The sequence below is a fragment of the Haliotis rubra genome, unplaced genomic scaffold, assembly GCF_003918875.1.
Source record: "Haliotis rubra isolate DU_JTF1 unplaced genomic scaffold, ASM391887v1 Scf365, whole genome shotgun sequence".
NCBI lineage: Eukaryota > Metazoa > Mollusca > Gastropoda > Lepetellida > Haliotidae > Haliotis > Haliotis rubra.
Window position 1 is genome coordinate 131,519 of NW_025767041.1, and position 137,972 is coordinate 269,490.

Below are 137,972 nucleotides of genomic sequence, written 5' to 3' on the forward strand. Positions count from 1 at the left end.
TTTATTTAAAAGCGCCATACGGCTGTTTTTCCGCTAGATAGTGAGAGTATGGTATAGACGCATGTGTGGCTTCTTTGAACTGACTGACTGAGTTTAGTTTTACGCCGCTTTTAGCAATATTCCAGCAATATCATGGCGGGGGACACCAGAAATGGGCTTAACACATTGTGCCCATGTGGGGAATCGAACCCAGGTTTTCGGCGTGATGAGCCAACGCTTTAACCACTAGGCTACCCCACCGCCCGGCTTCTTTGAAGGTTATCATCAGTAGATACATGGTGTCGGCATTGTTCTTCCTACTGCAACACCTGGCAGAATAACTTGACATGGCAAAATAATTTGAGATTTCGAATGGAATGTAAATTTGAGATTTCAGTATATTTTTAGAATTTATAATTTTAAATTGTATTGTAAGATATGTTATATTTGGGATTATAACATTCCCAGTAAAGTACAGATTTTAGTACTTATGTTAGGTTGAGTCCCATCCAGGATTCGAACCCAATTTCTTGGAGTATGTTTTTACAATAAAACACATTTGGACTTTGTGCTTAAAATGTTTATGAATGCAGACTTGATCTCGTTACTATATGGCTGGAATAACGCCGATGTGACGTAAAGCCCAACTCAAACGCCTCACACACAACAAGCCATGCCATGACGGACACTGTTGATACTCACTCACCCGCAACCTGATGTAAATCATAACGTCTGTGTAAGGGGTAGCAATCAGAATATACACTCGTGACATCAAGTGACTTAAATTTGTTCACGACGATGTGTTATTGGATGTTTCAATAGGAAGCTCAAGTTTTTATTCAGTGTTTGACTAAAGACACCATCATGCATTACGTACCTATTGAATCAACAACCTCGTCTAACTCCACGCCTCTGTTAGCTACCCACAGTTTAATTGTCACAAAACATATCCATATCCCACAGCTGGATAAACAAGGTTTAATTACTTGCGATAAAACACGGTACATTCAGCAGTATAAACACACACAGTTGTTTATGGGACATTTTATCATTACAAGAGTCTGTGCACGTTCATCAGAAACCCGTTTCATTCTACCCACGCATGATCACTATGGTAACGCTATCCATCTGTCTCGGCAGCAGACCGGAACTGGAATTCGTGCATGAGAGAGCTGGAGATGGAGCGATATTGATCCGGGTAGCATTATAACGCGGGAAGGAGGGTCTAAATCGTCATGCATGCCCGCGAACACCCGCATCCAATCAAACATTTTCATTGTGCTCAGGTGTTATCCTTATTCATTATTTAAGATAAACACTTGTTCCTTCTTCTGTTAAAGACACTAGTTATTCCCCTTGTCACCTCCCGACTTGACATCGATTCGTGAGTGATTCAGTTTTAGCATGATAATAACAAATCGAACAGGGGAATATATTAGAAGGTAGCCGTACAACCTGGAGTTGGCCGAATCGTGAGTTGGTCGGTGTCAGAGAGTACTGGACGTCACTGTATCCAGCTGGACAATGGGTGCACCGGACAACGTGTGTGTCAGATATGACTTCTACATCAACACCGAGGTAAGTGTTGCGTGCACCAAGGTAATGACTGTAGTGGACTTCTATGTAAAGAGCACCTAGATCAGACAATAGTGAACCGAGAGAGAGGTAAAACACCTGGGGATACATATGCCCAGATAGCGGTGTAACGTTATCCCAGTAATACTATAGTCTCTGAATGACATACATGTGGCATAACAGATCCATATTCATATCTTGTGTTTATATCTTCACACAGTATAACATGGAGATGAATGTCATTAGGAGTACACCCTTTGGTCATGTGTCTACATATCTTCACACAGTATAACATGGAGATGAATGTCATTAGGAGTACACCCTTTGGTCATGTGTCTACATATCTTCACACAGTATAACATGGAGATGATGTCACCCTTGACAGTATAACATGATGATGAATGTCATTGTACACCCTTTGGTCATGTGTACACCCTTTGGTCATGTGTCTACATATCTTCACACAGTATAACATGGAGATGAATGTCATTAGGAGTACACCCTTTGGTCATGTGTCTACATATCTTCACACAGTATAACATGGAGATGAATGTCATTAGGAGTACACCCTTTGGTCATGTGTCTACATATCTTCACACAGTATAACATGATGATGAATGTCACTTGGTGTACACCCTTTGGTCATGTGTCTACATATCTTCACACAGTATAACATGGAGATGAATGTCATTAGGAGTACACCCTTTGGTCATGTGTCTACATATCTTCACACAGTATAACATGGAGATGAAATGTCACCCTTTGGTGTACACCCTTTGGTCATTAGGAGTACACCCTTTGGTCATGTGTCTACATATCTTGTCTACATATCTTCACTTCACACAGTATAACATGGAGATGAATGTCACTTTTGGTGTACACCCTTTGGTCATGTGTGTCTACATATCTTCACACAGTATAACATGGAGATGAATGTCATTTAGGAGTACACCCTTTGGTCATGGAGATGAATGTGTGTCTTTACATATCTTCACACAGTATAACATGGAGATGAATGTCATTAGGAGTACACCCTTTGGTCATGTGTCTACATATCTTCACACAGTATAACATGGAGATGAATGTCACTTGGTGTACACCCTTTGGTCATGTGTCTACATATCTTCACACAGTATAACATGGAGATGAATGTCATTAGGAGTACACCCTTTGGTCATGTGTCTACATATCTTCACACAGTATAACATGATGATGAATGTCATTAGGAGTACACCCTTTGGTCATGTGTCTACATATCTTCACACAGTATAACATGGAGATGAATGTCATTAGGAGTACACCCTTTGGTCATGTGTCTACATATCTTCACACAGTATAACATGGAGATGAATGTCATTAGGAGTACACCCTTGGTCATGTGGTACATATCTTTCACACAGTATAACATGTGTCTACATTAGGTGTATCTTTTCACATATCTTCACACAGTATAACATGGAGATGAATGTCATTAGGAGTACACCCTTTGGTCATGTGTCTACATATCTTCACACAGTATAACATGGAGATGAATGTCATTAGGAGTACACCCTTTGGTCATGTGTCTACATATCTTCACACAGTATAACATGGAGATGAATGTCATTAGGAGTACACCCTTTGGTCATGTGTCTACATATCTTCACACAGTATAGAATGGAGATGAATGTCATTAGGAGTACACCCTTTGGTCATGTGTCTACATATCTTCACACAGTATAACATGGAGATGAATGTCATTAGGAGTACACCCTTTGGTCATGTGTCTACATATCTTCACACAGTATAACATGGAGATGAATGTCATTAGGAGTACACCCTTTGGTCATGTGTCTACATATCTTCACACAGTATAACATGATGATGAATGTCATTAGAGTACACCCTTTGGTCATGTACACCCTTTGGTCATGTGTCTACATATCTTCACACAGTATAACATGGAGATGAATGTCATTAGGAGTACACCCTTTGGTCATGTGTCTACATATCTTCACACAGTATAACATGGAGATGAATGTCATTAGGAGTACACCCTTTGGTCATGTGTCTACATATCTTCACACAGTATAACATGGAGATGAATGTCATTGGAGTACACCCTTTGGTCATGTGTTTCCAAGAATCGCGAGTACGAAGGGTCAAGGTAAACCGGCTGTCTGTAGTGTTCCCAAAGGTGCTCGCCGGCTGGCCATCACCAAATGCCAATTAATAAGACTACTGATTCGACATCTTGTACATGTACCGTGATGCACGAACTCTTGTGACTAGACATCATATACATGTACCGTGATACACATACCCTTGTGACTCATCTTGTACATGTACCGTGATACACATACCCTTGTAACTCACCTTGTACGTGTACCGTTGTAACTAGACATGTTGTACTTGTACCGTGATGCACGTACTCTTGTAACTCGACATCTTGTACATGACTAATGATAGACGGACGGTGCGAGTGCAGGATTGGGTGGGGATGTACACTCTCCTACAGCATGGGGGATGTATGTTCTGGTATTATATTATTATGGAGCTCTGTCTGTTGCAAAGGTTTTCAGCCTTTTACAAAGCACTACGTTGAAGATACTAAAACTGATATGTACCTGTAACAATAGCTCCGGGCAGGCTTCAGCCATGTCAGTTATTCCCAGTGTACATACAGTGTGTTGAGACCAGGGATACCGACATACTGATGCACTGCAACTGCCCATTGCCAGAAGAAATATCAATAGTTGCTACCAATTCAATGTCAAACAGTCGATTACATCTGTCTAGCCAGATGCAATAAAAACGAAAACATATGTGCATACGAAAATCTATAATTGCATAATGTGTACTTCGAATTCACCGTTTGGCTTAAAGGTGTCAGTAGCGACACTTTCATACTCAGCTTCCTTCCCTTGGATTGAAGAGCCCCGCGGTATTGACGAACCCTGCGGTTGTCTCATGAAATTTTGATTGAATTTATGATTGCAAATCTTTCATGAAAATTTATGAATCCTGCAAATCTTTCATGAAACTGTCACTGAATCGACGAACCCTGCAGATCTTTCATGAAACTGTCACTTGAATTGACGAACGGTGCAGATCTTTCACGGAACTGTCACTGAATTGACGAACCGTGCAGATCTTTCATGAAACTGTCATTGAATTGACGAACCGTGCAGATCTTTCATGAAACTGTCACTGAATCGAACGATCCGTGCGAGATGATCTTTCATGAAACTGTCATTGAATCGACGAACCTTGCAGATGTTTCATGAAACTGTCGTTGAATACTATGGCAAGGAATACTATACGTCACCAGAACAACTCCCAGTTTTAGTGCACGTTAGTCGTTAGTTTTAGTGTACGAAAACGTTATTTAAGCAGTTTCGAGACACGGAAATCGTCGTTACATGGGCGTAGGCCTAATGCAAACAATGACACACACCTCATTTTCAACACCGACATGTGGTTTGATATTTCGTGTCAGCTCGCTATTGTCATGAAATCGTACACATAAAACATGGATCTGAACGACCACATTGATTGAATATGGTTAGCATCTTTAAATTAGCAATATGATTTGATGGTTGGTCCCATTTTCTCCTGTTTTATGCTGGAAATAAAATGAACGCCCAGTAACAGTAGCTAGAAAATGATTGTTACCACGTTATATAATTAATACTAAATAGATCTAATACATTTGAAACACGTAACTGATTAATTCAACCATGCACTGTGTGTGCTTTCAAAATGGAATAGTAATAAAGAAGAATATATTAATTATTTTTATTCATTTGGCATATATCATTTCAATATAACATCCACATCTATTCTTCAATTTTGCATGGGGGTTGATCATGGTGATGCAATAGGCATTGCTCTTAAAACGTATAACAATAGTCATGGTATGGCAACATCTGCGTGATGCTACCGAGAAGTTGATTACACATCGGATCATTGGTTATCTACTGGATTTGGATAATCACAGGACTATTATTATGATGTATGTAAAACTGAATGTACCCCATTCCCCACCTCACTCCAACCCCAGATATAGCTACAGTTTTTTATGTAATAGGACAAAGGGCACATTGTGAAAAATTCATAACTGTTTGGGTATGTGTGTGTTTCAGCTTGTTCTGAAAGAGCCCGCTCATAAAAAGAGAAAGTGTGTCTTGTCTGAAACACACATATACACACACACCCTCAGGTAGGGCTAAAGTTTGTAAAAGACATGTTTAGTGAAAAACGGTTATTAATGTTTCATAATATTTCCGTTTTCCTATTAGGTAGGGTAGAGTAGGGAATGGGGTACATTCAGTTTGGATACCTGTTGGTATTAAAATCACAACTGACAGACAGACAGTTTATTTAGTAAAGAGGCGATAGGCCCATAATATAAACAATGTTTGATTGTATAAAACACACATACATGAGAAGTAATTAAGTTTCCCTTAGCTATTGGACTTGATTACATGCAGCATCAAAGTTTTCGATGAAAGAATTTCGATAAAAGATGGTGTAGTGGGTTGGTTTATTGTTCATCGTCGCACTCAGCGTTATTCCAGTCATATGGCAGCGGTCTGTAAATATTCGAGGATGAATCAGACAACCCAGTGATTAACAGCATGAGCATCGATCCGATAAAAGATGTTTCAGTGTAGGACTTGATATATACTTGTTTGAGATACATATTTCTTAGGGCTGAGTAATGCTCACATACAAACACTATATGAAATTCATCTTTAACAAACGATCTTGGATCCCTGGATATACAATATTTACATAGTCGTTCAGAGTATGGGGTACTTGTGTATCTCCCAAAATCAACTGCAAGTTTAGACCTTTTACATCTGAAAAGAGTCATGCATAGTCGCAGATGTACAGGGATAAGGGATGTAAGATACTTTTCTAACATTTAACAGTGATTTAAAATGCTTTTAATAGAAGGAATCAGATAAACTGTTGACAAATCTTTGTGTAAAAAGGTGAATGAATATCTTCACATTTCCCACATCACTCATATTCAAATCCAAGTCTACGTAAACAGAATATTTTTAATATCAGTAGCCTATGTGGTACCAGAGTCGTCCAGATAGGTAGCATTGGCGATGTGACCATCCAAATACAGTAGCCTGCCCCAATACCTGATAGCCCTGGCGGTATACAGAAGTTGGACAGGGGCTTATACATGGGCTCTATGAAACTATACCATAGTATTGTTGTTGTTTTTTATGTATTTTAAGAAACCATTTGCACATTTTATGCAGTACAACTTCAATAATTGTAACAGACTGTAGGAACAATCATAGTATCAAATATCTGAAATAAATCTTGACATGGTATGTTTCCAACTTTCTTTTGATATCTGTACAATGTCAATAAGAGCCTTGTTACTCTGTGCACCAAGAGTAATTAGTGCTTTAGTCCAAATAAGTTTAGCTGTTAACACAATACCCAAATGTATATATATATATATACAAAAACACAATTTCGAGATACACTCCATTAAATTTTAGTTTTTAAAAATAAAATCACTGATTGTGTGTTGAACGATGTATGTATGTATGTATGTATGTATGTATGTATGTATGTATGTATGTATGTATGTATGTATGTATGTATGTATGTATGTATGTATGTATGTATGTATGTCTGTATGTCTGTCTGTCTGTATGTCTGTATGTATGTATGTCTGTATGTCTGTATGTATGTATGTATGTATGTATGTATGTATGTATGTATGTATGTATGTATGTATGTCTGTATGTCTGTCTGTATGTATGTATGTATGTATGTATGTATGTCTGTATGTATGTATGTATGTATGTATGTATGTATGTATGTCTGTCTGTATGTCTGTCTGTCTGTATGTATGTATGTATGTATGTATGTATGTATGTATGTATGTATGTATGTATGTATGTATGTATGTATGTATGTATGTATGTATGTATGTCTGTATGTATGTATGTATGTATGTATGTATGTATGTATGTATGTATGTATGTATGTATGTATGTATCTATGTATGTATGTCTGTATGTATGTATGTATGTATGTCTGTCTGTCTGTCTGTCTGTCTGTATGTATGTATGTATGTATGTATGTATGTATGTATGTATGTATGTATGTATGTATGTATGTATGTATGTATGTATGTATGTATGTATGTATGTATGTATGTATGTATGTATGTATGTATGTATGTATGTATGTATGTATGCACTGCTGTAAACTGTAAAGTATATTAAAGTAAAGCAAAGAGTCCAGAGAAGCGTTCAACCAAACTAGCTAACTTCTATATCAGGTTGAATAATTGCTGATATCAAATTATATGTCTATTGACAAGTATCAGATATATTCTAATATCACCAGGTTTATCATGCTCAAAATGATCAATATATAGCAAATGTATACTCTGATACTGGCTTCAACCCATAAACAACTACAGTACTCAGGACAGGTTTCATTGGTAAAAATCACAAATAGTGGAATGTCCATCTGTCTAAAGAGTTCTTCTTCATTTTTTATGGTAATGTATTAACATAGTGATCATACTGTGTACGTATCTTTATACATTCAGTTTAGTAAAATAATGTGTCAAATTCATTGTATTGCATTGCATTGTATTGTATGTTTTTGTGCATTTTTGTATACAGATCATTTGATTCACCATATTTTTCATTATCATAAACATTACTAAATAATATTGATGTAATAACTTTTTTATGTTGTTTGCAAACCGATTCAGACATTTAATGTGTAAAAAGGTATGTACCTGGATGATCTGTTTCACTTCTTTTACTGATGATGTGTGCCACAGTAACTCAAGATAAGGAATATAGTTTCTGTATTATATCACTGGGAGTCGACAATTTAACAAACGCGCCCACAGTTAAAAAAAACCCCAATGGATTGAATGAACTACATCAATTACTTCCTCATTATGCATTAGAAAAAAAGATAATAAATAGTTTTTCATATCAACAAGAATACAGAGGCTAAACATCAGAATGACAAACCCTGTCATTAACATCATTCATACGGATCTAAACGTTTTCCCCAGTTATTTCTCTAGGTGATAGCAAAATATATCAGCTAAACCTACCCTGTAACGATGGAAGATCGGGACATAATCGGCGATATTTTCGTCATCAAATTATTTAATTAGAATAATATTGAGAATCTATTTAACCCGAATATATACGGTCTTCAAACTGTTTATCTTCTGTCTTTCTGGTAACGTGCGTCTTAACGTAGGGGGGACAGACACGTCAATAGAACAGCTCTACCACCACGCCACCACGTATAGTGTAATAAAGTACACTTTTGCCCTGAACTTCTATAACGTTAAAGCATTCGGATTAAATATCGTCTTTAAATTGTTTTAATTACATCTGTGATTAACGTAAACCATATGGGGCAATATGTGCGTCGCATTTCTAGTCATGCGACATTCCACGGATGCATTGTGGAATGTGAACAGTTTAATTGTGAGTCGAACAGAGACATTATATCCGTCGAAAAACATAACCGTAATGTTTCCACCAGTGATGTTAGCCGAGTGAAGCAACATTTTACTTCAAACTTAGAAACGGGGGGCTACGGATTAGGAGGCTGTACGAGGCGATGACAACTGACATGCATCGTGAAGTCGTTTACCAAGGGTACATTTGATAAAGAGGGGGCAGATGAAAATGATGTAGTGACGTTAATACAATGTACTTTTATAGCCTGATAAAGTACTGTCGGGGCCTTTGATCTTTTAGCGATGTTTCATGACACTGTCATTGAGTTGACGAACCATGCAGTTGGTTAATAACACTGTCATTGTATTATCTATCTTTGCAGTTGTGTAATGATGCTGTCGCTTTCACGACACCTGTACTTTTGTCGTGAAACTGCCATTGTATTGTTGGTTTAAAAAAGTATTCCAGATAGTATTATGATTATAGAAGGTAAAATGGCGTTTGTATCTGACACTACTTGCGCCTGGGTATTTCAGATTAGATTGCTAGATCAGTAGAGCATTCAGTCAGTTGTACCTGTGATGAAAGCCATTGCGAAAGGGAAGCGAGTTACGTCTGACAAAAAATGATGCCATATCTAGAATGTCTAGAGGTTTTAGGAATATTGTTTCTGAAATATTGACTAAATAAAACGTTGTGACACTTCACTAACAAACCCACTGAATACTTAGTGGTTCTAAAAGTAATGTTGCTGAAATACTGACTACCGTAAATAAAACGTTGTTCCACCTCCACCAACAAACCCACTGAATCATTAGTGTTTGTAGGAGTAATGTTGCTGAAATACTGACTACCGTAAACAAAACGTTGTTGCACCTCCACCAACAAACCCACTGAATCCTTATTGTTTGTAGGAGTAATTTTGCCGAAATATTGACTAAACAAGGCGTTGTTACACCTCCACCAACAAACCCACTGAATCCTTATTGTTTGTAGGAGTAATGTTGCTGAAATATTGACTAAACAAAGCGTTGTTACACCTCCACCAACAAACCCACTGAATCATTAGTGTTTGTAGGAGTAATGTTGCTGAAATACTGACTACCGTAAACAAAACGTTGTTGCACCTCCACCAACAAACCCACTGAATCCTTATTGTTTGTAGGAGTAATGTTGCTGAAATACTGACTAAACAAAACGTTGTTGCACCTCCACCAACAAACCCACTGAATCCTTATTGTTTGTAAAGGTAATGTTGCTGAAATACTGTCTAAAAAAACCTTTGTTGCACCTCCACCAACAAACCCACTGAATCCTTATTGTTTGTAGGAGTAATGTTGCTGAAATATTGACTAAACAAAACGTTGTTGCACCTCCACCAACAAACCCACTGAATCCTTATTGTTTGTAGGAGTAATGTTGCCGAAATATTGACTAAACAAAACGTTGTTGCACTCCACCAACAAACCCACTGAATCCTTATTGTTTGTAGGAGTAATGTTGCTGAAATATTGACTAAACAAGGCGTTGTTGCACCTCCACCAACAAACCCACTGAATCCTTATTGTTTGTAGGAGTAATGTTGCTGAAATACTGGCTACCGTAAACAAAACGTTGTTGCACCTCCACCAACAAACCCACTGAATCCTTATTGTTTGTAGGAGTAATGTTGCCGAAATATTGACTAAACAAGGCGTTGTTACACCTCCACCAACAAACCCACTGAATCCTTATTGTTTGTAGGAGTAATGTTGCTGAAATATTGACTAAACAAAGCGTTGTTGCACCTCCACCAACAAACCCACTGAATCCTTATTGTTTGTAGGAGTAATGTTGCTGAAATACTGACTACCGTAAACAAAACGTTGTTGCACCTCCACCAACAAACCCACTGAATCCTTATTGTTTGTAGGAGTAATTTTGCCGAAATATTGACTAAACAAAGCGTTGTTACACCTCCACCAACAAACCCACTGAATCCTTATTGTTTGTAGGAGTAATGTTGCTGAAATACTGGCTACCGTAAACAAAACGTTGTTGCACCTCCACCAACAAACCCACTGAATCCTTATTGTTTGTAGGAGTAATGTTGCCGAAATATTGACTAAACAAGGCGTTGTTACACCTCCACCAACAAACCCACTGAATCCTTATTGTTTGTAGGAGTAATGTTGCTGAAATATTGACTAAACAAAGCGTTGTTACACCTCCACCAACAAACCCACTGAATCCTTATTGTTTGTAGGAGTAATGTTGCTGAAATACTGGCTACCGTAAACAAAACGTTGTTGCACCTCCACCAACAAACCCACTGAATCCTTATTGTTTGTAGGAGTAATTTTGCTGAAATATTGACTAAACAAGGCGTTGTTACACCTCCACCAACAAACCCACTGAATCCTTATTGTTTGTAGGAGTAATGTTGCTGAAATACTGACTAAGCAAAACGTTGTTGCACCTCCACCAACAAACCCACTGAATCCTTATTGTTTGTAGGAGTAATGTTGCTGAAATATTGACTAAACAAAGCGTTGTTGCACCTCCACCAACAAACCCACTGAATCCTTATTGTTTGTAGGAGTAATTTTGCTGAAATATTGACTAAACAAGGCGTTGTTGCACCTCCACCAACAAACCCACTGAATCCTTATTGTTTGTAGGAGTAATGTTGCTGAAATACTGACTAAGCAAAACGTTGTTGCACCTCCACCAACAAACCCACTGAATCCTTATTGTTTGTAGGAGTAATGTTGCTGAAATATTGACTAAACAAAACGTTGTTGCACCTCCACCAACAAACCCACTGAACCCTTATTGTTTGTAGGAGTAATGTTGCTGAAATATTGACTAAACAAAACGTTGTTGCACCTCCACCAACAAACCCACTGAATCATTATTGTTTGTAGGAGTAATGTTGCTGAAATATTGACTAAACAAAACGTTGTTGCACCTCCACCAACAAACCCACTGAATCCTTATTGTTTGTAGGAGTAATGTTGCTGAAATATTGACTAAACAAGGCGTTGTTGCACCTCAACCAACAAACCCACTGAATCCTTATTGTTTGTAGGAGTAATGTTGCTGAAATATTGACTAAGCAAAACGTTGTTGCACCTCCACCAACAAACCCACTGAATCCTTATTGTTTGTAGGAGTAATGTTGCTGAAATATTGACTAAACAAAACGTTGTTGCACCTCCACCAACAAACCCACTGAATCATTATTGTTTGTAGGAGTAATGTTGCTGAAATACTGACTACCGTAAACAAAACGTTGTTGCACCTCCACCAACAAACCCACTGAATCCTTATTGTTTGTAGGAGTAATTTTGCTGAAATATTGACTAAACAAAGCGTTGTTACACCCCACCAACAAACCCACTGAATCCTTATTGTTTGTAGGAGTAATGTTGCTGAAATACTGACTAAGCAAAACGTTGTTGCACCTCCACCAACAAACCCACTGAATCCTTATTGTTTGTAGGAGTAATGTTGCTGAAATATTGACTAAACAAAACGTTGTTGCACTCCACCAACAAACCCACTGAATCCTTATTGTTTGTAGGAGTAATGTTGCTGAAATATTGACTAAACAAGGCGTTGTTGCACCTCCACCAACAAACCCACTGAATCCTTAGTGTTTGTAGGAGTAATGTTGCTGAAATACTGACTAAGCAAAACGTTGTTGCACCTCCACCAACAAACCCACTGAATCCTTATTGTTTGTAGGATTAATGTTGCCGAAATATTGACTATGCAAAACGTTGTTGCACTCCACCAACAAACCCACTGAACCCTTATTGTTTGTAGGATTAATGTTGCCGAAATATTGACTAAACAAAACGTTGTTGCACTCCACCAACAAACCCACTGAATCATTATTGTTTGTAGGAGTAATGTTGCCGAAATATTGACTAAACAAAACGTTGTTGCACTCCACCAACAAACCCACTGAATCCTTATTGTTTGTAGGAGTAATGATGCTGAAATATTGACTAAACAAGGCGTTGTTGCACCTCAACCAACAAACCCACTGAATCCTTATTGTTTGTAGGAGTAATGTTGCTGAAATATTGACTAAGGAAAACGTAGTTGCACCTCCACCAACAAACCCACTGAATCCTTATTGTTTGTAAAGGTAATGTTGCTGAAATATTGACTAAATAAAACGTTGTTGCACCTCCACCAACAAACCCACTGAATCCTTATTGTTTGTAGGAGTAATTTTGCTGAAATATTGACTAAACAAGGCGTTGTTGCACCTCAACCAACAAACCCATTGAACCCCTTAGTGTTTGTAGGAGTAATGTTGCTGAACTACTGACTAAAAACCCTTTGTTGCACCTCCACCAACAAACCCACTGAATCCTTATTGTTTGTAGGAGTAATGTTGCCGAAATATTGACTAAACAAAGCGTTGTTGCACCTCCACCAACAAACCCACTGAATCCTTATTGTTTGTTAAGGTAATGTTGCTGAAATACTGACTAAGCAAAAGGTTGTTGCACCTCCATCAACAAACCCACCGAACCCTTATTGTTTGTAGGAGTAATGTTGCCGAAATATTGACTAAACAAGGCGTTGTTGCACCTCCACCAACAAACCCACTGAATCCTTATTGTTTGTAGGAGTAATGTTGCCGAAATATTGACTAAACAAGGCGTTGTTGCACCTCAACCAACAAACCCACTGAATCCTTATTGTTTGTTAAGGTAATGTTGCTGAACTACTGACTAAAACCCTTTGTTGCACCTCCACCAACAAACCCACTGAATCCTTATTGTTTGTAGGAGTAATGTTGCCGAAATATTGACTAAACAAAGCGTTGTTGCACCTCCACCAACAAACCCACTGAATCCTTATTGTTTGTTAAGGTAATGTTGCTTGAACTACTGACTAAAACCCTTTGTTGCACCTCCACCAACAAACCCACTGAATCCTTATTGTTTGTAGGAGTAATGTTGCCGAAATATTGACTAAACAAGGCGTTGTTACACCTCCACCAACAAACCCACTGAATCCTTATTGTTTGTAGGAGTAATGTTGCTGAAATACTGACTAAGCAAAACGTTGTTGCACCTCCACCAACAAACCCACTGAATCCTTATTGTTTGTAGGAGTAATGTTGCTGAAATATTGACTAAACAAAACGTTGTTGCACTCCACCAACAAACCCACTGAATCCTTATTGTTTGTAGGAGTAATGTTGCTGAAATATTGACTAAACAAGGCGTTGTTGCACCTCCACCAACAAACCCACTGAATCCTTAGTGTTTGTAGGAGTAATGTTTCTGAAATACTGACTAAGCAAAAACGTTGTTGCACCTCCACCAACAAACCCACTGAATCCTTAGTGTTTGTAGGATTAATGTTGCTGAAATATTGACTATGCAAAACGTTGTTGCACTCCACCAACAAACCCACTGAACCCTTATTGTTTGTAGGATTAATGTTGCCGAAATATTGACTAAACAAAACGTTGTTGCACTCCACCAACAAACCCACTGAATCATTATTGTTTGTAGGAGTAATGTTGCCGAAATATTGACTAAGCAAAACGTTGTTGCACTCCACCAACAAACCCACTGAATCCTTATTGTTTGTAGGAGTAATGATGCTGAAATATTGACTAAACAAGGCGTTGTTGCACCTCAACCAACAAACCCACTGAATCCTTATTGTTTGTAGGAGTAATGTTGCTGAAATATTGACTAAGGGAAAACGTAGTTGCACCTCCACCAACAAACCCACTGAATCCTTATTGTTTGTAAAGGTAATGTTGCTGAAATATTGACTAAATAAAACGTTGTTGCACCTCCACCAACAAACCCACTGAATCCTTATTGTTTGTAGGAGTAATGTTGCTGAAATACTGACTACCGTAAACAAAACGTTGTTGCACCTCCACCAACAAAACCCACTGAATCCTTATTGTTTGTAGGAGTAATTTTGCTGAAATATTGACTAAACAAGGCGTTGTTACACCTCCACCAACAAACCCACTGAATCCTTTATTGTTTGTAGGAGTAATGTTGCTGAAATACTGACTAAGCAAAACGTTGTTGCACCTCCACCAACAAACCCACTGAATCCTTATTGTTTGTAGGAGTAATGTTGCTGAAATATTGACTAAACAAAACGTTGTTGCACTCCACCAACAAACCCACTGAATCCTTATTGTTTGTAGGAGTAATGTTGCTGAAATATTGACTAAACAAGGCGTTGTTGCACCTCCACCAACAAACCCACTGAATCCTTAGTGTTTGTAGGAGTAATGTTTCTGAAATACTGACTAAGCAAAACGCTGTTGCACCTCCACCAACAAACCCACTGAATCCTTATTGTTTGTAGGATTAATGTTGCCGAAATATTGACTATGCAAAACGTTGTTGCACCTCCACCAACAAACCCACTGAACCCTTATTGTTTGTAGGATTAATGTTGCCGAAATATTGACTAAACAAAACGTTGTTGCACTCCACCAACAAACCCACTGAATCATTATTGTTTGTAGGAGTAATGTTGCCGAAATATTGACTAAACAAAACGTTGTTGCACTCCACCAACAAACCCACTGAATCCTTATTGTTTGTAGGAGTAATGATGCTGAAATATTGACTAAACAAGGCGTTGTTGCACCTCAACCAACAAACCCACTGAATCCTTATTGTTTGTAGGAGTAATGTTGCTGAAATATTGACTAAGGAAAACGTAGTTGCACCTCCACCAACAAACCCACTGAATCCTTATTGTTTGTAAAGGTAATGTTGCTGAAATATTGACTAAATAAAACGTTGTTGCACCTCCACCAACAAACCCACTGAATCCTTATTGTTTGTAGGAGTAATTTTGCTGAAATATTGACTAAACAAGGCGTTGTTGCACCTCCAACCAACAAACCCATTGAACCCTTAGTGTTTGTAGGAGTAATGTTGCTGAACTACTGACTAAAAACCCTTTGTTGCACCTCCACCAACAAACCCACTGAATCCTTATTGTTTGTAGGAGTAATGTTGCTGAAATATTGACTAAACAAAGCGTTGTTGCACCTCCACCAACAAACCCACTGAATCCTTATTGTTTGTTAAGGTAATGTTGCTGAAATACTGACTAAACAAAAGGTTGTTGCACCTCCATCAACAAACCCACCGAACCCTTATTGTTTGTAGGAGTAATGTTGCCGAAATATTGACTAAACAAGGCGTTGTTGCACCTCCACCAACAAACCCACTGAATCCTTATTGTTTGTAGGAGTAATGTTGCTGAAATATTGACTAAACAAGGCGTTGTTGCACCTCAACCAACAAACCCACTGAATCCTTATTGTTTGTAGGGTAATGTTGCTGAACTACTGACTAAAACCCTTTGTTGCACCTCCACCAACAAACCCACTGAATCCTTATTGTTTGTAGGAGTAATGTTGCTGAAATATTGACTAAACAAAGCGTTGTTGCACCTCCACCAACAAACCCACTGAATCCTTATTGTTTGTAAAGGTAATGTTGCTGAAATACTGTCTAAAAAACCTTTGTTGCACCTCCACCAACAAACCCACTGAATCCTTATTGTTTGTAGGAGTAATGTTGCTGAAATATTGACTAAACAAAGCGTTGTTGCACCTCCACCAACAAACCCACTGAATCATTAGTGTTTGTAGGAGTAATGTTGCTGAAATATTGACTAAACAAAGCGTTGTTGCACCTCCACCAACAAACCCACTGAATCATTAGTGTTTCTGAAAGTAATGTTGCTGAAATATTGACTAAACAAAACGTTGTTGCACCTCCACCAACAAACCCACTGAATCATTAGTGTTTCTGAAAGTAATGTTGCTGAAATATTGACTTAACAAAGCGTTGTTGCACCTCCACCAACAAACCCACTGCAGCTGACAGCCGAGAGTGCCCTGCCCAGGACATCCCATGTCGCGTGGTACCACTTGTATACAGGTCGGCGTCCTTGTTGACCAGGTGTTTGACAGGTAGCCCACAGCTCCCCTGACACCGCCTTCCTTCAGGCGAGTATACCATCCTTTTTTATGGATACATCGCAAATTTTCAGCCTGTGTTGTGAAAATATGCTTTAAACGCACTCAAGCGTTTTGAAATAGAACAAGATAGTATTATTTCACCTGACGAAGGGGCAACGAAACGCCCAGAAAAGTTGTGTATAGAATACAGAAGTTGACATCCATAATATTTTGTCTTGTAGTATAATTTCAATTTCTAATCAAGAGATAAAATCATCGTCTTTACTTATTAAACATATGAACTTGAAATCGTACTGGTTTCGTCAACCTTGGAACAAATTGTATCTGAAATTTACCCGATTTTCTTTCTGACATATGTGGTGTATATGGAGGCTATATAATGATGATGTGTTTGTATTCAATACGGAGGTGTTGTGTGTACACCGAGCACCGGTACCGATATCATGCTTTGCGGCGAATATTGTTAGTTCACGGGGCCTATACATACTTTAGTATCTTCATGCAGACTCCAAGTATGACCATGTCAATTTACGATTACTTGACCTGTAATTAGATCTTAGTTTTCAAGGTAGGCTAGTTTTTGTCATGTAGAACCAAGGGAAAACTTAGTTCTTCCCTCCAGTGGACTAATCAAGTGGGCAAATCATAGCCAAGTAATGGTTCAGAAATCTCTCTCTCTCTCTCTCTCTCTCTCTCTCTCTCTCTCTCTCTCTCTCTCTCTCTCTCTCTCTCTCTCTCACTCTCACACTCACACACACACACACACACACACACACACACACACACACACACACACACACACACACACACACATACATACATACATACATACATACATACATACATACATACATACATACATACATACATACATACATACATACATACATACATGGCTGGGGCGGTGGGGTAGCCTAGTGGTTAAAGCGTTGGCTCACCACACCGAAGACCCGGGTTCAAATCCCCACATAGGTACAATGTGTGAAGCCCATTTCTGGTGTCCCCCGCCGTGATGTTGCTGGAATATTGCTAAAAGCGGCGTAAAACCAACCTCAGTCAGACATACATGGCTAAACTTGAACTATTTCTGGTACAGTGTGAGCCATTTTTTGTGTTTACTCAGTAATGCAAATCAAGGACATTCTCTTTGTTTGTAAATATCGGACAAACAGCCAGCCATTCCACCATGGAGTACATATCTGGTGGAAGGTAACATGCAGAACGTCCGCCATTTTATGTCAGCAAGGCTGTTCATTGAGAAACCACAAATATCTACTATCATAGCTTTTCTATGATGTCCACATTTATGTGAGTTTGAGACAAACAAGTTATTGTTATTCAACCCCCAACAGAGATCACAGAGATGTAATGGGATGTGTGACAGTGGTGGTATTCACATGGTGGGCACATCCTGCTCTACTGGCTGCTGTAGTGCTGACATGGTTGATGTTGAAGCAGAGCGTCTGCACGTTATGTCCTACAGTGGTAAAACCAGTCTGAGCCCACACTCCTTCCCTGGTTAGATGGTGACGGTAGCAATGACCTGATGCGTGGGGTAGTCGTGTATTGAGACTGGGTTCCTACTTGAGTGTTAAGGTGTATGCACGAATCCTGAACCTGCGATGAACCAACGCTGTGCCGTGCTTCTACTACATGTACTTCTCTAATGTACATGTGTGAGTGGCGAGGTTTCACTGACTGACTGAGTATGGTTTTACGGCGCTACTAGCAATATTCCAACATTATCACGGACAAAGAAAAATTCATTGTACTAATGTGGGGAATCGAACCCGGGCCTTCGGCGTGACGAACAAATACTTTAACCACCAGGCTACAAAACCGCCCCGGCGAGTTTTGGACGTATATAATAAAAATAATAAGTTATCTTCCATAGCGCACAATCTCCAAACACCAAGTGATTGCTCGCCGCGCTTAATCAAAATGTGATTATTATTACCCCGGATAACCCAAGCTGCCTGTTATGCGCTAGAACGTTATAGTCACATGACTTTATCCAACCGGGTACTCATTTTCTGCTGGGTGAACAGAGGCAGTTTTTAACAAACTCACTTGCCTAGGGTGAGACCTCATGTATCACATGTGCTTCGTTATGAGATATAAGATACAGTGATACTGTGAGATATCAGAGAAATGATCAATGGTAACTTCCTATAACCGTTACAACCTTTCAAAGAAAGTCAAGTGGGACCCATCCCCAACAAGCCGCTGTGGCTGCTACTAATTGATCTCCTATCGACATGCAGGACTTACCACAATGTACATAGTTGTATAATGAGTATAGATGTAAAATAGCTGTTAACAAAGTGGCATTCAATAGCATCTGCTGAACGCGGCACATTGTGCTCCATGGACATCGGCGGCGCAGTCTGTTACCGAGACATCAATCATGTCTCCACTATGTCGAGGTTAGGTCACACATGTTGATGGCTTCACGTGTGGAAACAGATACGTATCAGGCTACATTCCCCCAACTGCTGGTCTGGCAATAAGTGTTTAACTTCACTAAGCGAAGTTTAAGCCTCATCCGGATCGACGCGCTCAAACGTGGCTTAATTTATGTCGTTTTATACCCGTCTGTGTAACACCAGGCTTTAGATTAGACAGCTTTGTGCATTAACCAGGATCTTGCCAGAACACCCACGTGGAGGGTACCGCCCTTGTCATACCTGCCACACGTCATATCACGTCATATAATTTCCCGGTACTTGTTTCCTATTGATTATACATGATTATAGAAACATGCAATTTTCCTCCATATCTTTTTGCCTGAGAGGTAATCTGTATATCATTTCCCAGTGTGTAAACAATGACTGCATAATTCACTTAACGTTAATCCCAGGGCAATAATATATTATCTTAGTTGGATCCTCAACCGCTAATTGCTGAGTAAGAGTTTCCACCCACTCTGGTCTATCTCTATGTACACGGTTATTGATCATCACCATCACCAGCAGGTGTAGCGCTTTGTCTGCCATGGTGACAGACTGGCGGTGTGTGTGTAGAGACCGGACCTACCCTGGACACAACTGACCCCTCCCAGACAGACCTGGACGCAACATTGCAGTGGTAACCCTAGGATACTGATTATTCCACGTAGTAAGCCTATCCGGCGAGCCGGAACGACATCTAGTCATGCATGTATCATGGCCGCCTAGGCATGTGTTCAACTCAGTGACCTTGTGGGGATACAGTCTTCTCTGAGTGCATGGTCATTGTAATTTCGAACTGTCCAAACCGTGTCCTGGACTCGCCACTTGACAAGTACAGACATTCTTCTCACCTCGGAAAGTGTTTACAACAATCCTTTGAAGAGGACAGATACTGTGTTTCGACCTGACCCATATTTCGTTTCGAGTTGTTTTACGGAGACAGAGTATCTAATGAGAGGAGAAATGTCTGTACGGCGGTGATCCTTTCACCTCCCACTCAGTACTGGTCCAGACAGCCACCGATACTACCCCTGTAGAAGAGGAGTGGTCAATCCCTGGACACAAAACCGACCACCATGCTGACCGCCGCTCTCATCTGGTTCTACTTTCGTGACCTGGCCAACTACCTGTTGGACTGTGCCGAGTTGCGCCACCAGGTAAGACCAGCTAGACTACCCCTTCCCCCCTCCCCGCGTATATCCCCTTCCCCTTCCCGTGCATATATTCCCCTGTCCCTCTCCTTTGGCTTCAGCTGCAAACCAGCAGAACGTGTGCCATCATCAGACACTGCATCTATAACGCATCCCGTGACAAAGCTGCTGTATGCAAGTCACTAGAGGCACAACGTAGGGGGACAACCGACCTCTGCCGATTAACGTTGTAGTTAACCTATATAACTGTTTTTCAACAAATAGTTTCTTATGGTTGAAGGGAGATAACTGCGCCCAGCGACTGTGACCGACACATGTGTGATAATATCAATATATCCCATAGATTTTCCACCATCACACGTCCGGTGACTCATCAGCATGCTGCAAAATTACCCAATCTGAACGTTTAATCAAATTTCTGAAATCGTATTAAAAATGTGCATTATTTAATTTAACTTAATAGATGTACTTGCAGGCGCAACCATGTTAACGGTATGAGGAGATATACATAAATCAAACATCGGCCTTGCATATTCACTCACAAACGAGCATCAATGCATTTACAGAAATGAGCAAGACTTTAACTCATACAAACATGTGATCTATTATTTATGTACTGAAATGTTACACATCATTTGTTAAACAACAACTGTGAAGCACTGTTATTCGAGTGCAGACATTTGAACAGAAATGTGAAAGGATATGAATCATATACAGTAGATTGGAACAACATTGATCAACATTACAGTATACACACGTCTAGTACAGAAACAAATATAATCGATGCCCTGCTTGCAGAAATGTAAAATATTTTTCACAATTAAAATTACGAAACACGAACATTCTGCTATGGAAATATAAACCAACATGTAGCAAAAGTGTAAAACGCAAATCCTCATATAAAAAAATGAATACCTTCAAATACATTCATATACAGTGATGTAAAGCGCAAGCATCTGTACACAATAAAACATGCATACATTACTCACTCACTAATAGAAACAACAATAACAACAGTTCAGTCACAGTACATCCACAAATGGGTGGTCGACGATTGTTCCCTTTGACAGTACATACAAACAACATCACACGACAGTTATGAATAGAAGTTTTCCGTTTGTTTGTTTACTTTCGACTACTTATTTTTCCCCACTCAAGTACCCATGCTTCTAATTAATTCATAATTTCTTCTTCGACAAAGTCATATTAATACTAATCCCAGTCACAAACAGACAGAACATAACTGTCACACACACGACCTTTACAGCATCACATATAGGTACAGCACCGCCAACACACCTCCATCACAGAACTGTCAAAGACACGACCTTTACAGCACCACATATAGGTACAGCACCGACAACACACCTCCATCACAGAACTGTCACAGACACGACCTTTACAGCACCACATATAGGTACAGCACCGACAACACACCTCCATCACAGAACTGTCACAGACACGACCTTTACAGCACCACATATATAGGTACAGCACCGACAACACACCTCCATCACAGAACTGTCACAGACACGACCTTTACAGCACCACATATAGGTACAGCACCGACAACACACCTCCATCACAGAACTGTCACAGACACGACCTTTACAGCACCACATATAGGTACAGTACAGCACCGACAACACACCTCCATCACAGAACTGTCACAGACACGACCTTTACAGCACCATATATAGGTACGGTACAGCACCGACAACACACCTCCATCACAGAACTGTAACAGGCACGACCTTTACAGCACCACATATAGGTACGGTACAGCACCGACAACAGACCGGCTTGTGAGGCTCTACCAAAATGATGTATTCTGAGGCCATGCAAGGAGTTTTGAAGGCAGTATTCGTTCAGTTGTATTCAAAAGATAAGTGAGATAAGTGCATGTCTTCTGCTACATTTCATACTGATCGTGCCATTCCAATACAAGTGTAGGAATCATCTGAAAACAGTGTGTTTTCCTTCAATATTAGATATACTTCGATGAAGCACAACGTATTCTCAACGGCTTGCTTTGTTATCATATTGGGATCTTGTGATCGTATCAAGTCGGACACCTGGTCAGTGTGATAAGGAACCTTCAGCTTCCGGGCAAGATGGGCGTGTTCAGTGAATGCCCGTCAGGCCCCTGTGAAGGACAGAAACACTAATTATGTATTTCCATGTCTCGTGTGACTAGGAAATATATATATGATGAACCCACACAAGCAGTGTTGTAGAGACTACTATCTGTAGTCAGACTTCTGGCTAACATGCTTACACTGGAGCCACCACTTCTCTGTGTACAGCTTGATGGTCTCATCGTGTCCACGGAATACATCATACATCACATAAAACATCCAAGAGAGACCGTCCGGATGAACCCACACAAGCATTGTTGTAGAGACTACTATCTGTAGTCAGACTTCTGGCTAACATCCTTACACTGGAACTACCACTTCTCTGTGTACTGCTTGATGGTCTCATCGTGTCCACGGAATACATCAGACACTGGTTGAGGGAGAGCTGAACTCGATTCTGGAATAACACATGCGCTTATATAATCATTTATTATCAGCTTTATCTTGGTAGATAAGGACATTGCCGTTCACACCACAATTCTCAATAACTTCTGAGGGTGACATACACCCTACAGACTCTTCTATAGAATTATTCGTATAACCAATTTCTTTTGATTTAATCTATTATACCACGCAGTTTCCCTCAGCGTATACTCGTTCCAGTTTGTGTTGAAACTTCTAGGGGGAAAGTATAGCAATGAAATCTTTCCAGAGCAGCTTTTTGTTTTGTTTGGAGTACTGCTTTCAATGATAGAGAGAGGGCAAGACAAAAGATAATGAATGATTTTAATTTTTATAAAAACATCACTTTGCCTTATTGGTAAAATGCCATTTTCCATAGCAATGTGTTCTCATCAATAACAGTCACAGATACGTGTATTCTAACACATGATTTTTTTAATGTCATAACGTTTCCTGAAGTGTTGTCAGGGTAATGTTACCAAATGAATCAGTAGAAAGTGTATATTTTGAAATATTATTCTTTTCGTCGATGTGGCATACGACATTGGGAGGTAGCAGTTTAGGTAATGATATGGGTCGAGTTAGTTTAGGTAATGATATGGGACGAGTTAGTTTAGGTAATGATATGGGTCGAGTTAGTTTAGGTAATGATATGGGTCGAGTTAGTTTAGGTAATGATATGGGACAAGTTAGTTTAGGTAATGATATGGGTCGAGTTAGTTTAGGTAATAATATGGGACGAGTTAGTTTAGGTAATGATATGGGACGAGTTAGTTTAGGTAATGATATGGGTCGAGTTAGTTTAGGTAATGATATGGGACAAGTTAGTTTAGGTAATGATATGGGACGAGTTAGTTTAGGTAATGATATGGGACGAGTTAGTTTAGGTAATGATATGGGACAAGTTAGTTTAGGTAATGATATGGGACGAGTTAGTTTAGGTAATGATATGGGACGAGTTAGTTTAGGTAATGATATGGGACGAGTTAGTTTAGGTAATAATATGGGACGAGTTAGTTTAGGTAATAATATGGGACGAGTTAGTTTAGGTAATGATATGGGACGAGTTAGTTTAGGTAATGATATGGGACGAGTTAGTTTAGGTAATGATATGGGAAGAGTTAGTTTAGGTAATAATATGGGACGAGTTAGTTTAGGTAATAATATGGGACGAGTTAGTTTAGGTAATAATATGGGACGAAGTTAGTTTAGGTAATAATATGGTGTTAGTTTAGGTAATATATGGGACAGGAGTTAGTTTAGGTAATAATATGGGACGAGTTAGTTTAGGTTAGTTTTAGGTAATGATATGGGACGAGTTAGTTTAGGTAATAATATGGGACGAAGTTAGTTTAGGTAATGGGACGATATAGGACGATATGGTTAGTTTAGGTAATAATATGGGACGAGTTAGTTTAGGTAATAATATGGGACGAGTTGTTAGTTTGGTTTAGGTTAATGATATGGGACGAGAGTTAGTTTAGGTAATAATATGGGACGAGTTAGTTTTAGGTAATGATATGGGACGAGTTAGTTTAGGTAATAATATGGGACGAGTTAGTTTAGGTAATGATATGGGGAGTTTAGGAGTTAGTTTAGGTAATGATATGGGACGAGTTAGTTTAGGTAATGATATGGGACGAGTTAGTTTAGGTAATGATATATGGGAGTTAGTTTAGTTAATATGGGACGAGTTAGTTTAGAGTAATAATATGGGACGAGTTAGTTTAGGTAATGATATGGGACGAAGTTAGTTTAGTAATAATATGGGACGTGTTAGTTTAGGTAATAATATGGGACAGAGTTAGTTAGTTAGGTAATAATATGGGACGAGTTAGTTTAGGTAATGATATGGGACGAGTTAGTTTAGGTAAGGCAAATATGGGACGAGTTAGTTTAGGTAATAATATGGGACGAGTTAGTTTAGGTAATAATATGGGACGAGTTAGTTTAGGTAATGATATGGGACGTGTTAGTTTAGGTAATAATATGGGACGAGTTAGTTTAGGTAATAATATGGGACGAGTTAGTTTAGGTAATGATATGGGACGAGTTAGTTTAGGTAATGATATGGGACGAGTTAGTTTAGGTAATAATATGGGACGAGTTAGTTTAGGTAATGATAATGATATGACGGTTGTTTAGGTAATAATATGGGACGAGTTAGTTTAGGTAATGATATGGGACGTGTTAGTTTAGGTAATGATATGGGACGAGTTAGTTTAGGTAATGATATGGGACGTGTTAGTTTAGGTAATAATATGGGACGTGTTAGTTTAGGTAATGATATGGGACGTGTTAGTTTAGGTAATAATATGGGACGAGTTAGTTTAGGTAATGATATGGGACGTGTTAGTTTAGGTAATAATATGGGACGAGTTAGTTTAGGTAATAATATGGGACGTGTTAGTTTAGGTAATAATATGGGACGAGTTAGTTTAGGTAATGATATGGGACGAGTTAGTTTAGGTAATGATATGGGACGAGTTAGTTTAGGTAATAATATGGGACGAGTTAGTTTAGGTAATGATATGGGACGTGTTAGTTTAGGTAATAATATGGGACGAGTTAGTTTAGGTAATGATAGGGGACGAGTTAGTTTAGGTAATGATATGGGACGGGCTAGTTTAGGTAATGATATGGGACGAGTTAGTTTAGGTAATAATATGGGACGAGTTAGTTTAGGTAATAATATGGGACGGGTTAGTTTAGGTAATGATATGGGACAAGTTAGTTTAGGTGAGTGAGTGAGTTTGGTTTTACGCCGCTTTTAGCAATATTCCAGCAATATCATGGCGGGGGACACCAGATATGAGCTTCACACATTGTACCCATGTGGGGAATCGAACTCGGGTCTTTGGCGTGACGAGCGAACGCTTTAACCATCAGGCTACCCCACCGCCCCAGTTTAGGTAATGATATGGGACGAGTTAGTTTAGGTAATAATATGGGACGAGTTAGTTTAGGTAATAATATGGGACGAGGTAGTTTAGGTATTGATATGGGACGAGTTAGTTTAGGTAATGATATGTATTTTAGCACAGTATTCTGCCCAAGTTCTCGTTGATAATATGTTTTTTCTATGTTGTCTATCATTAATTTATCATGTTTCCAACATATCCATCTACGGCTACTAATCTAATCTGTGTTTATATCGATGGACCCTTCAACGACATGTGATGGATGTCATGTTAACGAGAGACGCGATTTCTTCAGACAGCATTTATCATTCAGATCAACATGATTTTCACCCGTATATCCAACAGATAGCATGTACCACTAGCAGCTTACAACTACAGTCTGTAAGCATTGTGTGAGAAAATAGACGACTCCCTGTAGAAACGCTAGTGCTACTTATTTCACCAATACCGGAATACACAAGCAAGTTCGCTACTCCCACCGATTCTTGGTAGCCGTGGATAATAAAGAAAAGTGCACACACCCTCACAACAGTCTGTCAATAGGACTGGACTCAGAATGAGGGCTATCGCTATATTAGATTGGCTATAAAATTTACACTATGTATGAGATGGGGCTATAGCGATTGCCGACAATACGCTCCCACCGCTGTCCAGCGGTCTGGGTGGCAGGACTGGCATTATCTGAAGTCTGTATGTCCCGGGTCATGATTTAAATAACCTCTATATGTACTTGTGCGTTAATAATCACCCTCCCCGCTCTTGTGCTGCCCCCCGCAACAGGCAGCCATATATGTCATTTTCCTAAATCTAAATGCCACAGCGGTATCCTGTCCCCTCAAACTATGTCGACAAACCTGTTGCCATTCAGTTATATATAGAAACTTCACTGCTTAAACACATTAACAATTCTGATTTTGATACACTTTTCAATTTCCGGATTTCTAGTTGGCCTTGTTTGGTAATATTGTCCCTGTCAGTTATGTAAGAGTGATGGGAGCGCCAGTGTGGACGATAAGGAGTGCCTGTGTGGACGTCGGGGAGAGTATTGGTGAGGGGCGGGGCTAGCGGTGTGGGGAGCCGGGCTTGACTGGCCACACACTACACATGATAGCCATACAGCTCCAGGTGACCGTCCACACTGCCGGAGTACTGCACATCACACAGAACAACACAGGTAGGCGGCTCTATGTATATCTGAAACGCACCTCACAGATAACTCCACTGTTTGGTAATTGTTTCAATGCCTTAAACAAATAGGATGTATTTAATTTGTTACATTGCATAGCAACACTTGTGTGCACCTGGGTCTCCCAACGCTCTCAGTGCAGGTGTATCAGTTTAAACTACGTTATTCTTATATTGCAGGTAAGTACATACTTGAACTGTCGGAAACCATTCCCGTGGACGTCAATAATCCTATGTTTGAGATTTGAGCGTTGTTATAACGTTGTTGTAGCGTTGTTATTACGTTGAACAGCTTTTCCATCTCCATGGTGGCAGAGGTCCATCAGCTGTCTGTTCACCTGTCAGACTGTCCCTATTCTGCCTTCCTCTGTGTTGTGTCAGACAACGCAGGAATCTTTGAGTCTGTCTCCATATGTACACATGTTGTGTTCCATTCAACGCAATGTGCACCAGTGTTCTACTTTCTTCTGATGTCATCCTTGACAGTCAATCATCCAGTCATGTTATGTTTACTCCCATTGCACTAATTTGTCTCTAACTCCCAGCGGAAACTCCGAGGGATATGTGTGTCCATGAAACACACACGCACACACGCACACACACATTTATTGCAGACATATACATAAGCATATGTGTTCGCGTGCATGTATCTCGAACTAACATTTATATGTCCTAATCATCACATTACCCTTTATGAACTTAGTTATTTACCGCCGTCATGATACATTAAGGCTTATTACAGCATATAGATGGCTCAGCTACTTCCGACGTCATCGCGCCTACATCTGTCACATTCTACACAGTCTCAGACTCAGTCTCGGGTTGGTGCCCCACCCCGACACCAGACAATATTAGGCGATGCATTAAGCAAATATGCGTCCTTCGTCATAACTTCAATTTAACATTGTGTAAATGTAGACAGCCTAGACACTTGATGTAGATGTCCATATCTTCAATATGTTTTATGTGCTATGCAAACTGTGGGCAAGTGAATTGTTGATAGAAGGCAACATGGACAGATATTGTATTTGTTAGAGTAGGGCGCTGTATCATAACAGCAACACTAAGATGTTCAGTGCTGGGCGCACTGCCACTGCATATCAATATATTGTAACTCAGTAGCCCACGATGTGAACAGACATGTATGTACACAGCACATATGATGTGAGTCAGACCAACCCGCTCACCATACCTCCTGAATACCCGGAAAGTACCCTCCGCCCGACCATTTCCCGACTTTCCCAGGCAACATACCCAATAAGAATACTTGGGCCGACAAAAACATTTCCATACAACTTGTAAATCAATTAAAGTTTAATGGTTGGCGTCTTTGTGAAGTGTGACACGGGCATGTAGCCTGAAGCCTGTTCCCAGTGACTGTGTGTATGTATCACTTACTGCGTTAACTCTGTTATTGGCGCTTGTCAATAACGCACTGTCCTGTCATGCGTATAGTCAAGGTAACACCAGCCTGTTGGCGTGGACTGAAAACGGTTCATTTTACAAGATGGCCGTGACTTTTTCTCGTGATGACACCTTGTCATAGGCAGCAGACTGAAGGCTGAGACATGTGTCATCAGTAATGGACACCCGTGTTTGATACATGTATTGTTTGTTGGTTGGCATTTTGTATATCTGAATATTGTAGTTTGTTCTGACAATTCCCACCAAGCTGTAACCTGTTGTTACTAAACACCTCCGACACGAACATGCTCATTTCCCTGTATAACTGTTGGTCCTGCACCAGAGTGCTGAACACCCAGAGCTTGGAACAACGTTCAGGGTTGGTGCATGCAGATTCAAAGCCCCAATGGAGAGCGTGAGCTAGAGCCAGTACTAGCTATAGGTCATCAATACTGCATTCCGTGCGCTCCCCAAGTATTACGGCATCATACTATTCTGATTTCTACCATGGAACATATAAGAAACATCGTACCCCAAAGTGTTACCTTTCTAATGTGTTTCAGTATACACCATAACGTGTCTGTTGTGAAGGTGTCACGATGCACTGACTCACACACAACTACAACCAGCTTGTCATCATTACCACATCACCTTACTTATCTACGCGAGCCAATTTGTACTGTGAGAGGTGGGGGGAAAGCAAATTCTCTACCTGTCTTTGTAACAGACTTTGGTGGCAAATGAGGTGTTTTCACGCAGTCTTATCGGATACCAAACACCTTGGGAATTGACATCGTTAAGGTGATCCAAAATCGATCTGCAAGTTAATGAGATTCACAAGAAGAGTGACGTGCCATCAAAGTGAAAGTACAGTAATTGGATTTAATGACCATTACGCCATTATAGCCCTAGCAGCAGCAGCAGCAGCAGCAGCAGCAGCCGTGACGGTGTATGTTCCTCTCGCATGTCACTGGCACATCCGCATCATCTTCTAGCTCACATGCAAATGCAATCTTATCATTGAATATCTATCAAAATACGCTCTGTCACGTTTCTTTGTCCTGAAACGTGAATTTCTTGCAGTGGCGTTTCATACTGAGAGCGTTAGGGCGCCGTGATATGCCTGTTCGTTGAAGTAGGGTGGGGCAGGCGATTTGTATGTCAAGCCTACCCCCGGTCCAACATAACACGACCCTAGCTACCTTATCGGGAGGGGAGTGGGCGCACAGTGGTGGAGGCGCCGAGTAAGACCTACAGACCTACTGATGTTTACATAACCTTTTGAAATAAATATGGGTATTTATACCTCACGTATGCTTAGTCATCCACCCGGCAGACAAAAACTTTGAGGCCAATAATACTTTCATGATCCAGCAGGGATATAGTCGGGGATTCCCTATTAACAACAAGTGTCAACTACAAACAAAGCGTATGTAATCACTGAGAATCAGAGCATAAACCATGAATATCACCTATCCAGTGTCTGCCTCCCTCCTACCCCATCCCCACCGCCGTCTTCACCCAACCCCCAGGCCACCTGTATGGCGATCACCCTGTCCTACGTGAACCCGGCAACCATTGCACATGTCTCATGATAATGTAATTCCATTGAGAAGACAGTGTGCAGCGCCACATGCTGGTGATATTGCCTGACTGCACAATAGACACATAACATACACCACACATATAGATGAAAGTAAAATATTTATAAAGTAACCTCTCACTGATTCACACCACCATCCCACAAGTCCAGCTGCAACATCGTGTTTAATTTATGAGGAACCCTGAATAGACGAGAGTGTCGAATGTCAACAGAGTCGCCCAACCCTCCCGACAAACACTGTACACCAGAACATACAACATGTGCCCTCGTCCAACACAGTCCACGCCAGAACATACACCCTGGGCCCTCATACTGTGTCCAACACACTGTACATTAGAACATACACCCTGGGCCCTCGTATTGTGTCCAACACACTGTACATTAGAACATACACCCTGGGCCCTCGTATTGTGTCCAACACACTGTACACTAGAACATACACCCTGGGCCCTCGCCTTGTGTCCAACACAATCCAAACCAGAACAAACAACCTGGGCCCTCGTCCTGTGTCCAACACAATCCACACCAGAACATACACCCTCGTGCTGTGTCCAACACAATCCACACCAGAACATACACCCTCGTATTGTATCCAACACAATCCACACCAGAACATACACTCTGGGCCCTCGTGCTGCCCAACCCAATCAGACATAGCAAGCAAACAAACAGGCTGTGTATAACGTCGAACCTTAGAGACATAACTCAAGATTACCTGGGCTAAGATAAGGACATTGTAGGATGTGTAAAGGGGCAGGTTCATGTTTAACTCCTTCTTTTGCAAGGAACTCGATTCCATGCTTGAGAAGCATATGGAAGAGTTAAAGAGTGGGTATTTCCTCACGTCGCTTTTAGTAACATTCCTGCAATATCTCCATAAATGGGTTTCACACATCACACTCATGTGGGGAATTGAACTCGGGTCCTGCACAGGACGACACCTGCTTTACCCTCAAGGCTAACTCAGAGAAACGTATACCAGGTATTTCAGGATTCTGCTTGGCATATGAACTCAGCAGGTACTCGATAACAGATGAATATACCAGCTTGTCTTTGGCCTCTGAATTTGTAGCATGGATCACTTCATGCGCAAAAGGCAATTGTTCGAGCACATTTCAAGCTATGGCCCAACTCGTGGAGTATAAAGCTTCAATCCATGCCACGCCTGCTACCTCTTCACTTGGCCGAACACCAGGGGAGTGGAGGGGGAGAAGAGGTAAAACAACCTCAGGGGGCCCACATTAAACCTGCAGAACAAGGTAATCACTGACGAGCCATCAGTGTCCCTGGTGTTGCCATGGTAGTAGAATATTACTGTATTAGCTAGATTGCATCGTCATAAACGGTGATCAAATGCAGGATACTGCCTTTGGCAGCTTGACTGACAGTCTCAGGCCAGTTACGGTTTGATTGAACACAGCATCGACGCCTGGTACAGACATATGCACCGGCCAATTAAATACCGCTGTAAACAGCATCATATATCACCGACAGATTGAACACCATTGAATATATTGAAATATTGTTCCTCATACCGCCACTGCTGCTGGTACTACCCTCGCAACACCGATGTTGCGTTGTCGTGCCAGATGGAGGGTGGCATATGGCGTATGGCGTGTTGAACCAGTAATCAATAACCGTATTGTAATGACAAATATGTCAGATATATCTCACCAAATTTCAAATCCCTGAATAATTATTATCTGGTCTCGTATGTCAAACATACCACAAGAAACATTTGTCGTATGACATCACCGCAGCCCGGGGAATACAGACATGGTCGCGCTATCTACTGGCGACATTATACTGAGACATTATAAAACGTCTCACTGCATTCGCTGATCTACACCAGTTCGATCCAGCACTCACTATATGTGAGACATGATTGATGTGTATCTCACATCTCACGACTGTAGAACAGGGAATAAATTGAGACGTTATCGAGATGAATCTCACATCTCACGACTGTACATAAGCGAATGTAGTGAGACATTATCAAGACGTATCATATCTCACGTCTGTAGATCAGGGAATGTAGTGAGACGTTATCGAGATGTATCACATATCTCACGTCTGTAGATCAGGAAATGTAGTGAGACGTTATCGAGATGTATCCCATATCTCACGTCTGTAGATCAGGAAATGTAGTGAGACGTTATCGAGATGTATCCCATATCTCACGTCTGTAGATCAAGGAATGTAGTGAGACGTTATCGAGATGTATCCCATATCTCACGTCTGTAGATCAGGGAATGTAGTGAGACGTTATCGAGATGTATCCCATATCTCACGTCTGTAGATCAGGGAATGTAGTGAGACGTTATCGAGATGTATCCCATATCTCACGTCTGTAGATCAGGGAATGTAGTGAGACGTTATTGAGATGTATCCCATATCTCACGACTATAGATCAGGGAATGTAGTGAGACGTTATCGAGATATATCACATATCTCACGTCTGTAGATCAGGGAATGTAGTGAGACGTTATCGAGATGTATCTCACGTCTCACGACTGTAGATCAGGGAATGTAGTGAGACCTTATCGAGATGTATCTCACGTCTCACGACTGTAGATCAGGGAATACAGTGTATGTCAGTCATTTTATTTTAACTACTACAGAACAGGATGCATGAGCATAGAAAACATCAGATTTTCCTGAGCACTACAACCTGCAATTATTTCCCCTGTGTTTACAATACCTGAGGGTTCTGTCACGTCCTGGCCATCAATGAGTTTATTGAACTGAGAATTGTTTTCAAGAAAGGGCCTTTGACACCCGTGTTACCATTCGGTAACTGGATAGATAATCACATGGATTAAGATTGGTATAGATGGACAGCGGTTCAAGCCTTGGTTCTGTTGTAGTCATATTGAGCCAACTATTTGGACATATGACCTATTCCGTGAATCTCGGCGGCCTCACCAGGGTCTCGACCCTCCACCTGTTCCGTTTGACTGAAGTGTAAACGTCAACATCTTTCTATTGGTATGGGCAGATGAATATAACGAGGTCCCCATTATGCCTTTGGTAAAACATTAAAACAACATGACACTGGGATGATCAATCGGGACAGGAACGTGTTACAGGTGAGTAAGTAATTATATGAGTGCTGGAGGCAGCACAGTGTATGTCATGGACATTCCTGCCGCGCCACTGTCAGGACATCACCAAAATATCCATCAATGTGTCAATCACGCGTCCCCAGGGTCTGTATGTTATCTGTAGGTGAACCATGTAGAACACACCATAGTTGCAAATATTAAGACGAAGGGGAGACCACTCCGGTCATGTCGAGCTCAGAGGTGAGGGAATTATATGCTTTTTATCTAAAATTGGAAACCAGGGCTACGAATCATTACACTGGGAATGTTGTAGTTCTGCTTTACTGTGTAGACACTCATGTATATGAAAGAGGGTCAGATTGATGTATGTTGTGTGTGATTCAAGTGCGCCGACCCTCCCTCTCTATTGACAATGTCAGGTAGATAGACAGCGGGTTCCCCGGGGCTGTTGACAAGCTCTCTATACCGGTGTTGGTATTGACCTCCTGGACAACGGGGCACTGACTGGGCTCTGGAGGGGATGGATTAAGACTTCTGGTCATTCTTGTCGATATTAATCGTATTGTGAATTTGAGTGCCATACAAGCCTTTATCTGTCCGCTCGGCACTGTGAGAATATCGATCTATACTTAATGTATTAAAACAGGTGTTAAGATAAATATGTTATAAGTTAATGCAACCTGCAGCCTATTACAAGAAGTGAAATATGTCCGTGACTGGCTCAGTAATGCTTAGTGGTGCGGCAAGTGGAGAAACGCACAGCCAAATCTACAAGGCAAACAAATCCGCCCACAGCCTGCTTGAATCTGGAAGGCTTCATTGACATCATCAGCCGCTGTACCCGTCCCCGGACAGTAGGGCCATATTTGGGAAGCCTGTCCTAAATAATATTTATATTAGACTATGACTGACGTTGTCCTTAGGGTCTGTGTCATACAGATATTTTATTAACCGCTCCTACCTGCAGTATTTTATTCAACCGTAAAATGTATTTAATAAGATCTGTTTTGAAAAGGTGATCTGTCAATGCGCGTAAGTGTGAAAAACTCTTAAGTATGTTGAGCATGTCCATATTACAATACCCCAGTCAAGTGCTGCTCCTAAAAGCCAACTCACACGTGAACAGGAAAGGTAGTCTCCACTCGGAGATCAAACCACTAACTGGTATTTTTGAAAGCTTAAGGAGGTCATGCGAGAGTCGTATAGGTGTGTCGGGTTATCGAGACAGCACACACACACACTCACAATCGTCGACACCACACGGGGACAGACATGTGAGTATTGCATCGTAGATATCAGCCATATATACATTATTAGAGGAATGGTTCATTCACATATAGATCAACCGAGTAATATTTCCGCGTTATATCTCCCATGTGGGCACGTGTCTTCGTTTGAGATGTCACCTTTGCGTAAGGTGGTCCTTCGTGCTGCTCATACCGGTCCGTAGCCTTGATACTCACCTGGTGCAAAGTTACATTCAAGTTTGAAATATTACCGGTTTCAGCTATTTGAATGTATTCGAGTGTTAGGAATATACAGTCTAAAATCATTTGCTTATTATGCATTTACACAACATCATACACAATGTCATCTGAGATATTCATGGACTATTAAATTCAGGATGAAATTACTCAAATAGTACACATTCCGTACATGTTATGTTCCGTTACGGTGATCGTAAAGGTTCGCCCTGCTGTTTGTGCTCCAGGTACAAGGGGTGATGCAGCCTAATCATGGAATCTAATCGGGTACTGGGAGAGAAATGTACATAAAAATAATGACTTTTTAAAGAGGTCGTTTCTTTGTGGTAACGCAATGCTTCTTGGCGCTGTCTTTGTGGATGTATCGGAGTTTGTCTAGTGAGGAGGAAAACTCGTAGGACGGGTTTCAGATCTGTGTGTCGACAGGTAAACTACTGACACACTCAGCGGGTGTTTATTAACTCAATATTAACTCTCTACCTGGGCCATGACAGACGCTGATGTGTCATGTCATGGGTTGGACAGGTATTTGTTCAATTAAAAATGACGTCGCCCATCCTAAACCAAGATTCATTGATCTGAATATGCACTCAATACCATGACCAGGGTTTTAAGATCGTGCTAAAACTCTAGGATTAGCTGGCACCCAGAACACAACACCTAATCCTGCCTTATGTCACCTCACTTGCCATGAGTAACCAGCAGGGTTAGATAATTCAAGTCGTCTATAAAAAGCCTTGTGTTTTGTTATATTTGAATTTGAACGCGGGTTAAGTAAGGGCGTCTGTCTCCATGGAAACAGGGCTCTCATAATTTACCTGTTATAAAGCAAATACAGAAACCAGGTCGGTGTGAGATGTTAAAATCCACTGCAAATAAATTAGGCCCCGGAAACTTTCGTATATTTATAGATGCACCGGGTAGTGTTTAAAGGTAGGACAGCGGCATGTGCATCACTGATCATGTTATATGACGTCTACTTAACTTTGACGAAGGTAGGGCTGACGTAGTGACACACCGACCACCGTACAGACAGACACAGTGGTTCACTAGATACCTGACTGGGTACACACTGGTAGCCTTGTACACCTACTGGCGTGGTACACGTGGGTCTCCAACCTTGCCTGTTATGACATACCTTCGTTAATCTTAACCTTAAGCTGATGCGGCTCCGATCACAGAATAGAAATTGTTAGCTGTGATTGTACTAATATAGTGTGAATATGTTGCATGAGTTGCTGCGTATAATGGCTGTGTTGTAATGAAATAGAGGTGACAATGATAAGGTCTGTTCACTCCACCTAGCTTCACTGAACAGGCTAACAGTATTCAAAGCATAGCGCAGACACCGTGCTTTAGAAAGTCCTCCATTCAAACGTCCATGAAGTGAGTCTACTCGTACGTGTCAATTGTTAAACTTAAAGGTAAATGTGCCCTTATACTGTATACTGGAGTTGGATTCCCACAATGTCGCTGGACAACTATGGCAATGAAGCTTGGTGTATTGTAGTGTAGCAGAATACTCCCACTGCCACTGACTGCTTCTAAATGTCAGTGATACTGGGTGTGACACTCGCTTCCTGCCATCTACTGCTACCAGCGATGCTGCATTTATGTGGGTGACTACCGGTGTCAGACTCAGATGTATGAAACTCTCGTCTGTCCTGTGTGAGACAGTATCTGTATCAGCCTCGTGTCTGCCCTGTGTGAGACAGTATCTGTATCAGCCTCGTGTCTGTCCTGTGTGAGACAGTATCTGTATCAGCCTCGTGTCTGCCCTGTGTGAGACAGTATCTGTATCAGCCTCGTGTCTGTCCTGTGTGAGACAGTATCTGTATCAGCCTCGTGTCTGCCCTGTGTGAGACAGTATCTGTATCAGCCTCGTGTCTGCCCTGTGTGAGACAGTATCTGTATCAGCCTCGTGTCTGCCCTGTGTGAGACAGTATCTGTATCAGCCTCGTGTCTGTCCTGTGTGAGACAGTATCTGTATCAGCCTTGTGTCTGCCCTGTGTGAGACAGTATCTGTATCAGCCTCGTGTCTGCCCTGTGTGAGACAGTATCTGTATCAGACTATGTTATGTCTGAAACTGTATAGATAGAGAATCTCACCCGAGTGTCTTTTGATATCAAATATATCACCACGAGTTGATAAAGTAACAAATATCTGAGGCTTGCCGAGGATATTTTTACTTTTATCAACGAGTGTTGATATATTTGATATCAGAAGACACGAGGGTGAGGTTCTATTTATCATCCAAAATCACACTTCATTAGTTTTCAATGAAAAATGTACATCTCTGAACACAGTACTGCCATTAGATTTGCAGTGCAGCGATGTCATAGCATTGTGACGTCATCAAGTTCATGACGTCATAGCATTGTCAGGGCATTGTACAAAGTCTACTGTCAAAACGATATCTCCTAGGAGATATCGTTTGATCTCACACAAGCAATATCTCCTGTGAAACATAGTTTTGGATGATAAATCAATATACATCCCGTCTGTCGTGTGTTTAAGTCTTGCTAATCGTTTTGTTACAGAGGAAAATGGCCAAGTCTGAGGTACAGAAATGCCTGGATTGGCTGTTTGAACAACAAGTAAGTGCAAATCTTGCCAACACAGTTCCCTCCTCTAACTGCGAATTAATGGATTCAATATGTAAAACAGAAGTCACATGTTTTGGGGATATCACTGTATAGTATAGCAATAAATCACCGTGTAAGATCACTAGTTGTCACTGTGAAACAACCTGAGTAAGTTGGAACTGTAACACACCACGAGTAAGTTGTCAGTGTAAATCACCACGAGTAAGTTGTCAGTGTAAAACACCACAAGTAAGTTGTCAGTGTAAATCACCACGAGTAAGTTGTAAGTGTAAATCACCACGAGTAAATTGTCAGTGAAAATCACCAGGAGTAAGTTGTCAGTGAAAATCACCACGAGTAAGTTGTCAGTGTAAATCACTACGAGTAAGTTGTCAGTGAAAATCACCACAAGTAAGTTGTCACTGTAAAACACCACGAGTGCGTTGTTACTGTAAAACACCACTAATAAGTTGTCACTGTAAAATACCACGAGTAAGTTGTCACTGTAAAACACCATGATTAAGTTGTCTCTGTAAAACACCAAAGTAAGTTGTCACTGCAAAACACCATGAGTAAGTTGTCACTGTAAAATACCACGAGTAAGTTGTCACTGTAAAATACCAAAGTAAGTTATCACTGTAAAACACCAATAGTTAGTTGTCACTGTAAAACATCACGAGTAATTTGTCACTGTAAAACATCACGAGTAAGTTGTCAGTGTAAAACACCACGAGTAAGTTGTCACTGTAAAAGACCACGAGTAAGCTGTCACTGTAAATCACCATGAGTAATTTGTCGCTGTAAAACATCACGAGTAAGTTGTCACTGTAAAACATCACGTGTAAGTTGTCACTGTAAAACATCACGAGTAAGTTGTCACTGTAAAACATCACGAGTAAGTTGTCACTGTAAAACATCACGAGTAAGTTGTCACTGTAAAACATCACGAGTAAGTTGTCACTGTAAAACATCACGAGTAAGTTGTCACTGTAAAACATCACGAGTAAGTTGTCACTGTAAAACATCACGAGTAAGTTGTCGCTGTAAAACATCACGAGTAAGTTGTCACTGTAAAACATCACGAGTAAGTTGTCACTGTAAAACACCAGAAGTAAAGTGCCACTGTTTCCACACAGGGGGAGCTTGAGTGCGCCAGTTTCGGCCAGGGGGAGAGCGGTGTCATGAAGGCACTTAGTCTACAGAGAGCCAAGGCGGTCCAGATCAAAGACTTCAGCCAGCAGATAGACAAGCTCGTCCAGAACTCGGTCTGTCCCTGTCTACCTCAGAACACTCAACTAGTATATCACATCTGGACAAAAGTCATAAAATAATGTTCAGTATTGCTTTGCAACATTACAAATTATCAATAAAATTTGTGAAAATATTAACGCCTCGTGAGTCTTGTATAAATAAATAACCAGTCTATTTCTATTCATTTGACAGAACGTTGGCGAGGAGGAGGCAGTTGATCTGAAGGGGAAATACAGCTCAGTAGAAGTAAGAGAGACAACTTTGAATTATCGCCCCTTAAATCCAATCATTCTTGCATTTAACATTGGGCTCAAGTGACTATGCCTGTTATGTCGAACTAATTCACATACTTCCTACTTGCTATCAACCTTGCTGAAGCATCATGTGCGTAATATGATATTTTTATATCTAACAGGCGCTGTCATCCAAAAGAGGCTCATGTTTTGAGGTCATTTCGCAAATCTCAGGGCTTCAAGAATTAGTGGAGGTAAGTGATATTCACTACAGTTCTGTGGCATTCGGTTCATGATCATATTTGACACGACCAGTTATGTTTACGTGTGTATGTATCTGTACCTTCCTGTACTCCAGAACCTGTCCACCGAGTTCGACTCCCGGGCTGTACACTTGGTCAACACAGGAGATGCTGGAAAACCCAAGGGCAGCATTGACCAGACCAACGAGAGCATGGCACGAACTGCACAGGTAGTCACTGAGTCATCACATACAGGACAGTCATACGTATTCAGGGTTAAAAAGAGGACAGAACACATACGACAGTAAACAGTGATTTACAGAAATGGTCTTGGGTAGCATTAGAGCAGAAATACATTAACCGGCGACGACCGTTTCATTTTACATTCGTGCATACAGACACTGGTCATACAGACACTGGTCATACAGACACTGGTCATACAGACACTGGTCATACAGACACTGGTCATACAGACACTGGTTTTGAGTCAAGTCATATGTTAGTGAGACAAGTATACATATATGTGCGTGATATGTCCCAATCTGGATGTGAGTATACACAAACGGAAAAATAACGTATAAATTGGAGTAAATATTGTGGTGTGGAAAATATCAGCTTGATTTTTGGTCAGTCGTTTGCGCCCTAAAGGGGGGATGTTGAAACTCAATTAACAATTTCAAAATCGGGCTGGAACATTTTTGCGTTGATACAGGACAATAGCCTCAACGATGTTGTTTAACATGTCAGTCGACGATTAGCAATTATCTTATTGGACTTTAAATAAGTGTTACATTTAGTTTTTTCCGTTAGTGTAGTTAAATGCATGTATGTATCTGAGAGGGGCAGGCTGCCTGGATTGTAGTGTACGTGAGCCATATGTTCTGGGTTTAGAACTGCATCACGGCTGTCAGGAGGAACTGGAAGTGGATTCTGACCACGATGCAGTGTTCTGAGGTCCATCTCAAGAACGCAGCAGCCTACCAGGAGGTCAGTACATTCATCACCCAGAACTGTAATACAACACAAGTAGGTCAGTACTCTTCTGTAATACAACACAAGTAGGTCAGTACTCTTCTGTAATACAACACAGGTAGGTCAGTACTCTACTGCAATACAACACAAGTAGGTCAGTACTCTTCTGTAATACAACACAGGTAGGTCAGTACTCTTCTGCAATACAACACAAGTAGGTCAGTACTCTTCTGTAATACAACACAGGTAGGTCAGTACTCTTCTGTAATACAACACAGGTAGGTCATTACTCTACTGTAATAAAACACAGGTAGGTCAGTACTCTTCTGTTATACATCACAAGTAGGTCAGTACTCTTCTGTAATACAACACAGGTAGGTCAGTACTCTTCTGCAATACAACACAAGTAGGTCAGTACTCTTCTGTAATACAACACAAGTAGGTCAGTACTCTTCTGTAATACAACACAGGTAGGTGAGTACTCTTCTGCAATACAACACAGGTAGGTCAGTACTCTTCTGTAACACAACACAAGTAGGTCAGTACTCTTCTGTAATACAACACAGGTAGGTCAGTACTCTTCTGTAATACAACACAAGTAGGTCAGTACTCTTCTGTAATACAACACAGGTAGGTCAGTACTCTTCTGTAATACAACACAAGTAGGTCAGTACTCTTCTGCAATACAACACAGGTAGGTCAGTACTCTTCTGCAATACAACACAAGTAGGTCAGTACTCTTCTGCAATACAACACAGGTAGGTCAGTACTCTTCTGTAATACAACACAGGTAGGTCAGTACTCTTCTGTAATACAACACAAGTAGGTCAGTACTCTTCTGCAATACAACACAGGTAGGTCAGTACTCTTCTGTAATACAACACAGGTAGGTCAGTACTCTTCTGTAATACAACACAGGTAGGTCAGTACTCTTCTGTAATACAACACAAGTAGGTCAGTACTCTTCTGTAATACAACTCAGGTAGGTCAGTACTCTTCTGTAATACAACACAGGTAGGTCAGTACTCTTCTGCAATACAACACAAGTAGGTCAGTACTCTTCTGTAATACAACACAAGTAGGTCAGTACTCTTCTGTAATACAACACAGGTAGGTCAGTACTCTTCTGTAATACAACACAAGTAGGTCAGTACTCTTCTGCAATACAACACAAGTAGGTCAGTACTCTTCTGTAATACAACACAGGTAGGTCAGTACTCTTCTGTAATACAACACAAGTAGGTCAGTACTCTTCTGTAATACAACACAGGTAGGTCAGTACTCTTCTGTAATACAACACAGGTAGGTCAGTACTCTTCTATAATACAACATAAGTAGGTCAGTACTCTTCTGCAATACAACACAGGTAGGTCAGTACTCTTCTGCAATACAACACAAGTAGGTCAGTACTCTTCGGTAATACAACACAAGTAGGTCAGTACTCTTCTGCAATACAACACAAGTAGGTCAGTACTGTAGTACAACACAGGTAGGTCAGTACTCTTCTGTAATACAACACAAGTAGGTCAGTACTCCTCTGCAATACAACACAGGTAGGTCAGTACTCTTCTGTAATACATCACAAGTAGGTCAGTACTCTTCTGTAATACAACACAAGTAGGACAGTACTGTAGTACAACACAAGTAGGTCAGTACTCTACTGTAATACAACACAAGTAGGTCAGTACTCTTCTGTAATACAACACAAGTAGGTCAGTACTCTTCTGTAATACAACACAAGTAGGTCAGTACTCTACTGTAATACAACACACGTAGGTCAGTACTCTTCTGTAATACAACACAAGTAGGTCAGTACTGTAGTACAACACAAGTAGGTCAGTACTCTTCTGTAATACAACACAGGTAGGTCAGTACTCTTCTGCAATACAACACAAGTAGGTCAGTACTCTTCTGTAATACAACACAAGTAGGTCAGTACTCTTCTGCAATACAACACAAGTAGGTCAGTACTGTAGTACAACACAAGTAGGTCAGTACTCTTCTGTAATACAACACAAGTAGGTCAGTACTGTAATACAACACCTGGAACCATCTCACGAGCACAAGAGAAATATCGACCCTTCTGAAACCATCACAAATTTAGGTTTGTGTCTCGGTTTCCTCGAAGATTATGTTGCCATGTGTTAGTTCCTTCGGGGGTTATGTGGCTATGTAAAGGTTTCCTCGGGGGTTATGTTGTTATGTAAGGGTTTCCTCGAGAGTTATGATGCTATGCAAGATTTTCCCCGAATGCTATGTTGACATATAAGAGTTTCCTAGACGGTATGGTGCCTTGTCAAGTTTTCCCCGCAAGAGTTATGTTGCTATGTAAGGGTTGCCCCAAAGTTACGAATTTATTTACGTGTGTCCCCGAGGGTTATGTTGGTATGTAAGGGTTTCCTCGAGGGTTATGTTGGTATGTAAGGGTTTCCTCGAGGGTTATGTTGGTATGTAAGGGTTCCCTCGAGGGTTATGCTGCTTTGTAAAGGTTTCCTCGAGGGTTATGTTGGTATGTAAGGGTTTCCTCGAGGGTTATGTTGGTATGTAATGGTGTCCTCGAGGGTTATGTTGGTATGTAAGGGTTTCCTCGAGGGTTATGTTGGTATGTAAGGGTTTCCTCGAGGGTTATGTTGGTATGTAAGGGTTCCCTCGAGGGTTATGCTGCTTTGTAAAGGTTTCCTCGAGGGTTATGTTGCTATGTAAGGGTTTCCTCGAGGGTTATGTTGGTATGTAAGGGTGTCCTCGAGGGTTATGTTGGTATATAAGGGTTTCCTCGAGGGTTATGTTGCTATGTAAGGGTTTCCTCGAGGGTTATGTTGCTATGTAAGGGTTTCCTCGAGGGTTATGTTGGTATATAAGGGTTTCCTCGAGGGTTATGTTGCTATGTAAGGGTTTCCTCGAGCGTTATGTTGCTATGTTAAGGTTTCCTCGAGGGTTATGTTGCTATGTAAGGGTTTCCTCAAGGGTTATGTTGGTATGTAAGGGTTTCCTCGAGGGTTATGTTGGTATGTAAGGGTTTCCTCGAGGGTTATGTTGGTATGTAAGGGTTTCCTCGAGGGTTATGTTGCTATGTAAGGGTTTCCTCGAGGGTTATGTTGCTATGTAAGGGTTTCCTCGAGGGTTATGTTGCTATGTTAAGGTTTCCTCGAGGGTTATGTTGGTATGTAAGGGTTTCCTCGAGGGTTATGTTGCTATGTAAGGGTTTCCTCGAGGGTTATGTTGCTATGTAAGGGTTTCCTCGAGGGTTATATTGCTATGGAAGGGTTTCCTCGAGGGTTATGTTGCTATGTTAAGGTTTCCTCGAGGGTTATGTTGCTATGTAAGGGTTTCCTCGAGGGTTATGTTGCTATGTAAGGGTTTCCTCGAGGGTTATGTTGCTATGTAAGGGTTTCCTCGAGGGTTATGTTGCTATGGAAGGGTTTCCTCGAGGGTTATGTTGCTATGTAAGGGTTTCCTGTATATCTACCATGTAACGGTTGTGCTGAATGTGGTTGGTGTTGCAGTACTTCCACGAGGTGGAGGAGGCGGAGTATTGGATGAACACCACCCTGTCCAGGATCCATCTGTCTTTCGACCGACAGAAGCTGAATGGAGACAGGGCGGACGCCAGAGCCATCTTGAATGAGATCAGAGTACGTCCACATAGTTTCGCCAATATGTCTGCCACTTCGAAAAAAACACAATAAGTCGAGTTTAGAACTAGAAGGATTTGGTAACACTAAACCCCGTATTGTTTACATCATATTTGTACGTTGAAAGTAAACATATTGTGTGAGTGTCTGAGGGGTTAGATCTACAGGTAACGTTGCTCTACTTTAAAAAAGGTCATGTTGATCTCCATTGTACTTTGTCATGACAACATAATACGTGAACTACTATTTAGTTAAGTGGATTGAAGTTGTTAATAATTTCAACATCAATAACGTCAATATTACCCAGTAAACATATTTCATATGATCAAACACTGTTTTCAAATCAATGTATGGCAAGCACTGTGTTGTCAGTGTACTTTAAGTACAATAGCTTTGTACTGAACCACTGTTTTTATCTTTTCATTCCAATACTTTTTGCATTGTAAGCAAAGGTAACAAATGCAAACAACCTATGAGTGTTCACACCTATATTTCCAAATGGCATCTGAAAATGGAAGTGGAAGAAATACTGAAGCAATGTTGTAGCAGTCAAATGAGCTGTATAATAACAAGACTGGCAATTTAAATTTAAAATACTGACGCCATGTTGTGATCGAGACTTATTTGTGCCCGTTTGTCCAGGACGTGCTGCTGGCCTACCTGCAGTGGCAGACCAAGGTGGACAATCTGTTTGACCGCAGCAGGAACATCGTCCCCGTTCCGCTCCGACTTAAGAAGCTGACTGACCCACGCCCTGCTCTGGTGCTGGTAGACTTCCGCTCAGACGAGGTAACACGTTCATCTGGTGTGTCTATCGAAATTCAGTTATGTGCATGTAATGCTTCTAACTGACAAATTAAGACACTTTTCATTAGCAAACCATACCTACGTATATGCTTGCAGATCGAGCTGAATGAAGGCGAAACTATTACCATCGTCGACAACAGCAACCGCCGGAAGTGGAGGGTGAGCATGCGTTATTCGAATTCAGTTGTTCGATGTTAGTTTGTAATTCTCAACTTGATTACCGATGTTTGACAGTTTTACAGCTGCTACGAAGCTACACACTGGATTGTCCAAATCTGATTTGTGTGCTTCTCTATATTGTTATTGCTATGGGATGAAAATTTGTTTGACATGTCAATAATTGTGGTTAGGTCACCAATAGTCGTGGACAGACTGGAGAAGTACCGGCCGTCATATTGGTCATCCCAGGGCCTTCTGGCGAGGCAGTGGACGCAGCAATCAGGTACTGACATAATTGATTATAATAAGGTATAACCCGTTCTTATATTGTATTGTCTTGTATAGTTAAAATGTTTTAGATTTAGTTACTAGCTATAAAAAATTCTAACTGCGATAATCTAGTTGTTTTACTGTCCTTCGTCGACAGGTTTTTATAATTTACCTTTAATTTATATTAATGTATAACTTGATTTAGTCACGATATGGCTGAAATATTGCCAAAGTGACTTGAAATTTTAACTCACTCACTCACTCACTCACTGTGACATCGGTATTGGTTTTAATCTGATCGAATTACACACGCTTGTAAACAAGGAATCCTCAGTGGTTTGAGGTTCCACAACCCGTTGTACAGAGATGTGTGCCTTTGCTGACTGGAGTAGCTGGTCACGTGTTTCACAGCGGACGACCACACTAAACGTCGTATTATAGTTGTCATACTGTACAGCGGATTGAACTCAGTTGTTTCTGATCCACTTTACACTGAAGTGACGGCCCTGTTTCTGTTGTCCAGACTCCGGCTGCAGTTGTTGTCACTGTGGACGACTTCAGTGAAGCGCCTGGGTTACCAGATGTTGGCCTTCATGCTGATTGTCTTCAAAGACTGGGACGAGGATGAGGTAGGTCATCGGGGATAACACTGAGGGGTGGGTGGGGGTGGGTAGGGGTGGGTGGGGTGGGGTTATTAGTCTCTTCCTTGATTAGCAGCAGCCTCGCCTTACAGTAGCAGAGGCTGGCCGTTCAAAGCTGCCTCGTAAATCTAACATGCAAAGAGTACATGCTCATATGGTATTTTCTGGAGATTACTAAATACGATTGTATAAAGGAGTGTTTTAACCATGTGCGAAGCCTCTGCACTGTAAGCATCGATCCTTAATGCGACTTAACAGCACATCACCTGGAAGAGACTTGGGATAGGAAGCGAGATTAGATAAGCTAGGATTAGCAGTTACATTATGAGACATGGGCATACACACTTAGGAGGACGAGACGTGAAGAGAGGCCTTGGGGGAATTTAGGTCAGCATAATCAGATAAAAGCATAGTCAGCAAAAAGTAAGATAAAACATTGAGCAGGAGTAAGATAAGGAGACTAATGTTTAGGTAAGCATTGAGTTGGAGTAAGATAAGGAGACTAATGTTTAGGTAAGCATTGAGTTGGAGTAAGATAAGTGAGACTAATGTTTGGGTGAGCATTGAGCAGGAGTAAGATAAGGAGACTAATGTTTGGGTGAGCATTGAGCAGGAGTAAGATAAGGAGACTAATGTTTGGGTGAGCATTGAGTTGGAGTAAGATAAGGAGACTAATGTTTGGGTGAGCATTGAGTTGGAGTAAGATAAGGAGACTAATGTTTGGGTGAGCATTGAGTTGGAGTAAGATAGTGAGACTAATGTTTGGGTGAGCATTGAGTTGGAGTAAGATAAGGAGACTAATGTTTGGGTGAGCATTGAGTTGGAGTAAGATAAGGAGACTAATGTTTGGGTGAGCATTGAGTTGGACACTAAGCTGAGTAAGATAAGGAGACTAATGTTTAGGTAAGCATTGAGTTGGAGTAAGATAAGGAGACTAATGTTTGGGTGAGCATTTGAGCTGAGGAAGATAAGGAGACTAATGTTTGGGTGAGCATTGGCAGGAGCAAAGATAAGGAGACTAATGTTTGGGTGAGCATTGAGCAGGAGTAAGATAAGAAGACATTGTTTGGGTGAGCACTGAGTTGAGAGACATATGACCTGCTGTTTGGGTGAGCATTGAGTTGGAGTAGAGACCAGTGAGACTAATGTTTGGGTATACTGAGCTGGAGTAAGATAAGGAGACCAATGTTTGCCGGACCACTGAGTCCACAAGGAAGATAAGGAGACTACTGCTTAAGTGAGCATTGAGTTGGAGCAGGAGAGTGAGACTAATCTTTGGGTAAGCATTGCTGAGTAAGATAAGGAGACTAATGTTTAGGTAACATTGAGGTGAGCAATGCTTGGAGACACTGAGTAAGACCAAGGAGCACTGACCCGAGCTGGAGAGCATGAGCAGTGAGCACTGAGTGAGACGAATGTTTGAGGACACTGAGCTGGAGTAAGACAAGGGACCATGTGAGGAGAGCATTGAGTGAGCAAGAGTGAGACCAATGCAAGGGCAACACTGAGCTGGAGCAAGGAGACCAATGGCCCAAGGAGCACTGAGCTGAGAGACAAGGAGACCAACAGCCTGGGTGAGCCACTGACATGGAGACACATGAGACCAAGTGAGACTGAGCCGAGAGGAGCTGAGACCACCCCTGGAGCACTGAGCTGAGGACATGAGACCCACCCAAGGACACTGAGTTGAGTGACAGACAGGAAGACCAATTGCCCATGAGCACTGAAGGACAGTGAAGACCAGGACACTGAGTGACACTGAGCTGGAGGACAGTGAGATCCAAGCCTGGGTGACACTGCTGGAGGTGACATGAGACCAATGCCTTGGGGAGCACTGAGCAGGAGGACAAGGAGACCAGTGAGTACTACAGCATTGGAGCAAGACAAGGAGGACCAATGTCAGGGACACTGAGCTGGAGGAAGGACAGTGGAGACCAACAGGCATGGAGCTGAGGAGGATACTGAGACCACAGGAAAGCACAGACCAGAGGAGGAGACACACACTGACAGGAGTGAGACAAGGAGACACACTGCCAAGGTGAGCATGAGAGACAAGGAGAGAAAAGCATATGAGCACACCAAGGACAACTGAGCAAGTGAGAGCAATGGAGATCCGCATGGAGGTCACTGGGAAGACACTGAGCACTGAGACAGACAGTGAGACCACTGCAGGCCAAGGAGCACTGAGACTGGAGCAGGAGGATAAGGAGACACAACACAGGAGCACGGAGGAAGTGAGACCACGAGCTGATCACATGAGAGAGTGACAAGACATGGACACAGCCTGGAGGCATGGAGTAAGAGATCCACAGACACAGACACAGGAGCACTGAGTGAGATGAGACAGTAGGACAAGGAGACCACAGTGAGCACTGAGCAGGATGGACAGGAGACCCAATGAGACCAAGGAGCACACTGAGCAAGACAGTGAGGACCCACACAGGAGCACTGAGCAGTGGACAAGACAAGGAGCACATGGAGGAACACAAGGAGAATGAGCTGGAGGAACAGGACCACCGGGAGAGACATGAGACCACAAGGCACAGATATGAGACTTGACAAGGACACAGGAGACCAATCACTGAGCTGAGCAAGACATGGAGACCACAGTGAGCACTGAGCTGGAGGTGACATGAGACCAACACATGGACCCATGAGCTGGACCATGGGTGGACACAGCCAAGGAGAGCTGGAAAAGACAGTGAGGACCAACTGCCTGTATAATGGAGCAGTAGGGATGACCATGTGTGCACTGGACATAGGAGATCCCAAATGAGCTGAGGACAGCCAAGAAGACCACTGACCAGGAAGATGACACTGAGCTGATCAAGACATGAGACCAACTGAGACTGACATGAGACTAAGGACCACTGAGCTGAGGCAAGGACCACTGCCCAGTGGAGCACTGAGCCGGAGAAAGACAAGAGAGACCAATGCCTGGGGTGAGCACTGAGCTGGAGGCACAAGGAAGACCAACCAAGGAGCAAGCAGCTGAACTGGTGGACAAGGAGACCGAAGGCACGCACATGGAGACCCAATGTCAGACACACAGTGGATGTAATAGGAGTGAGACCAAGAGGGACACATGGAGGACCAACTGAGGCATGGAGCTGGAGGTGAGTGAGACTAACAGCCAGTGAGCAAAGCATGGAGCTGAGTGAGACCAATGGTGCATGGAAATGGACCATAGTGAGACCACAGGTGGAGCATTGGAGTTGGAGTGGAGGATAAGAGACCACAGCCAGGAGAATGCAGTAGGAGGTGATAGTAGACACAGGATAGAATAGATGGGGAGGAGGACAATGGTGGAAGTATTGGAGTTGGAGAGTGGAGACTTAAATATTAAATGGAGGAGGTGGAGACACACAGTGCACATGGAGTTGGAGATAAGTGAGGACCACATTTGAAGCATTGAGCTGGGAGGTGATAGGAGACACAAAGGTGGAGAATGGAGCTGGAGGTGATGGGTGAGACACATGTTTGCTGGGAGACACTGGAGTAGGTGATGGGTGGAGACACAGAAAGAATGGTGTGGTGGAGCTGGGTGAAGACGAAGAAATGGTGGAGTATGGAGTTGGAGTAGGGATAGTGAGGACAAGGTGGAGAATTGAGATGGAGGCATGAGGGATAGTAGTGAGACGAGCAAATAGTTGGAGTATGGAAAGGAGAGACAATGCTTAAGGAGACTTGCAGGAGCACGACATGGAGATGGAATTGAGCAGTGAGACACTGAATGGTGGAGATATGGAGACCAGGGAGAGGAGACGAAAAGACGATGGAGGTAAGGAGACTTAATAGTGCATGGAAGCACTGAGGTGAGGTGACAAGGAGACCAATGCCTGGAGTATGCACTGAGGGAGTAAAGAGTGGTGGAGGACCAATAAATGGGAGAGAGACTGGCAGGAGGAGACATAATGAGACCATCGTCTAAGGGAGCAATGTAGGTAGGAGAAGGGAGGTGGAGACACAAATGTCTGCATGGAGTTGGGATTGGAGGGTGGGACACAAAGGGAGTGGATGGAGTAAGTGGAGACACAAAAGGTGGAGTAGGGACAGTGAGACGAAAAGGGAGGGATGAATTGAGACGAAGGTGGAGTATGGAGGACACAATCATTCCAAGGACCATGGAGCTGGAAGCAAGACATGAGGACCAACTCCTAAGTGAGCACTGAGCTGGAGCAGGAGACCAATCCAGCCAAGACATGAGACTAACTGCCTGGGTGAGCACTGAGCCGGAGCAGGACAAGGAGATCCACTGTCCTTGGGCGGAGCACTGAGCAGGAGCAAGATAAGGAGGACCAACTGCCTAAAGAGCATTGACCCGGGACAAGATAAGGAGGACCACCGCCCCAAGCAAGCATGGAGGAGACAAGGAGACCACGTGGCACTGAGCTGGAGGCGCTGAGACCCACAGCCCAGTGAGTACTGAGCTGGAGGTGACATGGACCACAGCCAGTGAGCACACTGAGTGGACAGTGAGACCCACATGCACTGAGTGGATAAGGACCAACACACTGAGAGGTGACATGAGACCAACAGCCAGTGGACACTGACAAGGACAACACTGAGCCGGAAGACATGGACCAAGCACTGGAGCTGGAGAGACAGGACCCACACCAAGGAGCACTGAGCTGGATGGAGACCACAAGGAGCACTGAGTGACATGAGACCCACTGAGCTGGAGTGACCACAGGCACAGGCTGAGGACAAGGAGGACCCACAGTGGAACACTGAGCTGAAGAGAGACATAACGAAGGCACTGCCAAGACATGGAGACCACAGGTGCATGGAGCTTGAGGATAAGGAATACAGTGAGCATGGAGCTGGGAGGCAGGCAGGAACCACTGAGCACTGAGCTGGAGGTGATAAGGACCACTGCCACAGTACCCACACAAGACATGGACCACAGCCAGGCACTGAGCTGGAGGTGACAGTGACCACAGAGCACATGGAGACAGAGACCAATGTGGCACTGAGCTGGAGGCAGTGACCGACCACAGCTGGGAGGTGACATGAGACCACAGAGCACGAGCTGGAGGCATATGGACACAGGAGTACTGAGGCTGGAGGACACACAGCCAAGGAGCACAGCTGGAGGTGACAAGGAGACACACCAAGGACCACGACAAGAGGTGGACCCACAGTGAGCACTGAGCTGGGTGAGGACCAACAGCCAGTGAGCACAGCTGGAGCACTGAGCAAGGCAACACAGTGAGACTAATGTTTGAACGGAGAGGGATATGAGACCACAAATACTGAGTTGGAGGTGATACAACCCACAGCCAGTGGAACACTGGAGTTGGAATAGGAGTGGACCCATCACCACACATGAGACCCACAGCCAGGCACTGAGCTGGAGGTGACATGAGACCACTGAGCAGGAGGTGACAAGGAGACTGAGCACTGAGTGGACAGTGGAGACCAACGGATGGAGAGGACATGGAGACCACAGACAGACCAACATGCACTGAGCCGGAGGTGACATGGAGACCACAAGCACTGAGGAGTGAGACCCACACACACAGACATGAGACCAACACAGGCACTGAGCTGGAGGTGACATGAGAACGGATGGGAGGCATAAGAAGACACAGTGAGCACTGAGCCAAGAGACCCGAGCAGCCGAGACAGACATGAGACCACAGTGCACTGAGCTGGAGGTGACAGGGATCCAAGGAGTACTGAGCTGGAGTAGGACACGGAGACCACACAAGGAGTGAGCCGGGGAGGCATGTGAGACGCACAGCCAGTGAGCACTGAGCTGGAGGCATAAGGAGACCACCACAAGTGCACGGAGCAGGAGGTGACAGTGAGACACAGAAGGAGTACTGAGTTGGAGGAGGTGAGAGACCACAGCCAGGCACAGCTGGAGGATAAGGAGACCCAGCATGGAGTTGGAGGCATATGAGACCACAGGAAAATGGAGCTGGAGGCATGGGGTGAGACCACAGAAGGAAAGGAAATATAAGGAGACTGAGGACAAGACCACACCAAGGAAAACAGGACAGTGAGGACCCACACTGAGCTGGAGACAGACCAAGCCAGTGAGCACTGAGCTGGAGTGACAAGGAGACCACACAAGGACCCACATGAGACCCAAGGACACTGAGGAGACCCACAGCCAAGGACAGACCACAAGGCACTGAGCTGGAGGACAGATCCCAGGAACACAGCAGGAAAAGACATGAGACCACAGCCCAGGGAGACCGACCCGAGACCATGAGACTGAGCTGAGGAAGACATGAGACCAATGTGGCACTGAGCTGAGCAAGAGTGAGACCACAGTGGAGCACGGAGCTGAGCAAGACATGGACACTGAGCTGGAGAGGATGATCCAACGGCACTGAGTGGAGGACATGAGACCCACACTGAGCAAGACAAGAGACCCACAGCCAAGCACTGAGCTTGAGGCATGAGACCACTGCCCAGTGAGCATTGAGCTGGAGGCACAGGACCACCCCAGTGAGCACAGCTGGAGGCAGTGATCCACACATGGACATGGAGACCAACGAGCACTGACAAGACATGAGACCAACAGAGCACTGAGCTGAGCAAGACATGAGACCAACCAAGGCACTGAGCTGACTTGGGTGACCCACAGGAACACTGAGCTGAAACAGGAGAGACAGCCGAGCAGACATGAGACCACAAGACATGGAGACCACTGCCCAAGCACTGAGCTGGAGGTGACAAGGAACCACACAGTGAGCACTGAGCCGAGTGACAAGGAGACCCACAGGACCACTGAGCTGAGACATGGACCACAGCCAAGGCACTGAGCTGGAGCAAGACAGTGAGGACCACAGCCAGGCACTGAGTTGAGCAGGATATGTTACTAATGTGGTACTGAGCTGGAGACAGTGACCCACAGCCATGCATTGAGCCGAGAAGATAAGGAGACCACTGACTTGTATACTGAGTTTGAGGCATAAGGACCCACAGCCAGTTGAGTACTGAGCCGGGAGGGAGAGTGTTGGCCGCACAAGAAGGAAAGTACTGAAAGCTGGTTTGAAGGTGAGACGAATAAGGACCATTGAGCTGGAGTAAGATAAGGGGACCAATGTTTGGGTGAGCATTGATCTGGAGGTGAGTAAGGACCAATGAGGTGAGCATTGAGCTGGAGAGTAAGATAAGGAGACGAATGTTTGGGTGAGCATTGAACTGGAGTAGGATAAGGAGACTAATGTTTAGGTAAGCATTGAGTTGGAGTAAGATAAGGAGACTAATGTTTGGGTGAACATTGAGTTGGAATAGGAGAGTGAGACTAATGTTTGGGTTAACATTAAGCTGGAGTAAGACAAGGAGACCAATGTTTAGGTAAGCATTGAGTTGGAGTAAGATAAGGAGACTAATGTTTGGGTGAGCATGCAGGAGTAAGCAAGACAAGGAGACTAATGTTTGGGTGAGCATTGAGCTGGAGCAGGATAGTGAGACTAATGTTTGGGTGAGCATTGAGTTGAGCAGGGATAGTGAGACCACTGTCTTGGGTGAGCACTTGAGCAGGAGTAAGATAAGCAGACCAATGTTCTAGTGAGCATTGAGGTTTGGAGCAAGATAAGGAGACCAATGGCTTGGTGTGAGCATTGAGCTGGAGCAGGGAGATCTAGAGACCACCGTTTGGGTAAACATTGCTGGAGTAAGATAAGGAGACCAATGTTTAGGTAAGCACTGAGCTGGAGTAAGATAAGGAGACTAATAGCACCAAGTGAGCATTTGAGCAGGAGTAAGATAAAGAAGACTAATGTTTGGGGAGAGCACTGAGCAGGAGCAAGATATACAAGACTAATGAGCATTGAGCACTGAGAAGGAATGTGATAAGGAGACTAATGTTTAGGTGAGTATTGAGTTGGAGCAGGTCAATGGAGACTAATGTTTGGGTGAGCATTGAGTTGGAGTAGGATACGGAGACCAATGTTTGGGTGAGCATTGAGTTGGAGTAAGATGAGGAGACTAATGTTTGGGGTGAGCATTGAGTTGGGAGCAAGATAAGGAGACAATGTTTGGCTGTGAGCATCTTGCAGGAGTAAGATAAGGAGACTAATGTTTGGTTGAGCATTGAGCAGGAGTAAGATAAGGAGGACTAATGTTTGGGTGAGCATTGAGTTGGAGTAAGATAAGGGACTAATGTTTGGAGTGAGCACTGAGTTGGAGCAGGATACGGAGACCAATGTTTAAGTGAGCATTGAGTTAGAGTAAAGATGAGAGATCAATGTTTAAAGTGAGCATTGAGTTGGAGCAAGATAAGGAGACTAATGTTTGGGTGAGCATTGAGCAGGAGTAAGATAAGAGGAGACCAATGTTTGGTTGAGCATTGAGTTGGAGTAAGATAAGGAGACTAATGTTTGGGTGAGCATTGAACAGGAGTAAGATAGTGAGACTAATGTTTGGGTGAGCATTGAGCAGGAGTAAGATAAGGAGACTAATGTTTTGGTGAGCATTGAGCTGGAGTAAGATAAGGAGACTAATGTTTTGGTGGGCATTGAGCTGGAGTAAGATAAGGAGACTAATGTTTGGGTGAGCATTGAGTTGGAGTAAGATAAGGAGACTAATGTTTGGGTGAGCATTGAGTTGGAGTAGGAGAGTGAGACTAATGTTTGGGTAAACATTAAGCTGGAGTAAGATAAGGAGACTAATGTTTAGGTAAGCATTGAGTTGGAGTAAGATAAGGAGACTAATATTTGGGTGAGCATTGAGCAGGAGTAAGATAAGAAGACTAATGTTTGGGGGAGCATTGAGCTGGAATAAGATAAGGAGACTAATGTTTGGTTGAGCATTGAGCAGGAGTAAGATAAGGAGACTAATGTTTGGGTGAGCATTGAGTTGGAGTAGGATAAGGAGACTAATGTTTGGGTGAGCATTGAGTTGGAGTAAGATGAGGAGACTAATGTTTGGGTGAGCATTGAGTTGGAGTAAGATAAGGAGACTAATGTTTGGGTGAGCATTGAGCAGGAGTAAGATAAGGAGACTAATGTTTGGTTGAGCATTGAGTTGGAGTAAGATAAGGAGACTAATGTTTGGGTGAGCATTGAACAGGAGTAAGATAGTGAGACTAATGTTTGGGTGAGCATTGAGCTGGAGTAAGATAAGGAGACTAATGTTTTGGTGAGCATTGAGCTGGAGTAAGATAAGGAGACTAATGTTTTGGTGAGCATTGAGCTGGAGTAAGATAAGGAGACTAATGTGTAGGTGAGCATTGAGTTGGAGTAAGATAAGGAGACTAATGTTTGGGTGAGCATTGAGTTGGAGTAGGAGAGTGAGACTAATGTTTGGGTAAACATTAAGCTGGAGTAAGATAAGGAGACTAATGTTTAGGTAAGCATTGAGTTGGAGTAAGATAAGGAGACTAATATTTGGGTGAGCATTGAGCAGTAGTAAGATAAGAAGACTAATGTTTGGGGGAGCATTGAGCTGGAGTAAGATAAGGAGACTAATGTTTGGTTGAGCATTGAGCAGGAGTAAGATAAGGAGACTAATGTTTGGGTGAGCATTGAGCAGGAGTAAGATAAGGAGACTAATGTTTGTGTGACCATTGAGTTGGAGTAAGATAAGGAGACTAATTTTTGGGTGAGCATTGAGTTTTTGTAAGATAAGGAGACTAATGTTTGGGTGAGCATTGAGTTGGAGTAAGATAAGGAGACTTATGTTTGGGTGAGCATTGAGCAGGAGTTAGATAAGGAGACTAATGTTTGGGTGAGCATTGAGTTGGAGTAAGATAAGGAGACTAATGTTTGGGTGAGCATTGAGCAGGAGTAAGATAAGGAGACTAATGTTTGTGTGAGCATTTGCTTGGGAGTAAGATAAGGAGACTAATGTTTTGGTGAGCATTGAGCTGGAGTAAGATAAGGAGACTAATGTTTGGGTGAGCATTGAGTTGGAGTAAGATAAGGAGACTAATGTTTGGGTGAACTTTGAGTTGGAGTAAGATAAGGAGACTAATGTTTGGGTGAGCATTGAGTTGGAGTAAGATAAGGAGACTAATGTTTGGGTGAGCATTGAGCAGGAGTAAGATAAGCAGACTAATGTTTGGTTGAGCATTGAGTTGGAGTAAGATAAGGAGACTAATGTTTGGGTGAGCATTGAGTTGGAGTAAGATAAGGAGACTAATGTTTGAGTGAGCATTGAGTTGGAGTAGGATAAGAAACTAATGTTTGGGTGAACATTGAGCAGGAGTAATATAGTGAGAGACTAATATTTGGGTGAGCATTGAGTTGGAGTAAGATAAGGAGACTAATGTTTGGGTGAGCATTGAGGTGGAGTAGGATAGTGAGACTAATGTTTGGGTAAACATCTAATAAGCACGCAGCACTGACACCCTTTGAATATATTCAGCGGAATGCTGAGGATACAGGTTATACTATGCTGTGTCTATTTGTATGGCTTTACAAGCTGCATTACTGTCATGCAAGCATATATCCTTGGACCTGTCAAGCTTACATGTTTAAGATTTACAGGTTGTCAGCTTTGTGGCTGTGCTATACGATATAATTGTAAGAGAATGGCATGACGCTTCTCAGTGTTAACTTTATGTGTTCATCTTGCGGTATGCATCTACTGATAACCTCATCTCTCTATGCAGAGCGCCAAGGACAAGGTAACGGGCCATTTGCTTGTCTGTGTCGTCTGCTCGTCCTGTGTTGCGTATAACAACTGTTTTTTCCACGTATTTGAAAGACGGTTTTGTCACACACATGAATATTAAGTGTATAATAGCCTCAAAACAAGTTACATTAGAAGAAATGTGTAAAGGTGAATGGTCTGTGTCGGGCACAGCTATGGGGTCAAAGGTGTTGATGTTATTACAGTAAGCAGATTGTGCATGTGTATATTCGGGTGGTTGGCCAGCATGACTAAACCAAGGTGCTAGTGTTTCTATACGGGCATCAGATAAACGTGATAAGCACATAACGTGTTCTTACATCTGTTCATTTGAAAACATTGTGTGCCGTGAACCTGCGTGGTTTCTCCCATTGACTTTATCGCTATGCTTGTGGACGTCATGTTGTGTTGATGCCATAATGTGGTGTTGCCGAAGCGTTCTGTTGTTTTACAGCCTAGGCTTTTCTCGAATTGTGCACATCTGAAAAGACATGTACCTGAATTATATATTTGAATATGTACACATACGAGGGTTGATTGACCGTTCTCAGCTCTTCTCACATGTTTGCGGGTTTCAAAGGCCACATACTCCAGCCTGTCACTGGTATGTCAAAGTGAAACAGTGTCCTCACGTTGACGTAATAGTGTGTAGATATTTGTTTATCACACCATGCAAGGTTCACAATAATAAACTGCTTCACTATGACTCAAAACCCGCTATGTAGGGCTCCGAACAATCAACCCTCGTGTTTATACAAATACCTCCTACAAATGACTGTTGATGGTACCTTTCACTACTGTCATTTTAGGGAAGGGTCATTCTTCCTTACGTCATTATGTCTATAGCCTGTCCTACACCCTATATAATCCATCTAAACGCCAGTCCTACGTTCTATCAGTTCCATCGACACTCCATTCTATCCAAGACAGTTCTACACCCTAATCTTTCCATCCATACGACAAATCTACAACATATTCTTCTACTCCCTATTCCATGCACAAGACAATTCTACACACCGTTCTTTTTCAAAATGATAGATAGAGGACATCGTATACAATGGGTTAGCGTGAGACGTTAACAGTGAGAATGATCATATATACTGATGGTAAACGGAGTGAGTGAGCTGAGTTTTACGCCGCACTCAGCAATATTCCAGCTGTATGGAGGCGGTCTCTGAATAATTGAGTCTTGACCAGACAATCCAGTGATCAACAGCATAAACAGCGATCTTCGCAACTGGGATACGATGACATGCGTCAACCAAGACAGCGAGTCTGACCACCCGATCCCGTTGGTCGCCTTTTACGACAAGCATGGGTTACTGAAGATCAATTCTAACCCGAATCTTCACGGGTCGATGGTAAACGGAAATATGAGATAACAGATTATATGGATAGCAAGTATACGTAATAATTTCAACACATACTTCCACAGCACAGCACGCCATTGTCCTCACCCACATTTTTTATTATTTCACTTCGGTGTATATCATCTGTTTGATTGTACTAACCAAGCTATTTGTAGGTTGTTGTTGACATTAGTTCCCTCAGTTACATGGTAAACTTCACCAAACCTCAAAATAACGGTAAACACGTATATTGTAATAATGTGTGAATTCCTCCCATGTCCATTCTTCTTACACTCAGTTTCAATAAGTATGTGAAAATATTTTCTCCTTGCTTTACACCTCAGTAAAGAAATTGTCATCATGGCGACTTGCCTGTTAAATGAGCTGTAGAGATAGCCTAGATGTCGTATTCATGTTGGGATACACGATGGCCGCGTCCCTTATGTCCCGCAACTGACATATCACGTGACGTTTGTCCAGGTGTCAATCCTTCAATGCATGAATGAGACGGACAAGTTAGAGCTGCTGCGCATTCTCAAGTACATCGAAGATACATTGGGCAAGAACTGGACAGGCTACTCCGACTACAGCGAGCTGGAGGAACGCATGGAGCGACTGCGCATGATCATGGAAGAGGCGCCTGAAGGAGGTGTTTCCGGTATGGAGAAATCGCGTACACATGGAGTCTGCTTGTGTAAAGTCATACTAGCTCAGACATGTATATATAGATTCCGATCACTGACACGTATGTATCATATGCACAAACAGGAAAAGATGTGCGTTGTGAGGTGGATGTGTGTACCTGATAGACAATATTGATGGATGAACAAATACAGATATGTGTCGTCAGTGAGTCGGAGGATGGTAACAGGTGTATGTGTGTATGCGATAAACATATTGGTGGCTGAACAAATACACATATACGTGGTCAGTGAGTGTGAGCTGGTTGATTGCAGATGACGAGCTGCTGTCGACTGTCGTGGTGCAGATCAAGACACTGGAGGAGATGTTGATGAAATACAGTGTATGTACATTGACGTTGGCATAGATTTACCTATCATCATCTGTAGACCACACAGACATAATAAGGATACTTGTTGGCACATATTTAAGAAACATTTCTTTTACGTCAATAGTTATTCTGAGGTTCTTGGTAATACTTCATGTAAATAAGTCATTTTTCTTTTCAACACGTGCATGACAACGTTAAATAAATATGTTAGGTCAAAGTGTGTCACAGGTGTCGAATTAGATGTTTCTCTATGCTTATGTCCATTTAGCTTTGGGTTAAATATAACCTGAACTATACTTTATTCTATTCCTGATGTAGGACTTCTGGGCGTACTGGGAGACGTTCAAGGTGATCGTGGAGCTCCTGAAGCAGCCTAAGCACCTGCTGGTGTGTGACAAGTGGGACCAGCTGAGATACATCACCACAGCACACTTCGTCAAGTCAGTCCAATTTCTTCATTCTGCTTCTTAATCACTCTCAAATGTTACTGATTAGTGATTAGAAACAATGTAAAGTGCCACTACAATATAACATTAATTGTGTAAGACTGCTTCTACCAAACATCTTGTCCAACTCTTAATATCGGTGCATTACGTATCTGTGTGTCTCTATGCCCATGCAGTACTTTAGATGGTTCAAATGTGTGTGCAAGGACTATTCTCTCAACTTAGTCTGTCATAATTACTTTTTTTAACAGATGGCTAGATGGTAACTGTGAATATGTCTGTCACATAAGTCAGGTTTTGTGGACAGAGACATAGCCACGGGTTGTTAACAGATGGCGATTGGACATGTATGTATTGTTGCCAGATATAGGCAGAGATGTTGACATATGGTAAAAGTGTGTGTGTGTGATTGTCAGATTCTGGGACACACATCTGGATATTGAGGACATCAAGAAGTCACAGGCATCACTAGCACTGTATGAGAAGCCACGCGAGGAGATGCCAGTCAGTAGTGAGGTGACCGTGGAGACACAACACGAGGAGACAACATCCGAGGAGGTTGTGTCGGAGGAGGTGGAGGAATGTCACACGTTTATAGTCAAGGTAGGAGTCACTTCGTCTCAAAGATACACGTGCTTGGGATAGCGTCTGCATAAAAAATGTGTAGAAATAGAAGTACAGTGGAAGCCCTCTAAACCGGCATTCGTTGGGACCAGCAAAATGCCGGTATAGAGATCGTGCCGGTTTAGAGAACTTTTCCCTTTTCAACCTGAGAATGATCTTCCGCGTACCGTAAAATACGTAGATATGTAGCAGTCGTCAGTATTTTCATTGCTTCCTCAAATTCTTAAGTAATTTCCCTTTTCTATAAATTAAACGACTTCTTAATGAATATTTTTTTAAATATCAGATGTTTGCCATATGTGTTGAGTATGTGTTTGATATTTCCCCAGGGAGTGCTGGACCCGAACAACAACAACGAGATGACTCTACAGGAGGCTATCATGAAAGGAATCATCGACCAGGGAAAGGGTCTGTACATCAACCCTCGTTCCGGGCGCACTATGGACGTCAACGAGGCCATCAATGACGGCAAGATACTCATGGAGATTGTGTCAAAACAGAAGATCCGCGAAGAGAAGAAGACCTTCGGGTTGATCACAATCAAGACCACCCACGAGACCCGGCCCTTCAGCATCCAGGCTGTACTTGATCCACACACAGACGAGAGACTGCCTCTCGACGTGGCAATGGAAAAGGGGATCTTGGACAGCAGCTGTTCGGAATACAGGACTGACACTGGAGAGAAGATGCCAATAGCAGACGCCATCTCCAGCGGACTTGTGTTGGTGGAGTACGACGAAAAGCACCAGCCGCATGCAAAGCCGCAGGTTGTGACGAAGACATACAGCGTGAGCGGTGTGGTGGACCAACTGCGGAAGGAGAAGGTGCCGTTCAGCGATGCCATCAGACAGGGTCTGCTGGACAAGGAGACCGGCGAGTACATCAACAACAAGACCCATCAGAAGATCTCCGTGCATGAAGCCATCATGAAAGGCTTCATCAAAGCCAGGGTGGTAGCGGATCCAAGCAAACTTGACATAGACCCCGAGAATAAGATCATTATTCAGAAGTTTGAAAATGCCAAGACCAAGCTGTTGAGAGGTGTGAAGGCCATGAGGATGTTTAAGTCCCTTGGGAAACCCCTGCCATAACTGCTGAAGAAGGACATACAAAAGTCGACCAAGGTTGACGATGGACGGATTTGCTTGATTAACAAGCGGTTAATGTTCACCTCAAGGAAACGCCATCACTGATGACTTTTGCATTTGATAGAATTCTGAGGCCTCACGTCGGAACCCAAACTGTGTGATTTGATCAACTAAAGACGTAACACTAATTAATGGTGCTGATTGTTACCCAAGATGTCAATTATAATGCATAGCTGCATATTTAGATGTCCACTGTATTGTGTACATAACACAATAATCACATTCCATCTTTATTTAAAGCATTTTACATTATAGCATGTAGATGGCAACTGTCTGCGCCTGTCCGATACATTAGATATCATCTTTGTAGTGGATTGCGATATCCTTACCATACAAATGGCCTGTTTGTGTGACCACTACAGTACTCCGGCAGGCTTTAGCTGTCTCGATGGTTCACTGTGTTTAACTTAGTTACACTATATGCTTGTAAGATTATATAATTTGTGTACTCACTTCAAGTCGGCTGCAGCTCCAATATGTTTAAGTTTCGTGTACTTTGGGAGTGACGTATATCTCAAGTTATCATGGCGTTGTGCTCAGTAACTCCAAGGTCAGCGCTTTATACAGGAATGTAAATTGTGTGACGTTAGGCTATTCATGAAGTCATTTGGGGCACAGTACGATTTGTTGATGTGTAAGCATTTCTTCAGTCAAGTGGACCAAGGTGCAGTGTAGCAACACAGAGAGCCACACTGCCAACATGGGTCATTGCACAGGGTGCTTTTCTTTCTCTGTAGATCTCTTTCATGTAGAATCTGACTTGCGTTATTGCAAATGAATAATATATTTGTATTGTTATTACTTTATCAATTAAAATTTACCGTTTTTAAAGTGTGTTGTGCGTATAAGGTATTTTCATAAATAAACCGTACTGCACCTCAGTGTGAGGAATCCCTCGGTGAGTGCTCTCATTACGTGGAACGTCTCGGGCGTGACGTACACGTGCCTTTTCTGATTTAAATAATGAAAATGTATCATCTGTATTTCGAAATATAAGTTTCTAATTACTAGTTTAAATAAATCAGAACGATGGATTATTGTGTTTTACACTGTAGTAAAACACCTACCCTACCCACCCATTCCCCTACCAAGACACACACGCACAGACACCGATATGGACTTGGTATCACATGGTCTCAGACGGTAGTCCTGATGGACGGAAACTAACACATAACAGTTCGGTCACAACAAAAGCAAATACTAATGTATGATCTTTATATGCAATTTTAAAGAAAGTATAATTATTATGACATGTCCGTGTGCAAGGGAAGCTGACCACTGAACTTGTGGCAAGATGGCGCTGTACTCCGGGATGATGATACACCAGACTCCAGGTATCAACACACTCAGGGATTATGATACACCAGACTCCAGGTATCAACACACTCAGGGATGGTGATACACCAGACTCCAGGTATCAACACCTCTCAGGGATGAGTCATCTCCACGTGATGCTGATCAGAAGTCTGATATTTAACACCGGACCTCAGGTGGACACAGCAACAATGTGACAAGTTCATTCAAGTATTGGACTGGGGGTCACCAGCTCGTACTGGGCAGGCAAGGTAATCCACAGGGGATCAGCAGGGTGCAGATCAGGGTTTATCATTATCTTCTCGAAATAAGATTTTCATCAATCAATTCTCACGTGGATATATAAGCAACAAGCACATGGATCGATACGTAACATATTGAAACATGATGAGACTTACAACAGGGAAGGGAAATTCCATGCAGCATTAGCTTGAACTGTGCACTTGTCAGGGTGGTATACAGAGACATCAGATACATGGGCAATTCTGTTTACTCTTCATCGGGGCAATGAAATATCTGGACTTGTTTATGGAGACCCAAGACGTGGCATCGAAACGTTGTGTACAAGGAGTGCGGAAGCTTTACGTGGGGACGTTAAGACTGATGGGATGATGACGGGCCGATAGTCTGTTTATCATGGGTAACGTACATAGCACATTTGTATACAGGACGCAGTAACAGACGGTACATTAGAAGAGATTATCTATGGGCAACAGTCAGTATAACGATAAGTATACAAAGCTTACGTGGTATAGGTAATCTGAACTCAGCAGATGCTAGACCGGCAACAACAAACAGTGTAACGGGAAACAGTCAGATGACACCCTCCTACACGACTGGAGGGAGGGCGCACAGGCCGAGAATCACCCACACCAGGGACGACACAAGACCTGCAGCTCCACACGTGGAAGGGGCGGGGGTCCCGGGGGCTGGAGTGGCTGGTTCCGGGTAGGAGTCAAGCCAGTCGTTAACGAGATCCTCCAGGACTGTCAGGGGAAGGGTTCCGCTTTCCAGGACAACGGAATGAAACTCCCGGATGTCAAACCTGCCACCTGAAAACAGTTGAAAATATATCTTAGCGAAAACAATATGGAGTTACAAAAGGTCAGATGTGTATGAGAGTCAGTTCAATACCTCCAAACTAAACTAAATATATCTGCCCACACAATTGCGTGCAATTTCAAGATTCGGTGGATGTATATCTGACGAAACATACGGTTGTCGATGACATTTTTTACTCAACCCTTACCTGTCTAATAAGCAACTAACGGGATCGGGTGGTCAAGCTCGCTGACTGACCTGGTTGATGCGTGTCGTTAACCAGCAAACACATGCTTACTGACTGTGCGGGGGGTACATCGCATACAAGGATCTGAGTGCTCATCATTTCATTAAACTTAATCATCTCCGATTTGAGCATCACTGAAGAACGGTTTAGTCATGGTGTAATAACTACTTGCCTGAACATAGCTTAGATCAAACTGGGTAACTTTATTCACCGTTCGTTACGTCATCAATGTGAAAAGTCCCTACAATTTGCCTACAAACTACAAGCAATGCATCACCAACTACCTAGCTTCTCCTCCGCCTTCCGTCGCAGCTCCAGGATCTTGATCTCCCCGATCTTGTAGGCCAGAGCTTGACCAGGCCACGTGATGTAGCGGTCAATCTCCACTGCAACGGCCTCATACGACCTGGCTGTGTAGTTCAACATGTAGTCAATGGCCTCGTCACGTGTCCAGCTGTGCCAAGATGACCACTTATTATATGTCCGTATGTGACTGTGTTAACGCTGCAGAAGGGGTACTGGCTGTGTAATATTATGTGTACTTATACTGCGCCAAATTCCACACAGAGAGTGCTTGCTCATGGCACTATGAACAAAAAATAAGTCATAGGCAACAAGTCATAGGCGGGTTCTTTTTATGGGTGCTCACAGGTTATAGAAAGTGTAAGAGGCTTGTGGTGCAGGAGTCTTTGGTATTCATTATATTATATTTTTAATTGGTTTTACCTTGCAACCAGGTATATTCCAGAAACAATCAAGCAAGCAAACATTTCATACCTGAAGGCATGTATGCCTGTGTCCACAACCAGTCTACACGCTCGGAACATTTCAGAACTGTACCGACCCATCCTGGAACACACTTTATCGTATTAACAAATGTCTTAAGGATCTGTTTGCAATCTTTACACGAGAATACACTGCTCTGTGAGAAGAATACATTGCTCTGTGAGAAGTATACATTGCTCTGTGAGAAGTATACATTGCTCTGTGAGAAGTATACATTGCTCTGTGGACGTATACATTGCTCTGTGAGAAGTATACATTGCTCTGTGAGAAGTATACATAGCTCTGAGAGAAGAATACATTGCTCTGTGAGAAGTATACCTTGCTCTGTGAGAAGTATACATTGCTCTGTGAGAAGAATACATTGCTCTGTGAGAAGTATACATTGCTCTGTGAGAAGAATACATTGCTCTGTGTGAAGAATACATTGCTCTGTGAGAAGTATACATTGCTCTGTGAGAAGTATACATTGCTCTGTGGGAAGAATACATTGCTCTGTGAGAAGAATACATTGCTCTGTGAGAAGAATACATTGCTTTGTGAGAAGAATACATTGCTCTGTGAGAAGAATACATTGCTCTGTGAGAAGAATACATTTCTCTGTGAGAAGAATACATTGCTTTGTGAGAAGTATACATTGCTCTGTGAGAAGAATACATTGCTCTGTGAGGAGAATACATTGCTTTGTGAGAAGAATACACTGCTTTGTGAGAAGTATACATTGCTCTGTGAGAAGTATACATTGCTTTGTGAGAAGTATACATTGCTTTGTGAGAAGTATACATTGCTCTGTGAGAAGTATACATTGCTCTGTGAGAAGTATACATTGCTCTGTGAGAAGTATACATTGCTTTGTGAGAAGAATACATTGCTCTGTGAGGAGAATACATTGCTCTGTGAGAAGTATACATTGCTCTGTGAGAAGTATACATTGCTCTGTGAGAAGAATACATTTCTCTGTGAGAAGAATACATTGCTTTGTGAGAAGTATACATTGCTCTGTGAGAAGAATACATTGCTCTGTGAGAAGAATACATTGCTTTGTGAGAAGAATACACTGCTTTGTGAGAAGAATACATTGCTTTGTGAGAAGTATACATTGCTCTGTGAGAAGTATACATTGCTTTGTGAGAAGAATACATTGCTTTGTGAGAAGTATACATTGCTCTGTGAGAAGAATACATTGCTCTGTGAGAAGAATACATTGCTTTGTGAGAAGTATACATTGCTCTGTGAGAAGAATACATTGCTCTGTGAGAAGAATACATTGCTTTGTGAGAAGAATACACTGCTTTGTGAGAAGAATACATTGCTCTGTGAGAAGTATACATTGCTCTGTGAGTGAGAAGTATACATTGCTTTGTGAGAAGTATACATTGCTCTGTGAGAAGAATACATTTCTCTGTGAGAAGAATACATTGCTTTGTGAGAAGTATACATTGCTCTGTGAGAAGTATACATTGCTTTGTGAGAAGTATACATTGCTCTGTGAGAAGTATACATTGCTCTGTGAGAAGTATACATTGCTCTGTGAGAAGAATACATTGCTCTGTGAGAAGAATACATTGCTTTGTGAGAAGAATACATTGCTCTGTGAGAAGAATACATTGCTCTGTGAGAAGAATACATTGCTCTGTGAGAAGAATACATTGCTTTGTGAGAAGTATACATCTATCTGTGAGAAGAATACATTGCTTTGTGAGACGTATACATTTCTCTGTGAGAAGTATACATTGCTCTGTGAGAAGTATACATTGTTCTGTGAGAAGAATACATTGCTCTGTGATAAGAATACATTGCTTTGTGAGAAGAATACATTGCTCTGTGAGAAGAATACATTGCTCTGTGGGAAGAATACATTGCTCTGTGAGAAGTATACATTGCTCTGTGAGAAGTATACATTGCTTTGTGAGAAGTATACATTGCTTTGTGAAAAGAATACATTGCTCTGTGAGAAGTATACATTGCTCTGTGAGAAGTATACATTGCTCTGTGTGAAGTATACATAGCTCTGTGAGAAGAATATATAGCTCTGTGAGAAGAATACATTGCTCTGTGAGAAGGATACATAGCTCTATTGGAGGGAACAAACTTACAGTTCATAGTCATCTCTGTACAGCTTCATCTCCTCTCCTAAGAACTCGGAATACAGCGCCCAGCCCTGGAGCAGACAACATGATGACGGTATCACCACAGAGTGAGTGGATGCGACCGATGAACCTCGTTCCGCTTTAAGGGGAGTTAACTGAACGTATCTTATCTCTCACATAAATGTCGTTTTCTGACTGGCTGAGCGCTCTTCTATTTTTTTCAGTGTACCCCGCTTGCAAGCGGATAACATTTTCTATGTTACCCGCTGGGAATACTGAACTGTGGCAATACATTTGGTACTTCTTGTTAGTAATTCTTTATCTCGAATGATTGAGTCACGTATGCTGTACGGAAATTACCGATAGTTTGCGAATCCGATACCCCTGCTTCAAACAATTCAAAATTAACACTGAGGTGTTCGGTAAGATAAGTAGTTGTTCACTTGTCCCTCGGGGTCCCTCTACGTTTGTTTATGTTCCACTCGCCCTTCCGACCAGTGAACAAATTATGATATAAATCCAGTTTCCCAGCTAACAATTTTACGTTGTCTCGGCGTTGTCACAACGCGAACATACCTCCACAAAGGCAGTGTATCTCGGGAAGGCAAAAGGGACTTTATTCAGAGCCGAGGACTCCATCTTCTGGCGGAAGTCGGGCGTGTCTGATGTGATGGAATAGCTGATCTGGGTTCAAAAACAAGAAAACAATGCTGAATTCAGCGCATCTGTCTAGTCAAGGGAAAGGAAGTATGAACTACCTACTCGTACGTACATAATAATGACGATATATTTGAACGACTACTGAGATATTGACTAGAAAACATCTCTTGTTCCCATTGCACAACACTAATAGTTTATTTAGAGGGTGGTAATAGTAGTTAGAGTGTTATGGCAACAGTGAGTGTAAAGAAAGGTCGGGCGTTCTCGTTCAGTCCGCCGTGAGATATTTACAGGGTGCTTCTTTCACTTTGCCACATTCTCAAGTGGTCAGTAGCGTTGACTGGTCACCCACCTGCAAGTGATGTCCGGGGTTAGCCTCGTGGAGGGTGAGCGCCATCATCGTCAGGTTGGGGCTGCAACAAACCGATGTCATAACATAAAGTAACTGCCCACCACCTTCCACAGTTATCACGCTATGGTGCTCTGTATGTACAGACAAGTACGATACAAGACAACGCTAACTGCCACGCACATGACATGAAGGTGTACAGGTGTTGGTACTGACCTCGACTCGGGGCGCAGGACATTGGCCCAAAATATACCAGGTCTGGAACCGTCCGCTGACCCACTGCTGTAGGAGCCTATTGGACCATCATTGGGCGTTGGTCGGACCCTGCGCAGAATCACATCTATATATACAGTATAGTGACCCGTCGATGATGTTCTCCCTGTGAATTTACAGTAGTGGACGTTTTGGTTTTGCTCAAAGTTTTGTTTGTGGATCACTCACTCAATTGGTAACCCTGGCATATCACTGAAATACCCCTCCAGATTTGGTTCCACCACTGAGAAGATCTGTTTCTCATACTCTTCTATCATCTCATCCTGAAACAAGATGTAGGAATTATGCAAACCTGTGAAGATACAGGTTAGAATTGGTATTCAGCAACTCATGCTTGTCGTAAAGAGGCGACTAACGGGATGGGGTGGTCAGGCTCGCTGACTTGGTTGACACATGTCATCGCATACCAGTTGCGTAGTTCGATGCTCATAATTATATACTTCTTTATTACCTCCAGAAGATTTACAACAAAGAACAATATGGGTTATGTACAACAAACACAAACATTGTAAGGGAATCGGACCGATAGTTAGAGAGATAGTCACACAGTGCAGGGCAGGTAACCAAATGGATAGACATATCGAGACAGACTGAAGCGGATACGGGATAAAGATACAAGTATAGGGTCAGGAGATATTGCTGAATACTACTTTAAACGACAAACAAAAGCAAACATTATACAGAAGTACACGACGACCACAGCAAGGGACGGCTCGAAGTAAATAGATCGTACATGTAAGAGAGCAGGTAACCCCTACTGTGGCTTGGGTTAGGGGATCGCTGTTACCGAGTAATGAGTAACGGAAAAGAGGATCACTGTTACTGCGGCATGGGTTAGAGGGGTGACTGTTACTGTGAGGGGCGGTGGAGTAGCCTAGTGGTTAAAGCGTTCGCTCGACACACCGAAGACCCGGGTTCGATTCCCCACATGGGTACATGTGTGAAACCAATTTCTGGTGTCCCCCGCTGTGATGTTGCTGGAATATTGCTAAAAGCAGCGTAACAAATACTCACTCACTCATTGTTACTGCGGCATGAGTTAGAGGATCACTGTTAATGTGGTATGAGTTAAAGGATCACTATTACTATGGTATGGGTTAGGGGATCACTGTTACTGTGGTATGGGTTAGGGGATCACTGTTGCTGTGGTATGGGTTAGGGGATCACAGTTACTGTGGTATGGGTTAGGGGATCACTGTTACTGTGGTATGGGTTAGGGGATCACTGTTACTGTGGTATGGTATGGGTTAGGGATCACTGTTACTGTGGTATGGGTTAGGGGATCACTGTTACTGCGGTATGGGTTAGGGGATCACTGTTACTGTGGTATGGGTTAGGGGATCACTGTTACTGTGGTATGGGTTAGGGGATCACTGTTACTGTGGTATGGGTGAGAGGAACACTGTTAATGTGGTATGAGTTAAAGGATCACTATTACTATGGTATGGGTTAGGGGATCACTGTTACTGTGGTATGGGTTAGGGGATCACTGTTACTGTGGTATGAGTTAGGGGATCACTATTACTATGGTATGGGTATGGGTTAGGGATCACTGTTACTGTGGTATGGGTTAGGGAGGATCACTGTTACTGTGGTATGGGTTAGGGGATCACTGTTACTGTGGTATGAGTTAGGGGATCACTATTACTATGGTATGAGTTAGGGGATCACTGTTACTGTGGTATTGGTTAGGGGATCACTGTTACTGTGGTATGGGTCAGGGGATCACTGTTACTGCGGCATGAGGTAGGGGATCACTGTTACTGTGGTATGGGTTAGGGGATCACTGTTACTGTGGTATGGGTTAGGGGATCACTATTACTGTGGTATGGGTGAGAGGATCACTGTTACTGTGGTATGGACGAGAGGATCACTATTACTGTTGTATGGGTGAGAGGATCACTATTACTGTGGTATGGGTAAGAGAATCACTGTTACTGTGGTATGGGTGAGAGGATCACTATTTCTGTTGTATGGGTTAGGGATCACTGTTACTGTGGTATGGTTGAGAGGATCACTGTTACTGTGGTATGAGTGGGAGGATCACTATTACTGTGGTATGGGTGAGAGGATCACTATTACTGTGGTATGGGTGAGAGGATCACTGTTACTGTGGTATGGATGAGAGGATCACTATTGCTGTGGTATGGGTTAGGGATCACTGTTACTGTGGTATGGGTTGGACGATCACTGTTACTGTGGCAAGGATTAGCGGTCACTGTGATGGATGGAGTCACATATATACAGTGATGGATTAGGGGATCACTGTTACAAAATAATGGAATTGAAATTACACCGTGTTGATAAATGGATTTGGGATCACTGTTACAATTTCAGTGACAGGGGATTCGTTATTATAGAGTAATGTGTTGGGGGGTCGGTGTTACAGTGTACTATCCTGCAAGTGTAGAACCGATGAGAGGCCCGGAATATTCAAGGTTCACCGGGGATTGTGTAACGAGGATGTGGGTGATGGAGAGTCATAAGCTGTGACCTACTGCGGTGTCGAAGAAGAAGCGAGTATCATTCATTATGCCTTTGAAGTAGTCGCTGACGCTTCCTTCAAATCCCTGCTTCGTCATGATCTGGAAACCAAATGTAATGCCGTTAGTATATTGATTCGGAAGAGCCACAGGTGCACTTAACACCACACATGGACAAACATACATGACCGCCCTCACTCATGCGTAAGTCCCAACCTTTAACACCACACATGGACAAACATACATGACCGCCCTCACTCATGCGTCAGTCCATACCTTTAACACCACACATGGACAAACATACATGACCGCCCTCACTCATGCGTCAGTCCCAACCTTTAACACCACACATGGACAAACATACATGACCGCCCTCACTCATGCGTCAGTCCCAACCTTTAACACCACACATGGACAAACATACATGACCGCCCCCAGTCATGCGACAGTGCCTACCTTTAACACCACACATGGACAAACATACATGACCGCCCTCACTCATGCGTCAGTCCCAACCTTTAACACCACACATGGACAAACATACATGACCGAGTTCACTCATGCGTCAGTCCATACCTTTAACACCACACATGGACAAACATACATGACCGCCCTCACTCATGCGTAAGTCCCAACCTTTAACACCACACATGGACAAACATACATGACCGAATTCACTCATGCATCAGTCCCAACCTTTAACACCACACATGGAAAAACATACATGACCGCCCTCACTCATGCGTCAGTCCCAACCTTTAACACCACACATGGACAAACATACATGACCGCCCTGACTCATGCGTCAGTCCATACCTTTAACACCACACATGGACAAACATACATGACCGCCCTCACTCATGCGTCAGTCCCAACCTTTAACACCACACATGGACAAACATACATGACCGAGTTCACTCATGCGTCAGTCCATACCTTTAACACCACACATGGACAAACATACATGACCGCCCTCACTCATGCGTCAGTCCCAACCTTTAACACCACACATGGACAAACATACATGACCGCCCTCACTCATGCGTCAGTCCATACCTTTAACACCACACATGGACAAACATACATGACCGCCCTCACTCATGCGTAAGTCCTAACCTTTAACACCACACATGGACAAACATACATGACCGAGTTCACTCATGCGTCAGTCCATACCTTTAACACCACACATGGAAAAACATACATGACCGCCCTCACTCATGCGTCAGTCACAACCTTTAACACCACACATGGACAAACATACATGACCGCCCTCACTCATGCATAAGTCCATACCTTTAACACCACAAATGGACAAACATACATGCCCGCCCTCACTCATGCGTCAGTCCCAACCTTTAACACCACACATGGACAAACATACATGACCGCCCTCACTCATGCGTCAGTCCCAACCTTTAACACCACACATGGACAAACATACATGACCGCCCTCACTCATGCGTCAGTCCATACCTTTAACACCACACATGGACAAACATACATGACCGCGCTCACTCATGCGTCAGTCCATACCTTTAACACCACACATGGACAAACATACATGACCGCCCTCACTCATGCGTCAGTCCCAACCTTTAACACCACACATGGACAAACATACATGACCGAGTTCACTCATGCGTCAGTCCATACCTTTAACACCACACATGGACAAACATACATGACCGCCCTCACTCATGCGTAAGTCCCAACCTTTAACACCACACATGGACAAACATACATGACCGAGTTCACTCATGCATCAGTCCCAACCTTTAACACCACACATGGAAAAACATACATGACCGCCCTCACTCATGCGTCAGTCCCAACCTTTAACACCACACATGGACAAACATACATGACCGCCCTCACTCATGCGTCAGTCACAACCTTTAACACCACACATGGACAAACATACATGACCGCCCTCACTCATGCGTAAGTCCCAACCTTTAACACCACACATGGACAAACATACATGTCGCCGTCACTCATGCGTCAGTCCATACCTTTAACACCACACATTGACAAACATACATGACCGCCCTCACTCATGCGTCAGTCCCAACCTTTAACACCACACATGGACAAACATACATGACCGCCCTCACTCATGCGTAAGTCCCAACCTTTAACACCACACATGGACAAACATACATGACCGAGTTCACTCATGCGTCAGTCACAACCTTTAACACCACACATGGACAAACATACATGACCGCCCTCACTCATGCGTCAGTCCATACCTTTAACACCACACATGGAAAAACATACATGACCGCCCTCACTCATGCGTCAGTCCCCACCTTTAACACCACACATTGACAAACATACATGACCGCCCTCACTCATGCGTCAGTCCATACCTTTAACACCACACATTGACAAACACACATGCCCGCGCTCACTCATGCGTCAGTCCCAACCTTTAACACCACACATGGACAAACATACATGACCGCCGTCACTCATGCGTCAGTCCCAACCTTTAACACCACACAATGACAAACATACATGACCGCCCTCACTCATGCGTCAGTCCATACCTTAACACCACACATGGACAAACATACATGACCGCCCTCACTCATGCATCAGTCCCAACCTTTAACACCACACATGGACAAACATACATGACCGCCGTCACTCATTCGTCAGTCCATACCTTGAACACCACACATGGACAACCATACATGACCGCCCTCACTCATGCGTCAGTCCCCATCTTTAACACCACACATGGACAAACATACATGCCCGCCGTCACTCATGCGTCAGTCCATACCTTTAACACCACGCATGGATAAACATACATGCCCGCGCTCACTCATGCGTCAGTCCATACCTTCTGCATGTTGCCGACGATCCTGTCCACCTCACGGAGGCCGATGTCGTGGACCTCTTGTGCCGTCATGTCGACGGAGAGATACCACCTGATGCAAGCCTCATAGAACTCCCGTCCTCCATCCAGAGAGCTGATGCCGATATCGGGGCGGGTGTTGGGCATATACTCCTGTGACAATAAAATATAAAACCTTTCCGAACTGAACACATACTGAACATTAGGAACTGAACGTGTGCTTAATATCATAGTGTCTGTTCCAGCTAACAAACTAACGACAGACATTCAGTAGATGTGTACAGCATGTATGTATTAAATACAATACTACTCGAATCCATTTGTAGGAGTTCATTGTCCATATGAACACCTCCATCTTAAAACAGTAAATCTCAAATATACTACCCATCAAAAGTGAAGATTCACCTAAAACGCTCACTATATGTTATGTATTATATATGGTTACATGGAAGATGAATTTCTCCACTAACTTCTGGGAACCAACTGCAAACCTTATGCAGATGAATTGTACGAGGATTATGCATCAAATGCTAAAAAACATGTGCAAGTATCGTTCATGCAAACAGCTACGTTTTGGTGTAAAGTTTTGATAAGAATTCGCTGATTTCACTGATTTTCATCATTTACTGAATTCATGACAATAATCTTTTCAACGTTACGAATTTGCTTTACAATACATTAGTTCATGTATAAACAGTATCTTTAAACTGAAGTGGAAATTTGGCAAAATCAAGTTTAGAACAGTTGACTGAAGAAAGTGGCTACATTTACACCAGTGAGTCTAAACTTTTGATGAGTAGTATAGAAAGAAATGTCAGAAGTATGCATATGATGAACTGGTTTTAATACTTATGAAGTGCTTAAGCAGCATAAACGAGACACAATAACAAAAAGCAATATTCTACATAAATATTTGAAACTCATTATACCTGCCAAATATCACATTAGATCTTACATTTTTTATGAATTGCTGCATATTCCTGAAAGCTGTCTGTAGATCGGTCACTGCTTGCAGCCCTCGTTGTTTTAGCGATTCTCTGTGTGAGAAACAAATGCCGATCTTAGTTGTTTGTAGTAAGGAAAACAATGGTTTATGTGCAATCATGTGACAAACCTGAAGATGTTAAAGTAGGCATAAAACTATTTGTGACGGGAAGGACGGGTCATCTGTCCCCTTTTAATTCACAAGACGTTTACCCACTCTGTTTTTATTACACATCGTCCAATTAAAAATAAGATTTCCTTGACGTGAGAAGCAAAGATGCATTTTATCAATTTGTTACCCGTGTGAAAAGTTATCAAATTCCAGATAGTTCCCCCAAGCACAATCCAACTATGCATAATAATTCCACAATAGCCAAATAGTTCCACTGAAACGCATCAGTGTCTCAGAATATGAAACAGCGTTTTAAAAAAATACAACATTAAGAAACTTCTTAGTCTCATTTATTATCAACATTAAATATTTCAAAGTAATGTCAGAATATCTGATAAGTAGTCCGACCCGTGCATTTCGAACCGTCCATCGTGACTGTTAGCTCTCGTTATTGCGCCAGGTTAGGCTTAAGTCATTACAGAGTGGAAATGCTAAAAACCCAGAAGTTTCTTCAACGTCAAAACACACCAATGGCATAAAATGACTCCAAAACATTTGACGGTTATTCAACGAGCACTTCTATGTGAACAATTGTATCTAACGACAGTCAATGTCTGATAAAGACATTGGGAGGTATGTGACCCGCACCTTGATATGATCAGTGATCATGAAGCACGAAGTTACGGAACAAACTGGCAGTTTCTGTTCAAATGTGTAAGAAAACAATCTGTACTGGATACAGTGGTGCAATATGAATTTGATGATGTATCTGCGCACTTTGGCAGGATTATTTTTCATCGCCGAAAGTAGGACTGGAAAGCATATTGTGTACCACATCTGTATTCGTTTTTTGTGAATTGAATGGCATAACCACATTATGTTTGTGTACGATGTTGGAGCAGGACTGGTGTGACTATTGTGGTATTTATTACCCATGTTGGGCAGGACTGGTGTGACTATTGTGGTATTTATTGCCTATGTTGGGCAGGGCTGGTGTGACTATTGTGGTATTTATTACCCATGTTGGGCAGGACTAATGTGACTATTGTTGTATTTATTGCCAATGTTGGGGCAAATCATGTGTGACTATTGTGGTATTTATTACCCATGTTGGGCAGGACTGGTGTGACTATTGTGGTATTTATTGCCCATGTTGGGCAGGACTAATGTGACTATTGTGGTATTTATTACCCATGTTGGGCAGGACTAATGTGACTATTGTGGTATTTATTGCCAATGTTGGGGCGAATCATGTGTGACTATTGTGGTATTTATTACCCATGTTGGGCAGGACTGGTGTGACTATTGTTGTATTTATTGCCCATGTTGGGCAAATCATGTGTGACTATTGTGGTATTTATTGCCCATGTTGGGCAGGACTGGTGTGACTATTGTGGTATTTATTACCCATGTTGGGGCAAATCATGTGTGACTATTGTGGTATTTATTACCCATGTTGGGGCAAATCATGTGTGACTATTGTGGTATTTATTGCCCATGTTGGGGCAAATCATGTGTGACTATTGTGGTATTTATTGCCCATGTTGGGCAGGACTGGTGTGACTATTGTGGTATTTACTGCCCATATAGGGCAGGACTTGTGTGACTATTGTGGTATTTATTGCCCATGTTGGGGCAAATCATGTGTGACTATTGTGGTATTTATTGCCCATGTTGGGCAGGACTGGTGTGACTATTGTTGTATTTATTGCCCATGTTGGGGCAAATCATGTGTGACTATTGTGGTATTTATTGCCCATGTTGGGCAGGACTGGTGTGACTATTGTGGTATTTACTGCCCATATAGGGCAGGACTTGTGTGACTATTGTGGTATTTATTGCCCTTGTTTGGCAGGACTTGTGTGACTATTGTGGTATTTATTGCCCATGTAGGGCAGGACTGGTGTGACTATTGTTGTATTTATTGCCCATGTTGGGCAGGACTGGTGTGACTATTGTGGTACTTATTGCCCATGTAGGGCAGGACTGGTGTGACTATTATTGTATGTATTTCCCATGTTGGGCAGGACCTGTGTGACTATTGTGGTATTTATTGCCCATGTTGGGCAGGACTGGTGTGACTATTGTGGTACTTATTGCCCATGTTGGGCAGGACTGGTGTGACTATTGTTGTATGTATTGCCCATGTGGGGCAGGACCTGTGTGACTATTGTGGTATTTATTGTCCATGTTGGGCAGGACTAGGGTGACCATTGTGGTATTTTTTGCCCATGTTGGGCACGTCTCGTGTGACTATTGTGCTATTTACTGCCAATGTTGGGGAGGACTAGGGTGACCATTATGGTATTTTTTGCCCATGTAGGGCAGAATTAATGTGACTATTGTGGTATTTATTGTCCATGTTGGGCTGGACTTGTCTGATTATTTTGGTATTTATTGCCCATGTTGGTCAAGACTTCTGAGACTATTTTGGTACTTATTGCGCATGTTGGGGCAAATCATGTGTGACTATTGTTGTATTTATTTCCCATGTTGGGCATGACTGGTGTGACTATTGTTGTATTTATTGCCCATGTAGGGCAGGACTTGTGTGACTATTGTGGTATTTATTGCCCTTGTTGGACAGGACTTGTGTGACTATTGTGGTATTTATTGCCCATGTAGGGCAGGACTGGTGTGACTATTGTGGTATTTATTGCCCATGTTGAGCATGACTTGTGTGACTATTGTGGTATTTACTGCCCATATAGGGCAGGGCTTGTGTGACTATTGTTGTATTTAATGCCCATGTAGGGCATGACTTGTGTGACTATTGTGGTATTTATTGCCCATATTGGGCAGGACTTGTGTGACTATTGTGGTATTTATTGCCCATGTTGGGCAGGACTAGTTTGACTATTGTTGTATTTATTGGCCATGTTGGGCAGGACTAGGGTGACCATTGTGGTATTTTTTGCCCATGTAGGGCAGAACTACTGGACTATTGTGGTATTTATTGTCCATATTGGGCTGGACTTGTATGATTATTTTGGTATTTATTGCCCATGTTGGTCAAGACTTCTGAGACTATTTTGGTATTTATTGCGCATGTTGGGCAGGACTTTTGTGACTATTGTTGTATTTATTTCCCATGTTGGGCATGACTGGTGTGACTATTGTTGTATTTATTGCCTATGTTGGGCAGGACTTATGTGACTATTGTGGTATTTATTGTCCATATTGGGCAGGACTAATGTGACTATTGTGGTATTTATTGCCAATTTTGGGGAAATCATGTGTGACTATTGTGGTATTTATTGCCCATGTTGGGCAGGATTGGTGTGACTATTGTGGTATTTACTGCCCATATAGGGCAGGATTTATTGACTATTGTTGTTTTAATGCCCATGTAGGGCAGGACTTGTGTGACTATTGTGGTATTTATTGCCAATGTTGGGCAGGAACTTGTGTGACTATTGTGGTATTTATTGCCCATGTGACTATTGTGGTATTTATTGCCCATGTAGGGCAGGACTTGTGTGACTATTGTGGTATTTATTGCCCATGTAGGGCAGGACTGGTGTGACTATTGTGGTATTTATTGCCCATGTTGGGGCAGTACTTGTGTGACTATTGTTGTATTGATTGCCCATGTTGGGCATGACTGATGTGACTATTGTGGTATTTATTGCCCATGTTGGGCAGGACTGGTGTAACTATTGTTGTATGTATTGCCCATGTGGGGCAGGACCTGTGTGACTATTGTGGTATTTATTGTCCATGTTGGGCAGGACTAGTTTGACTATTGTGGTATTTATTGCCCTTGTTTGGCTGGATTTGTGTGACTATTGTTGTATTTATTTCCCTTGTTGGACTGCACTTGTATGCAGGAGTTCACAGGCAACGGAGGACCTACCTGACTTCTGGGTCAACTGTACCGTTGTCCAAGGTACCAAGAAAGGGAGCGTAGAACACTGATTCATTGGTCTGACCCATCAAGGCATCGAACTGTTCCTCAACACGAATCTGAAGTTTAGACATGTCTGAATCTGAAATACAGAACCGACTACAAACTATTTCATAACTTTCATGGGAATGAATATTTTCATGTCACTCTTGCAAACTGAACAGGCATACAATATGTCAGGGTATACATGCTGCTTGTATTTATTTGTATGCGTGGTTAATATAATGCAGTGACGTCACACCCAGTGTTCGTTAGACAATGTAGTGTGAGAAGCCTATTAATCACGTTAGAATCGCTAACATGAATTACCATTAACCGTGAATTCCGTTTGATCCAATTTCACTCGCTCCTTCCCTCCATCCCTCCCTCCCTCTCTCCTCGCTTACCTCCTCCCTCCTCCCTCATCGACCACATTGTTATCAGTACCAATGACTGGTTATGGGAAGTCCTGTTTAGCTCCATGGCAGTCCTCATCAATGTTTGGAATTCCTGGTACTGAAACAGCAACAAGATGATGTGAGTTGATGGGTAGGATGCCACATTGGTTGTAGCACGTGTCAGCCATTTTGTTAACATGTGAATATTGAAACCAAAAGAAAATGTTTTTAAGTCATCTTTAAACTTGGCGTATAATCTGTAGATCAAAATCATGTATAACATTTTAGCTCTAAATTTCAAAACGTAAGTTGAGTTGTATAAAGTTTATGTTGTAGGTACTTGGTCAGGCATTTTCTGCAGTCTGGCGATATAGTTCTCGTAGTCGCCCCGAGTGAAGAATGGTAAGGAATCGACAAACGAAGAGGGATTCCTTTGAATACCGTCCATGAAACTGACCGGATTCAGGTTCTGGTATCTGCAAAAGTTTATACCGGACATTGAAACCACAGCAAAAAGTAATACCAGAGCATGAATACCATACTAAATAGCCCTTGGGCAATATTTGACTAGGAGTTAGGACAAGGTATATGATTCACCGTTACTGTTTACTTTTAAAGGTTCTCAGGTTATACATGTTATCTGAAGCCTTACTGGCACACAATACGTGTTCCTATGGTGCCATTTGTACCTGACTTGATCATCATGTGCGGGTGACCAGGTCTCCATGCCGACGCTATTCACTGTGTAGACTTGCATCCCTTAGGCAGCAAAAACAGTGATCGTTGGTTCAAATCCCAGAAATATCCTGGTTATGTTCTAGGTCTGCCAGACCCTTAGTCATGCAAAAGGAACCTCTATCACATCGGGACTTTCCATCAAAATTACGCCAAGACGCCGAAATTGAAATACTTCCAGAGCGGCGTTAAATGTAACTCACTCACTCACTCACTCAAAACGTTCCCCTTACTCTCTCCACTCCCAGCCCCGGATGTAGGTGGTCAGCATGTCGTCCAGGATCTTGTAGTTGACCAGGTCTGACTTACTCAGGTCAGTCTGAGAGATGTCCTCCAGTCGGTTGTGGAAGGAGTCAGCCTTCTCCTGATGAGGTAATGACAAAGGCTGATTAGTTTTCTCTTAAAACATTTAAATGTCAGAAAACTAACTGTCAGATATTTTCCTTCAAAATTGTACTTTTACATTGAATATGACTTGCATGTACCTTTCTGATGATGAACATAGACATGTTGAAGGACTCCAGCTGATCATCATAATTGTGTATGCCCTTCGTGGTGGCGGTTACCGGTCTGTCGGACATTCGCCAGGCAAAAAACTCATTGTGTAGCGTTGAGAGATCTCTAGAAGCACTCCCTTAAAGAAAGGTGTACGGTGTATGATTACAACCATTGTTGACACATTTGTCCGATATTAACTAGGACAACATTAACCATAATCGTATACGTGTCACATCAAGAATATAATACGACCAAGATCTCTCTGCTCCTAAATATATCCTCCTGGACCATCATGTACCCACCGTGACATATGTCAGCCCATGATACTACGCAGAGGATCATCGACAGCGGGATCCACATCCTGAAATATGGAAACAAAACTCAATGAAATATATAACAAACAAAACATGTCATAACGTTTTCTCGAGGTTCACATATTATTATGAATTATTATAGATTCTGATATATATTCTTTACAAAAGAAATGGTTTCTTTTCGTGCAATAAAATATAGTGATTACCAGCTGGACGTATGGACGTGCACTGACATGCATGTAGACATAGACGACATACATGTATGCTTGAAAACCTTATGGACCATCCATAAGATATAGTTAGGGGGAGAGGGTAATTAATTTTGTACACATGTACTAGGGGGTCAGCAACTTTGTACATAAAAATATCTAAAATTTATGCTTCCAAAGTTTGGGTGGGTGGTGGGTCATTGATTTTGTACACGAAATGCGGAGGGGAAGGTGGGGGAGGGTCATTACTCTGTACATTAATATTAGGGGGTGTCATTCACATTGTACATGCTTCTCCATAACAATCATCATCACCCCTACCCCACCCCCCTAGCCATAAATTATGAACGGTCCCTTATCAAGGTCACCTTCAGCACCTTGAAGGGATTTAATGAGTCATCCAATGGATATTCCTCAAAACTTTATTATACATAATTCACATTTATATATTCTGTTCCCGATATAGTTGAATTGGATATCATATTTCTATCATGACATAATCGCTTTCATATTTACGTTCTCTATAATTTTCATTTTTTCGCAATTGTCATTTTAGAAGCTTAACATAGCCCACTGTTAGATGTGCCAGAAAAAAGTCATGGTTATTTTGATCTGCTGGTATAATCTTTCATTTTATATTGTCCAAGTTTCTCGTTCATATACAACTGTTGTCGGTTTGTCATTATGTCAGTCAAACCAGACCATGATGACACGAGGACGAAACAAGCGACTGGGGCAGTGACATCCAGCAGATGAAAATAAGTATGACATTGTCCTGGATTGTGTTAACAGGTCAGGCTGTGTGCCTGGTGGTCAGATGACATCGTGGTTGTAAGACTGTCTGTCAAGTCCCACCAATCATGCAGGTATGACCTTCAATGAAGCGACAGCGGGACTTACTCGGACATTTGTAATACAACCTGCAGTAAAACCTAACACAGTATTCTATCGTGACTATATCCCGGTCTTACCTGGAGATGACACAACTTTATGGATGATCAACAATAGCGACGTTTCGGTATAGGTTTTTATACCGTTTTCAAGCAACATGTCTGCATTTCAAACGGTATAAGGACCTATACCGAAACGTCGCTATTGTTAAAATAATGAAGTTGATCATCCATAAAGTTGTGTCATCTCTATACCAGCAACTTCTAAAATGCCACTCAAACAAATCGGTCTTACCTGGTATGACACATCTCGACAGGCGTCTCACCAACTCGGATGTCCTACCTGTTGTGACAAACATATGCTGTGATGAATAATTCTCACCAATCAACGCCGTCACATGCACTCTCAGTTAAGGGCTCTTCCCAACATATAATATAGATGATTTACAGGTCATTGTCTGTAGACACACGTACATGAATAGTTTTTATGTTCGTTTATGAAGTATTTATTCAGTTCGATGAGAGGTTGACAGCGGGGTAGTGCGGTGGGTGAAGTGTTCCATTCTCTAAATGGGCTGGGTGTGCGGAGATAGGTTTGCCATGACCTTATAGACTCAGTGTTTAATAATTTTTGTTCGCAAAAATTTGATTAATATCTTCTTTGTCTACCAATACATCTCCACTAAGGATCTAATATAATAAACTGTTTTATGATGTGCTTTTACAGGCATGTCGTCATTTTTCTGACTGCAGCAATAAGGAAACTGCGTGCTGGCGACTAGATGCTTGGAATCCCTGGCGAGACTCAACCTAAAAAAGTATAGGAATCTTAACTAAGAAAGTCTAATCCCAAATGTAACAGACTACTTTTAAAACATATTCATAGCAATAACGATGCTTCACAGTATATGTCTCTTGATGTGTTGGTGGGTCCATGTATTGTACCTAAGTATAACACGTTCAATACGTAACAAGCTGAGTGCGACCTACACTATTTCTGAATCGGGAATGTTGGCTGCTGCGTTGAACTCTACTGCTTTGTAGGTTCGGAATGAGCAGATATATGGGTTGAAATGAAGCTACCATCTCTACTTATCTCCGGGCACTTGCTGCACGACATCAACTAAACTCCAGTACACCTACTTCAGTATAAGTAATACACTATCTATCTGCTATGTACTTGTGTGTGTACAGATTCATCTGTGTTTTGTACAGTAAACCAGCTTGACAACTATTTTAATCTGAAGTCCGTGGCGCTACAAAAAGGATCTTAGATAAATTTATCTCGGCATATGAATCTCAATTGTGAGGATAACGGCAGGTGGATGTCTAGGATAAATAAAACCTCATGCTGACCTGCATAAATATAATCTAAGATATATGGGCCTCCAGATATAACCGTAACAAAGTAACAGCTGAAGTACTGTTTACAGACATGTTGCTCTACTAGACGATTGTCAGGGTAACCTTGGTAGTTCGCCAAGCAGAAATGTCATATCTTGTCTTGATAGTGACCCCTAATATTTTGGAGTCATATTAAACAACAGATAAAACCAAAAAGCAGCACGTCAAACTCCATATCAGCGACTGAATGGGTGTCATATTTTGGAACTGTCTTTAATACCATAAACACTGACATTGATCAAAATCATCTCAATAAAGCCGATCAGTTTGTGAAAGAACATGATGACCAAACTTGTAGTGCCTGTAATGATGATGACGTCAATCACATATTAAACAGTGAAATATCGAACGTTGAAATTCTTCAGGCTATTGGCAATCTCAGTGTTGGGAAAGCGCCTGGACCTAATGCAGTTACACCTGAGATGATTAAATCTTGTAAATCTGAACTGTTACCGTATTTTCATGTGTTATTTAATGCTATACTTTCTAGAGGTAAATTTCCTGTGGAATGGAACAAGGGATTAGTGGTACCATTACACAAAAAAGGAAAAGCCTCAGAAGTTAATAATTATAGAGTCATAACACTTACTGTCATTATGAATAAAGTGTTTACATTCATTTTGAACAAGAGATTAACACTGTTTTGTTCTTTGTATGAACAGCTGCCTGAATCACAAGCGGGGTTTAAAGCTGGTTACAGCACTCTAGACAACATTTTTATCTTACAATGTTTAGTACAAAAGTATCTTACAAAGACTAATGGTCGCTTTTACTGCTTGTTTGTTGATTTCAAAAAAGCATTTGATTCTATTAATAGAAAACTATTATGGTACTCTGTATTGAAAAGGGACATTCATGGTAAACTATTTAATGTTTTGTTTGATATGTATGCAAATGTAAAATCTGCTGTTAAAATAACTAATTTGTCAATATCCAATTATTTTGATACATTGAGTGGTGTGAAACAGGGATGTGTACTCAGCCCCTTGCTGTTCTCATTGTTTGTGGTAGAATTTGAAAATATGTTGTATGAATCCAATGTTAGGGATATTTTTGTAGGTCAAGAATTTATGGATATATTGTTGTTATCTTATGCAAATGACTTGTGTGTGTTTGATGACAGTGTTGTTGGTTTGCAGAGAAAACTTGATGTACTTTAGCAGTATAGTATTAAATGGGGATTAAATGTTAATCTAGATAAGACAGAGATATTAGTGTTTAGAAACGGTTGTAAGCTAAGGGGAACAGAAAAATTGATGTTTGGAAGTGATCAGGTTAAGATATCAACGTATTATAATTACCTGGGATTCTAATAGATTATGTTGGTCAAAAGCAATTAATGTTCTTGTTTAGAAAGCCAATAAGGCTTTATTTTCAGTTAAACACCTACAGTATAAGATGAAGAAAATTTCTCCCACTGTTTTATTTAAGATTTTTGATACACAGATAAAACCAATTTTACTTTATTCCAGTGAGGTATGGGGATTTTTTAAAATTGAATATGTTGAACGTTTTCACATTAAGTTTTGTAAATATGTTTTAGGTGTTGGGTATTATGTCTCAAATGATGCGGCTTTGGGTGAATGCGGTAGACATGGTCTGTTTATTGATTATCATAAACGATGTATTTCATTTTGGTTAAAATTGTTAGCAATGCCAACTGTTAGATATCCAAAACAATGTTATTATGTAAATCATTAGATGAATGTAATCGTATAACTTGGGCATCAAAGGTTAAACACTTACTATTTAGTTATGGCTTTGGTTTAGTGTGGATCACACATGAAGTGGGTGATAAAAACATGTTTCTTAATACTTTTGTACAAAGACTTAAAAACTGCAATCAACAAAATTGGTACTCTAAAATTTGTGATTCAAGTAAATTTTGTAATTTTAAAGAATATAAATCTCTTTTGTCAGTTGAATATTGTTTGTGTGCTATCCTAGAAAGAGAATACAGAAGACTTTTATGTTTTTTACGAATGTGTGAGCTCCCTTTACTGGTTAATATTGGCAGACGGGGTGACATTCCCCGCAGTAATAGCATATGTACATTTTGTGCGTTAGGTTGTGTAGAAGATGAATATCACTTCCTTCGAAAAGGGCCCATTGTATGACTATCTCAGATCAAAATATATACCAAGATTTTATTGTAAATCACCCACGATGTTTAAATTTAAAATTCTTTTAACATGTAATAAGATAAATATTTTGTTAAATGTTGCAAAGTTTATTAAGGAAGCTCTATTTCTCAGAAATTCCAATCTGTCATTATAATGATTATTTTGTATTATATGGTACATGGGCCGTTGGCCTTTATACCGAATAAAAGAATTGATTGACCTAATAATATATTTACCGTTGCATGACGTTGGCGATGTTGACATGTTGACGGTCAGCAAGTAGCTCAGGGTGCCGAGTACATTTCATGGACACTAGTTATGCCCCAAATTTTTACATTGCTTGATGTGGCAAAGATAAAGTCGCAGAACAAACCTAGAGTGTGTAAAGATCATATTCTGAACCACTGTCTAAACAATAGGGTGTCCCTTTAAGATTCTAATAGCAACTGTATCGCCAAAAGATATGTACTTTGCTGAGAAAGTGTAATCACATATACAAAATATATATCAAATATAACATGCGTTAATACGTGTGACCACTTTTTAAATGGAATTGTGTATTCACAGCTTTCGGCCGTGGGAGCCGTGCCAATTTACACTTGCCAGAGGGGTACACAAGGCCCGTGATCTGGACTACCAGTAACTGTTGTCCGACTTGTTAATCTGATATGCACACATGCATGCGTGCACTGTTTAAACACATTACGCACTCTTTGCCTAAGGAAAGGTGATATGTGTACACGGAAACAGCATCTGTGTGTGTTACTGAATGTTTGGTAAAATGTGCTATAACAGGTTTTCAGGTCATCACATTGTACCTTGCCTAGCAATTGAAAAAAGACAAAGATCACTGTATGACTGTTCACCAGTGGCTCACGTGGATATTTAAGCATCACGTGGATATTCACGTGGCTCATTGCCGAACCCTCAGCTCTTCACATATCAGGCTACAGTGCCCGGACCGTCCAACATGTCAGAATAATCCTTCACGAGTCAGGTCGCAGTACCCTTAGCTCTTCGCGTAACAGGCTACAATGCCTGAAGAGCTTCACACGCTAGGTTACAGTGCCTGAAGAGCTTCACATGCCACGTTACAGTGCCTGAATAGCTTCACAAACCAGGTTACAGTGCCTGAATAGCTTCACAAACCAGGTTACAGTGACTGAAGAGCTTCACATGCCACGTTACAGTGCCTGAATAGCTTCACATGCATGGTCACAGTGCCTGAAGGGCTTCACACACCAGATTACAGTGCCTGAAGAACTTCACATGCCACGTTACAGTGCCTGAATAGCTTCACATGCCAGGTTACAGTATCTGAAGAGCTTCACATGCCAGGTTACAGTGCCTAAAGAGCTTAACACACCAGGTTACTGTGCTGAAGAGCTTTCTACTCCAGGTTACAGTGCTGGAGAGCTTCACACACCAGGTTACAGTGCATGAAGGGCTTCACACACCAAGTTTCCATCCCCGGCTTCACATGTCAGATGTACATGATAACTTGTGCTTCATTTGACCAGTGCAGTTACATCCAGCGAGCTACATGTGTCAGCACATGTATCGTGAGATCCGAGGTACATTTTTTGTGTCCGTGGTCGAAACTTTCAATTCACAGCTCTCTCGACATACCATTTATTGCTTACAAGCAATCATTGACAAAACACACAGTACTGTAGCACTCCCGGCTATATCGCAAACAGTTTAATTATTCATCTATTCACACATCTGAAACAATGAGTTATAGTTCACGTGCAGCGTGTTATGATGTACAACAGTTTCACAGAACACAATGGTTACATTTACTTAACACAATCCTTCATCTTTGAGCATTTGCTTCCTGTTTTCATCCCCATTCGACACAAACAAACACACGATCATGGTGAAAGACACATGTGCCTTCAGGATATATTTGGACAACATCTGAAAAAGAGGCCACACCCACAGAACACTATTTTTAAAAAATTGGCTATGTTAGCACCCAAAACGCAGCTAAAACAGTACGATTGTGAACTTAACATTTCCTAAGTTGAAGTTTATATATTCATCAGCCACACAAATACTTAACATTATTTTAAAAAGTGTACAAGAGTATTAATGTGCAAGATGGACAATTACTGATTTTATATCGAAACTTAACCCTGTCTAAATGTACATGTAGACAGAAAGGTAGAGTGACACAAGACTTGATATGTACATAGGTACATTGTTGGCAGCTCCACATGTTGGGGTGACCGGTCTGGGGGTAGTCACGGGGTACGTGTCCAGCCAATCAGTGACCAGGTCCTCCAGCACGTTCAGGGGCACAGTTCCGCTCTCGAGCACGACAGAGTGAAACTCACGTATGTCAAACTTGGAGCCTGAAATTACAGAACTGAACCTGAAATTGACGGTGACTGACAGGTACCAGGCAATTGGTATTGTCTTCTGAGGAAGGGCAAAGCTGTTCATGCAGCACGTCTAGTACAACGAGGGAGTGGATGAATATTGCTAAACGCCGCATCAGTAATTTTGCATCTGTCCTCTGAGGTTGAGGGCAGGAGAGGTCTGTTCGACTGCTTGCCTACAGCTAACCTGCTGGTACAGTATAACCAGAAATTATTAAGAATTTAAAGATTGTAATTTTTTATATTTTTTTCACTCATTACTCAAGTATTAAATGTGAATATTAGCAGAACATAACTCCAGATTCAAAGACAAGTGAACAGTTAGTATTTTGTCAAGTCACCATGGGCAGCAATGCAGGCTTCAATGCGGTGGGGCATACTACTGATCAAAGACGTTAGAAAGTCGTGGTCCATGCTGTCCCAATATCGGACTACCTCTTCCTTCATTTCAGCAATATTTGTCAGATTTTTCGTATTGACACTTTCCTTCATAAGTCCCCAAACAGTTTCTATTGGATTTAGGTCAGGGCTATAGCTTGGCCAATCTAATAATGTCTTATTTTGGGTCCGAAACCAGGCCTGTGAATGCTTTGAACAATGTTTTGGGTTGTTGTCCTGCTGGAAAATCCAAAATTTCCATAGAACACTTGAGCAGATGGAAGTAAATGTCCCTCGAGAATATCTGTGTACCGCTCACTGTTCATATTCCCTTCAAATACACAGAGGGGCGTTGCCCCTACCACAGATATGCCACCCCACACGTTAAATTTCGGACTGTACGTTTGGCGCTGATACAAAGGTTTTTCAGTTTGTTTGGTCCAGAATTTCAGTGTATTAGGAAACAGCCACACAGAACTTTCATCTGAGAAAATCACATTGTCCCAGTTAACATTTTTAAGCTGTAAGTACCAGTTCAACCTTCGCTCCTTTTGTTCAGGTTTCATGAACGGCGATGGAATTCCTCGACTTTTCTGCCAACCCATTGCATGCAGCTCAGTTCTAATTGTCTCCTTACAGACAGCCACAGTTCCTCTATCAATCATATCCAGCCTTAAGTTTTCTAAACTCCTTTGTTTGTTTTTAGAAACAAGAATACCAAGCCGCCTCCTGTCACCGACAGTCAATTTTCTGGGCCTACCTGCGCCTCCCTGGTGCTCAATGCCATATCCATTTGCAATATTTTTCAAAACACGATAAACAGTGGACAAAGGGATGCCTGTTCTACTTGAAATCACTTTAGCTGATCTGATGTCCTTGTGATAATACTCTAAAATCAACTTCCTCTTCTCTAAATCATCCATACTGAGGATCACTGAAAATATCGTCTGCTAGCAAGTACACAAAGGGGGATAACTCTTCACAAACTAATGAAAAAGGATTAACGGAGTTGTCTCTCTTGAATGAACCAAGCACTTGATAGCTGGTCAAGGTTGTTTATACTAGAAATCCAATTAAACATATTCCTAAAATTCTCAATAATTTCTGTTCATACTATATATAGTGGTTACAAGAGAGAAGTGGTATAACACAATCACAGGTTAGTGTCGACAGGTAACCACCATCATTTACCAGGACTCAATTATTTTAGACCGCCGCCATAAAGCTGGAATATTGCTGAGTGCGGCGTAAAACAACAAACCAAATCAAACCAAAATCCAAGCATACACGTAACACTGATGTAACAACGTATCGTTCACGTAGATATAACTGAGCTGTTTCATTGAATAACTGTCTTGACAACACAGTGATGCTTACTTACTAAACACTGACGGCATTATTTGCGATATTTTCACATGTTCAACATATATCTGCAGCTTCAGTTATCAGCTACGTATATATCGTCACGTCACCTAGCGTCTCCTCTGCCTTCCGTCGCAGCTCCAGGATCTTGATCTCCCCGATCTTGTAGGCCAGAGCTTGACCAGGCCACGTGATGTAGCGGTCAATCTCCACTGCAGTGTTGTCATAGGACTCCGCCGTGTAGTTGAGCATGTAGTCAATGGCCTCTTCGCGTGTCCAGCTGTGCCAACATGACCACTGATTATATGTATGTGACTAAACAGTGTCCAGTTGATAATAATACGATGGGTTGCATAAAAATAACGAGAGAATGAAAATATTATATCAAATGAAATGGGGCATTTATTCCTTAAAACCAGAAGACGTTATTGATGTCATAACTCAACACAATGTTTGTCATGGTGTCGTGTACGTACTTGAAAGCATGGATGCCTGTGTCCACCACCAGTCGACATGCCCGGAAGATCTCCGAACTGTAGCGCCCCATGCTGACACAGATGTAAAGTGGGTAGCGTTATAAGCACATTCATGGCGATACCAAATGTTAATTGGAAATGTTACGAAAGACTTATGCTCCCACGTTGATAGCATAATTTGGGGATTAAAAGAAATCTCGTAAATATAAAAATATCTGTATATTTCTTCGTGGTTGCGATTTCTTACTCGTTACTTCGATTATACTTTCGCAATTTCTATTATTTACTCGTTATTTCAGGAAGTGTTCCACTTCCGACAATACACACTATGATGCATTTTTATACCAAGTGCCACGTACAGTTCATAATCATCTCTGTACAGCTTCATCTCTTCGCCCAGGTACTCAGTGTACAGCGCCCAGCCCTGGAGTTGAGAACAGTAGATCAGGTTTATAATGGTCTGTTGTATGGGTAACAGAAAGGATCTGGTCAGCTCTGGGAGACCTTATTATCAGTATCAACATTGGACATACCAATCACTTGGTCCACTTCACTACTGTCTGCTTCTTTCTCCCAGCAGTTTCTTGCAAACGTTTATGGTAACTGCATTTAGGAATGGCAAATTATAACAACTACCAACACGGAAATTGAAAAGAAAGTCTTGTCTTATTATGGTATTGACATCAGAACGCCATTCATGTAGATAGGAAAAGGAGATAACTTTACCTCGACAAATGATGTGTATCTAGGGAAGCCAAAAGGAACATTGAACAGAGCAGACGACAGCATCTTTTGCCGGAAGTCGGGGGTGTCGGATGTAATGGCGTAGCTAAGCTGAAACAGTTATTATAGGTGGAATGAGAGATTACAGCAAATGTTTGTGTTGACGTTTCAATACACAGTATAAAGTCGGATTTATGAGAATACTGTAAAAACAAGGACATTGACCAGGGCGAATCAGAGAATCCCTGAGGACCACGACTCATTCGACCTTCACTGACTGAGTCACATGTGTCCCCTGTCCCAATAACTTGGTGACACTCACCTGCAGGTGATGTCCGGGGTTGGCCTCGTGGATGGACAGCGCCATCATGGTCAGGGTGGGGCTGCAGCAGGAGATGAGTCACGTGATATACACAGCGGGACATCACATTTATTGTTGTATTTACGAATATTGATAGGAAGAATGAAAGACCAACATAAATACAAACAATTAAATTAAAAAGAGGAGATAATGAGTATACATATTGTAGATTGTAGAAGTGTAATCCTTAATTATAAGCACAATTCACAGCAAGCACAAGCATAAGATACGCGCACATACCACACACAAAACACGCCCAAACCACGCAGGCTACACCAAACACACACTACAAACTTAGACCAAACACACAACATGCATTCACACTCCACCATCACGTGTACAGTCCTCCCTCCCTGCACGAGGACGTTAAACAGCTCACGATTCATGGGGCCGCAACACATTTGCCCAGAATATCCCTGGTCTGGAGCCGTCGGCAGATCCGGTGGAGTAGGAGCCACCAGGGCCGTCGTTGGGCATCTCCCGCACCCTAGTGTGACGCAAACATAATCATATATCCTCGGCAGCAAACATGTCATGGTCTAGGGTAATCTTTATTGAAGGGGTACTTTCATGTCGTGTCTAAAGGTCAGTATCGTTTTATGTCTACTTTTGTATGCCGCAAGTAACTGCATCTTTGTTTTTCTAGAATGGTTGGTTATAGTATTCCAGCTATATGGCGACGATCTGAAGTAAACTGTATATACTGTGATACGTACTCTAGAGGAAGTGTTTAAAGCAGGAAGGTTATAAAATGTGATACGTACTCTAGAGGAAGTATTTATAGCAGGAAGGCTATAAACTGTGATACTTACTCTAGAGAAAGACCGGCAGGTTGACTATAAACTATGATACGTACTCTAGAGGAAGACCGGGTAGGTTGACTATAAACTATGACACGTACTCTAGAGGAAGACAGGGCAGGTTGACTATAAACTATGACACGTACTCTAGAGGAAGACCGGGTAGGTTGACTACAAACTATGACACGTACTCTAGAGGAAGACCGGGCAGGTTGACGAAGAAGTCTTCAAGTGTAGGTTCTATGACATCAAATATCTGATGACGAAATTCTGCTAAGATGTCCTCCTGGAAATGGGAATGATATATGGAAATGTGGCTGGGTTATCTGTCATGTTCACTGGGCGGACATCGATACTGGACAAGCCTGACTTACGCCATGTCCCAAGACAGTTTACCATGCCTGACATAAAATTTCATAAAAGTAATCATCATAGCAACGTCTTTGTTTCATATGACAAGACTCAATTAGCACTGGTAACTCAGTAGGTATAGTCATTCATGGATCTGGTTCACCTCATGTACACTGTCGTATTGCATTATTTAAGAGGAGTTATCAAAAGCAATGGATATTACTCAGACAGATCGAGTTTGTTTTGAGGTATCATATTTATTGAGACAGTGTTGGTGCCACAACATGTACCAAACCTTGTAATGTATGATATGTACATGTGTGTAGTGAATGAAAAATAAGTTCTATGGTGTTTGTATGCCGCTTGTTGCAATATTCCAGCAATAGTACGGCGAGGGACACCAGAAATGGGCCTCACACATTGTACCCATGTGGGGAATCGAACGAACGCTTTAACGACTAGGCTACCCCACCGCCCCTCAAAGTAATCTATCTGGGGAAATCAAACCCGGATATTCAGCGTGAGGAGCGAACCATTTAACCACTAGGCTACCCCTTGTAAATGGCAAATGAAAGTATTCTAACGTAAAGTACACTATATGGCGGACCCAGATTACTGGCATCTGAAAGTATTCTAACGTAAAGTACACTTTACGGTGTGCACTATACGTAAAGTACACTATCCGACAGACCCAGATTACTGGCAAATGAAAGTATTCTAACGTAAAGTGCACTATACGGCTGACCCAGAGTACTGGCAAATGAAAGTATTCTCACGTAAAGTGCACTATACGGCTGACCCAGAGTACTGGCAAATGAAAGTATTCTCACGTAAAGTGCACTATCCGACGTAAACATTTAGAGGCTTTTGAGGTTTTAAGGATGAGAACATATATCCAGATCAGTTATCGAAGTTTAGTAACTGTACAGTATAAAAAGGGAACATTCAAATTGAGCGAGCGAATTTCCAATGCAACGATGGGACTATGTATTGACCAGCTAGTCACCCTTTGTGGAGACAGGTCTTGGAAAGAATTTCAGAACGTGAGTAGTTGAGCATGTAAAACAACTACACAGAAGCTGCACGTACCGCAGTGTCGAAGAAGAAATCTGTGTTATTCATGATGGTCTGAAAGTACTCGCGGACACTCCCACCGAACTCTTGCTTCGTCATGATCTGCTTGCACAACAACATGAATATAGATAAATACACGCAAGGTGATGGTTAGACATACATGTACATTGGCAGTGGATACCCTCTAGTCAAAGGTAAGAAGTTACACATAGCACATGTGGCAATTAAGTCCAGCTGATTGTTGGGACAACCCCCACAGCTGATTGATGGGACAGTACAAACATAACACATACGGCAATACATATTGCTAGGACAAACATACACACGACACACACACGACATATACACACATGGCACACACATCAGTACAGACAATAATCTTTTATGGGGCAATACATACTACACTTGACTGGCAAATAAAAAGGGCACGTGCGATATAACACTTTGCACTTCGTTAACTCAATAGTTTGGCCGTGGTACATTATTAGATATAATTAGCATATTTGTTTCGAACAATTAACACACGTTTCTTTCAATATCTACTTTGTGGACCCAATAAAGAGAGTCCCCACCTTCTGCATGTTGCCGACGATCCTGTCCACCTCCCGGAGGCCGATGTCGTGGACCTCTTGTGCCGTCATGTCGACGGAGAGATACCACCTGATGCAAGCCTCATAGAACTCCCGTCCTCCATCCAGAGAGCTGATGCCGATATCGGGGCGGGTGTTGGGCATATACTCCTGTGTTATGAAAATACAAACATGGGTGAGGTATATCTGTCATATGTACCCATGATATCGTACTCATCACACCCAGCTTTTCCAAACACATTTACTGTTTTATTGCTATGACCTTAGACGACAAGATCTCCACAACTAGCTATCTAGAACCTCTCAGTAACTCACCTCTTCGATAAACAACCACAGATCCGCGAGAGCCTGTAGTAATCCAGATACTGCGTCCACTCCTCGGTCTCGGAGATCGTTTCTGAAACGGGGAACATCAGTGTTAGTCGTTCATGTGTTCTAAGACAGATATCATACTGTCCTGAAGTTTCCAAAGCACTAAGGATACATAGAAACAGCTACAGTTGACAGTTCTCATGTGTTTTAAATGACGTCTAACTGTCTGCGGACGTCATGCGAAACTTCATAGTATGTGCATACACCCGTCTGGTTGCGAAATGTCCAGGACGTGGGACTAAAGTTACAAGATATAATTTTCATATCATTCAACAGCTGGACGCTTCCGTTGAAATGACGTCAACGACTGCTACTACATCTTACTTCTTCTGCAGTGAGATGTCTGTGTTATTTTCCAGAGTGTCTGTGAATGGCCAGAAGAACTGTGACTCATTGGCCACCATCTGTAACTTGTCGAACTGACCCTCAACACGACTCTGTAACACAGACACAACAACTAGTCCTTTAACACATTGTGCATTGCTTTGTGGATTTCTCTATATGTGTACTACTGCACACTGCACAAGTTCAACTCTAAACATATACATTCACACACACATACAAACACACACACACGCACGCACGCACGCATACATACATACATACACACACACACACATGCATACATACATACACACATACATACATACATACATACATACATACATACATACATACACACACACACATACACACACATACATACATACATACATACATACATACATACATACATACATACATACATACATACATACATACATACATACATACATACATACATACATACATACATACATACATACATACATACATACACACACACACACACATACATACATACATACATACATACATACATACATACATACATGCTAAGGTAATTGTACTTAACCAGTGAATGCAAGTGATAAGTCCTGTTCAATCGAACCGCCTCAAGCATCAACTCTTTGAACTCTTCATACTGGAAGACAATACAGATCAAGTAACATCTTATAGCTAGGCATTCTAAATATCAATCATATGCTATGTTTTATGCATGTGTTTTTAAGTGCACGTCAGGGAAACTAAAGTTTCTTTGCACATGGATACTTGATATTGAGTACACTCAATCGTTTTGACATCTACCTGCTGAGGAAACTTCTGGAGTCTGACAATGTAATTCTCAAAGTCTCCGAGAGTGAAGAAGGGCAGAGACTGGACCATGGACTCTATGTATGACTGTGGACCTTCCAGAAAATTGACAGGACTGAGGCTCTGAAAACTGGAAGCGTTGAACATTCATGGCAAGCTACTTGTACGTGTTATAGGGATTACACACTTAGACATCAGACCCACATTCATGTCAAGCTACTTGTACGTGTTATAGACCCACATTCAAGTCAAGCTACTTGTTCGTGTTATAGGGATCACACACTCAGACATCAGACCCACATTCATGTCAAGCTATTTGTACGTGTTATAGGGATCACACACTCAGACATCAGACCCACATTCAAGTCAAGCTATATGTACGTGTTATAGGGATCACACACTCAGACATCAGACCCACATTCAAGTCAAGCTATATGTACGTGTTATAGGGATCACACACTCAGACATCAGACCCACATTCATGTCAAGCTATACTTAGACATGTACGTGTTATAGGGATCACACACTCAGACATCAGACCCACATTCATGTCAAGCTATATGTACGTGTTATAGGGATCACACACTCAGACATCAGACCCACATTCATGTCAAGCTACTTGTACGTGTTATAGGGATCACACACTCAGACATCAGACCCACATTCATGTCAAGCTACGTTGTACGTGTTATACTTGTACGGATCACACACTCAGACATCAGACCCACATTCATGTCAAGCTACTTGTACGTGTTATAGGGATCACACACTCAGACATCAGACCCACATTCATGTCAAGCTATATGTACGTGTTATAGGGATCACACACTCAGACATCAGACCCACATTCATGTCAAGCACATTCATTGTACGTGTTATAGGGATCACACACTCAGACATCAGACCCACATTCATGTCAAGCTACTTGTACGTGTTATAGGGATCACACACTCAGACATCAGACCCACATTCATGTCAAGCTACTTGTACGTGTTATAGGGATCACACACTCAGACATCAGACCCACATTCATGTCAAGCTACTTGTACGTGTTATAGGGATCACACACTCAGACATCAGACCCACATTCATGTCAAACTTGCGTGTTATAGGATACTTGTACGTGTTATAGGGATCACACACTCAGACATCAGACCCACATTCATGTCATTCATAGGGATCACACACTTAGACATCAGACCCACATTCATGTCAAGCTATTTGTACGTGTTATAGGGATCACACTCAGACATCAGACCCACATTCATGTCAAGCTACTTGTACGTGTTATAGGGATCACACATAGACATCAGACCCACATTCATGTCAAGCTACTTGTACGTGTTATAGGGATCAGACATCAGACCCACATTCATGTCAAGCTACTTGTACGTGTTATAGGGATCACACACTGAGCATCAGACCCACATTCATGTCAAGCTACTTGTACGTGTTATAGGGATCACACACTCAGACATCAGACCCACATTCATGTCAAACTACTTGTACGTGTTATAGGGATCACACACTTAGACATCAGACCCACATTCATGTCAAACTACTTGAAATTATATTGAAATCTATATATTATGATTCCTTACATCTTTAAGCGAGTTTTATCCGAAGACCGAAATTAAAAAAGAAATTGATAAGATACATTTTAGACGTGTTCGTTTGATTCTGGCAGGATCGACCTAGAAAATCAGAATGTACTTCTTTGCAAAGTTCAATCAACAGAATGTACCAGGTGAAAAGGAAACGCTTCTCAGCTGATCTCTTTCAGTCGATGTGCCAGCTGCTGCTCCGAGACTGGCTAAATATTTCAAGTTTGTCATATCATGTTGTACTTCCATTTCATTAAGGGTCGGTCGATTCCCACATGGGTACAGTGTGTGAAGCCTGGTTTTGGTGTCCCCCGTCGTAATATTGCAGGAATATTGCAAGAAACGTAAAACAATTCTCACTCGTTCCATTTCATTCCAGAAAGTACGTCACCTGTTTACAGTCAGTCTGTAGCTAAAACACTTACAATAACCAACCTAAACATAATACGACACGCAATGCCTATTCCCGAACACGTTGCCTTACTGTCTCCACTCCCAGCCCCGGATGTAGGTGGTCAGCATGTCGTCCAGGATCTTGTAGTTGACCAGGTCCGACTTACTCAGGTCTGTCTGCGGGATGGCCTCCAGTCGGTTGTGGAAGGACACCATCTGATCCTAAGATGACACAGTAACAACAGCAACATAAGTATACTGTCAGTATACTATACTATATTGGCCATATACTTCGTCGTGACGTGGTTGTATCTAATGCCTTTACTGTCGAAACATGAATTATGAAGACTACTCAATATTTTTCAGGGATATCCTTATACAATATACGCATTGCTGATGACTTTGTATTCGTGCCCTGTATGCCTTGTGTAGTCCAGTCAAGTACTGATATAAGTGAACGTGGTATATAGTTACATGGCATTAGTAAGTATCTAGCCTACCTTTCGTATGTCGAACATAGATATATTGTAGGATTGTATCTTATCGTTGTACTTGTGTATATCCCGGTAGGTGGCGCTCATTGGGCTATCCGCCATCTGCCAGGCAAAGAACTCCGTATGGAGCTTTGCGAGGTCGCGTGATGCATTGCCTGTAACAGAATCCATACTAACACTGACTTATAAAGGTGGAGTAGTATTCTGTAAAACATACATATCACGCTGAAGATCAGATCAATAAACAGTTAGTTAAAACGACCCAGTCTAGCAAAGTTTAGATGTGTTTCAGAAGTTTGATTACAGTCTTTTCTAAAAAAACATATATGTACCCACAAATATTTGAACATTGGTCTTTTGTAACAGTCATATGTGTCATTTGTAACTTCACACGACGAAAAAATAACTGAAACAAGTTCATTGGAGTGCTAGAGTATACGATTAAAACCATAATGGGTGTATATTATACGTGAATCCCTCACCACAACAGGAAGCGACGAGGGCAAACAGACACAGTACGGTGTTCATGCTGGAGAGTCGGTTTCAGGAACACGTGGAACAGGACGACGTACAGGCAGCCTACACACCAAAGAGAAAATCAGCATCTGGACACACGTCTTTCATCAACGTTCACCAGGGTTAACGCAGAGTTTGACCGATTCCATATCTTATCTTCCCGAACAACTTCCTGACAACTTGATGAATGTGTATATCTGACTGATAATGTTGATACGTGTGTAATAATGACTAAATCAGGACAGCCATCGTCCATATATTAACAAAGAACAAAAACTGTGTAGTCAAGACGTGAGACTTAATTGTAATCATTCATATGACGCTAATCATCTTCTTAATCCTGATCACTCCCAGCATTGTACATCGACTTGTCCGCCAACCTGTACCACTCTGTCACTTTCATAAATTACTGTGTATGACATTTATAGCCCTAATTGGTCAATCTCTTGACCGTGTCTGCCATCACATCAATATGTACAAGGCAATGCTATTGTTTCTTTATCTGTCCATTGTTGTCTCTTCGTCTGTCTATTTGTTGTCTCTTCGTCTGTCCATTGTTGTCCCTTCGTCTGTCCCTTGTTGTCTCCTCGTCTGTCCATTGTTGTCTCTTCGTCTGTCTATTTGTTGTCTCTTCGTCTGTCGATTTGTTGTCTCTTCGTCTGTCCATTGTTGTCTCTTCGTCTGTCCATTGTTGTCTCTTCGTCTGTCCCTTGTTGTCTCTTCGTCTGTCCCTTGTTGTCTCTTCGTCTGTCCATTGTTGTCTCTTCGTCTGTCCATTGTTGTCTCTTCGTCTGTCCATTGTTGTCTCTTCGTCTGTCTATTGTTGTCTCTTCGTCTGTCCATTGTTGTCTCTTCGTCTTCCTTTGTTGTCTCTTTCGTCTGTCTATTTGTTGTCTCTTCGTCTGTCCATTGTTGTCTCTTCGTCTGTCCATTGTTGTTCTCTTCGTCTGTCCCTTTTGTTGTCTCTTCGTCTGTCTGTCCATTGTTGTCTCTTCGTCTGTCCATTGTTGTCTCTTCGTCTGTCTATTTGTTGTCTCTTCGTCTGTCCCTTTGTTTGTCTCTTCGTCTGTCCATTGTTGTCTCTTCGTCTGTCCATTGTTGTCTCTTCGTCTGTCCATTGTTGTCTCTTCGTCTGTCTATTGTTGTCTCTTCGTCTGTCCCTTTGTTGTCTCTTCTGTCTGTCCCTTTGTTGTCTCTTCGTCTGTCCATTGTTGTCTCTTCGTCTGTCCCTTTGTTGTCTCTTTCGTCTGTCCATTGTTGTCTCTCTTCGTCTGTCTATTGTTGTCTCTTCGTCTGTCCATTGTTGTCTCTTCGTCTTTCCCTTGTTGTCTCTTCGTCTGTCTATTTGTTGTCTCTTCGTCTGTCCATTGTTGTCTCTTCGTCTGTCCATTGTTGTCTCTTCGTCTGTCCCTTGTTGTCTCTTCGTCTGTCCATTGTTGTCTCTTCGTCTGTCCATTGTTGTCTCTTCGTCTGTCTATTTGTTGTCTCTTCGTCTGTCCCTTTGTTGTCTCTTCGTCTGTCCATTGTTGTCTCTTCGTCTGTCCATTGTTGTCTCTTCGTCTGTCCATTGTTGTCTCTTCGTCTGTCTATTGTTGTCTCTTCGTCTGTCCATTGTTGTCTCTTCGTCTTTCCCTTGTTGTCTCTTCGTCTGTCTATTTGTTGTCTCTTCGTCTGTCCATTGTTGTCTCTTCGTCTGTCCATTGTTGTCTCTTCGTCTGTCCCTTGTTGTCTCTTCGTCTGTCCATTGTTGTCTCTTCGTCTGTCCATTGTTGTCTCTTCGTCTGTCTATTTGTTGTCTCTTCGTCTGTCCCTTGTTGTCTCTTCGTCTGTCCCTTTGTTGTCTCTTCGTCTGTCCCTTGTTGTCTCTTCGTCTGTCCATTGTTGTCTCTTCGTCTGTCCCTTGTTGTCTCTTCGTCTGTCCATTGTTGTCTCTTCGTCTGTCCCTTGTTATCTCTTCGTCTGTCCATTGTTATCTCTTCGTCTGTCCATTGTTATCTATAAGTAGATATTATGTTCATGTCTATATTATCACTCATCCGGTATTGTCCTACGCGAGGATGATTGCGAGTAGTATAATACCACATTCTTGATACATGTATATATCTGACTGACAATGTTGATACATGTAGATATCTGACTGACATTCTATATACATGTATTTATCTGACTGGCAATGTTGATACATGTATATATCTGACTGGCAATGTTGATACATGTAGATATCTGACTGACATTCTTGATACAGGTATTTATCTGACTGGCAATGTTGATACATGTATTTATCTGACTGGCAATGTTGATACATGTATATATCTGACTGGCAATGTTGATACATGTATTTATCTGACTGGCAATGTTGATACATGTATATATCTGAGTGACACTCTTGATACATGTATTTATCTGACTGGCAATGTTGATACATGTATATATGTGACTGACAATGTTGATACATGTATATATCTGACTGACATTCTTGATACATGTATTTATCTGACTGACATTCTTGATACATGTATTTATCTGACTGGCAATGTTGATACATGTATATATCTGACTGACATTCTTGATACATGTATTTATCTGACTAGCAGTGTTGATACATGTATATATCTGACTGGCATTCTTGATACATGTATATATCTGGCTGACATTCTTGATACATGTATATCTGACTGGCAATGTTGATACATGTATATATCTGACTGGCAATGTTGATACATGTATATATCTGACTGGCAATGTTGATACATGTATATATCTGACTGGCAATGTTGATACATGTATATATCTGACTGGCAGTGTTGATACATGTATATATCTGACTGGCAATGTTGATACAGGTATATATCTGACTGACAATGTTGATACATGTATATATATGACTGGCAATGTTGATACATGTATTTATCTGACTGACAGTGTTGATACAGGTATATATCTGACTGATATTCTTGATACCTGTATATGTCTGACTGGCAATGTTGATACATGTATTTATCTGACTGACACTGTTGATACAAGGATATATCTGACTGACATTCTTGATACATGTATATATCTGACTGGCAGTGTTGATACATGTATATATCTGACTGACAATGTTGATACATGTAGATATCTGACTGGCAATGTTGATACATGTATTTATCTGACTGGCAATGTTGATACATGTAGATATCTGAGTGACACTCTTGATACATGTATTTATCTGACTGGCAATGTTGATACATGTATATATGTGACTGACAATGTTGATACATGTATATATCTGACTGACATTCTTGATACATGTATTTATCTGACTGACATTCTTGATACATGTATTTATCTGACTGGCAATGTTGATACATGTATATATCTGACTGACATTCTTGATACATGTATATCTGACTCTGACATGTATATATCTGACTGGCATTCTTGATACATGTATTTATCTGACTGGCATTCTTGATACATGTATTTATCTGACTATATCTATATATCTGACTGACATTCTTGATACATGTATATATCTGAGCAGTGTTGATGGCAATGTTGATACATGATACATGTATATCTGACTGGCAATGTTGATACATGTATATATCTGACTGGCAATGTTGATACATGTATATATCTGACTGGCAATGTTGATACATGTATATATCTGACTGGCAATGTTGATACATGTATATATCTGACTGGCAGTGTTGATACATGTATATATCTGACTGGCAATGTTGATACATGTATATATGATACATGACTGGCAATGTTGATACAGGTATATATCTGACTGACAATGTTGATACATGTATATATATGACTGGCAATGTTGATACATGTATTTATCTGACTGACAGTGTTGATACAGGTATATATCTGATTGATATTCTTGATACCTGTATATGTCTGACTGGCAATGTTGATACATGTATTTATCTGACTGACACTGTTGATACAAGGATATATCTGACTGACATTCTTGATACATGTATATATCTGACTGGCAGTGTTGATACATGTATATATCTGACTGACAATGTTGATACATGTAGATATCTGAGTGACACTCTTGATACATGTATTTATCTGACTGGCAATGTTGATACATGTATATATGTGACTGACAATGTTGATACATGTATTTATCTGACTAGCAGTGTTGATACATGTATATATCTGACTGGCATTCTTGATACATGTATATATCTGGCTGACATTCTTGATACATGTATTTATCTGACTGGCAATGTTGATACATGTATATATCTGACTGACATTCTTGATACATGTATTTATCTGACTAGCAGTGTTGATACATGTATATATCTGACTGGCATTCTTGATACATGTATATATCTGGCTGACATTCTTGATACATGTATATCTGACTGGCAATGTTGATACATGTATATATCTGACTGGCAATGTTGATACATGTATATATCTGACTGGCAATGTTGATACATGTATATATCTGACTGGCAATGTTGATACATGTATATATCTGACTGGCAGTGTTGATACATGTATATATCTGACTGGCATTCTTGATACATGTATGTATCTGACTGGCAATGTTGATACATGTATATATCTGACTGGCAATGTTGATACAGGTATATATCTGACTGACAATGTTGATACATGTATATATATGACTGGCAATGTTGATACATGTATTTATCTGACTGACAGTGTTGATACAGGTATATATCTGACTGATATTCTTGATACATGTATATGTCTGACTGACAATGTTGATACATGTATTTATCTGACTGACACTGTTGATACAAGGATATATCTGACTGACATTCTTGATACATGTATATATCTGACTGGCAGTGTTGATACATGTATTTATCTGATATGATATGTATATATCTGACTGGCAATGTTGATACATGTAGATATCTGACTGACATTCTTGATACATGTATATATCTGACTGACAATGTTGATACATGTAGATATCTCACTGGCAATGTTGATACATGTAGATATCTGACTGACATTCTTGATACATGTATTTATCTGACTGGCAATGTTGATACATGTATATATCTGACTGGCAATGTTGATACATGTAGATATCTGACTGACATTCTTGATACATGTATATATCTGACTGGCAATGTTGATACATGTATTTATCTGACTGGCAATGTTGATACATGTAGATATCTGACTGACATTCTTGATACATGTATATATCTGACTGGCAATGTTGATACAGGTATATTTGCTGATGCATGTTTACGCCGGAACGTCGCATCTGCCGCAGTAAATAAATTGTCTATCCATACAAGCTGTTTCTCTTCTTCGATGCAAGTATATCGTTAACTCCATTCCATTCAGAGGAATCAAGCATATTTTATATACATTTCCAGTATAGGTTTAGTAACTTATATGTTGTTTTCTCCGTCACTTTCAGAGGAATCAAGAATGTTAATTATATAAATGTCCATTATCACTTTAATACCTTGAATTGTGTGTGTGTGATACCATTTCTACAGTTTTTTCCAATGAAATACGGGCCAGAATACCTCGGGGACATCTATAAATCAGACTGTTCAAACACTTAACCCTCTATAACTATTTCCAAGAAAGGAACTACATGTGTCAGACGGACTACTCGGTTGATCATAAAAATCAGCTTGACCCCATTCATAAAAGTTTAAATTTGGGTCTGAATGTAAGGCTCCACTTTGCAAACCTTTCTCCGCCATATATCCCGAGTGGACAATGTGGTTGTTGCGAAAGAGGCTTCGCTTTCGTGACAGGCATGTGCACCTGGTAAGTTACGACGCATTGTAAGTGCTTTTGAACATAAATCCTGCTTTAAGAAAGCTGATGCTGCCTAGTGCGCAGTTTCTCATGGTCTTGACCCTTGATCTATTACCACAAGTTGTTGCATTGCTGTTGTCGAGAAAACGTTCTCGGAGTAAGATAGTACACAAGGGCAACCAGGAGGTAAATGAAAGTTCTACCCATGAAAAGTTTAGGCTCTTAAAGCACTCACTATATGTCATGTATATGCATATGTTTCTCCACTAACTTGGGGAACCAACTGCAAAACTTATGCAGATGAATTGCAGGATCATGCATCACACTGCTGAAAAGCAAGTGCAAACATCGTACAGATGCGTTCTGGTGTAAAGTTTTGGTACGAAATCGCCAATGTTTACTGAGTTTCATCATTTATTGAACTCATGACAATAATCTTTTCAACGTAACGAATTCGTTTTACAATACACCAGTTTATGTGTAAACAGTACCTGTAAACAGTATGGGATATTTTGCAAAATCTATTTTAGAACATTTGACTGAAGTAAGTGGCCACATTTACACTAGTGAGTCTAAACTTTTGATTGGTAGTGTATGTTCATGTTTCACGAGAGTAAATTAATATCTGAGCCTCATGTGTTGGGAAGTTGTAGTAATCCCGTGGCTGTTCAAAACGATTTCCGAAGCTCTTGTGACTACATCGTTAGAGTCGGTTTGGTGCGAGAAAGAATTTTGGTGTTATGGCCATTTGTCTGCTTCATTACTGATTACTTCCTCAGTGATTGTTTCTTAAGTCTATTTTTCAGACTTATCCAAGAGTAGCAGCTTGCTCAGCTGACTCGGGTTTATTGTGGACATACCTTGATGAAGTCATGTAATCCAAACGATATTCACTTCTGTGTTAGACTCAGACATGATTAGCCATGACAACCAATGCCTTTTGATTGTGATGTCATGGCATCAAGCAATGCCGTCATAGTTGGATGTGATGACGTCATCAATCATGCCGGTACTGTGTCATGGAATGACGTCATCAAGCAGTACAAAACGTGATTGCACTACCAGAAAAGGTTCACATGCTGCCCAGGGAACTTTGGTTTTTGTTGTTTATTTCACACTTACATTTGAATATAATATTTACACAATCTATATATGTAAATTTGCAGTGTGAATGGCAGTTTGAAGTGATATCGTGATAGCACCCACACAAATGGACGAACACAAAAGCCGGTGACAATAAAAGCCATAACTGTATAGACAAAACGGAGCACACGAACACAGACTTACACACTACTACAATATTCAAAAGTACTGGCAGTCAAATATGCTGATCACAGGTACAATTTCATAAATGCCTCGTCATAATTGTTTTCTATTTTTCAATAATTTAGTAAATTGTTAATTTTATTGGAAAGGCCAGGACAATAATTCTTGATAATCCGTAAGATGATTGGCACTATTCAATTGTTCACATCGGTTTGAATCACAGTGAAAACCATTACATCTCAGTTATGATGAACATAATCGTTAACAGTTTCTGTAGAGTAACATTCCTTGCTGTCATGGAACGTCTCTGGGTAGCATGGAGATTTGCATATTTTAAATTACATTGACAAGAACTGTATGTACATCACCTATAACACTGTAGTAAGACACCCTGAAGCACTAGGCGAGATACATCCACCCACAGTGGTAGGTGGGACTCTTAACAATCACAATATGACATAACCTTCGTGAAAACGAGCCCAGCATGATCCAATATAAATGCAACAATATTTACTTGTAATCGATCAGACACATTTGAAAGGCTAGTCAATTTTCAAAGAGTAGTTTTGCGATGGAGTAATTTAATATGCATCTAGCTTTCTACTGAATTCTACTGAACATTTCTCTCCTAAATGCGCTTCGTGATGTTGACTGTTATTGGTATGAATATTTAATCAAATTTAAACAAGAATGTCTATACTTATGTATTATATATCTACTCCCTTTACCATAGCTATTTCATTATGTTTGCAGTGGAAACGTAGCGATGAATTTCACTTTAAACAAAAAAGTAAATCACATAAATTGAAATTAAGATTGCGAATCCTCATGATTTTACCTTGCCAATTGAACATTAAAATCTCAGAATTTTATTCAACTTAGGACAAAAGTTATTTAACAAACGATCAAAGTTTCAAATCACTATTATTGGTATGTATTACAAGGGGGTATGCACATTAAATGAAACCCCGAGAACAACAAGGGTTGGTTTCTACGGTAGTCTAAGTTAACACTCATCACGGACCGCACGTACATTTGTTTCACCTTTCCAACTACTATGCGTACCCCCTTGTAATACAAACCAATAATACCGATTTGAAACTTTGATCATTTGTTAAACAACTTTTATCATAAGTTGAATAAATTTCTGAGATTTACAAGTTCAATTGGCAAGGTAAAATCATAAGGATTCGCAATCTTAATTTCACCTCATGTGATTTACTTTTTTGTTTAAAGTGAAATTCATCGGTACGTTTTCACTGCAAACAGATTATAAGTGTGTACGTATCCTCATGGCAGTAAATGTAACCTACCTGTTGCTCAAAGACCAGTCCGAATGATAATGCGCGTCACTGCAGTCGCCTTATAGCATGTTGAGTATTTTATGGTCTATTGTTGTTAGAAGTGGGATCAAAGTCGGACAGATTTCACAAGGTTGAGTCGTGGCTGTTCGAGTACCGTGAGACCACACCCAGCTGGGTCTTGTAACGGGGGATGGAGCTACGGATCATCCGTCAGCCCGTGTATTGTCTTGTTGGTTGCTGGGTATAGTGTCCGGGACTATAGCAGGATTGAGTAAGTATGTGTCATCACACACGTTAGGTCACGACAAGGTCACGGTTAGCTGCGTCACGGACACAGTGTTGAAACTGCCGCAAGCAATGGGTGTGCCAGATACCTCGACGTCGACCTTGACGGGCGATGGTGGTTGTCAGCGGTTGTTTCGCTGTTTTCAACTACACGCTGGGTTCAAACCTTTACATACAAGTTGATAGATCGAAAAATAAGTTTCTGTGAGTGTGCGTTTAAGCGATTCTCCGACCTGACAAAAAGGACAATTTTGACAGATACGGTATGCTGTTACACAACTACAGACTGTGTGGCAGGGGTGTCTGGTTATGTTACACAACTACAGACTGTGTGGCAGGGGTGTCTGGTTATGTTACACAACTACAGACTGTGTGGCAGGGGTGTCTGGTTATGTTACAGAACTGCTGAAGATGTGACAGGTTCCAAGACTGGACACATGATGAAACATTTAAGATTTTGCTCTGTTTGTATAGCGGATATCATCTGTTATTTATATGTGATGTGTATGTCGACTTAAGAAAGGAGTATATTCCACAGAAATATTTGGGTCCCCCTACCAGGGAAACACTTGTAAGAATTTTATCGTCAACAGACGAAACTGTTCATGTAAAATTAAACCTTTTTTAACACAATCGCTGACATTAAGGAACAGTCTGATTTCTTCTGGCAACGAATTTTACATTGCTTTCCACTATTTGCACTGTCCATACTTCGTCTGTCACTAACACTATACATACGGGCCGGAGGCCGTATGTACAATATAAAATTTGATCTTGATCTTGAATACAGGTCACTGATGAATCGAGATTGTGTCTAGCATACATTGTAGTCGAGCCCAAGTGTGAGGAAGACAAGCACAAAGATTTCCGGATTTCACACTAGCACTGTTGAGCACCAACTAACATGACGCCACTGACGACATCGCAGATACAAAACTGAGAAAGGTCTACAGCGACAGTGACGTTCAATTCATACTAACTTTTGTGTCTTAGATCCAATTTATATTTCTCTTGTCATTTTCTCGATGGCAGTAGGGAATGAAATCGGCAGCGTTTCATTTTATATTATTTTATACTATTTATAATGCTATCCTTGGTTCAATACACAAAAAAGAAAACGTATTTTATAAGATCCCTTAGATATCATTGAATTGGAAATTCCTGTAAATCCAGCAGACATCAGACCAAGGTAATGCATGGGCCATGATTGTTTTATATTACAAAGACATATTCATATTTGAGCAAATCATGGCAAAACGTATGGTTGGTGAGTTTTTTAATTAGTAACAGATGATAAACCAAGGTACACGACCGCTAATTTTGATATATCATGGGCGGAGGATGTTCCCTTGCAGGCGCCCTTTTGTGCGTCAGCAGGTTCTGTGTTATGTGTGTTTCTCTGAAATAATTCTTAGGTAATTCGAAAGTAACAATTACAAAGATCACTTCAAAATTATTTATTCTCCTAAACAAGGTCAGAAACTACAGGCTGTACAACTTAGTAATCTGTATAATAGTATATCTCAAAGGAACATATGTGTTCGGCGCTTATATTTGCACGTTAGATGCGCCATCTGGTCTACCTCAGCACTCAGGTCATACAATAATGTACACAATGTCATGATGACCGCTAATATAGCCCGCTCACTGTAACTGCCGCCAGTATTACCATAACGACCCACACGCGTCGCACCATAACCTGCGTTCCTCCACATGTTGGGGTGACCGGTCTGGGAGTAGTCACGGGGTACGTGTCCAGCCAATCAGTGACCAGGTCCTCCAGCACGTTCAGGGGCACAGTTCCGCTCTCGAGCACCACAGAGTGAAACTCACGGATGTCAAACTTGTCGCCTGGGTTAAATAGAGTTATAATTCGACGAACAGATCACATTTCAGCCAAACTATAAACAAAAATCAAACATGAAATTTACATGATACCACAGTTCTCAGATACATCTCAGGGAGTTCAGTGCACTGAATGTGCCCTGTTTACATTGTGTTTACATTACATTACCCACACAAAATAGTCCTTTATCTATAATCCTAGGGCAAACATCCCTCCGATGCTGGCTACACTTGATTCAACATCAACTACCAAACATACTACAATGGTTGCTGTAGTGAAATCAAATAGGTAAGACCGAAACAGATTCGTTTGGATAAAAAGGATGAAAAAGAGGAATGGATCACTTTAAAGCAATGTTGATAACATGACCCTCCTGTGCCGGTAGCAGTCGCCACAATTTACATAACAAAAGTATTTCTGTCGCCTGACGCAACAAACTACACGCCCACTAAGCAATCGAATCTTGACAAGACAGTCCCAGTTTATAGTCAAGTGAGGTGTTCCGTTTCCTTACAAAGATTACCTCACAACTTGTGTCTTTATAGTTCCCAAGAGTTTCTTGACATTGTACCACTGTTGTTGTTGGTGTAGCAGGGGTATCTGATATTATCTTGCCTCACACATAAATGTTGTTTTCTGATTGGGTGAGCGCTCTTCTATTATTTTCAATGTACCCCGCTTACAAGCTAGTAAAATTTTCTATGTACCCGTCTGGAAATGCCGAACTCATTTGGTACTTCGTAATAGTAATTCTTTATCTCGAATAACATTGAATCACCTATGATGTACGGAAATTACCGATGTCTTGCGAATGCAGATCGATTGAAGGGAGATAACTCTAAATGTTTTTTCTTGTCGTCTTATACTGAACACTGTGATGCGATACCCATGCTTCAAACAGTTCAAAATTACCATTGAGGTGTTAATTGATAAATTGATAAATACGTTGTTCACGGGTCCCTCGGGGCCCACGGGTTGTTGTACCCTCGATGTTTGTTTATGTTCCCCTCGCCCTTCGGGTTCTGGGAACATAAACAAACATCGAGGGTACATCAGCCCATGGCCCCCTCGAGACCGGTGAACAACTTATAATGTTATACTACAGTGGTTCTGACAGGGGTATCTGATACTGGTGGATAACTTCAGAGGATGTGGCAGACGACAGAGGCAACTAAACTCACTTCAACAGGTTTGAGTGAGTGAGTGAGTTGGGTTTTATGCCGCTTTTAGCAGTTATGCCGCTTCAGCAATATCACGGCGGGGCACACAAGAAATGGGCTTCAGACACTGAACTCATGTGGGGAATCGAACCTTGGCCTTCAGCGTGAACGCTTTAACCACTAGGCTACCCTAACGCCCCTTAACACGTTTGATATGACACAGGGATTAAGGTAATTTTACAGAGAACGTGAAATGATAGTCTTTCGCAGATATGGCCATCTACGTCACTATGACAAGGTGTCAAGTGTTATTTCAGGGGACACGACATTGATGTAGTATACTACGTAGATGTTGAGTGTGCTCCACACTCTGTACCCGGCACAATCAGACAAGGCGTCATCTGGAGACTCACCTAGCGTCTTCTCCGCCTTCCGTCGCAGCTCCCAAATCTTGATCTCCCCGATCTTGTAGGCCAGAGCTTGACCAGGCCACGTGATGTAGCGGTCAATCTCGATGATGATGTTGTCCAGTGATTCTGCGGTGTAGTTGCGAAGGTACTGGATGGCCTCATCGCGGGACCAGCTGCAGACACATTCCATCAATAAATAGAAATAGAATACATACAATAGCGATAGAACGGATGAGAAAAGCAAGCTTTATGTATGTCAACTTCTTTATTGTGATGAAGGAGCAAGCATACACTCCGAAACGTCGTGTTATTCACAATAAACAAGTTGACGTCCATACATCCTGCTTCCCTTATGTATTCCACTTCTAAATGCCCTTCAAAGAGTTGATAGAACGGATGCTGTTTAGTTAACAAATGGTAGTTACTCAGCTCAACTATGCTTGGCTGCTATTCCTACGAAGAACTTAAAGTGTTTTAATCGTTGCTCCCTACTTCAGTGCATGCATCCCTGTGTCCACAACCAGTCGACATGCGCGTAGAATCTCGAAACTGTAGCGACCCATTCTGAAATTGAACACTTACTCATGTATTCTTTCAATATTGGACATCATCAATACCATTACAACACTTCATCTTTAAGTATTATATCAGATGTATTATTCAAAGTGAACATTGCTCATTGTACCTGAAATACATGTAATATGTTAGTTGTTTTGCCAAGTTTCTGCTACTTAAGTCTTACTGTCCAGATACCCCACCCTACTGTGTACTCACAGCTACAATACAACCCATCAATGTCTTACTGTCCAGATACCCCACCCTACTGTGTACTCACAGTTACAATACAACCCATCAATGTCTTACTGTCCAGATACCCCACCCTACTGTGTACTCACAGTGTCAATACAACCCATCAATGTCTTACTGTCCAGATACCCCACCCTACTGTGTACTCACAGTTCGTAGTCGTCTCGATACACACCCAGCTCCTCACCCAGCGACTCGGCATACAGGCCCCACCCCTAGGTAACAACAAGCAGATTCGGGTATATAGTCAGTTACACAAAACAAGTCTTTGCCATGACTTTATCGGAAGTTTAGTGTTTTCTAAACAAGTCTGAATTCATTTCTCTCAAATACAAATGTGGGGTGTGAAGCATCAGAAATAGACCAGGTTACGGGTGGAAGCATGATGACATGACGTCACTGACCGAGCCTCAACCTGACATATGGATCTTAACAAACAGGATGTTGTCTTACATGAACATCAGACAGAAAGGCGTGAAACTAAACTACAATTCGGACTACAAATTAGTAATACCCCACTGTGTTACACTACAGCTCAGAAATACCCAATTGTGTTACACTACAGCTCAGCAGTTACCCCACTGTGTTACACTACAGCTCAGAAATACCCGATTGTGTTACACTACTACTCAGCAGCTACCCCACTGTGTTACACTACAGCTCAGAAATACCCGATTGTGTTACACTACAACCCAGTAATACCCAACTGTATTACACTACAGCTCAGCAGTTACCCCACTGTGTTGCGCTACAGCTCAGAAATACCCGATTGTGTTACACTACTACTCAGCAGCTACCCCACTGTGTTACACTACAGCTCAGAAATACCCGATTGTGTTACACTACAACCCAGTAATACCCAACTGTATTACACTACAGCTCAGCAGTTACCCCACTGTGTTGCACTACAGCTCAGAAATACCCGATTGTGTTACACTACAACCCAGTAATACCCCACTGTATTACACTACTACTCAGCAGTTACCCCACTGTATTACACTACAGCTCAGAAATACCCGATTGTGTAACACTACAACCCAGTAATACCCCACTGTGTTACACTACAGCTCAGAAATACCCGATTGTGTAACACTACAACCCAGTAATACCCCACTGTGTTACACTACAGCTCAGAAATACCCGATTGTGTTACACTACAACCAAGTAATACCCCACTGTGTTACACTACTACTCAGCAGTTACCCCACTGTGTTACACTACAACCCATCAATGTGGACCCTACAGTTACACTACAACCCATCAATGTAGACCCTACAGTTACACTACAACCCATCAATGTGGACCCTACAGTTACACTACAACCCATCAATGTAGACCCTACAGTTACACTACAACCCATCAATGTAGACCCTACAGTTACACTACAACCCATCAATGTGGACCCTACAGTTACACTACAACCCATCAATGTGGACCCTACAGTTACACTACAACCCATCAATGTAGACCCTACAGTTACACTACAACCCATCAATGTGGACCCTACAGTTACACTACAACCCATCAATGTGGACCCTACAGTTACACTACAACCCATCAATGTGGACCCTACAGTTACACTACAACCCATCAATGTGGACCCTACAGTTACACTACAACCCATCAATGTAGACCCTACAGTTACACTACAACCCATCAATGTGGATGTGGTTACCTACAACCCACTACAACCCATCAATAGACCCTACAGACCCTACAGTACACTACACTACCTACAACCCATCAATGTAGACCCTACAGTTACACTACAACCCATCAATGTGGACCCTACAGTTACACTACAACCCATCAATGTAGACCCTACAGTTACACTACAACCCATCAATGTAGACCCTACAGTTACACTACAACCCATCAATGTGGACGCTACAGTTACACTACAACCCATCAATGTAGACCCTACAGTTACACTACAACCGATCAATGTGGACCCTACAGTTACACTACAACCCATCAATGTAGACCCTACAGTTACAGGAAGTTACAGCGACGTTCACTAATAACGCCCCACGCGTCATGACGCAAGCCGCAAGCTCCAAACGTATTTACTCATGAGAGCACTAACTGTGAGATAGGAGGGGAATTTTGTGTTGACATTAAGCCTCTGCTACCCTTCGCCATTGTGAGACGGCTGCTGTTTACATGTTTCATATACAATCGTTCTCCATATTTCAGTCACTGAGGCGTGTCCCTAGACGACGCGTGGTAATGCACATCTTATCTCAACTGTATGACCTAGTAGAGGTGCACCTGTGGTTGCACAAACACTTCAATGTGGGTTTTTTTCGACATAATATACGTATCAGCTCACGTTTCAAGTATTCGACGGACAATATCCTACTCCTATGCAACATGGGGAGTTTCCAAGAAATAAACAGGATTACTTAAAGAAGAAATAAACCATTTGATGACTTGAAGGCACGAACGGAGTATCCAGACCCTTCAAAATAACACGTGTCACTAAAACTCTTCTCCACATTGTGCGAATCACCAGCACAAACTAACGCCTTCTCAGAATATATCATCAGAGCTACCGCTATTGCTCAGTTACCAAAACTAACGCCAGAAGATGTATTACCAACCCTAACCCCCACATCGGATGTATCATCAGAACTAACCCCCACAGAAGATGTATCACCATACTTAACCCCCACAGAAGATGTATCACCACACCTAACCCCCACAGAAGATGTATCACCGTACCTAACCCCACATAGGATGGATCACCAGAACTAACGCCCACAGAAGATGTATCACCATACCTAACCCCACAGAGGATGTTTCACCAGAACTAACGCCCACAGACGATGTATCACCAGAATTAAGCCCCAGAGAAGATGTATCACCTGAACTAACCCCACAGAAGATGTGTCACCATAGCTAACCCTCACTGAAGGTGTATCACCAGAACTAATCCCCACAGAAGATGTATCACCAGCACTAACCCTCACAGAAGATGTATCACCAGAGAAACAGCTGTCACTGAAGATGTATTACCAGAACTAACCCAGACAGAAGATGTATCACCAGCACTAACCCCCACAGAAGATGTATCACCAGAGAAACAGCTGTCAATGAAGATGTATTACCAGAACTAACCCAGACAGAAGATGTATCACCAGAACTAACCCTCACTGAAGATGTATCACCAGCACTAACCCCCACAGAAGATATATCACCAGCACTAACCCCCACAGAAGATGTATCACCAGAACTAATCCCCACAGAAGATGTATCACCAGCACTAACCCCCACAGAAGATGTGTCACCATAGCTAACCCTCACTGAAGGTGTATCACCAGAACTAATCCCCACAGAAGATGTATCACCAGCACTAACCCTCACAGAAGATGTATCACCAGAGAAACAGCTGTCACTGAAGATGTATTACCAGAACTAACCCAGACAGAAGATGTATCACCAGCACTAACCCCCACAGAAGATGTATCACCAGAGAAACAGCTGTCAATGAAGATGTATTACCAGAACTAACCCCCACAGAAGATGTATCACCAGAACTAATCCCCACAGAAGATGTATCACCAGCACTAATCAACACAGAAGATATATCACCAGCACTAATCCCCACAGAAGATGTATGACCAGCACTAATCCCCACAGAAGATGTATCACCAGCACTAATCCCCACAGAAGATGTATCACCAGCACTAACCCCCACAGAAGATGTATCACCAGAACTAACCCCCACAGAAGATGTATCACCAGAACTAACCCTCACTGAAGATGTATCACCAGCACTAACCCCCACAGAAGATATATCACCAGCACTAACCCCCACAGAAGATGTATCACCAGAACTAATCCCCACAGAAGATGTATCACCAGCACTAACCACCACAGAAGATGTGTCACCATAGCTAACCCTCACTGAAGGTGTATCACCAGAACTAATCCCCACAGAAGATGTATCACCAGCACTAACCCTCACAGAAGATGTATCACCAGAGAAACAGCTGTCACTGAAGATGTATCACCAGAACTAATCCCCACAGAAGATGTATCACCAGCACTAACCCCCACAGAAGATGTATCACCAGAGAAACAGCTGTCAGATACCAGAACTATCCCCCACAGAAGATGTATCACCAGAACTAACCCCCACAGAAGATGTATCACCAGAACTAATCCCCACAGAAGATGTATCACCAGCACTAATCCCCACAGAAGATGTATCACCAGCACTAATCCCCACAGAAGATGTATGACCAGCACTAATCCCCACAGAAGATGTATCACCAGCACTAATCCCCACAGAAGATGTATCACCAGCACTAATCCCCACAGAAGATGTATCACCAGCACTAATCCCCACAGAAGATGTATCACCAGAACTAATCCCCACAGAAGATGTATCACCAGAACTAATCCCCACAGAAGATGTATCACCAGCACTAATCCCCACAGACGATATATCACCAGCACTAACCCCCACAGAAGATATATCACCAGAACTAACCCCCACAGAAGATGTATCACCAGAACTAACCCCCACAGAAGATGTATCACCAGCGCTAACCCTCACAGAAGATGTATCACCAGCACTAACCCTCACAGAAGATGTATCACCAACACTAACCCCCACAGAAGATGTATCACCAGAACTAGCTCTTACTGTTCATATGTCACCAGAACGCATAGTAACATAGGACACATCATCTGGACTCACCTCTAAGTAGGCTGAGTAATCGGGGAAGGCAAAAGGAGGTCGAAAAAGGTCGTTGTACTCCATCTTCTTTCGGAAGTTGGGTGTGTTGGCAGTGATAGAGTAACTCAGCTGTAACAACATTCACAGTCATGTGAAGTCTGTTGAGCCTATTGTTCTTAGACGGAGTCAGTTACTAAAATTAAACTAATGGATTATTGTTGCATAAAGAAATGCTAGACTACAGCAACGAAAGACATCCAGACTATGTCCTGGCACACGTATCACCTGTAGATGATGTCCGGGGTTAGCTTCATGGAGTGTCAATACCATAGTGGTGAAGTTCACACTGAAATGGGGAAATATTCACAGTAACTTTGGTTAAACAACAAAACCTGCAATGAAGCATCCATATTCGGTTTACTGTAAGTTACAAACATCGTTAATGCCTCTTTCCTATATGTCCGGCTTCACTAAGTAGTCTCAGGTCAGCTTGAACACTTACGTCTTATTTGGCCTGAAGACGTTGGCCCAGAATATTCCTGGCCTTGAGCCGTCTGCAGCACCGGTCGAGTACATCCCTACAGGGCCATCGTAGGACAGTGGTCGTACCCTGTAGACAACAGGTATATACATGTATATATGTATCTGTGAAAGATGAAGAAGATACATGTAACAACGAATATACTCACACGATAGGTAGATCTGGCATATTAACGAACATCGTTGGAAGCGTCTTCTGTATGATGTCATGAATCTGATGGCGATACTCCGTTAAGATGTCACTCTGAACACAAAAACAATAGCTGACAGAAAACGTTTTGCATGTACGGACTTTCGTGTACTTGCATCAACAGATGTGTGTAAGATTTAACGGCGCTTCAAATTAGGCTTTCAAGCGTCGGGTTGAAACAACACATGATATCATCGAAACCAAGTGCTCACAAACCAATGATGGTATTGTTGACCATACTCTGCCAGGCACAACCACCTTCACCAACACCACCACTACTTCACTCACTTGCACTCACTCACGCACGCACGCACGCACACACACACGCACACACATCTGTGACCCCTACATCAGCTACATATAAACAGGTCGAATGCGGTAATGACAAAGCCCAGCAGTGGATTCAGAAGACCAAACCTGACAACCTTCATATAGCACTACATACAAATTGGTATGTGTAATGTTCTGACAACCTTCATATAGCACTACATACAAATTGGTATGTGTAATGTTCTGACAACCTTCATATAGCACTACATACAAATTGGTATGTGTAATGTTCTGACAACCTTCATATAGCACTACATACAAATTTGTATGTGTAATGTTCTGACAACCTTCATATAGCACTACATACAAATTGGTATGTGTAATGTTCTGAAGCAGGTCAGAACATATGGTTTTCGTGAGATGTTATACAGTTTGCAACCTACTGCAGATTTAAAGGTGAAACTCGGGTCTGTCGTAAGCATTTGGAAGTACTCGCTAACACTGCCGCTAAAACTCAGTTTCGTCATAATCTGAAAACGCAAAAAAATCACAATGTTATGATGGGCGCTAATTTTCTATATGACAGTTTAGAACACTGAAACAAACGTCTATAACAATTGTCTATTATTGATTGAACGCCTTGCAAATAATAAAGCGCATCCTGATATCCAAAAATATCGTATGATCATTTACTATTTCTTGCAAAGAATGTTGGCTGTTTTGCATGACGCTCTTTGTGGTGAATAGTCATGCACCTTCTGCATGTTGCCGACGATCCTGTCCACCTCACGGAGGCCGATGTCGTGGACCTCTTGTGCCGTCATGTCGACGGAGAGATACCACCTGATGCAAGCCTCATAGAACTCCCGTCCTCCATCCAGAGAGCTGATGCCGATATCGGGGCGGGTGTTGGGCATATACTCCTGTAAAACATCCCAAGGTGCTCGGTAAATCATGTGTTTTTGGAATCTCTATTACATCTCGACGGTTTCTGACAAATAGTCTTTGCGTAGCGTGATATATAGGTGTGAATAAGGTGAGAAGATGATTCCCCTAGTTACCTGTTGGATGAAATGTGACAAGTTCATGTATGCTTGTACGGCGAGCTCGACCGCTGCACTCCCACGTTGTCTCAGCCCCTCTCTAACAGACACACAAACACATTACATTGACAGTAACGACTGTTAATGAACCTTTATACCAGTTCAAACATATCAAGGCCTGAAGACCATCTGAAAACGAATGTGTTATTTATCTACATGCTGGACCATATTATCAGTATGAAAGCAACTAATGTATGTATTTAGGCTGGCGTAATGGTCCTCTACATCTGGTATGTTACGATGGTTGAGGTATAGAAGTTACTCACCTATCACCTTCAGGTACAGTGGATTTAGATAGAGTGTTGTTAAAAGGCAGGTAGAGAACAGATTGGGTCGGGTCACTGACATTCAGCTTGTCGAATTGTCCTTTAAGACGATTCTAAGAAAACAATTACATGTTGTTTAGGTTGTGAGATGATTGCTTTTTATCAAAACACATGGATTGAAAATTGGCATAACTACAGACAATTATGGCCGTGTGTTCGTGGCTATCGGATGAGACTATAGGTCAACCAACTAAAACTATCCTTGTTCTGTACTGTACTGTACTGTATTTTATCGTATTCTATTATAAAATGTCGAACGTTGAACATACCATAGAGACAAGGTGGTTCGTGCGATTGAGCTGGATGGCCTTTCTCATCAGGGTTATATGCTGAGACATCTGCAGCAGTAAAACAAGAACATTAGAGTCAGTCTTCCCTGCTCGATGTGTTATGATACCAATGCCCAACTTGCAGAGTTTGTAAATGTGTTACATTGATGTGTTATGATACCAATGCCCAACTTGCAGAGATTGTAAATGTGTTACATTAGAGTCAGTCTTCCCTGCTCGATGTGTTATGATACCAATGCCCAACTTGCAGAGATTGTAAATATGTTACATTAGAGTCAGTCCTCCCCTGCTCGATGTGTTATGATACCAATGCCCAACTTGCAGAGATTGTAAATATGTTACATTAGAGTCAGTCTTCCCTGCTAGATGTGCTATGATACCAATGCCCAACTTGCAGAGATTGTAAATGTGTTACATTAGAGTCAGTCTTCCCTGCTCGATGTGTTATGATACCAATGCCCAACTTGCAGAGATTGTAAATATGTTACATTAGAGTCAGTCTTCCCTGCTCGATGTGCTATGATACCAATGCCCAACTTGCAGAAATGTGTCACTGTAACTTACCTTCTCCGGCATCTTCTGTAGGCGCACGATGTAGTTCTCAAAGTCTCCCCGCGTTGAAAACGGTAGGTTTTCTGCATTGTAGGAAGCATCTTGTTGCGGCCCCTCGAGGAAGTTGACCGGTGTAAGGTACTGGTACCTGGGTGATAAGGCAGGGGGTTTGACGCAGGGACCTACGTAGTCATGAAACAGGGACACTGACACATTGGGTATATGACACATCAATGTATCAGTTCTCATTCCTTAAAGCACTCAGACAACGCTCTAACGTTATGATGGTCGAACTATTAAATTGCATCCCACATAGGAATTTGATTGTGTAGTATTACCGAATTAGATTTTATTGAAAAAATAATTCCATGATCCCTCAACGCGAACTTCGTGCTGATAAAAACCTGTTGGAACAGAAGATGTAAGTAACCTCCTGTGTTGGCCTTGACAGCTAGACAACGTCTTCTCATAGACAGGAGAACCTGTCTGAACACTCAGACATTGATCATCAACATTGGTTTTGTCTGGGGATTGATTTATCTGCTGCCGGACTCGCCTTGTGTTCGATCAGGTTCAATTCTGGTGAACGGGAAGGATAGTCCATAGCATTGACACAGCCGTTACGTACGACGTTGTGCATATGAGCTGCAGTATGAGGCGTTAAGTTGCCTTGTCCTGTTGAAGTAACATCATAGGACTATACCGCTGCGTGAATGGCAGAGGGTTAAAACTTGGTCCCGATAATGCATGGCGGTAAGATTCCCCTGGATGACAATCAATTGGAACTGGCTACTGGCACAAGACACACGAACACAACACCGTGCGTGATGTTTACCCCTCTTGAGCTAGCCAGTGGCCATGGCAAAGCGCAATGTGAAGTGTGACTCGTCACTGAAGACAAACCTATTCCACTGCCTCTGGATGAATCCAGGTCTTGTCGATGTGGAACGGTGCCGTTCGTTGCACACGGGCCCTTAGAGCCATCGCCTACGCAACTGACCGATTGTCGTCCAACATTAAGCCAAGCCATGCATGCTCACGTTGCTGATTTGTGAGTCGCGGCATACTCGTTATGTTAAACTTGCAATTTGGATGCGTTTTCCTGTTTAGCATTGCTCACGTGAAAATTCCCACCTCACAATTGCAACCAATAACGTAGGTGTCAAGTTTCTAATTTTGTTGAGTATAATTAAACATATATAGTTATGTGATAATTATGATATTCATATTGTGCCAACCTAACTTTAATAATAAAATAGCAATAGAATAGAACTGGGACGTTTTTACATGCGGGGAGTTACGTCACGTTTTGTGGTACTATCAGAATACTTAAAGCATCCCATGACAGGTACTGACATTCTCCACGGGTAGCCGGCAATGTAGGTGGAGAGCATGTCGTCCAGGATGCGGTAGTTGGTCATGTCGGACTTCTTCAGATCGGCTGCTGTAATGTTCTTCAATCTGGCGTATAGTTCATCGGCCCTGCTCTGTAGAAAACTTGCAATTTAGCATAATGTTACTGTATTGTTCTTCAGTAGTATAGACAATGGGGTACGGTAACCCCACCATTATCACTCCAATTCGGCTCCTACATCCTCCACTGAAACAAGGTACATTTGGTGGAACATCATTTGATGTCATTCACACACACACACATATATATATGGGGCTGATGTTAAACGGACACAAGTATTAAGCAGTTATAGACAAAATTAACTAGAGCCTACGGGGATAATGGGAAGGTAAAGTAGCAATACAAAACTACAACGGCTAAGGTATCTGATGACGTTGCTAAAGATCAGTTAGGAACACGCAATGTGGTGAGTATACTTACCAGCTCCACGTTATATACTGAAAAAAAGGGCTTATAGATCCACACCTAATGGAGTAGATCAGCCAACCGTATATGCGATATAAGTGAAAGGTCCCTATATAGGACTACTTTCGTATCTCTAGTGCGGGTATTTTGCCCTCTGGACATACTGGACACTGCATCAAACCAAAAGACAAGGAACAATGCAAGGAGAATATACCAGTTTGCTATGCAGGTATTTTGCGAGTGCTAGTATTTTCAAGCACTCGTATAGCACCTGAATTTCCGGAACCTCCTGTAGTTTGTAGGCAGATATCTCTCTGTCGATTGTATTGCATTTTCTTGGTCTTCCTAGTCCATGGTGGAAGAAGTTCCATGTGGACGTAGTTTGGTTGGTCTCCTGCTGGCACACTGTATGGTACTAGAGGTTGGATGTTTTATATAGCTCCGTAGTGGCCCAAGCTCAGCTCCTTCATCTGGGATGTCTAGTATATCCACTCAGACTATCAGATAAGCTCGGAAGCGCAAGATGGAAGCGGTTTGCGTGGCATCTTTCTCCACAATGGTTGTTGTTGGCTGGACTCGAAATCCAGAAAATCAGACAGATGCAAACAATGCTACATATATTTTCGTAGAGTTCAGTGAGCTTGTAATATACATCGGTCTATACTTGCTGCCAGGTTTGCCACTGTTTTGCTGGTAGTTGTATGACTAATAGTTGATCTGAAGGGGAAACGAGATCCAGAGCTCCTTGCATAACTTCGGTACCTGTACTTGTAGATAGATCCTGGCCACGTCATGCATACAGAGAGACTTCTATTCCAGAGCATCCTCTGACTTCATTGTCCGGGTGTAGAAACGTCTTTTAAAGGTGTTTGTTGGGACAGCCCATGCAGTTGGCCACATTTCCTTCAAAATGATCCAGAATTTCACCCGCGTCGTAGATTGAAGCGTATCAAGGTACAGCAATGTTTTCTTGCAGAGTTTGTATTTGTCAAGATTGTTGCGTCGTTCCTGTGTTCCACAGCGGAGGCTAGATCTCCTTGCTCGTTGAAGACGTATTTTGCACTTAAATAGGAAAGTAGTTCCATTCTGTCAAGTGTTCCGGAGAAGTCTTGTGCTTAGTTGATAGAGCATATAACATATTCGTGTAGAAGAAGTTGGCGTTCTAAGTCTGGGAGTTTGTGTTGTAGATCGTTCATATTAATGTCGGAAACGTCTACCATGGCCACAAATACGCTAGTTAGTTCGACTTCAGGATACTTTTGTTTATATTACTGCTTCGGTCTGGCGTATAGTTCATCAGCCCTACTCTATAGAACACTTGCAACGCTAACATACTACTGTTGTGTTCTTGGGTCTGGCGTATGGTTGAATGGTCCTACTCTATAGAACACTTGCAACGCTAACATACTACTGTTGTGTTCTTGGGTCTGGCGTATAGTTGAATGGTCCTACTCTATAGAACACTTGTAACGTTAACATACTACTGTTGTGTTCTTCAGTCTGGCGTATGGTTGAATGATCCTACTCTATAGAACACTTGCAACGCTAACATACTACTGTTGTGTTCTTGGGTCTGGCGTATAGTTGAATGGTCCTACTCTATAGAACACTTGCAACGCTAACATACTACTGTTGTGTTCTTGGGTCTGGCGTATAGTTGAATGGTCCTACTCTATAGAACACTTGCAACGTTAACATACTACTGTTGTGTTCTTCAGTCTGGCGTATAGTTGAATGGTCCTACTCTATAGAACACTTGCAACGTTAACATACTACTGTTGTGTTCTTGGGTCTGGCGTAAAGTTGAATGGTCCTACTCTATAGAACACTTGCAACGCTAACATACTACTGTTGCCAGTACCGGGAACGTTAAACGGACAATGTTATCAACGTGACATCTTGGATGTTGCCGTAATACCCCATTTTGACAATCACACACTTGCCAGTCGTCCCCTGTTCATGGATGATAACGCCACGCCTCATCGTGCCAGAGCAGAGATCCTCCTGTGCAGAATATTGATGAACTGCAACAGGCTCTTCACGAGGAGTGGCAGAGAATCCCGATGCTTAGAATCAGACGTCTCATTTCAAGCATGAGAAGGCGTCTTGAAAATGTGATTCGTGTTAGAGGTGGATACTCCCGATACTGACTAAACAGTTTCTAGAGATAGCCATGATGACAAGAAGCATATTTAAGTTGAACGTTTGACATTGCAGATACCAGTATGGACTGGACAGTGATACTTTTCAGGCCTAATGAAATGGTCGTTTTGACGCTTATTCGCATAACTCCAATAAATTGGTATCAAAGATAATCATCGGCTTCGTTTTCTGTGTAGTGATAGTGCAGGACATCCCTTCAGCAAAATCATTCCTCTTTACATTGAGTCAGACAGGAAATTTCACTTTTCATGATTTGAATGTTGAACTTTTCTGAAAAAGTGGGTGGTGCTTAATTAACGTTTAGATGTATATATAAAAGTATTTTGGAGGCTATGAACAAATATGACAAAGGTATGAAAATATGGCTAGGATTTTAATTTGATTTTGAGGCGGACAAATAATGTTTTTAGTCCAACGTTGTGTATACATAGCCATAGTCATTCACAGTCTCCTGGAAATTGAAAAGGTGGCTCCTCATATTCAATTGAATATTTTATCGCACCTGTATTTTTCATTCCATTATCTTTCTGGAATATCTACAGAACGGCTTTCTGAGAATTAGAAACTGGAAAACAACACATGGCTGCTGATATCTTGGGGAACTGCATGTATTCTTAAAAGAAGGATATTTCCTTATAAGAGAATTTGTAAATTGTGCCTCCCTATAAAAATATCACGAGTGATGTTTAAAATCTATTCCTCCAGCTGGACCATGAATAGTGGAGTCCAATTGTCCCCAATTCACCTGCAAACTCAGCTAGGATCCTATTGAAAGTGTATTTAGTCCTGCAAACTATGGCAGATGAAAGTTTTAATTTTAATAGTTTCCTGTATTTGGCAAGTTCGTGGCATTCTGGTTGATTCTTGCCTCATTTATCTTGCCTCAAATGTTTTTCTCTTATCCTCCATTACATGCACAGCTTATGCACAGCTTTTGCAGCAACAGCATATATTGAGTGAACATTTGGAACACAATATTTTGTCCTATGCAATTACCTCTCATGAGTTATGTTTCGGGTACACTTTTGGTTTGCCACTGAATAAGTTAGTAACGGGTCCCATCGATGGGTCTGGGTGACCCCGACTTTCCTCGTGCATTCGTGTCATCACTTGTTCTAAGTCATTTATGTCTGAGAGGTTGCAAGCGTCAGTCTATTCTGATTATCGAAAAATGGGTCTCTTTAGTTCACTGCTGAACATTAGAGATATATTGTCATTATAATTATAGTTCACTGCTGAACATTAGAGATATATTGTCATTATAATTATAGTTCACTGCTGAACATTAGAGATATATTGTCATTATAATTATAGTTCACTGCTGAACATTAGAGATATATTGTCATTATAATTATAGTTCACTGCTGAACATTAGAGATATATTGTCATTATAATTATAGTTCACTGCTGAACATTAGAGATATTGTTATTATAATTATAGTTCACTGCTGAACATTAGAGATATATTGTCATTATAATTATAGTTCACTGCTGAACATTAGAGATGTCATTATAATTATCAAGAAAAGCGACGCAAGACTATATGGAAAACACGAACGGTTGATGTTTACGACATACACAAACTTGCACTGTGAGGTATGATAATTCAGAAAAGGTTGAGAAGTGGGCCCAAATGTCAGTTCACATATGTTATAGTGGGTTTAAATAAGATATGAACTGTGAAAGTGTGTTTACGAAACGCACATACGTCCTTGATGCAAATCTTCAATCAAAGTCACAGCGGGGATGACTTATTGATAATATATGATTTGCAAACGCTTGTTTACTATTATCTTGTTATCTATTGTCTATCGCTCACTAACCTAGAATTGTGATCGCTCTGATGCTGATAGTTTTGTATTTGTGATACTAAATTAACAATCTTTTCTCATTCCTTCATGGACACGGTGGGCATGTATGTGACGGAACACGTGCTTACATAAAGACGAACATGAATGAAAGCCGCCGCCGTTTCTTGGTTTCCAACTTCAAAAACGACACTGACGAGAGAGAAAGAAAGGGAGGGAGAGAGAGAGGGTGAGAGAGGGGAGGGAGGGAGGGAGGGAGGGAGAGTCAGGGACAGACAGACAGGCAGACAGAGAGTGACATACTGGGAAAGACAGGGACAGGAACTGCTTGTCCTGATGGCGGTTTAATGCTAACACATTGAGACAAGTATCGTGTTCGAACCACAGACCACTCCTCTACAAGCAGACCCTGTTTCCAACAGAACACGTTGGCGATCCTTCATTGTTGGAACATTCAAGGGTTGATATGGTACTGCTAAAACATTTAAAAGTTCCTGAAATGCAGGAAGCAGTTGTTTCCTACGGCTACTCAATAGCTAATGATGCGGCATTGGCTATGCTTGTAATGGAGGATAAGAGAAAATCATTTTCTATGATGAATTAAACAAGAATCAACCAGTATGCTAATCTACGTGCGACGTGAAGTTGAAAGTACAGGATAATAACCCTTATGAACCAGAATTATTCGGGGACAATTGCACTCAACTAATTTTGATCTAGTTAAAGGAATAAATTAAACTTACAAATTTACTTATAAGGAAATATCATTCTTTTAAGAATGTATGCAGTTCCCCCGAATATCACAACAAATGTGTGAATTCAGGTTTCCAGATTTCAGAAAGCTATTTTGACAAAATGACCCGAGACAAAATCATACAATGAAAAATATTTACAAATACAAATGTTTTCCCACCTAAGGAAACAATCATATTTCAAACCCAGGTAAACTTAGAAATAATTCGGAAATATCAGCACATACAACAATTAAACAGAAGGTAATCGAAATACTCTTCGATCATGCATTTCCTGATGTGTCAGCCATTTACTTAAAACACGCAACGTAAAACACAACTTTGCAGATTCTGATACCTTTCGGTATGGACTTACCGAAACAAATCGTCAAAAATGCAAATTCAACTTATAAAGTTGAAAAATAACGCGATGAAAAAAAACGCGCGAAATCGGAGTTCAAACGTTTCACTAATTTTCTGGGGAAAACGGGGTTTCAACAGCTGGGCTGCGCTCATAGCACGTGCGCAGTGAAATAGGTTCGCGTAACTTGGAAGCGCGTTGTCCGGTGAATACTCGGTGAAGGCTTTGGTGTGAGCTATTTTTCTAATGTTTTGTTGATTTCTCACAGGCGCGAGCTTTTTATATGTTATTACAGTAAATTAACTGTTTATATAATTTCACAACACGTTCTTCTTACCGAGTCACTTTCTCAGTTCGATACTTAAAAGCAACGTCATTATTTAGCGTTGACAGAATTTCTAACTGTGATATAGATATGTCGTTGTCACAGACAAAACTCAATGTCTTGTTTTATTGACATCTGTGTGTCTGCCTGCCTGTCTGCTAATGACAATATTCAATGCACATCTGCTATCACTGACCACATGCAATTTGAACTTAACACCAATCAGGCTATACACCATAAACAAAACGCATTGATTTATGGCCCGAGTTCGGTCTCCGTCACATTGTGTAATTACACAGACAGGCAGATGTGATAGTTGAACACATGGCATGTTATGATGTCTGCTGATTGCAAAATGTTATACACAAAAAATGAGCATGTATTTACAAAACCCAACATCTCTACATATACACACACAATAAGCCGTGAGGGCATATGCAAATGAACCAGCCGTTACACTTGAGTGCACACCCACCCGCTCTGACTTGGTTCGGTATCCCGGCTGCTTCGTTTCTTGGGAAGTAAACCGAAGTACACAATATTGCACTTTTGATTTGCGATTGAACGCTTATAATTTTGTTTATATGTTTTTTCATAACCAGCAATGTATATTATATGTCATGAATAAGTGATAATTGTGTTTTAATTATGTTTGATTTTGGTTGCATGACCTTATCCTACCATCTAATCCTACCATCTGATACCAGACATATCCTACCATCTGATACTAGACATATCCTAACAACATATCCTACCATCTGTTCATCTGATACCAGACATACCATCTGATCCTACCAGACTACTAATTATCCTACCATCTGATCCCAGACATTTAACCTGCCATCTGATACCAGACATATCCTACCATCTGATACCAGACATATCCTGCCATCTGATACCAGATATATCCTACCATCTGATACTAGACATATCCTACCATCTGATACCAGACATATCCTACCATCCGATACTAGACATATCCTACCATCTGATACCAGACATATCCAACCATCTGATACCAGACATATCCTACCATATGATATACCAGACATATCCTGACATCCAACATGGCCTACCTTCCTGACATCCAACATGTCCTACCTTCCTGACATCCAACATGGCCTACCTTCCTGACATCCATCATCATGTCTACCTTCCTGACATCCAACAACACCTTCCTGACATCCAACATGTCCTACCTTCCTGACATCCAACATGTCCTACCTTCCTGACATCTAACATGTCCTACCTTCCTGACATCCAACATGTACTACCTTCCTGACATCCAACATGTCCTACCTTCCTGACATCCAACATGTCCTACCTTCCTGACATATCAACATGTCCTACCTTCCTGACATCCAACATGTCTACCTTCTGACATGGCCTGACATCCAACATGATTTACCTTCCTGACATCCATCCTACCTTCCTGACATCCAACATGTCCTATTTTTCCTGACATCCAACATGTCTGACATCCAACATGACTTACACCTTCCTGACATTCATCATGTCCTACCTTCCTGACGTCCAACATGTCCACCTTCCTGACATCCAACATGTCCTACCTTCCTGACATCCAACATGTCCTACCTTCCTGACATCCATCATGTCCTACCTTCCTGACATCCAACATGTCCTACCTTCCTGACATCCAACATGACCTACCTTCCTGACATCGAACATGTCCAGGGTAAATGCCTCCAGCTGGTCATCGTACTTGTGGACATCTCGGTAGGTTGCCACCATTGGCCGGTCAGACATCCTCCACGTGAAGAAATCAGAGTGGAGCTTGGCCAGGTCGCTCGATGCTTCACCTTTGAAATTGAAGCCGGACATTATTTTTCGGGGGCGACAATGCTACGCATACACAACGTTTAGATTAGCAAAACGAACGAATATTTACATACTTATAACTAATTTTGGAAGTTATTGTTTATTGTAGTATGTCAAATCACTGGATACATATCAATTTTGGGTGTTTCAATTATCATTCCTAAGACAGTCTCATTCCTGAGACACTCTAGTACACTATAAACGATCTGGGTTAATTCCTGACAAGAATTGTCTGCCCTGTGACACTTGTGGTGGAGCTGGGAATTTAAACATGAGAGACAACAGTCCTGCTTGTAATGTACAGATACGTGTGAAGCATGATATCATAGTCAAACTCACCTGCGCAACGACAGATTAGCACCAAAGCCACGATGTATACTGTCAGGTTCATCCTGAAACGAAGACTGTTCAGTTTCTCATACCATTTGCATTGTCAGAATATTTTAGGTTATTTACGATAAGAGTGAGTGAGTGAGTGAGTTTAGTTTTACGCCGCACTCAGCAATATTCCAGCTATATGGCGGCGGTCTATTTACGATCAGAAAAGATGAAAGAACATCTGTTTAAGGACTTGCATACAAACGCGTTTGGTGTTGTATATAAAACCAATTTAAAGAAGGTAGACTATAGATAGTCTAGGGAATATATGTCCCCCTATCAAGTCATCAAATATTTACTCTCTTGTAAACTAAGCCAAACCAAACACCCGGGACACACTCTGCACAAACATTGAAACAGAAACTGTGTATAACGTCTTTGTCAGATTCATGTAGACCCGGATTCAAAATGTCTACTTCAACACGGATGTTATCCAAAGTGTATACAGATCTATATGGGTAGCAAGTGTTGCTACGTGGCAGTACGGACAGTGTGTCCCTCCCATGTGCAAGTCCCTCATCATATTATTAGTGATAGCTACAAGTAACCTGCTAGGCGTGTCCAACCTGGTCATCTGTATCTAATGATTAAAACTGACCATCATGTACTGTCAGTCAATAGCAAACACTTCGGAATTCTCTTCTTCCTTTAAAGAAACGAGATTGTATAGAAAGTTCATTGCACATGTTTAACATCACTACTGTGTCCAAACTGGGTGCAGCTATTGTCATATTTACTGGTAAATCAGTAGTTAGTGTGACAAGTGTATATTAACCAGTTTAACACCTGTATAAAGTAAGACTGACTGACTGACTGAGTGTAGTTTTACGCCGCCTTTAGCAATATTCCAGCAATATCACGTCGGGGGACACCAGAAATGGGCTTAGCACGTATAAAGTAAGATGTCAGGATGGTAGGACATGTTGAATATCAGGAAGGTAGGACATGCTGGATGTCAGGAAGGTAGGACATGTTGGATGTCAGGAAGGTAGGACATGTTGGATGTCAGGAAGGTAGGGACATGTTGGATGTCAGGAAGGTAGGACATGTTGGATGTCAGGAAGGTAGGACATGTTGGATGTCAGGAAGGTAGGACATGCTGGATGTCAGGAAGGTAGGACATGTTGGATGTCAGGAAGGTAGGACATGCTGGATGTCAGGAAGGTGGGACATGTTGGATGTCAGGAAGGTAGGACATGCTGGATGTCAGGAAGGTAGGACATGTTGGATGTCAGGATGGTAGGTCATGTGCGATGTCAGGAAGGTAGGACATGTTGGATGTCAGGAAGGTAGGACATGTTGGATGTCAGGAAGGTAGGACATGTTGGATGTCAGGAAGGTAGGACATGTTGGATGTCAGGAAGGTAGGACATGTTGGATGTCAGGAAGGTAGGACATGTTGGATGTCAGGAAGGTAGGACATGTTGGATGTCAGGAAGGTAGGACATGATGGATGTCAGGGAAGTAGGACATGCTGGATGTCAGGAAGGTAGGACATGTTGGATGTCAGGAAGGTAGGCCATGTTGGATGTCAGGAAGGTAGGACATGTTGGATGTCAGGAAGGTAGGCAATGTGCGATGTCAGGAAGGTAGGACATGTTGGATGTCAGGAAGGTAGGGCATGTTGGATGTCAGGAAGGTGGGACATGTTGGATGTCAGGATGGTAGGCCATGTGCGATGTCAGGAAGGTAGGACATGTTGGATGTCAGGAAGGTAGGACATGTTGGATGTCAGGAAGGTAGGACATGTTGGATGTCAGGAAGGTAGGACATGTTGGATGTCAGGAAGGTAGGACATGTTGGATGTCAGGAAGGTAGGACATGTTGGATGTCAGGAAGGTAGGACATGTTGGATGTCAGGAAGGTAGGACATGATGGATGTCAGGAAGGTAGGACATGTTGATGTCAGGGATGGTAGGACATGTTGGATGTCAGGAAGGTAGGACATGTTGGATGTCAGGAAGGTAGGACATGTTGGATGTCAGGAAGGTAGGACATGTTGGATGTCAGGAAGGTAGGACATGCTGGATGTCAGGAAGGTAGGACATGTTGGATGTCAGGAAGGTAGGACATGTTGGATGTCAGGAAGGTAGGACATGTTGGATGTCAGGGAACATGTTGGATGTCAGGAAGGTAGGACATGTTGGATGTCAGGAAGGTAGGACATGTTGGATGTCAGGAAGGTAGGACATGCTGGATGTCAGGAAGGTAGGCCATGTTGGATGTCAGAAAGGTAGGACATGTTGGATGTCAGGAAGGTAGGACATTCTGGATGTCAGGAAAGTAGGAAATGCTGGATGTCAGGAAGGTAGGCATGTTGGATGTCAGGAAGGTAGGACATGTTGGATGTCAGGAAGGTGGGACATGTTGGATGTCAGGAAGGTAGGACATGCTGGATGTCAGGAAGTTAGGACATGCTGGATGTCTCACTGGACGCGATATCGATAATCTGCGGGCACTCTATGATGAATGCCTGCCAGTGTCCACGCAATTATGGTTCCATTTGCAGTAAGTAGTATATATAGTCTCCTGTCTTTGTGGGCTTGTTACGACCAACTACATACAGCAAAAAAAGCCCACCATGTTTGATTGTAAGAGATCTGAGATCCTTAAATATTTGCTTGTGTGTTCCTTCAGTCTGTGTGTCTGATGCAACATGAGTTAGAACTACAACGGTACAGAATTGGGCTACTTACATGGACAAATAAGGTTGTCAGCTGCTTGCATATGTCACAAGCCTCAAGTTGATTATGTTAATGCCAATGTTTACCCCTTTATGCCTGAGGGCCCCGAATTGGCAAGTATGTTAATTTCATGTGTCTGGCACAGAGTGAAGGTGAGTTTTCAACACCTATAAGTTTGTGTGAAACCGCCTAGGGATATGTATGGTCATGTGCGGTATGAAACCAGTAACCCAGATAAATATTCATATTTTAGACTCTGATTGACAAACATGTACGTGCAATGTTACACTTCACCCTCTCTGGCCTTTATAATTTAGATTCCTATGTTTTGTTTTACCTCAGTAGTGTTCGCTCACGATGTTGACCGTTGTAGATAGTTCAAGCTTGGCAAGCAACTTAAGTGACCTCGTGCGTCTAACCTGTTAGCTATATCTCAACATCTCAACAGTTTATAGCGGTTGCAACATGTGGTTGGTGACACAGAATTATTGTTTTGGAACGTGTCATTTCCAATGTTTCTCTCACACTACACTGACCGAGGTAACAACTTACCTGCCCTCCATCGTTCTCCCTCTCCCTCAGAAATTAATCACTGCACACAAGCTACCCGGCCTGGTCCCAGCCTGCATAAACACAAAGCCGTAAGTAAATCTGTCTTCAGCGACAAGTGTGAGCTTGTGTCCTCCAACTGTCCCAGTATCATATTGCAGCTGTTCCAATGCTCAGATGCGTATCGCGCTATGTAACTGTCCCAGTATGATAAAGAACTGTCTTGGTACGCATGCTATTATGCAATCTTCCTAGTGTCAGTATGCAACTGCCCCAGTTCTGATATGCAACTGTCTTGATCTCGGTATGCAACTGTCCTAGTTTCAGTATGCAACTATCCTAGTATGCGTCTGCATTTGCCTCCGTGTGCAACTGTCGTAGCCTCGGAACGCAACTGTCGTAGTATCGGTACGCAACTGTCGTAGTATCGGTACGCAACTGTCGTAGTATCGGTATGCAACTGTCGTAGTATCGGTACGCAGCTGTCGTAGTATCGGAACGCAACTGTCGTAGTATCGGTACGCAGCTGTCGTAGTATCGGTATGCAACTGTCGTAGTATCGGTATGCAACTGTCGTAGTATCGGTACGCAACTGTCGTAGTATCGGTATGCAACTGTCGTAGCATCGGTATGCAACTGTCTGTAGTAGTAGTCGCAACTGTCGTAGTATCGGTATGCAACTGTCGTAGTATCGGTATGAAACTGTCATTGTATCGGTATGCAACTGTCGTAGTATCGGTATGAAACTGTCATAGTATCGGTATGAAACTGTCGCAGTATCGGTATGCAACTGTCGTAGTATCGGTATGAAACTGTCATAGTATCGGTATGCAACTGTCGTAGTATCGGTATGAAACCGTCCAAGTTCAGAATGAAACTGTCGCAGTATCGGTATGCAACTGTAGTAGTATCGGTATGAAACCGTCCAAGTTCAGAATGAAACTGTCGCAGTATTGACATGCAACTGTCCTGGTTTCAGCATCCATGTACCTTAGTGTCGGTATGCAACTGACCTAGTATCGTTATGCAACTGCCCGTGCCCCTACCTCCTATGTGTCAGTGTAAATATGTATTAGACACATTCTGCGTGCACTTGCTTGAAAGCGAGCCTGTGAAACCTGCACCTTCCGTACAGTAGAAGAGACCCACTGACAGATATCTACCACACAATGAAACGTATATTTATGATATATGTGTTTAGATAATCTCTTGTTTAGCATACATTCAAACAATACGTAGAAACTGCGAAAAACTGCTACAACCGTACATTCTACAGTATCTATATCATGCCCCGACGTCTGTACAACTGGGAGTAATATGACGGACAGGTGGAACAAATTGACGACTGTATACTAGATGGCCGGGTATGGCTCGGGCTGGGGAAAGTGAGCGTTCGAAATGTTTATCACATTGAAGCAAGAAACTGACGATGATTTTCACATAATCTGCCCGTAACTGTCTTTCGGAATACCTGAGTTTACATTTTCGTGGCTGTGTGAGGTTTTCGAAGTTAAAGTTTCCCCATACAGTGAGCGACACTCTAATCGTTCGGCAGAAAGGTCGCAGTGACCTGACCTGACACCTCAATTCTTAATGTAGCGGTAGGAAACAGTAGGTTGGTTTACAGTAATAAAATATGCTTATGGCATACTAACGACTATCAGAGAAAAACCTGTACAAGAAGATGAACGGTATCCCATAACCTTTAACTATGTGCATTAGGCAACAAGCACGCGAGCGTGTGCGTGTTTGAGTGCGTGCGTGTGTGCGTGCGTGCGTGCTTGCGACATACCTCTGGATGGCACATAAATCTGTGTGAGTACAACAGTAGCTGACTAAACCGCAGCATGAAGGCACAGATCATCTTGTTAAGGTCAAACACAACAACACCACCTCGATAACAGAACCCACCAGTTCATCACAGGGGATGGCTGATCTGTATATAGAGTTGTTCCAGGAAATACCGAATGGTACATGGGTTATGCTCCGGAAACATAACGTAAAGGATGGACGACGTTTATACGTATGAGCGGGACTTGACACATATAAAACATTGACGTTAGCGTGTACTTTAGGTTCCAGCGACTACGTGAACGTAGAATGACCTTTGTTTGCAATACACAACACGAGAACCACCCACATTGTTCAGGAAACTCAACAGCATACACTGCATCATTATTATGCCCCTCTTGTGATCGATGTGTATTTGTCGGCATTCATTCGATCCCCTATTTGTGATTGAGTTGTGCTGAGTTGATTTTTACGCAGCATTCAGCAATATTCCAGCCTATATACTACGACAGGGGTCGGTCTGTAAATAATCCAGTCTGAACCAGATAATCCAGTGATCAACACCACGAGCATCGATCTACGCAATTGGGATACGATGACTTGTGGTAACCAAGTCAGCGAGCCTGACCACCCGATCCCGTTAGTCGCCTCTTACGCCAAGCATGGGTTACAGAAGATCAATTCTACCTCGGATGTTCACGGGTCGCTCTGTGTGTGAGTGTATTACAGTCATTAGTGGTTACAGCACTCAAATTACCTTACAGAGGCATTGGTAACCTGTATGATATGTCGCAATATTCTAGTATATTTCACAGTCTCCCCTGAGTTCAATGTGTCGGTGCCATGTATATCATCCGTGCACTTGTGCACATTGTGTTCTGGATCCCATGTATGAAATCAGCCGTTGTTACCGTATGAAATATATCTATTTATATAATCTATATTTGCTTATTTACCTATCTAGACTTTTCAGAATTAAAAACTATTACCTGACGAAGGGTCACTATTTGGCATGGGTTTAGTCTTTGATAATAATCGATTCTAAGATTGCCTTACATATCTAGGTCTAACCTGCTGAATGTACTTTACAGATGTTATGTTATGTCAGCAATTATCGAAAGATCACTTGAGGTACAAAAGAAACCCCCAAAATCGATCAGATGATTAACTGACAATACGTTGATTAATCGATCACTATTATCGGGCAGGGAGGATTTGTCAAAACAAGCTGTTATACATGTTTACTAGAGCGTGCTGAATACACTGATGTGTATCACAGTATCAGGAAACTATAATTGTACGTCAATAGCATTATATCACTGACAAATTCAACCATAACTATAAATGGCTCAACTACATTAAAATCATGCATATTAGATAATATTGGTATGTCTAATATATGGCACTCTTTAAGACATAGTTTCATTATCTTGGTTCAAAAATGATATTAAGCTTAGAATTGCTTAACGACCCCATATCATCTTCCTCTAAGCTACTATCTATGAGTGTATGAAATCTCATTATAATATTTCTTTACTGGAACGTAAATTAGGAAGAAAGCACTGTAATATTTTAATCAAATTTTATACCGCTGACCATAAATTATCATAAATTGAAACAGGTCGCTGGGAAAATATTCCCTCAAATCTACGATTTTGTTTACTAAGTCCCTCCCAAATCGGGGATTAATTTCATCATTTAATTCAGTGTACTAAATGTTTCTGCCTCCAGAAATATGTATTCAAAGAATTATTTTGTAAACAATCCTAACTATTATAAAATGTCAGCCCTATTTGAAACTCATCACGTACAGCAATTACGAAATCTATGTATTGTTTTCCCATCATAATGTCTGTCAATATGACATGATTAGTTTATCCATACATAATTGCTGGATTTGTTTGAAGCCATAGTCTCAAATGTGATATATTTCTGAAAAATATCCCCATAATGTTTTGCATGTATTTGAAACTTATGGTCATAAAAGTTGATTGATTTGTGTGGGCGATAAATGCCTACATAAAAACACAATACTGTCCTTAAGGGATTAGGTGACTGATCGTATTGTTGTGTGGATTGTTTTAAGAAACTGCGGACATCATGAACATTTCTGTCACGTGTGCCTTCTCAGCTGACCAATGAGAGTAAAGACCTACGTGAAACAAAATCTAATGCAATTCAATCTGTAAGGTTAGAAACAATCGCCATAGTTGTGTCATAATATTAGATAGCTAGTCTGTTTGAAGCGGCCAAATATCATCTCTATCCATCTATTGTTGGTTGTGTAGCAGTATGTTTGTAAATAGTATATTGTTAAAAAAAATAATAAATAACGTAAGTATCAATATTTAACATTTATTTTCCTAAATACCTCTATTAACATGCACAAATCTACTAACTCATGGGTAAGCTAGTTTCTGTAGACAGCTTGTATAATTCAAACTGTTCAATGTAAGTTTTTGGCCATTGTGACTCGGTCAGTCACAGGCTTGGCCTGTGGTTAGGGACTTGAGGTTGGGTGCGCATGATCGTTTCACTCATGGAGATACACTGGTCCAAACTTCTGCACGTCGGGACCAATTCCCTGCTCAAAAACATATGGTAAATTCATCTAATTATATTTTTTCTTAGGAAACGTAGGTTTGGTTGCTATGCATTTTAAGCAGTGTTGTTATACATAGCAGTTTAGGTCTAGCATTGGACCTGAGTTCCGATGTTACAAAGGCATTCCTTACGATATTTGCATTTCGTTCATTTTCTGCAGGATTGGACATAGTCATTCTACATTCTCCAGGATAGTGTTTTTCTACTTCCTTCGGAATGGTGTTTCTATACTTTCTTCAGGATAGCTCTGTGGTTTTCTCCAGTGTGTGACAGGCAACTTTAAGTAGCTGTTTTCACAAGCGTTTGTAGGTGTGTACAGGTACAAGTGTTAATGGGATTCATTTGGGTAATTTATATAAAATGTCTATATATTTTAATCATTTGACTGGAATTGACTTTTAACACACCGACTGTATTTCAGTAATATTCTAAAGGGTTTAGACACATAAGCATAGCCTTACTATACCGGGTGACGATGGGGTAGCCTGGTGGTTAAAAGCGTTCGCTCGTCACACCGAAAACCTGTGCTGGAATAGTGCTAAAAGCGGTGTAAAACTAAAACTCACTACTATGCCGGAATTAGAAGCCCCAAAATGCACATTCACATTTTTATTATTTTCATTGACTTGGTTTAAATTGTTTGAAATTCGCTATCCCAAAGAGGACAGTGTGTGAGAAAACTTAAACATTTATGCGTTTCAAAGAATGTCGAAGTTAAAGTTTTACTGTCATTTTACGCAACATGCATATGGTATGAGGAGCAATGCCAGGGTTGAATCCTGTTTGTGTCACAGGTCTAAGTAATGTAAACGAGAATCTCAGAATACCAACAAAGTCACATATCAAAACAACGTCACTATTACGACCCCAAAAGAATTCCCAGACAAAACATTTTTACAGATTTTTTGTTCATATACCTATACATCATATACGGGAGGAGCAGCATATGTCGCCATACTATCTAGATGTGGGTGAGATCCCGATGTTGATGGGGAAAACAGTGACAAAGGCTATATCCCGTCTCGAGGAATTGTCACATATCTATACTGGACTGTAGGCAGGTTTGTATCAAAACTACTGTACCTGGAGAGATTGTGATCAATGTGACACTTACCTGTCTAAATGGCACATCTGTAAACAAGGAAGGGTGTTTTACTGAAATAACTTGCTCCTCCACCTGATGAAGGTGGTCAAGTTCTGCTACATTCGTGCTCCTTCACCTGATGAAGGTGGTGTAGTTCTCTACATTCTTGCTCCTTCACCTGATGAAGGTGGTGTAGTTCTCTACATTCGTGCTCCTTCACCTGATGAAGGTGGTGTAGTTCTCTACATTCTTGCTCCTCCACCTGATGAAGGTGGTTCTCACATTCTTGTTCTCTACATTCTTGCTCCTCCTTCACCTGATGAAGGTGGTCAAGTTCTCTACATTCTTGCTCCTCCACCTGATGAAGGTGGTGAAGTTCTCTACATTCTTGCTCCTTCACCTGATGAAGGTGGTCAAGTTCTCTACATTCTTGCTCCTCCACCTGATGAAGGTGGTCAAGTTCTCTACATTCTTGCTCCTTCACCTGATGAAGGTGGTCAAGTTCTCTACATTCTTGCTCCTCCACCTGATGAAGGTGGTCAAGTTCTCTACATTCTTGCTCCTCCACCTGATGAAGGTGGTCAAGTTCTCTACATTCTTGCTCCTCCACCTGATGAAGGGGTCAAGTTCTCTACATTCTTGCTCCTCCACCCTGATGAGGTGGTCAAGTGAAGGGGGTCAAGTTCTCTACATTCTTGCTCCTCCACCTGATGAAGGTGGTTAGGTTCTTTACATTCTTGCTCCTCCACCTGATGAAGGTGATCAAGTTCTCTACATTCTTGCTCCTTCACCTGATGAAGGGGATCAAGTTCCCTACTTTCTTGCTCCTTCACCTGATGAAGGGGATCAAGTTCTCTACATTCTTGCTCCTTCACCTGATGAAGGGGATCAAGTTCTCTACATTCTTGCTCCTTCACCTGATGAAGGTGGTCAAGTTCTCTACATTCTTGCTCCTTCACCTGATGAAGGGATCAAGTTCTCTACATTCTTGCTCCTCCACCTGATGAAGGGGATCAAGTTCTCTACATTCTTGCTCCTTCACCTGATGAAGGTGGTCAAGTTCTCTACATTCTTTCTCCTTCACCTGATGAAGGGGATCAAGTTCCCTACTTTATTGCTCCTTTGCCTGATGAAGGGGGTCAAGTTCTCTACATTGTTGCTCCTCCACCTGATGAAGGGGATCAAGTTCTCTACATTGTTGCTCCATCACCTGATGAAGGTGGTCAAGTTCTCTACATTCTTGCTCCATCACCTGATGAAGGGGATCAAGTTCTCTACATTCTTGCTCCTTCACCTGATGAAGGGGATCAAATGTTCTACGTTCTTGCTTCTCCACCTGGTGAAGGTGGTCAAGTTCTTTACATTCTTGCTCCTTCACCTGATGAAGGGGATCAAGTTCTCTACATTCTTGCTCGTCGGACCTATGCTGTGTGTGTCTGGTCATGTTAGGTCGCTTGGACGTGAGTACATAGGCGCCCGACTCTGATATATTTATGACCTATATGTATAAGAATGATCTATTGTATAAGATATAAAAAAGTTTTGTCTGTAAATCGAAACAAAATGGCGG

The 137,972-nt window shown here is 41.7% G+C and overlaps 4 protein-coding genes and 1 long non-coding RNA gene across 9 annotated transcripts; 1 reads left to right on the forward strand and 4 right to left on the reverse strand.

Annotated features, from left to right (window-relative positions):
• Window positions 1-1,366: 1,366 nt before the first annotated feature.
• LOC124285660 lies at window positions 1,367-61,609 on the forward strand. Of its 5 annotated transcripts, none has more exons than XM_046721932.1 (18): window positions 1,367-1,557; window positions 37,352-37,408; window positions 38,533-38,661; window positions 38,840-38,893; window positions 39,063-39,134; window positions 39,239-39,352; window positions 40,014-40,109; window positions 43,598-43,726; window positions 44,369-44,515; window positions 44,630-44,692; window positions 44,884-44,975; window positions 45,486-45,591; window positions 56,180-56,194; window positions 58,029-58,206; window positions 58,505-58,572; window positions 58,879-59,000; window positions 59,423-59,609; window positions 59,960-61,609. In XM_046721932.1, the coding sequence occupies exons 1-18, from the start codon at window positions 1,504-1,506 to the stop codon at window positions 60,719-60,721; spliced, it is 2,445 nt and encodes an 814-aa protein (XP_046577888.1). In that variant the 5' UTR covers window positions 1,367-1,503; the 3' UTR covers window positions 60,722-61,609. The 5 variants fall into 5 exon arrangements, with proteins under 5 accessions (XP_046577888.1, XP_046577887.1, XP_046577889.1 ...); XM_046721931.1 differs by lacking the exon at window positions 1,367-1,557 and adding an exon at window positions 19,953-20,614; XM_046721933.1 differs by lacking the exon at window positions 1,367-1,557 and adding an exon at window positions 27,104-27,243.
• Window positions 61,610-61,981: 372 nt separating this feature from the next.
• Window positions 61,982-67,578, reverse strand: LOC124285662. Its single transcript, XM_046721934.1, has 7 exons — window positions 67,479-67,578; window positions 67,266-67,326; window positions 66,830-66,937; window positions 66,260-66,324; window positions 64,158-64,229; window positions 63,665-63,834; window positions 61,982-63,144 (listed from the first exon to the last, which is right to left on the reverse strand). Exons 2-7 carry the CDS (start codon window positions 67,311-67,313, stop codon window positions 62,921-62,923), a joined length of 687 nt encoding a protein of 228 aa, XP_046577890.1. The 5' UTR covers window positions 67,314-67,326; window positions 67,479-67,578; the 3' UTR covers window positions 61,982-62,920.
• A 10,277-nt stretch (window positions 67,579-77,855) lies between these two features.
• Window positions 77,856-78,700, reverse strand: LOC124285658. Its single transcript, XR_006900863.1, has 3 exons — window positions 78,608-78,700; window positions 78,317-78,385; window positions 77,856-77,949 (listed from the first exon to the last, which is right to left on the reverse strand). It is a non-coding gene; the product is annotated as an uncharacterized LOC124285658 (long non-coding RNA).
• Window positions 78,701-86,111: 7,411 nt separating this feature from the next.
• On the reverse strand, window positions 86,112-106,044 carry LOC124285649. Its single transcript, XM_046721910.1, has 18 exons — window positions 105,810-106,044; window positions 97,419-97,515; window positions 96,943-97,091; window positions 96,534-96,664; window positions 94,440-94,575; window positions 94,207-94,275; window positions 93,636-93,748; window positions 93,255-93,336; window positions 92,922-93,089; window positions 92,365-92,451; window positions 91,116-91,210; window positions 90,504-90,611; window positions 90,086-90,146; window positions 89,767-89,874; window positions 89,400-89,464; window positions 89,041-89,112; window positions 88,675-88,844; window positions 86,112-86,797 (listed from the first exon to the last, which is right to left on the reverse strand). The coding sequence occupies exons 2-18, from the start codon at window positions 97,462-97,464 to the stop codon at window positions 86,583-86,585; spliced, it is 1,875 nt and encodes a 624-aa protein (XP_046577866.1). The 5' UTR covers window positions 97,465-97,515; window positions 105,810-106,044; the 3' UTR covers window positions 86,112-86,582.
• A 1,483-nt stretch (window positions 106,045-107,527) lies between these two features.
• Window positions 107,528-131,255, reverse strand: LOC124285644. Its single transcript, XM_046721906.1, has 18 exons — window positions 130,927-131,255; window positions 127,652-127,704; window positions 127,145-127,293; window positions 119,623-119,753; window positions 118,279-118,414; window positions 117,694-117,762; window positions 117,365-117,477; window positions 117,057-117,138; window positions 116,751-116,918; window positions 116,439-116,525; window positions 115,685-115,779; window positions 115,498-115,605; window positions 115,281-115,341; window positions 115,017-115,124; window positions 110,459-110,523; window positions 109,994-110,065; window positions 109,505-109,674; window positions 107,528-107,936 (listed from the first exon to the last, which is right to left on the reverse strand). Exons 1-18 carry the CDS (start codon window positions 130,935-130,937, stop codon window positions 107,716-107,718), a joined length of 1,899 nt encoding a protein of 632 aa, XP_046577862.1. The 5' UTR covers window positions 130,938-131,255; the 3' UTR covers window positions 107,528-107,715.
• Between the last annotated feature and the right edge of the window lie 6,717 nt (window positions 131,256-137,972).

What these genes read in the sequence shown, in the direction of transcription:
- LOC124285660 (XM_046721929.1), top strand. Translation starts at nt 34,382, where the DNA reads ATGTTGAGCATGTCCATATTACAATACCCCAGTCAAGTGCTGCTCCTA. An exon ending in ACAAGCTCGTCCAGAACTCG is followed by an intron (nt 38,662 to 38,839) that starts GTCTGTCCCTGT and finishes TTCATTTGACAG; the next exon opens with AACGTTGGCGAGGAGGAGGC. An exon ending in GCAACCGCCGGAAGTGGAGG is followed by an intron (nt 44,693 to 44,883) that starts GTGAGCATGCGT and finishes AATTGTGGTTAG; the next exon opens with GTCACCAATAGTCGTGGACA.
- LOC124285644 (XM_046721906.1), bottom strand. An exon ending in ATGCCAGATCTACCTATCGT is followed by an intron (nt 115,606 to 115,684) that starts GTGAGTATATTC and finishes TGTTGTCTACAG; the next exon opens with GGTACGACCACTGTCCTACG. An exon ending in TATCGAGACGACTACGAACT is followed by an intron (nt 110,066 to 110,458) that starts GTGAGTACACAG and finishes GTTCAATTTCAG; the next exon opens with AATGGGTCGCTACAGTTTCG.
- LOC124285649 (XM_046721910.1), bottom strand. Translation starts at nt 97,464, where the DNA reads ATGAACACCGTACTGTGTCTGTTTGCCCTCGTCGCTTCCTGTTGTG. An exon ending in GTGTTGCGGCCCCATGAATC is followed by an intron (nt 90,147 to 90,503) that starts GTGAGCTGTTTA and finishes CTCCTGCTGCAG; the next exon opens with CCCCACCCTGACCATGATGG. An exon ending in ACAGGCATCCATGCTTTCAA is followed by an intron (nt 88,845 to 89,040) that starts GTACGTACACGA and finishes ATGTTGGCACAG; the next exon opens with CTGGACACGCGAAGAGGCCA.
- LOC124285662 (XM_046721934.1), bottom strand. Translation starts at nt 67,313, where the DNA reads ATGATGGCGCTCACCCTCCACGAGGCTAACCCCGGACATCACTTGCAG. An exon ending in GATACACTGCCTTTGTGGAG is followed by an intron (nt 66,325 to 66,829) that starts GTATGTTCGCGT and finishes TGTCTGCTCCAG; the next exon opens with GGCTGGGCGCTGTATTCCGA. An exon ending in TACAGAGATGACTATGAACT is followed by an intron (nt 64,230 to 66,259) that starts GTAAGTTTGTTC and finishes AGTGTGTTCCAG; the next exon opens with GATGGGTCGGTACAGTTCTG.